At 35.3% G+C, this 135668-nt stretch overlaps 7 protein-coding genes across 7 annotated transcripts; 4 read left to right on the forward strand and 3 right to left on the reverse strand.

The window, feature by feature from the left end:
- Window positions 1-9663: 9663 nt before the first annotated feature.
- Window positions 9664-55440, reverse strand: LOC100374463 (protein CLEC16A-like). Its single transcript, XM_085502277.1, has 23 exons — window positions 55248-55440; window positions 50926-51054; window positions 48503-48636; window positions 46650-46717; window positions 45404-45484; window positions 44078-44183; window positions 42326-42449; window positions 29744-29930; window positions 28465-28515; window positions 27905-28015; window positions 27418-27694; window positions 26610-26694; window positions 24427-24577; window positions 21335-21514; window positions 20887-20982; window positions 20088-20216; window positions 17952-18072; window positions 17220-17271; window positions 16689-16800; window positions 15209-15371; window positions 14355-14529; window positions 13800-13921; window positions 9664-13005 (listed from the first exon to the last, which is right to left on the reverse strand). Exons 1-23 carry the CDS (start codon window positions 55322-55324, stop codon window positions 11687-11689), a joined length of 4050 nt encoding a protein of 1349 aa, XP_085358403.1. The 5' UTR covers window positions 55325-55440; the 3' UTR covers window positions 9664-11686.
- An 835-nt stretch (window positions 55441-56275) lies between these two features.
- Window positions 56276-62254, forward strand: LOC102802143 (uncharacterized). The gene is made up of 8 exons (XM_006814634.3): window positions 56276-56540; window positions 56837-56920; window positions 58250-58338; window positions 60357-60539; window positions 60638-60775; window positions 60953-61008; window positions 61382-61518; window positions 61956-62254. The coding sequence occupies exons 1-8, from the start codon at window positions 56276-56278 to the stop codon at window positions 62252-62254; spliced, it is 1251 nt and encodes a 416-aa protein (XP_006814697.1).
- A 1502-nt stretch (window positions 62255-63756) lies between these two features.
- On the reverse strand, window positions 63757-79253 carry LOC100368622 (thymidine kinase, cytosolic-like). The gene is made up of 7 exons (XM_002733208.3): window positions 79067-79253; window positions 77449-77480; window positions 76938-77051; window positions 76366-76459; window positions 69063-69152; window positions 64882-65001; window positions 63757-64693 (listed from the first exon to the last, which is right to left on the reverse strand). The coding sequence occupies exons 1-7, from the start codon at window positions 79124-79126 to the stop codon at window positions 64457-64459; spliced, it is 747 nt and encodes a 248-aa protein (XP_002733254.1). The 5' UTR covers window positions 79127-79253; the 3' UTR covers window positions 63757-64456.
- A 14-nt stretch (window positions 79254-79267) lies between these two features.
- LOC100374161 (cilia- and flagella-associated protein 184-like) lies at window positions 79268-88820 on the forward strand. Its single transcript, XM_002733244.3, has 10 exons — window positions 79268-79351; window positions 81305-81446; window positions 81962-82168; window positions 82323-82736; window positions 83001-83116; window positions 83748-83901; window positions 84496-84689; window positions 85622-85834; window positions 86750-86887; window positions 88400-88820. The coding sequence occupies exons 1-10, from the start codon at window positions 79313-79315 to the stop codon at window positions 88643-88645; spliced, it is 1863 nt and encodes a 620-aa protein (XP_002733290.1). The 5' UTR covers window positions 79268-79312; the 3' UTR covers window positions 88646-88820.
- A 2186-nt stretch (window positions 88821-91006) lies between these two features.
- On the reverse strand, window positions 91007-99537 carry LOC100374010 (baculoviral IAP repeat-containing protein 5-like). Its single transcript, XM_002733243.4, has 4 exons — window positions 99293-99537; window positions 93526-93635; window positions 92371-92488; window positions 91007-91355 (listed from the first exon to the last, which is right to left on the reverse strand). The coding sequence occupies exons 1-4, from the start codon at window positions 99518-99520 to the stop codon at window positions 91275-91277; spliced, it is 537 nt and encodes a 178-aa protein (XP_002733289.2). The 5' UTR covers window positions 99521-99537; the 3' UTR covers window positions 91007-91274.
- A 193-nt stretch (window positions 99538-99730) lies between these two features.
- Window positions 99731-112067, forward strand: LOC102806855 (lipopolysaccharide-induced tumor necrosis factor-alpha factor homolog). Its single transcript, XM_006814603.3, has 5 exons — window positions 99731-99870; window positions 103963-104053; window positions 107612-107635; window positions 109482-109833; window positions 109964-112067. Exons 2-5 carry the CDS (start codon window positions 103984-103986, stop codon window positions 110070-110072), a joined length of 555 nt encoding a protein of 184 aa, XP_006814666.1. The 5' UTR covers window positions 99731-99870; window positions 103963-103983; the 3' UTR covers window positions 110073-112067.
- Window positions 112068-127581: 15514 nt separating this feature from the next.
- Window positions 127582-130650, forward strand: LOC100373856 (lipopolysaccharide-induced tumor necrosis factor-alpha factor homolog). The gene is made up of 3 exons (XM_002733242.4): window positions 127582-127686; window positions 129335-129620; window positions 130379-130650. The coding sequence occupies exons 1-3, from the start codon at window positions 127653-127655 to the stop codon at window positions 130482-130484; spliced, it is 426 nt and encodes a 141-aa protein (XP_002733288.2). The 5' UTR covers window positions 127582-127652; the 3' UTR covers window positions 130485-130650.
- Window positions 130651-135668: the final 5018 nt, after the last annotated feature.

The raw sequence follows: 135668 nt of genomic DNA on the forward strand, positions 1-135668 counted from the left end.
TTCCCAAGCCATCGTGACAACACGTAATCTGGCTGTGGTTCCCTCCATTCACAGTGGAAAACAAAACAAGATCGCGATAAAAACAAAAGAACAATCATGGAGGGCATTGAGGGCATTAGTTCGCTTAATAAAATGATGGCTCGTGCCATCGACAATCCTAGCGAACATGGCATGTAAACTTGCTTGGTTCGTAGTTTTCAGCGGCAGTGAAGCGAATGCCATCATTTTTGGCGAAGCCCTGCTGAAGAAAGTGTAAGGAAAACTGTATACTGGTGTTTCCCATTTTCCACTACACTTTCCGCATTTTTGCTGTAAAGTCATTGAAAAAAACATCGTCGGTACTTTTTTGAAGTGATTTTCAATGGACGTCCCGAAAAAGGGATAGATTATGTGTGAAGGAACACAATCTAATGCAATTTCAGAAGAAAGCGATGACCTATTCAAATGTTTCAATATTAGTTGGTGTGTATGGTTAGTGTAATCACAGATAGAGGGACTGTGCTATAATGGGGCTTATTGTAATCGAAGAAACGTAACGAAACGAAACGAAACGGGATAACACACACAATATAACATATTTACAACATATTTGCCGAAAATAACAATATTTTATTTAGTAAATGATTCTTTTCGCTAATTACAGATAATCAGAAATCTGTAATCAGCGAAATAAGGGTCTTACACGTACAATATTCACAATTGTCGGACGAAACTTGAACAGTATATTTACCTTTCAGACGTGAATATAACTAAATAAAACATTTGCCGAAAATAACAGGATTTTAATTAGTGAATGCTTCGTTTCGCTAATTACTGATAACCGATAATCTGTAATCAGCGAAACAAGTGTCTTACACAATATTTACAACTGTAGGACGTAACGTTACCAGTATATTCACCTTTCATTATCTGTAATTAACGAAACGAGCCGTATACATATTAACTGTTATTTTCGGCAAATATTTTGTAAATATTGTGCGTATAAAATCTATTTTCAATGATTGACACTGATTTATATTATGTGTTATCCCGTTTAGTTTCGTTTCTTTGAGTACAATAAGCAGTATAATGGTAGACTGAACAGTAGAGCAGTGTTAAAGTTCCTGTTGGTGATATGGCACCGGATACAAGACATTTGGTCTTTATTATTTATTATCACTGAAATTCATATTACAAACAGGCTACAACTGGGACCAGTTTATTTGTTTTCTCGTGTATGTGTGTGTGTGTATGTATTTATGAAATTGGTGAATACATGCAAGATACTGCCCTGAAATAAAGCGTTTTAACATGAAATCCCTGGAGCACTTTGGCTGGATCAGCCTCAACAATAAAAAGGAAAGTTATATGAAGGAGCCCCATGATCATCATGGCATCTCCTTCCTCTTTAAGGTGGAGTTAAACGTTGTAGATTTGGAAGGAGATAAAATAGGATAGGGAAGTTATAAGGGCGATGGGTTATGTAAAATTTGTAATGATGGAACGGAAGATATTTCTAACTTTCAATTTCTTTGCAAATCAACTATTAAATCACTTGAGAAGTTAATTCTATCTAGCTCTGGCCAATGGTGGAAAGTGCTCTGCAGGTATACTGGCAGACTAGTGAGTCGGTGAGATTATCTCCACAACAATATGGAAAGACCAGTGAGATAATCTCCACAAGAATACTGGGCAGACCAGTAAGTCAGTGACATAATCTCCACAGGAACACTGGGCAGATTAGTGAGTAAGATAATCTCTACAGGAATACTGGGCAGACCAGTAAGTCAGTGACATAATCTCCACAGGAACACTAGGCAGATCAGTGAGTAAGATAATCTCCACAGGAACACTGGGCAGATCAGTGAGTAAGATAATCTCTACAGGAATACTGGGCAGACCAGCAGGAAATTATCAATCATGGCAATTAAATATTATTCATCTAGTGAATAGGTGAATGAAAACTCAACTCAAGAAAAATTATGTTATTTATTTATATACATGCAATGCATAATTGTAACAATACATCTCAAAACGACAATTTATAATTAAAATACAATGTTTTTAAGCAGACTATGTATTCCATAAAGGATGTCTTATCACTTTAGCCTGATAAAATCAACATAAACATGCACGATTTAAATACAATGTGAAGCCACTTATAAGAATGTGTCTGATTGGCTATCCAACCCCCAACATCTAACAGTCAGACCAACCAAAGAGCAGCTTGCTTGTTGATAGGTTTTTTTGATGTATCAAATTCTGCCTTGCATACATGCTTCAACACAATAGGCATTCTACATAGTTGTCACATGACCATCACATTGGCAGAACAATTTTTGAAAGATAAATACTTTGATTAATATTTAATTCCAGCAGTGCCATATGAATATTTTACCTGAACCTGTATTTTTGCTATTAAAGTCAGAATAATTCTGATCAGGCTGTATTTGAGTTGACTGATCCTGGAAGTAAATGGAAGACGCAAGCAAGCGAAAAGGACTATGTTCACCCATTAACCGTGACCTTTCATCAAAGCCCCTTTCTATCAAGTTTGCATACTTAGGCAAAAGTTACTTTTGTTGCATGAAAAACCATCATCATCACCATCACCATCACTATCAGTTTAAAAAGATTTTCTGAACATTTACTGAGGATTTCAATTTGATATCACCCAGTGTAGTGCCCTTGTATCATTTAAACATCAGGAAAACTGCAATCGCATGACTATATATTGGATATATAAACCAGCGATTAAATCATCCAGCTCAGAAATGTTTTTAATAACAATACACGCTATAATTGGATAGCCATATAAAAATACCTGAATCAATTATCCATACAGGGCCAACTACGCTAACCATCTCAATCAATCTATACTTTATAATTACTGATGAAATATGTTTGGCTTTCAATTTGATGTATCCATAATTTCTATTTAAATTAAACGAACGAAACATACAACAAAAAATATACAATATAGCAGTACTATGAAATAACTGAAGACTATACATGAACCAATAATATGTACACAGTTGGATTTTTTTTTTTTTTGTAACAAACTAGTCAAGAGGTATGCTACCCATGCAATATTGGCAGTGTACATGTATTGACTTAAATAACGTACATTGACACAAGTGAAGTCAAAATCCTTCATAACTGATTAGTTATTATCACTATGTGTATCGTAACTTTTTTTTTTCATAATAAACTTCTAAATAGGTAAATCAAAGAGAGCTATCAGCAGCCAAGATTAATTTCTTACAGTACTTTCAACAGTTTGCTGAACTCAGAAACGCGTCTCAGAAAACACTTTTAGGTATACTCGATCGATGTACCCACAATGACAATTTGGTAAAATGTAAATTTGATATTTTTGACATCTCAGATTCCAGGTACATGTATGAGTATTAAGACATTGTGAGCAGCAGCAAAATCCCTGTGCACCATGCAAGCAGGAATGCATACAGACAACCATAGTAAATTCAAAGATTTTATATTGTGCTTTTACACTATTCTTTTTACCATGAAAGGGAAATTAACACAAAAAAAAAAAAAATGTTCCCAATCTACAAATGTTTTTTTTTATTTCACTCATTTATGTATGAAAAAAATTCACATTTTAAATTCCAAGTATCATACGTTCTTAACATATTGCACAATATATTTGTCATAGTTCACAATATCAATGTGTTAAAAACAAAAGACCTCATCTTCATAAAAATAGAGCAGTAAATGTTTACGTTTTTAACTTATTTTTTATGAATTACATTTAAAGACATTTTGGGCTATTATATCATTTACATCTCTATATGTCACCATTTCCATGGTTACAAGTTTTCTTTTAGCAAAGTGTTCGCAAGTAAACAACTTGAGGGTCAGAGTTGAAATTTGATCAAAGCTGCAATCAAATGAACTCTCACACAAACTGATTGAAGAAGTGGATGGAATTTCTTTTTGGACATGATGGAATACACACGCGAACTGTAATAGTTTATACTGTACGCATACTGCTCGAAAAATCTTTTTCATCTTCAGGGAAAGTCCCTGAATCATCTGAATCACTGATTTCATCTTGTCCATCTGGTCTCCTAGCAACATCCTCACACTGCCTTGCATCAGGTTGTGTCCTAGCAGCAACAGTAAGTGTAGTTCTAGTTTCCTCACCTTCGGCTTGTTCGTTGTCTCTCACTTCACATTCCTTCTCAGCATATTCATTCTCCTCATCCTTGAAGTCACACTCTGGATCCAGATTTGTATCATCTTGACCGTTGTCTTGTTTTGTTTGATTTCTTTGAGTAAGACTTTCAAACTGCGATTGAACCATATCTTGCAATGCTACATCAAAGTCGCTAGAGGCTTCCTCAGAATCAATCTCAACGCCACCGATGGCACCTTCCACTTCATCCGAAGTTTCTTCAGATTCAAACTCTTCTTTGTGTGAAGTTGCTTCTTTTGTTCCATCTAATACACTCCCAACAGCATCTTGTGCTTCGTCTGAGACTGTTGCACCATCGAGTAGGCCACCAACAGCACCTTCAGCTTCATCTGAGACTGTCTCTCCAGGAACATCGAGTACACCACCAATGGCACCCTCAGGTTCATCAAGCTGGACATCAGCTACCCCACCTGCAGTAGCCTCTTGTTCGCTCATTCGAGTAGAATCATAAGCACAATTCCCAAGGTTTTCTTGCTCGCACTCTGGAAGGTACTGATTTAAATCTAAACTTTCTTCACTACCAGGAGTTGGCACAGTTGATGTCGTGGTCACTTTGAAACTTGTCATTTCAATCCCGTCTGATTCTAACTTATTTTTTGGACTCCTATGATGTGCAAGTCTGTTTAATGATCCAAGAGTGATTTTACCATGTGATGATTCCCCCTCTGCCCTCGCTTCATTCACACTAACAGGAGCTTGAGATTTCCCAAAACTAAGTTTACTTATTCCTTTACCAAATCTATCTACACCTTCGTTCTCGGAACCTGTGGAAGCACTGCTCAAACTGCGAACTCTTTCAGTTGAGGTAGGGGGCAGTATCTTAGGTGAGCCGGTCTCTGTTGATGTTTGACCTGCAATGAGTAAGGTAGCCGGCGACTTGGCAGGCATTAAAATTGGAGACATGGTGGTTTGCTCACTCTCGACAGAAAGCGTGTCGTCACTGGACTCTTTATGACTCTGATGGGCGCTGTAAGCAGATGGAGATGTTGCTTCCTGTGCTTGTTCAATTTCTACAGATGAGTCACGCTGTATATACGGTGATTCAGGTTGTGATACAGCCGGTCTAACTGCAACAGGAGCAGATAAAATAGGATAGGGAAGTTATAAGGGCGATGGGTTATGTAAAATTTGTAATGATGGAACGGAAGATATTTCTAACTTTCAATTTCTTTGCAAATCAACTATTAAATCACTTGAGAAGTTAATTCTATCTAGCTCTGGCCAATGGTGGAAAGTGCTCTGCAGGTATACTGGCAGACTAGTGAGTCGGTGAGATTATCTCCACAACAATATGGAAAGACCAGTGAGATAATCTCCACAAGAATACTGGGCAGACCAGTAAGTCAGTGACATAATCTCCACAGGAACACTGGGCAGATTAGTGAGTAAGATAATCTCTACAGGAATACTGGGCAGACCAGTAAGTCAGTGACATAATCTCCACAGGAACACTAGGCAGATCAGTGAGTAAGATAATCTCCACAGGAACACTGGGCAGATCAGTGAGTAAGATAATCTCTACAGGAATACTGGGCAGACCAGCAGGAAATTATCAATCATGGCAATTAAATATTATTCATCTAGTGAATAGGTGAATGAAAACTCAACTCAAGAAAAATTATGTTATTTATTTATATACATGCAATGCATAATTGTAACAATACATCTCAAAACGACAATTTATAATTAAAATACAATGTTTTTAAGCAGACTATGTATTCCATAAAGGATGTCTTATCACTTTAGCCTGATAAAATCAACATAAACATGCACGATTTAAATACAATGTGAAGCCACTTATAAGAATGTGTCTGATTGGCTATCCAACCCCCAACATCTAACAGTCAGACCAACCAAAGAGCAGCTTGCTTGTTGATAGGTTTTTTTGATGTATCAAATTCTGCCTTGCATACATGCTTCAACACAATAGGCATTCTACATAGTTGTCACATGACCATCACATTGGCAGAACAATTTTTGAAAGATAAATACTTTGATTAATATTTAATTCCAGCAGTGCCATATGAATATTTTACCTGAACCTGTATTTTTGCTATTAAAGTCAGAATAATTCTGATCAGGCTGTATTTGAGTTGACTGATCCTGGAAGTAAATGGAAGACGCAAGCAAGCGAAAAGGACTATGTTCACCCATTAACCGTGACCTTTCATCAAAGCCCCTTTCTATCAAGTTTGCATACTTAGGCAAAAGTTACTTTTGTTGCATGAAAAACCATCATCATCACCATCACCATCACTATCAGTTTAAAAAGATTTTCTGAACATTTACTGAGGATTTCAATTTGATATCACCCAGTGTAGTGCCCTTGTATCATTTAAACATCAGGAAAACTGCAATCGCATGACTATATATTGGATATATAAACCAGCGATTAAATCATCCAGCTCAGAAATGTTTTTAATAACAATACACGCTATAATTGGATAGCCATATAAAAATACCTGAATCAATTATCCATACAGGGCCAACTACGCTAACCATCTCAATCAATCTATACTTTATAATTACTGATGAAATATGTTTGGCTTTCAATTTGATGTATCCATAATTTCTATTTAAATTAAACGAACGAAACATACAACAAAAAATATACAATATAGCAGTACTATGAAATAACTGAAGACTATACATGAACCAATAATATGTACACAGTTGGATTTTTTTTTTTTTTGTAACAAACTAGTCAAGAGGTATGCTACCCATGCAATATTGGCAGTGTACATGTATTGACTTAAATAACGTACATTGACACAAGTGAAGTCAAAATCCTTCATAACTGATTAGTTATTATCACTATGTGTATCGTAACTTTTTTTTTTCATAATAAACTTCTAAATAGGTAAATCAAAGAGAGCTATCAGCAGCCAAGATTAATTTCTTACAGTACTTTCAACAGTTTGCTGAACTCAGAAACGCGTCTCAGAAAACACTTTTAGGTATACTCGATCGATGTACCCACAATGACAATTTGGTAAAATGTAAATTTGATATTTTTGACATCTCAGATTCCAGGTACATGTATGAGTATTAAGACATTGTGAGCAGCAGCAAAATCCCTGTGCACCATGCAAGCAGGAATGCATACAGACAACCATAGTAAATTCAAAGATTTTATATTGTGCTTTTACACTATTCTTTTTACCATGAAAGGGAAATTAACACAAAAAAAAAAAAAATGTTCCCAATCTACAAATGTTTTTTTTTATTTCACTCATTTATGTATGAAAAAAATTCACATTTTAAATTCCAAGTATCATACGTTCTTAACATATTGCACAATATATTTGTCATAGTTCACAATATCAATGTGTTAAAAACAAAAGACCTCATCTTCATAAAAATAGAGCAGTAAATGTTTACGTTTTTAACTTATTTTTTATGAATTACATTTAAAGACATTTTGGGCTATTATATCATTTACATCTCTATATGTCACCATTTCCATGGTTACAAGTTTTCTTTTAGCAAAGTGTTCGCAAGTAAACAACTTGAGGGTCAGAGTTGAAATTTGATCAAAGCTGCAATCAAATGAACTCTCACACAAACTGATTGAAGAAGTGGATGGAATTTCTTTTTGGACATGATGGAATACACACGCGAACTGTAATAGTTTATACTGTACGCATACTGCTCGAAAAATCTTTTTCATCTTCAGGGAAAGTCCCTGAATCATCTGAATCACTGATTTCATCTTGTCCATCTGGTCTCCTAGCAACATCCTCACACTGCCTTGCATCAGGTTGTGTCCTAGCAGCAACAGTAAGTGTAGTTCTAGTTTCCTCACCTTCGGCTTGTTCGTTGTCTCTCACTTCACATTCCTTCTCAGCATATTCATTCTCCTCATCCTTGAAGTCACACTCTGGATCCAGATTTGTATCATCTTGACCGTTGTCTTGTTTTGTTTGATTTCTTTGAGTAAGACTTTCAAACTGCGATTGAACCATATCTTGCAATGCTACATCAAAGTCGCTAGAGGCTTCCTCAGAATCAATCTCAACGCCACCGATGGCACCTTCCACTTCATCCGAAGTTTCTTCAGATTCAAACTCTTCTTTGTGTGAAGTTGCTTCTTTTGTTCCATCTAATACACTCCCAACAGCATCTTGTGCTTCGTCTGAGACTGTTGCACCATCGAGTAGGCCACCAACAGCACCTTCAGCTTCATCTGAGACTGTCTCTCCAGGAACATCGAGTACACCACCAATGGCACCCTCAGGTTCATCAAGCTGGACATCAGCTACCCCACCTGCAGTAGCCTCTTGTTCGCTCATTCGAGTAGAATCATAAGCACAATTCCCAAGGTTTTCTTGCTCGCACTCTGGAAGGTACTGATTTAAATCTAAACTTTCTTCACTACCAGGAGTTGGCACAGTTGATGTCGTGGTCACTTTGAAACTTGTCATTTCAATCCCGTCTGATTCTAACTTATTTTTTGGACTCCTATGATGTGCAAGTCTGTTTAATGATCCAAGAGTGATTTTACCATGTGATGATTCCCCCTCTGCCCTCGCTTCATTCACACTAACAGGAGCTTGAGATTTCCCAAAACTAAGTTTACTTATTCCTTTACCAAATCTATCTACACCTTCGTTCTCGGAACCTGTGGAAGCACTGCTCAAACTGCGAACTCTTTCAGTTGAGGTAGGGGGCAGTATCTTAGGTGAGCCGGTCTCTGTTGATGTTTGACCTGCAATGAGTAAGGTAGCCGGCGACTTGGCAGGCATTAAAATTGGAGACATGGTGGTTTGCTCACTCTCGACAGAAAGCGTGTCGTCACTGGACTCTTTATGACTCTGATGGGCGCTGTAAGCAGATGGAGATGTTGCTTCCTGTGCTTGTTCAATTTCTACAGATGAGTCACGCTGTATATACGGTGATTCAGGTTGTGATACAGCCGGTCTAACTGCAACAGGAGCAGATAAAATAGGATAGGGAAGTTATAAGGGCGATGGGTTATGTAAAATTTGTAATGATGGAACGGAAGATATTTCTAACTTTCAATTTCTTTGCAAATCAACTATTAAATCACTTGAGAAGTTAATTCTATCTAGCTCTGGCCAATGGTGGAAAGTGCTCTGCAGGTATACTGGCAGACTAGTGAGTCGGTGAGATTATCTCCACAACAATATGGAAAGACCAGTGAGATAATCTCCACAAGAATACTGGGCAGACCAGTAAGTCAGTGACATAATCTCCACAGGAACACTGGGCAGATTAGTGAGTAAGATAATCTCTACAGGAATACTGGGCAGACCAGTAAGTCAGTGACATAATCTCCACAGGAACACTAGGCAGATCAGTGAGTAAGATAATCTCCACAGGAACACTGGGCAGATCAGTGAGTAAGATAATCTCTACAGGAATACTGGGCAGACCAGCAGGAAATTATCAATCATGGCAATTAAATATTATTCATCTAGTGAATAGGTGAATGAAAACTCAACTCAAGAAAAATTATGTTATTTATTTATATACATGCAATGCATAATTGTAACAATACATCTCAAAACGACAATTTATAATTAAAATACAATGTTTTTAAGCAGACTATGTATTCCATAAAGGATGTCTTATCACTTTAGCCTGATAAAATCAACATAAACATGCACGATTTAAATACAATGTGAAGCCACTTATAAGAATGTGTCTGATTGGCTATCCAACCCCCAACATCTAACAGTCAGACCAACCAAAGAGCAGCTTGCTTGTTGATAGGTTTTTTTGATGTATCAAATTCTGCCTTGCATACATGCTTCAACACAATAGGCATTCTACATAGTTGTCACATGACCATCACATTGGCAGAACAATTTTTGAAAGATAAATACTTTGATTAATATTTAATTCCAGCAGTGCCATATGAATATTTTACCTGAACCTGTATTTTTGCTATTAAAGTCAGAATAATTCTGATCAGGCTGTATTTGAGTTGACTGATCCTGGAAGTAAATGGAAGACGCAAGCAAGCGAAAAGGACTATGTTCACCCATTAACCGTGACCTTTCATCAAAGCCCCTTTCTATCAAGTTTGCATACTTAGGCAAAAGTTACTTTTGTTGCATGAAAAACCATCATCATCACCATCACCATCACTATCAGTTTAAAAAGATTTTCTGAACATTTACTGAGGATTTCAATTTGATATCACCCAGTGTAGTGCCCTTGTATCATTTAAACATCAGGAAAACTGCAATCGCATGACTATATATTGGATATATAAACCAGCGATTAAATCATCCAGCTCAGAAATGTTTTTAATAACAATACACGCTATAATTGGATAGCCATATAAAAATACCTGAATCAATTATCCATACAGGGCCAACTACGCTAACCATCTCAATCAATCTATACTTTATAATTACTGATGAAATATGTTTGGCTTTCAATTTGATGTATCCATAATTTCTATTTAAATTAAACGAACGAAACATACAACAAAAAATATACAATATAGCAGTACTATGAAATAACTGAAGACTATACATGAACCAATAATATGTACACAGTTGGATTTTTTTTTTTTTTGTAACAAACTAGTCAAGAGGTATGCTACCCATGCAATATTGGCAGTGTACATGTATTGACTTAAATAACGTACATTGACACAAGTGAAGTCAAAATCCTTCATAACTGATTAGTTATTATCACTATGTGTATCGTAACTTTTTTTTTTCATAATAAACTTCTAAATAGGTAAATCAAAGAGAGCTATCAGCAGCCAAGATTAATTTCTTACAGTACTTTCAACAGTTTGCTGAACTCAGAAACGCGTCTCAGAAAACACTTTTAGGTATACTCGATCGATGTACCCACAATGACAATTTGGTAAAATGTAAATTTGATATTTTTGACATCTCAGATTCCAGGTACATGTATGAGTATTAAGACATTGTGAGCAGCAGCAAAATCCCTGTGCACCATGCAAGCAGGAATGCATACAGACAACCATAGTAAATTCAAAGATTTTATATTGTGCTTTTACACTATTCTTTTTACCATGAAAGGGAAATTAACACAAAAAAAAAAAAATGTTCCCAATCTACAAATGTTTTTTTTTATTTCACTCATTTATGTATGAAAAAAATTCACATTTTAAATTCCAAGTATCATACGTTCTTAACATATTGCACAATATATTTGTCATAGTTCACAATATCAATGTGTTAAAAACAAAAGACCTCATCTTCATAAAAATAGAGCAGTAAATGTTTACGTTTTTAACTTATTTTTTATGAATTACATTTAAAGACATTTTGGGCTATTATATCATTTACATCTCTATATGTCACCATTTCCATGGTTACAAGTTTTCTTTTAGCAAAGTGTTCGCAAGTAAACAACTTGAGGGTCAGAGTTGAAATTTGATCAAAGCTGCAATCAAATGAACTCTCACACAAACTGATTGAAGAAGTGGATGGAATTTCTTTTTGGACATGATGGAATACACACGCGAACTGTAATAGTTTATACTGTACGCATACTGCTCGAAAAATCTTTTTCATCTTCAGGGAAAGTCCCTGAATCATCTGAATCACTGATTTCATCTTGTCCATCTGGTCTCCTAGCAACATCCTCACACTGCCTTGCATCAGGTTGTGTCCTAGCAGCAACAGTAAGTGTAGTTCTAGTTTCCTCACCTTCGGCTTGTTCGTTGTCTCTCACTTCACATTCCTTCTCAGCATATTCATTCTCCTCATCCTTGAAGTCACACTCTGGATCCAGATTTGTATCATCTTGACCGTTGTCTTGTTTTGTTTGATTTCTTTGAGTAAGACTTTCAAACTGCGATTGAACCATATCTTGCAATGCTACATCAAAGTCGCTAGAGGCTTCCTCAGAATCAATCTCAACGCCACCGATGGCACCTTCCACTTCATCCGAAGTTTCTTCAGATTCAAACTCTTCTTTGTGTGAAGTTGCTTCTTTTGTTCCATCTAATACACTCCCAACAGCATCTTGTGCTTCGTCTGAGACTGTTGCACCATCGAGTAGGCCACCAACAGCACCTTCAGCTTCATCTGAGACTGTCTCTCCAGTAACATCGAGTACACCACCAATGGCACCCTCAGGTTCATCAAGCTGGACATCAGCTACCCCACCTGCAGTAGCCTCTTGTTCGCTCATTCGAGTAGAATCATAAGCACAATTCCCAAGGTTTTCTTGCTCGCACTCTGGAAGGTACTGATTTAAATCTAAACTTTCTTCACTACCAGGAGTTGGCACAGTTGATGTCGTGGTCACTTTGAAACTTGTCATTTCAATCCCGTCTGATTCTAACTTATTTTTTGGACTCCTATGATGTGCAAGTCTGTTTAATGATCCAAGAGTGATTTTACCATGTGATGATTCCCCCTCTGCCCTCGCTTCATTCACACTAACAGGAGCTTGAGATTTCCCAAAACTAAGTTTACTTATTCCTTTACCAAATCTATCTACACCTTCGTTCTCGGAACCTGTGGAAGCACTGCTCAAACTGCGAACTCTTTCAGTTGAGGTAGGGGGCAGTATCTTAGGTGAGCCGGTCTCTGTTGATGTTTGACCTGCAATGAGTAAGGTAGCCGGCGACTTGGCAGGCATTAAAATTGGAGACATGGTGGTTTGCTCACTCTCGACAGAAAGCGTGTCGTCACTGGACTCTTTATGACTCTGATGGGCGCTGTAAGCAGATGGAGATGTTGCTTCCTGTGCTTGTTCAATTTCTACAGATGAGTCACGCTGTATATACGGTGATTCAGGTTGTGATACAGCCGGTCTAACTGCAACAGGAGCAGACATTCTAACACCTGGTGGGCAAAATGAAATAATGTTATTTCACTAGAACTAAAAATACACAAGTTGACAATATAATGCACATATGTGGTATGAATGATCTAATGGAAAGATTTCCACTTTTGAAATAAAACATACTATTCCATTCAGTATAATTTTCACTTAAAACAACCATTTGATAAACTGATATACATCACAAAATGCATGTAAATAAAATAATGATAGAGTTCATACTGCTCATTTACATCTTCAGCGAATATAAATATCAAGTTAAACAAGCCATGCATGGCACAGTCCCAGTTAGTTATCAAATTTAAGATATATAGTTTTGTTTATAGTAATATAACTGGAATATAAACATGTCAGGAATATGATTACGATGATTGTTTAACATTAAAATGATTGACATTTGTATCTGATCGTCAAACAAGTACTTGTTAATATTGAGAAATGTTGCTCTGGAAAAGCATTAATCAAAACAAAATCAGCCATTTTGAATACATGAATATATCTATACCATGATGTATAATGAATATGTAAAATTTGAACATAATCAGTCAAAGCATGTTAGAGATATGGCTCTAGAACCACATTCATTAAAACAAAATGGCCGCCAGTCGGTTATCATGTCCACAAGAGAATTCATGGCATCGGCGCCACCTGTTGACACTATGCCACTACTATTACTTTCCCTTCACTTATGGGCAAGCCAAAAAGAAAACTCTGTATAAAAAAAAATCTTTGGTAAATCTTTAGCTGCTGAGCTATGCATGTGAGTAAGTTTGGGATTAAAATGAAATTGACTCGCCTTGATATGCCGGTACTTGATGAACAAATTCAATAGATCTTCTTTGAGATGTTGTAAAACCTGATACTTTATCAACAGAGGCAAACACTGATCTCTGTATCGCTGGATCTGATGACGGTGTTCTAAATTAAATTAAATTAAATTAAATAAATAAATAAATAAATAAATAAATAAATACATGAATAAGCATTTTGTGACATGCAGCAACAAAAGCCACGTTACACCATTATCAGACTACAACTGTTTTTACAATAACTGAATTTTGTGAATGATATGAAATAAATAAAAAAAAGTTTCTTTCTTTTTCTGATTGATAATAAACATGTAATGTACTTGCCCTATTAGTAGCTCATTTGTAAATTAAAGGGGCATGTTTTATTGTCAAAATAAGTCATTTTTAAATGATCCACCATACCAAATAATGTAAATTGGCGTTTATGTACATTTATACAAGAGCAAATATGGTGATCTCATGAATCAACAAACTATAGTGGTGAGAAACGAACAAGGCCCATTCTTCATTGTGAACCACTTCATAGACGAACATTGACCTACCTTCTGGCATAAGACTGATCTGAATATGTTCTGAATGGTGTTTGTACAGCAGATGCTGGTACAGCCATACCAGGATGTGAGGTAGGGCCGTGTATTAAAGGCGGTCCGGTCGAATGAGGCAAATCAAGCAATATAGCTATCGCTTCCATTTTACGCTGTCTAGCCTTTGTGCGACCTTTGAAAGAAATAGAACAAGGTTAATAGGGAGTGAAATGAAATTGCCCACTGAGGTTTTAGGCTACATTTTAGCTAATTTGACTCGATGCAAGAATTAACAGATTTTTAATTTAGCTAAAGTACCAACAGTTTTATTGTGAGTATATATTTTATTTAAAATTAGTGACATCTTGAATTCTAATAGCGAAATTAAAGATTAGCGAAAAAGTACAGATAAAAAGGGAATAACATGTTTTATTGAATGGGTCCATGGTTACAAAACATTTACTAAAAATAGAACTGTTGTAAACATAAGATGCCATTCAGTGTGAACTGTGTTAATATTGCAGAATCAACAAAAATGATGCCACTAATGCAGCTATTAAATATTGGACATTGTACTATGCATTCCATGAAGAAAAGAATTTGTTTTATAAAATTCAAATGATGGTTGAAAACCACAATACCAATCACCACACGTTTAGAATGCATAGCCATAAATCAACCAATGACTGATTGAAACTTGCAAAGGCTCATGGGTAATGGACATTGGCAAATTGCTTCAATGGCCAATGAAGACATCTTCTTGAAATTTAAATGAAGCATGAGATTCTTCCAGGGTGAATGTTTTATAAATATTTTATAAATGTCCATAAAACACATTCATGCCTTTATGAAATACACAGTATTTGACTCACCTTTTGTTAATCTTTGCTTGGCAGCCATACATCTAATGTGATCATCAAATATAAACCTTGCACTCAACAGTGGCATGGGTTTAACATGTGCACTGTTAGCCCTCTTGTGTATAGTTACATGTAAAGATCTACTGTCTTCTTTGTCACCAGTAACTTCAACATCCTAGAAATAGCAAATATTTCAATTGTTACTACCGATACATTTCCCTCATCGTAACTTTGAAGCATTCACATAGATGAGGTAAATACAGAGGCTGAGTACCCTTTTTATTAGCCTTTTCACAATCAGACATTCTCGCCCAAATATTTTTGCCATTTTCCCTAATATTTTTCAATATTCCTGGAAATGAACCATAATTTTGAAGCCAACAGACACAATTTTAGTCAATTTTCAGTTTTTACTCCAAAAATTTGGCTTTTTTCATAAACAGGACTATTTTGTAAAATTTGTGATGAAAAGATGGAACTGATGGTTAAAAGACTAAATATTTATCCAATTGCTGTATATCTGACTGCGTAACTTGATGATGGATGTGGCTACCATTTTTTGCATGGGAATTGCCTGAAACTTTGATAAACCTGTGACTTGAAAGTTCAAAGTAAAAAACCTTGAGTGCCTAAACCAGTTTCTGAATTATCAACCTCATTTGTATGTATTTTTTCAAAACGGCAATAATTAGGATTAACGCTATCATAAAATGGTGAAATCAAAAGTCATTGTTTCCACGGAAACCAAGTCAGATTAATTGGTTGGAACATTTCACTCAGCAAAAACTTTTAGTTTTCAATTTTTAGTCACATCTATCATTAAGAGGCAGCACAGTATATATGATGTTGTAGACTGATTTGGAATGAACCTAAGAATAACAATTAAAATTCCTGTACGTATTCACTGTAATGAGATTATGTTTATTACATGTATGTAAATGCCAAAAATATATTGTGTGTTATTATAAAATCTGTTAATGGATCTACCATAAAATATGTATTAGAAACCGCATCCCTAATAGAAGTCGCAACCATTCTTTTTGAACAATTGAGAACCAAAAATTCACCATTTCTCATATGTGTAGATGCTCTAATAGAAGCCGCATCCCCTCTATTGCATTGTACTATTTTAATGGAAGCTGCGGCTTCTAACAGATTTTACGGTAACTTGTTCATGAAGTAATGACAAGGTTGATGAAGTGTATTCATGGCACAGAGTTACAGTCAACAGTATCAGTAAATATGATATGAATTACTCTTAGCATAAGTCACTCTAGTTAACAGCCAAGAGACATTGCAAACTGTTGTAAATGTTGATATGATCAAGTGAAGACATGAGCAGTGACTAAAAGTCGCTGCAAATCCTTGAATAAATACCATTTTTCACTGAATATTTGTCTGTTGTGAAACTGTAGAAGTATACAACTTCCATGTTAATATCTAGTCATAAACATTACACAAGTTGACACAGATAATAAATACTTCTCTGTACCTGTAGTGGTCCTACAAATGTTGCCACGCCCCATCCTAGCTTCTTTGTATCTGGTTCCACCAGTATCAACTGCAGTGGGTCAATTACAAGAAAACGTCTTTGTCGTTTAGGACTACGAACAAAAATAAATAGATAGTATTGGAATAAACTAATGTAACATTTTATCAAAATCACACAGTTTTGTGAAATTGATGTAAACATACTCCACCCGTGCGTAATTCTACCACGAGTTTGCATATTTAACCTTTGTGAAAAGATAAACCTGATTGGAAATTCCTGTATTAAAAAACACGCCCAAACAGAATTGGGGACAGCATATGGTAATACACAAAATCATGGAAAATTTAACATTAGCTGAAAGGATCATGGCTAGCAAAGATGTAAACAACCCAGACGCACACCTGTTTTTGAATATTACGCTACTTAGTAAAGTCAATGGAGATAGCTACATGTATTTCAACACTATTTTGGCATCATGAACAATGGATGTCTACGATATTACAAAACAGTTGTAAAAACTCTGTTACTTACTTTGTCACCTTATCTTTATGCACAACAGTACATGCAATAAGATCTCTATTATCTGAAGACAAACAAAACAAAAGACTATATCAACCCTTAAAACATCCATAATATACAAACACTCATGAAAAATAATATGATGAGCACATATGCACAGTCCTTAGATTTAAACACTTTGATCAGAAAGCAAGGTAATTACACGCGCAACAACTACAAACTAATTTAACTACAGTAAACCATAACATTTCTGTTGTAGGATTTTATTGCGATATGATGAATGAAGAGAGTCTGTGAAGACAAAATTGCAAAAGTCACTGCGACTCCTCATTTTAAAGGGCCAGTCAATATGCAGTGCGTATTCAAATTCTGCGTGAACACACAATATATTTTACACATGTTGTATATGTCAAATACATGTCAAATATGAAATTTACTACGTTATTTTAGGAACTTCGCTATCATTGGTTGCCTTCATTACCATAGATATTCTCTGTTTATTCCGCTAATAGCTGAATACACCCATGCAGTGGATAGAATATGCGATGAATTGTTTTCTTTAAAAAAAAAATTGAAGCGAGTGAACACCACTGAAATAATGAATCCACTCAAATTAAACCTATGAATATTTCTCGTTCTACAATATGCTCAAAATAGTAAAACAATATCATGTACTTCCAAGATACTGCTGTTACAACTATGAAATTCTTCAGTCACATGATGGCCAGTTTTTGATCAACTTACTTAAATCTAATTTATCGGTTACGCTAACCAGCTCTTCCTGCCTTGTTAATGGTAACCTTGTTTCCGTTTCTCCACACAGGGTCAAGGACAGATCTCGTAACATGAAAAATACTCTAATAGCCTGAAATATACAAAAAAAGTGAAATTATTTGATATATGTAGATAGTATAACAATATGGTACATTAACCATAATGACATACTTTATCCTTTTCACCACCAGTTCCCTCTTTTCATCACAAAATAGTCTTGTTTATAGTCTGCACTTTCCTTCAGAAGATTGGGACAAAAATAGCCAAATATTTTTGAGTAAAAAATAAAAACTGACTCCAATTTTGTTTGTTGTCTCCAAAATTAGAGTACATTTCCAGAAATATTGAAAAAAATATAAGAAAAAAAGTGCTGAAAAATTTTACTGGGGTCTTAGAACACAAAATGTCAGCGACTTTTGTGAAATTTCTTTTTCATCGCGTAAATTCTGAGGAGCAAAAATTAAACTGTTTACAGTATTTAGAAAAGCCTTTTTCAGCAAAACTTTTCAACAAACTAAACTACCACCGATGTTTCTCCTGATGCAGAAAAGGTGACTATGATGGATGACAGGAATACATATATTTTAATTAACTAATTAAAGTGGATATGTTTGAAAAACAATACTATAAAATCTGTATTAGAAGCTGCGGCTTCTATTAAAATGGTACAATGCAACAGAGGGGATGCAGCTTCTATTAGATCTACACATATGCGAAATGATGAATTTTTGGTTCTCAATTGTTCAAAAGGAAAGGGTGTGACTTCTATCAGAGATGCGGCTTCTAATACAGATTTTACGGTACTCATTAATATGGAATTCACCTACAAGTCCACAAGTAGGACTGGTTATGCATTCAGTGCACTAAAACATGGATGAAACCTAGATAGACATCAAATCTGACACCATGCCTTTCTAAATTTGGGTAGTACTCATCAAATTTAAATCAATTAAGTCACACAAAAAAACGATCAGTAACACCACGTTTGAATGAAAATGGTTGATGACATGTTCAAATTTTGATTTTTGGTGCTTATATTTGGTGTGCATATAAGTTATAAACCAATCGACATATGTTTTTCATTATCTTTGTAGAAACTTTGACCAAGAACGCAAGACATGTCGAGAAATGATGCAGGATGGATGTAACCCAAAACATAATCCCTGTGTCAAACATGTATTGGACTAATACACAGGCTTTCTAGAAGATTATTGAGTAGAAGGCCCCATACTAAACAATTTTGAATAAAACGACAGTCAACTCATTCTCTTTTTATGCAAATCAGCCAAAACACTATTTACCTGAATAGATTATTTCTACAGCAGTTCAACTATGCTGGTAGTTGATATCAAAATAGATGAATTATTACTCTGGGTTGTATAATCTCACAATTTTATGTTGCAAACAATGTAATATTTGTTGTATCACTTCAAACATGACAACTGTCCTGTTTTTTATATAGTTGGCTACCAATAAATTTATAGCTTGATTTTCTTGACTTTTACAATATAGCTTTAATTTATGCAGTTATTATGAGAATCCAGGTAAAACTTATTGATAATGTTGATTTCTGAGCCATTTACTATTGATTCTCATATTAAAAATGTTTTAGATAAAACTCATTGAAAATGTTCAGTCATTTATTGTTGTTTCTCGTAGGAAAATTGTTTTGTCATAAATTTTGTTCTGGTAAATATGTACATGTAGTTATTTGATGGGTACACATGGCTGTGAAGATTTAGTGAGAAATTCTGCATTTTTCATCTAAAATATTATTACATACATTTTATTTTATAAAAAAAGTCCAAAAGTCAATGACTTGTGTCTGAAAAAAACAATTACTGTAAAATCTGTATTAGAAACCCCGGCTTCTATTAAAATGGTACAATGCAACAGAGGGGAGGTTATTCAAAAAAAATGGGTGCGACTTCTATTAGGGATGCGGCTTCTAATACAGATTTTACGGTATGTAAAATAATGTAAGGTAACAAAAACAAATTAATAATTTTATACTCTTATTATATATAGTTAAATATCCCTGAAAATGAAGTGATAATTATTCTACTCCATTCCTGACATCTTTAAAGACATCACTTCATCACTTACTCGTCTTGTTCGTTCTAGATCTCCAGAGGGCAGTCTTTTAGCAAATTCAATTCCAGTTAACGGTGTACCAGTTGGTGCCAGTAGAATAGAGGCATCCATGGTTAGGAACTCAACATTTAAAGGTCTCAACTGGAAAACAAAGAACAAATTAATTTTTACAATGAAGAAGAATTTTTAAATCGGTGCATGGTTGTGATATTTCAATGCAAGGCTGAGTACACAATGAGCTGGTACCGTAATCATGTAAGAGGTCTATTCACTTGATTGGTGGGTCCACAACTTCCAGCCAACAATATAACACTTGCCCGATTATTCACCCTTTCACAGAAATGCATGTGTATCATTTGAATACCATTCTGACCAATAATGTGACAACAGCTCATCCCAAAACTTCATTTAGCTGTTGCCAGCCACCAAGTAGATATTCAAACAGAAAAAGTGCTTTCAATACTTTAATACATGCACCTTAGGGAGGGATATACTGAGGGAAATAGTTGATTATGATTTGATATTATTTTGTAAGCCTAAAATGTTGAGTGAAACACATTTAGAGCAGAAAACAACAGCACACATTGTCAGATGAGCAATATTATTCTAAATGAGAAAAGATTTGAAGTTGAATTCTGTGTAAACAGGCTGTAGAGGTACACATACAGTAATTTGACTGACATGCCAGTAATATTGCTATTATCCAGTTTAACGACACCCATAAAATCGTATACTGTGTTTAACATATAGAGTAAAATTTGTCCCCTTCAATGTGTTAATGGGCACATAAGTAAAAACAAAGTGAACTCACCTGCAGGTTCTTGTACTCGTCTTCAAACATGTCTAGAAACAATTCATCCCCCTTAAAGAAATTCCTCAGCATTAATTTGCTCTCCTCCCTTGAACCCTGTTAAATAAACAATAGATCATGTATACCATCCAGGATTCTAGTCAACTTGTGTGTCATGCTGAACATCCACACATTATCTAATGTGAACAAAATGGCCCCCAAACGGCCATCTTGATTAGGATCATGTGCAAGCCAATAAGAATCATCACACCAAATATGATGTCAATTAATTGAAAATATTCATAAACGCAAGATGACTGTAACACTTTCAAATGTGTTCACAACTTTTTTGAACACAACCGTACAGGTTTTTACAGTCTGTAATTTCTATTGTATTTGCAACGAGAAGTATAATAATTGACAGCAACACTTGGTCATATCATACTAAAACCAGGTGAGTCATGCTTACCTCAATACAAGCTAAATGCATATCTTGTAGAAAACATTGACCATCTGAATACACTAATTGTTTCAATAATAAAATTGACATCTGTAATGTAACTGGCCTTACTTTACTGTTATATTGACAACTCAGACTTAGTATTGTGATTAATTTCTCCACTAAACTGCAATTGTAATACTGTTTATCCTGCAATACCAGATAAATACAAAATGAGATTATACATTTAGCAGTGATCAATCACGTTATCTGTTATATTTACAATATAACTAATTTACAATATAATTTACAATATAACTAATATTTACAATATAACTAATGTTCAATATCAATGTTTACAATATAACTAATGTTCAATATCAATGTTGACGATGTTCTGCATTGACGTTAACAATGTTCAATATCAATGTTTTGCCTCAATGTTGACAATGTTTTGCCTCAATGTTGACAATGTTCAATATTAATTTTTTGCCTCAATGTTCTGCATCAGTGTTTACAATGTTCTGCATCAGTGTTTACAATGTTCTGCATCAGTGTTTACAATGTTCTGCATCAGTGTTTACAATGTTCTGCATCAGTGTTTACAATGTTCTGCATCAGTGTTTACAATGTTCTGCATCAGTGTTTACAATGTTCAGCATCAGTGTTTACAATGTTGTGCATCAGTGTTTACAATGTTGTGCATCAGTGTTTACAATGTTCTGCATCAGTGTTTACAATGTTCTGCATCAGTGTTTACAATGTTCTGCATCAGTGTTTACAATGTTCAGCATCAGTGTTGACAATGTACTGCATCAGTGTTTACAATGTTCTGCATCAGTGTTGACAATGTTCAGCATCAATATTGACAATGTTCTGCATCAGAGTTTACAATGTTCAGCATCAGTGTTTACAATGTTCAGCATCAGTGTTGACAATGTTCAACATCAGTGTTGACAATGTTCTGCATCAGTGTTTACAATGTTCTGCATCAGTGTTTACAATGTTCTGCATCAGTGTTTACAATGTTCTGCATCAGTGTTGACAATGTTCAGCATCAGTGTTGACAATGTTCTGCATCAGTGTTGACAATGTTCAACATCAGTGTTGACAATGTTCTGCATCAGTGTTTACAATGTTCTGCATCAGTGTTTACAATGTTCTGCATCAGTGTTGACAATGTTCAGCATCAATATTGACAATGTTCTGCATCAGAGTTTACAATATTCTGCATCAGTGTTTACAATGTTCAGCATCAGTGTTGACAATGTTCTGCATCAGTGTTTACAATGTTCAACATCAGTGTTGACAATGTTCTGCATCAGTGTTTACAATGTTCTGCATCAGTGTTTACAATGTTCTGCATCAGTGTTTACAATGTTCTGCATCAGTGTTTACAATATTCTGCATCAGTGTTTACAATGTTCAGCATCAGTGTTGACAATGTTCTGCATCAGTGTTTACAATGTTCAACATCAGTGTTGACAATGTTCAGCATCAGTGTTGACAATGTTCAGTAACAATGATGACAATGATCAGTATCAATGTTGACAAGGTTCTGCATCAATATTGACAATGTTCAGCATCAGTGTTGACAATGTTCAGTAACAATGATGACAATGTTCAGTAACAATGATGACAATGATCAGTATCAATGTTGACAAGGTTCTGCATCAATATTGACAATGTTCAGTAACAATGTTGACAATGTTCAGTAACAATGATGACAATGATCAGTATCAATGTTGACAAGGTTCTGCATCAATGTTGACAAGGTTCTGCATCAATGTTGACAAGGTTCTGCATCAATGTTGACAAGGTTCCGCATCAGTGTTGACAATGTTCTGCATCAGTGTTGACAATGTTCTGCATCAGTGTTGACAATGTTCTGCATCAGTGTTGACAATGTTCTGCATCAGTGTTTACAATGTTCTGCATCAGTGTTTACAATGTTCTGCATCAGTGTTTACAATGTTCTGCATCAGTGTTTACAATGTTCTGCATCAATGTTGACAATGTTCTGCATCAGTGTTGACAATGTTCTGCATCAGTGTTTACAATGTTCAGCATCAGTGTTTACAATGTTCTGCATCAGTGTTTACAATGTTCTGCATCAGTGTTTACAATGTTCAGCATCAGTGTTTACAATGTTCTGCATCAATGTTGACAATGTTCTGCATCAGTGTTGACAATGTTCTGCATCAGTGTTTACAATGTTCAGCATCAGTGTTTACAATGTTCTGCATCAGTGTTTACAATGTTCTGCATCAGTGTTTACAATGTTCAGCATCAGTGTTTACAATGTTCTGCATCAGTGTTGACAATGTTCAGCATCAGTGTTTACAATGCTCTGCATCAGTGTTGACAATGTTCTGCATCAATGTTGACAATGTTCTGCATCAGTGTTGACAATGTTCTGCATCAGTGTTGACAATGTTCTGCATCAGTGTTGACAATGTTCTGCATCAGTGTTGACAATGTTCTGCATCAGTGTTGACAATGTTCTGCATCAGTGTTTACAATGTTCTGCATCAGTGTTTACAATGTTCTGCATCAGTGTTTACAATGTTCAGCATCAGTGTTTACAATGTTCAGCATCAGTGTTGACAATGTTCAGCATCAGTGTTTACAATGCTCTGCATCAGTGTTTACAATGTTCTGCATCAATGTTGACAATGTTCTGCATCAGTGTTGACAATGTTCTGCATCAGTGTTGACAATGTTCTGCATCAGTGTTTACAATGTTCAGCATCAGTGTTGATAATGTTCAGCATCAGTGTTGACAATGTTCAGTAACAATGATGACACTGATCAGTATCAATGTTGACAATGTTCTGCATCAATATTGACAATGTTCTGCATCAGTGTTTACAATGTTCTGCATCAATATTGACAATGTTCTGCATCAGTGTTTACAATGTTCTGCATCAGTGTTTACAATGTTCTGCATCAGTGTTTACAATGTTCGATATGAATGTTGAATGAAATAATGTTCAATGCTGACATCAATTATGTTCAATGTTAGGATAAATAAAGTTCAATGCTAACAATCTTCAAAAAAATAAAAAAAATAAAAAAATAAACATGAATATTTGAAAATGTTTATTAATATCACTACATACCTGTTTCCTTGAAGTTAGTTTGCCAGCATCTAATATCTCGGGTCTGATGCTTTCATTTGTACCAAGTGCATACAACAAACATAGTGAAAATAACGCCTTATAGTCAGAGTCACTGCACTCTAACGTGTTGATAATAGCCAACCAGTAAGGTCTAGAAATGAAACAAAACTTTTATGAACTGATCAAAATTTTTTACAGAAAACACTGTACTGGAATTGTTTTTGAAAGATCAGTAATAATAGATTGGGTTCGCAGTTATCAGCAGCACTGGATTTCGCCCGAGACCATTGAAAACCTGTTTTCAAGGGTCCATGGTTTGGCTTGAGGCCACCAGCAGTAATTTGGTTTGGTTTAGAGGTTATTGGCAGTATTGGGTTTGGTTTGGGGTTATCAGTACTTGGTTTGGTTTGGGGTTACCAGTAGTACTGAGTTTTGTTTGACCTTATCAGTAGTACTGAGTTTCGTTTGACCTTATCAGTAGTACTGGGTTTGGTTTGGGGTTATCAGTAGTATTGGGTTTGGTTTGGGGTTATCAGTAGTACTGGGTATTGTTTGGGGTTATCAGCAGTACTGGGTTTGGTTTGGGGTTACCAGCAGTACTGGGTTTGGTTTGGGGTTATCAGTAGTGCTGGGTTTGGTTTGGGGTTATCAGCAGTACTGGGTTTATTTTGGGGTTATCAGTAGTATTGGGTTTAGTTTGGGGTTACCAGTACTTGGTTTGGTTTGGGGTTATCAGTAGTACTGAGTTTCGTTTGGGGTTAGCAGTACTGGGTTTGGTTTGGAGTTATCAGCAGTACTGGGTTTGGTTTGGGGTTATCAGTAGTACTGGGTTTGGTTGGGATTATCAGCAGTACTGGGTTTGGTTTGGGGTTATCAGTAGTACTGGGTTTGGTTTAAGGTTATCAGCAGTACTGGGTTTGGTCTGGGGTTATCAGTAGTACTGGGTTTGGTTTGGGCTTACCAGCAGTACTGGGTATGGTTTGGGGTTATCAGTAGTACTGGGTTTGTGTTTGGGGTTATCAGTAGTACTGGGTTTGGTTTGGGGTTATCAGGAGTACTGGGTTTGGTTCGGGGTTATCAGTAGTACTGGGTTTGGTTTGGGGTTATCAGCAGTACTGGGTTTGGTTTGGGGTTATCAGGAGTACTGGGTTTGGTTTGGGGTTATCAGTAGTACTGGGTTTGGTTTGGGGTTATCAGTAGTACTGGGTTTGGTTTGGGGTTATCAGCAGTACTGGGTTTGGTTTGGGGTTATCAGCAGTACTGGGTTTGGTTTGGGGTTATCAGCAGTACTGGGTTTGGTTTGGGGTTATCGGGAGTACTGGGTTTGGTTTGGGGTTATCAGTAGTACTGGGTTTGGTTTGGGCTTATCAGTAGTACTGGGTTTGGTTTGGAGTTATCAGTAGTACTGAGTTTGGTTTGGGGTTATCAGTAGTACTGGGTTTGGTTTGGGGTTATCAGGAGTACTGGGTTTGGTTTGGGGTTATCAGCAGTACTGGGTTTGGTTTGGGGTTATCAGCAGTACTGGGTTTGGTTTGGGGTTATCAGGAGTACTGGGTTTGGTTTGGGGTTATCGGGAGTACTGGGTTTGGTTTGGGGTTATCAGTAGTACTGGGTTTGGTTTGGAGTTATCAGTAGTACTGGGTTTGGTTTGGGGTTATCAGGAGTACTGGGTTTGGTTTGGGGTTATCAGTAGTACTGGGTTTGGTTTTGGGTTATCAGGAGTACTGGGTTTGGTTTGGGGTTATCAGTAGTACTGGGTTTGGTTTGGGGTTATCAGTAGTACTGGGTTTGGTTTGGGGTTATCAGTAGTACTGGGTTTGGTTTAAGGTTATCAGGAGTACTGGGTTTGGTTTGGGGTTATCAGTAGAACTGGGTATCGTTTGGGGTTATCAGTAGTACTGGGTTTGGTTTGGGGTTATCAGCAGTACTGGGTTTGGTTTGGGGTTATCAGTAGTACTGGGTTTGGTTTGGGGTTATCAGCAGTACTGGGTTTGATTTGGGGTTATCAGTAGTACTGGGTTTGGTTTGGGGTTATCAGGAGTACTGGGTATGGTTTGGGGTTATCAGGAGTACTGGGTTTGGTTTGGGGTTATCAGGAGTACTGGGTATGGTTTGGGGTTATCAGGAGTACTGGGTATGGTTTGGGGTTATCAGCAGTAATCGATTATGGATAAAGCACTTACTTATCTCGACTGGATACAGCCATTGTCTTTTCTTCGTCAGTTGAATTTTGAACATTTAATTTAGAGTAATGATTTTGTCCTTCAGCTGGAAGATGAACAATTTGGAAGATTTGGTTAACAACAGACAAGCAAAGATTTATACAAGTGTTCATGCACAAATATTTCAAAATGCTTCTATAATAGTCAGATTGAGTCATGTGATCTAATAAATTTATTTTTGTATTCTTGATTGTAAGTGGACTGTGTTCTAGTTGCTTACCTAGACTGTTCTAGTTGCATGTGGATTGTGTTCTTGTTGCACGTGGACTGTGTTCTAGTTGAATGTGGAATGCATTCTATTTACATGCAGACTGATCTAGTTGCATGTGGACTGTGTTCTAGTTGCATGTGGACTGTGTTCTGGTTGCATGTGGACTGTGTGGCTACATGGGGACTCTTTAGGTTACATGGGGACTGTGTTCTGGTTACATGGGGACTGTGTTCTGGTTGCATGTGGACTGTGTTCTGGTTGCATGTGAACTGTGTTCTGGTTGCATGTGAACTGTTCTGGTTGCATGTGGACTGTGTTCTAGTTGCATGTGGACTGTGTTCTGGTTGCATGTGGACTGTGTGGCTACATGGGGACTCTTTAGGTTACATGGGGACTGTGTTCTGGTTACATGGGGACTGTGTTTTAGTTGCATGGGGACTGTGTTCTGGTTACATGGGGACTGTGTTCTGGTTACATGGGGACTGTGTTCTTGCATGTGGACTGTGTTGTGGTTGCATGTGGACTGTTGTTCAAGCTGTGTAAAATATTACTATCTACCTTGAAGTACTTGTTGATCATTCATTTCAACATCAATATGATGTTCATCAAACTTAGACTCTACTTTATCACCAATAACATCATCATCATCATCTTCTTCTTCTTCCTCTTCCTTTTCTTCTTGGTTGTTGTCTGCATTTTCTTCTTCCTCTGCTTCATCTGGAGAAGAATCATTGTATCTTGGACGTCGTTTTGAAAATTTTAGTGATGAGACCTTTGAGGATTCCAGTGATTTTACTAACGTTTCCAATGGAGCGACAAATCCCCTTCTGCTCATCTAAAAATCGGAAGAAATCAATAAATGAGATTCCAATAGATTATGCTACACTGAGCTGCATTGCTGTTTATGTAGTTATTTTCCCAAGTCTCATTGTAGAAATCAGCAACTCCTTGCCATGTAAATGTACAGTTACTGTCATATATCTTAGAAAATTATAAAATCATTGAATACTACAGCCTAGCCAGTTTCTGCGATTTGTAATCTTACCTCTCCTTCACCTATATCAGTTGACTGCCCTGACAATGTATCTATTTCACCGTTGAATATTATGTCAGCTAACCGTGTGATCAGCGGGTTGTGAGACAGTATAAGGAATACCTGTAAATAACACAATATATAATCAATTATTTTATGTAGATCAGTAACAAATTTTTTTAATGTCTTCGCCATAATTTTTTTAAAACCAAAACAGCAACATTGTTGCCAACTGGTTTGCAATGGGCATCTTGAGTACATTACATGATTATAACTGGTTAGATCAAAACATTTTTGTGGTGTGCACATTTGCCTAATTTATGCACATTTACTAGCATTATACCACTAAACAAAAATCAGCAACTGCGTCCTGACAAGCAACACAGTATCAGTACAGTAATTTTATTCTTGATAACTCCGCTAATTGTTATACAGTAATTCATACAATGTTGCTTTTTGAGATCTGAAACAACACGGCAAGTTGCGAGTAATCCAATCCTCAGTATTTAGTAGTTAAAGTTAAATTCTTTTATTTTTATATAAGTATCATGTTTAAGTGTATAATTACATACCTGAGATAGAAGGAATAATGAAACTATTGAATGTATATGTGGTTTGTCCTCCTGAAAAGATACAACCAGTCAGAGTTCAGTAATGATGCATTGAATGTCACATAGTCAGCATAATTCTATGTTACTTTCATCATTATCATTTATTAATTCTTGCTAAGTACTGTACATTTTTTTTCGTTTGGAATTAATTTTCGCTATTTTCGCTGAAGAAATGATTCAGTAAAAATAAAATCCAGCGAATATACTTTTTTTCCTATATTTCACTTTCAACTCGTCAAAAAGCATTGAAAATAAATTCCAGCTAAATATTTTGCTGTAGGTTTATTCATTAGACACAAATCCTACTTGGAACAAGAATTTTAACCTGATGTCATCAGAAGTTTTCTCCAGTTGTATAAATATTTAGTACCCCTTATTGCTTGCGGTCATAGCCATAATGACACAAAATTTTAGTTAAGCCTAAGAAAAAAAATATCTCTGTTTCTCGGATGTTTTTTCCTTCTAAAGCATTCCAAAATGCGCTTGTACTTACACTTGTCTCAAATTTCCCCCATTTTAGCTCAGTACTCAAAAAAAAAAAAAAATCGCCTCGCCACCTCATTTTAAAATTTACATGAAACGAGAAACAGGGAATTTTCTATCTTGACCTAACCTGGGGAGGTACATGTACACTAGTACCTGGTATATTATACTAGTCTCAAGAAGAGTGTGCAAAATACATAACACCTAATTCTGTAAGTTAATAGACATGTATCCAGTTAATTCTTATTAAGTAAATTTCAGCTTGATGTACAAATTGCTCTTTATAATTAAGTTTTCAGGATCAGGACCAACACATAAAGCGATATACAAGTTGTAATAACAGAGTGGCAACATTGAACATCAACAATTGTGCATAACATGCTAGTGCTTACATATTGGATAGCCCAAGAAACATCTTGTAGATATATATATGTACGTTGATGGAAAAACTTTTTAAACTTCCACACGACTGCACAGTTTGCATAGGAACACATGGCAGCACGATGGCAGCATTTGATTTGTTTGACTCACTGAATCATTTTGGTTATGTCAGTTCTATTTTTAGGGTTTCGTAATCATGACGGCCGCCACTTAACTCCTCTTTTTTTTTTTTAATGATTGCTATGATAAATTCTGCTGATTGCCAAAAACAGTCGACTGCTAAAACAAATGTGACAAAAAATGTTGCAGCTGCGGAGTTTTAAATATTCATGAGCTCACACAAGCGATACGACAAGTAATATCGCTGGATACTCACCTTCATGTCGTATCTGTTGTCTTTTGTTAAAGAATACACGTATAACGGTAATAATAATCTGTTTAATAACTGGTCTGTCAGGACTTCGTTTAAACATTCAATGTTTAATTGTAATATGTCGTTAAGATAATGAAGATGATCTAAATGTTCCGCTACCAAATCTGCTAATCGGTTTCTACTTTGATGACTGTAATGACAGGAAAAAATAGAAAACAATGTTATTAAAGATAGATGGGGGATATGGGATGGAGGTGCAGAGGTAGCAGCGTGTATAAAAGCCACTTAAGTTCAGAAAAAAATACAACATTCCTCGTCAACTTTTATTGTGCTTTTATTTTAATTTTCCATTTTTCTAAATTAATGAAAATCAAAGAAAGCTTAGAAAGAACTCCCATGTGCTGAGAGTATTGGAGACACATTAAATATAATTCGAAATTACTTAGCTGAAAACTAATTATGCAAATCAGAAAATTAATATGACCAGATTTGAGTGTAAAACTAATGAGGTCTGCGCAATGTAACAGAAAATCTATGTCTCCAAGTTTAATTGAAATGTGATTAGAACCAAAAAATTATGAATTATTATGCTTATTAGGGAATTAATATGAACAGATTTTTACCCCAAACTAATTAGGTTTGTACATTGTCCTAGAGCATCTTTGTACTAAGTTTCATTGAAATGGAATAATTAGTACCGTGAAAACTCCAAAATCTCGACCCCTCTAAAAATTCGGCCGCCTATTTATTTGCCGGGGTTCGGTGTTTTATTTACCTCCAAATTTTCGACTCCACTAAGAATTGCCGACTCATTCTTATTCGAAAATTGCGACCAGTTTTAGTTTTCCCCCAAGCGAAAAAAAAACCGATGTGAGCGTTCAAACGGGACCTTCCTCGAAGGCATGAATCCGGGTTTCTGATTGACTGAGAGATTTTTATTTTATTGGTAACGAAAATATATTCTAAATAAACGAAGTTTCAAATAAAAACGAACACAAAAATCTCGGCATGCTGTGTTTCTGAATTGTTGATTATTACTGTACTCAGTAGTGATTATAATAATGTACACAAAATAAATTTGTTGAATGGTTATGAAATACAAATAAAAGTCAACTTAGTTTCATCGTAAGCGAATGATTCCGGTCTCGTATAAACGTTTGATGCTGTATGATATCCGCCATGTTCTCTTAGGTCAAATAGGTCAAATCGCTAATTAACCAATCAAAAAGCTGGATGATGCCAACGTGTTCAAATTACCATAGCTTATTTAAATATGTTAATGTTATTGAACGCAATGCGGAAGAGATTGGTGTTGTAGTACGATATTTTGGCTTGGATTTTGATGCGAAAACGGCATGATTTTTTTTAAATAAAAAATTAGTTGTTTTTAAAAAATAAACTGGTCATCTGAAGAATAATTTAACATTGTTCACAGTGATAACAGCTCATTCTCGAAAGGAAGCTTACCCGCTCACGCTAGTCACGATAAAAATCATACACGTGTACTCTTGAATAGACAGACGTCAATGACCACGGTAAAACTTACTCTATTTTAGCCGGCAGGATTGATTGAAATGTCCAAAAAATGATGCCAAAATACACCTTAAAAGTCCCATTTTATTTTCTTAAATCCCATTTTATTTTTTAATCCAAGGGCGAATTTACGGCAGAATTTGGTCCCTCAAATAAGGGACACGTGAGCTTTGATTCTAACCGGATACATTGCACTGGGTCGGGGAGATAGTTTGCTAAACTTCCATGTATCTTTTGTCCAATGGGTACCTGTACTTCGAACATTCGCAAGTTTTCCTAGGTAGTGCGAGACAGCTTTGTCTTTTGACCTATTAGTTTTGTGCTGACCTCTTCTCCGCGTCTTGATGTTTTGTTTTGCTTGTCATAATACTCACTGATTGATGACTTTGTTTAGATTTTGAGTTACAACTCGGCCACGACCTTTGCTTTTACCGTGAAACATGAGGAAGTTTACGTCAATTGACGGACATTGCATTTTTTAAAAACTAATGAAGCACACTGTCTATCATCTCCATTTTTTCATTTGCTGATTTCTATTCTGAAAAATTCGACCGTCCGAAAATGCACCTTAATTTTGACTCTAAAAACACGTCACATTTCTAACACCAATTATTTAAAACCGGTCGAAATTTTGGAGTTTTTACGGTGCTTTAGATATCAGTGTGAAAGCTTAAAATTGGTTAATTATGCAAATTAGGTAATTAATATGTACAGATTTTAACCCACAATTATTCAGGTCTGTCTATTGTCCTACAGCATCCATGTACATTCATTGATATGTGATGTATAGTACCTGAGATATCAGTGTGAAAGTTGGTTAATTATGCAAATTAGGTGATTAATATGCACAAATATTTACCGGAAACTAATTGGGTCTGCATAATTCTAGATTCATTGAAATGTGATGATTAGTACTTTAGATATCAGTAGAAAAGCTGAAAATTAATTATGCAAATTAGGTAATTAATATGCACAATTATTTACCCTAAAACTAATCAGGTCTCTGCATAGTCCTAAAGGATCTATGTACCAAGTTTCATTGAAATGCGATGATTAGTACTTGAGATACCCGTGGAAAAGCTGAAAATTAACTAATTATGCAAATTAGGTGATTAATATGCACAAATATTTATCGAAAACAATCAATCTCTGCATAGTCCTTGAGTATGTAAGTACCAAGTTTCATTGAAATGTAATGCTAACTACTTATATCAAATGCTGAAAATTAATTAATTATGCAAATTAGGTAATTAATATGTACTGATATTACCATAAAAACTATCAGGTCTGTGCAGTGTCGTATGACATCTATGTACCAAGTTTCATTGAAATGTGATGATTAGTACTTGAGATATCAGTGGAAAAACCGAAAATTGACTAATCATTATGCAAATTAGGTAATTAGTATCCACGGATTATTACCAAAAACTAATCAAAACCTAGCATTAGTTCAGAGCATCTATGTACCAAGTTTCATCAAAATCCAATGAGTGGTTGTTTAGATATCAGTGGAACAGTCATGGAACCACTAAAAAATAGCTAATTATCATGCAAATTAGGTAATTAATATGCACGGATTTTTACCAAAAATTAATCAAATCTGCGCATATGTTCAGAGCATCTATGTACCAAGTTTCATCAAAATCCAATGAGTGGTTCTTTAGATATCAGTGGAACAGTCATAGAACAGCTAAAAAATAGCTAATTATCATGCAAATTAGGTAATTAACGAGCATGGATTTTTACCAAAACCTAATCAAATCTGCGCATTGGCCCAGAGCATCTATGCACCAAGTTTCATCAAAAACCGATGTATGGTTCTTGAGATAGCAGTGGAACAGTCGGACACACATACACACATACACACACACATACACACATACACACATACACACATACACACATACACACATACACACATACAGACACACTAACTGCAAAGACTCCCATTTTGTGCTTCGCACATGGGAGTCAAAAAGAAGTATTAAAAAGAAGTTTCTACATGCAACTAGTGATGATGATGATTAATGATGACAAGAAACATATAAAATGATTTTTTTCTGGGTCAAACAGTAATCAGAGTAAATTCTCTAACAACAACAACAACGGCATTCTATAGCATAATTATTCTTCCTGTACATGCATTAATCACTGTGTTTTAAATTCACTATCACTTGGAATTTACTTTCACTATTTTCATAAATCCAGCTGATCATGAGAAAATACATGGGGGAAAAAAAAAAAACTTAACAAATATTGCTCAAAATAGTGAAATTAAATACCAGAGAAATTTAATGAATTCAAGTATTAAGGTAGCAAGAGTATTATTTGCATTGAAAATTATGTTTTTCAAATTTTTTTATTTGTTCTATAAACTTTCATATGCTGAAGTCGAAATAACATTTAATGTCATGCAAATTGGCTAAAATTCATCTTTATTAAGGGGAGTCATGGCAACCTCACAAGTATCTGCAAAAATAAACAACACAAGTTTAATCTGTATGCGTATAAATTTCAAAGATTAAATCAAGACAATGCAATGTTTATTCAACACCACTGGTAATGTTGATATTTGCATACTGGCTACTAGCTATTGGGCAATGCAATGTTTATTCAACACCACTGGTAATGTTGATATTTGCATACTGGCTACTAGCTATTGGGTAATGCAATGTTTATTCAACACCACTGGTAATGTTGATATTTGCATACTGGCTACTAGCTATTGGGTAATGCAATGTTTATTCAACACCACTGGTAATGTTGATATTTGCATACTGGCTACTAGCTATTGGGTAATGCAATGTTTATTCAACACCACTGGTAATGTTGATATTTGCATACTGGCTACTAGCTATTGGGTAATGCAATGTTTATTCAACACCACTGGTAATGTTGATATTTGCATACTGGCTACTAGCTATTGGGTAATGCAATGTTTATTCAACACCACTGGTAATGTTGATATTTGCATACTGGCTACTAGCTATTGGGTAATGCAATGTTTATTCAACACCACTGGTAATGTTGATATTTGCATACTGGCTACTAGCTATTGGGTAATGCAATGTTTATTCAACACCACTGGTAATGTTGATATTTGCATACTGGCTACTAGCTATTGGGTAATGCAATGTTTATTCAACACCACTGGTAATGTTGATATTTGCATACTGGCTACTAGCTATTGGGTAATGCAATGTTTATTCAACACCACTGGTAATGTTGATATTTGCATACTGGCTACTAGCTATTGGGTAATGCAATGTTTATTCAACACCACTGGTAATGTTGATATTTGCATACTGGCTACTAGCTATTGGGTAATGCAATGTTTATTCAACACCACTGGTAATGTTGATATTTGCATACTGGCTACTAGCTATTGGGTAATGCAATGTTTATTCAACACCACTGGTAATGTTGATATTTGCATACTGGCTACTAGCTATTGGGTAATGCAATGTTTATTCAACACCACTGGTAATGTTGATATTTGCATACTGGCTACTAGCTATTGGGTAATGCAATGTTTATTCAACACCACTGGTAATGTTGATATTTGCATACTGGCTACTAGCTATTGGGTAATGCAATGTTTATTCAACACCACTGGTAATGTTGATATTTGCATACTGGCTACTAGCTATTGGGTAATGCAATGTTTATTCAACACCACTGGTAATGTTGATATTTGCATACTGGCTACTAGCTATTGGGTAATGCAATGTTTATTCAACACCACTGGTAATGTTGATATTTGCATACTGGCTACTAGCTATTGGGTAATGCAATGTTTATTCAACACCACTGGTAATGTTGATATTTGCATACTGGCTACTAGCTATTGGGTAATGCAATGTTTATTCAACACCACTGGTAATGTTGATATTTGCATACTGGCTACTAGCTATTGGGTAATGCAATGTTTATTCAACACCACTGGTAATGTTGATATTTGCATACTGGCTACTAGCTATTGGGTAATGCAATGTTTATTCAACACCACTGGTAATGTTGATATTTGCATACTGGCTACTAGCTATTGGGTAATGCAATGTTTATTCAACACCACTGGTAATGTTGATATTTGCATACTGGCTACTAGCTATTGGGTAATGCAATGTTTATTCAACACCACTGGTAATGTTGATATTTGCATACTGGCTACTAGCTATTGGGTAATGCAATGTTTATTCAACACCACTGGTAATGTTGATATTTGCATACTGGCTACTAGCTATTGGGTAATGCAATGTTTATTCAACACCACTGGTAATGTTGATATTTGCATACTGGCTACTAGCTATTGGGTAATGCAATGTTTATTCAACACCACTGGTAATGTTGATATTTGCATACTGGCTACTAGCTATTGGGTAATGCAATGTTTATTCAACACCACTGGTAATGTTGATATTTGCATACTGGCTACTAGCTATTGGGTAATGCAATGTTTATTCAACACCACTGGTAATGTTGATATTTGCATACTGGCTACTAGCTATTGGGTAATGCAATGTTTATTCAACACCACTGGTAATGTTGATATTTGCATACTGGCTACTAGCTATTGGGTAATGCAATGTTTATTCAACACCACTGGTAATGTTGATATTTGCATACTGGCTACTAGCTATTGGGTAATGCAATGTTTATTCAACACCACTGGTAATGTTGATATTTGCATACTGGCTACTAGCTATTGGGTAATGCAATGTTTATTCAACACCACTGGTAATGTTGATATTTGCATACTGGCTACTAGCTATTGGGTAATGCAATGTTTATTCAACACCACTGGTAATGTTGATATTTGCATACTGGCTACTAGCTATTGGGTAATGCAATGTTTATTCAACACCACTGGTAATGTTGATATTTGCATACTGGCTACTAGCTATTGGGTAATGCAATGTTTATTCAACACCACTGGTAATGTTGATATTTGCATACTGGCTACTAGCTATTGGGTAATGCAATGTTTATTCAACACCACTGGTAATGTTGATATTTGCATACTGGCTACTAGCTATTGGGTAATGCAATGTTTATTCAACACCACTGGTAATGTTGATATTTGCATACTGGCTACTAGCTATTGGGTAATGCAATGTTTATTCAACACCACTGGTAATGTTGATATTTGCATACTGGCTACTAGCTATTGGGTAATGCAATGTTTATTCAACACCACTGGTAATGTTGATATTTGCATACTGGCTACTAGCTATTGGGTAATGCAATGTTTATTCAACACCACTGGTAATGTTGATATTTGCATACTGGCTACTAGCTATTGGGTAATGCAATGTTTATTCAACACCACTGGTAATGTTGATATTTGCATACTGGCTACTAGCTATTGGGTAATGCAATGTTTATTCAACACCACTGGTAATGTTGATATTTGCATACTGGCTACTAGCTATTGGGTAATGCAATGTTTATTCAACACCACTGGTAATGTTGATATTTGCATACTGGCTACTAGCTATTGGGTAATGCAATGTTTATTCAACACCACTGGTAATGTTGATATTTGCATACTGGCTACTAGCTATTGGGTAATGCAATGTTTATTCAACACCACTGGTAATGTTGATATTTGCATACTGGCTACTAGCTATTGGGTAATGCAATGTTTATTCAACACCACTGGTAATGTTGATATTTGCATACTGGCTACTAGCTATTGGGTAATGCAATGTTTATTCAACACCACTGGTAATGTTGATATTTGCATACTGGCTACTAGCTATTGGGTAATGCAATGTTTATTCAACACCACTGGTAATGTTGATATTTGCATACTGGCTACTAGCTATTGGGTAATGCAATGTTTATTCAACACCACTGGTAATGTTGATATTTGCATACTGGCTACTAGCTATTGGGTAATGCAATGTTTATTCAACACCACTGGTAATGTTGATATTTGCATACTGGCTACTAGCTATTGGGTAATGCAATGTTTATTCAACACCACTGGTAATGTTGATATTTGCATACTGGCTACTAGCTATTGGGTAATGCAATGTTTATTCAACACCACTGGTAATGTTGATATTTGCATACTGGCTACTAGCTATTGGGTAATGCAATGTTTATTCAACACCACTGGTAATGTTGATATTTGCATACTGGCTACTAGCTATTGGGTAATGCAATGTTTATTCAACACCACTGGTAATGTTGATATTTGCATACTGGCTACTAGCTATTGGGTAATGCAATGTTTATTCAACACCACTGGTAATGTTGATATTTGCATACTGGCTACTAGCTATTGGGTAATGCAATGTTTATTCAACACCACTGGTAATGTTGATATTTGCATACTGGCTACTAGCTATTGGGTAATGCAATGTTTATTCAACACCACTGGTAATGTTGATATTTGCATACTGGCTACTAGCTATTGGGTAATGCAATGTTTATTCAACACCACTGGTAATGTTGATATTTGCATACTGGCTACTAGCTATTGGGTAATGCAATGTTTATTCAACACCACTGGTAATGTTGATATTTGCATACTGGCTACTAGCTATTGGGTAATGCAATGTTTATTCAACACCACTGGTAATGTTGATATTTGCATACTGGCTACTAGCTATTGGGTAATGCAATGTTTATTCAACACCACTGGTAATGTTGATATTTGCATACTGGCTACTAGCTATTGGGTAATGCAATGTTTATTCAACACCACTGGTAATGTTGATATTTGCATACTGGCTACTAGCTATTGGGTAATGCAATGTTTATTCAACACCACTGGTAATGTTGATATTTGCATACTGGCTACTAGCTATTGGGTAATGCAATGTTTATTCAACACCACTGGTAATGTTGATATTTGCATACTGGCTACTAGCTATTGGGTAATGCAATGTTTATTCAACACCACTGGTAATGTTGATATTTGCATACTGGCTACTAGCTATTGGGTAACGCAATGTTTATTCAACACCACTGGTAATGTTGATATTTGCATACTGGCTACTAGCTATTGGGTAATGCAATGTTTATTCAACACCACTGGTAATGTTGATATTTGCATACTGGCTACTAGCTATTGGGTAATGCAATGTTTATTCAACACCACTGGTAATGTTGATATTTGCATACTGGCTACTAGCTATTGGGTAACGCAATGTTTATTCAACACCACTGGTAATGTTGATATTTGCATACTGGCTACTAGCTATTGGGTAATGCAATGTTTATTCAACACCACTGGTAATGTTGATATTTGCATACTGGCTACTAGCTATTGGGTAATGCAATGTTTATTCAACACCACTGGTAATGTTGATATTTGCATACTGGCTACTAGCTATTGGGTAATGCAATGTTTATTCAACACCACTGGTAATGTTGATATTTGCATACTGGCTACTAGCTATTGGGTAATGCAATGTTTATTCAACACCACTGGTAATGTTGATATTTGCATACTGGCTACTAGCTATTGGGTAATGCAATGTTTATTCAACACCACTGGTAATGTTGATATTTGCATACTGGCTACTAGCTATTGGGTAATGCAATGTTTATTCAACACCACTGGTAATGTTGATATTTGCATACTGGCTACTAGCTATTGGGTAACGCAATGTTTATTCAACACCACTGGTAATGTTGATATTTGCATACTGGCTACTAGCTATTGGGTAATGCAATGTTTATTCAACACCACTGGTAATGTTGATATTTGCATACTGGCTACTAGCTATTGGGTAATGCAATGTTTATTCAACACCACTGGTAATGTTGATATTTGCATACTGGCTACTAGCTATTGGGTAATGCAATGTTTATTCAACACCACTGGTAATGTTGATATTTGCATACTGGCTACTAGCTATTGGGTAATGCAATGTTTATTCAACACCACTGGTAATGTTGATATTTGCATACTGGCTACTAGCTATTGGGTAATGCAATGTTTATTCAACACCACTGGTAATGTTGATATTTGCATACTGGCTACTAGCTATTGGGTAATGCAATGTTTATTCAACACCACTGGTAATGTTGATATTTGCATACTGGCTACTAGCTATTGGGTAATGCAATGTTTATTCAACACCACTGGTAATGTTGATATTTGCATACTGGCTACTAGCTATTGGGTAATGCAATGTTTATTCAACACCACTGGTAATGTTGATATTTGCATACTGGCTACTAGCTATTGGGTAATGCAATGTTTATTCAACACCACTGGTAATGTTGATATTTGCATACTGGCTACTAGCTATTGGGTAATGCAATGTTTATTCAACACCACTGGTAATGTTGATATTTGCATACTGGCTACTAGCTATTGGGTAATGCAATGTTTATTCAACACCACTGGTAATGTTGATATTTGCATACTGGCTACTAGCTATTGGGTAAACGACTGCAATTTTTCATCTTTTCATCAGTTTAAATTAAACATCCGTTGCGCAGATTATTGTAATTTTTACTCCAATCATTTTCAAATATGTTGGCAAATCAGTGTTTAAAGTTGTTATATCAAAATTTTTGAACTATTTCTGAAAATCACCCAGGACTGGAAATGTGCGATTTGACTTGTTATGGGTCAGCATATTTTTTTTTGTTCGTTAAAACATCTGTTGTTAAAATTATCATAATTTTTATTTGTATCATAGTATTTTCAAGATCATTGTGTGTTTTATTTTGGCAAAATACCTTTTCAAAAAACATTTTTTCGAAAGACCGGAAATGGTTGACCAGGCTTACATTTGAATGTCATTTTTCAATAGTTTTTGAAAAAATAAAACATCTGTCATTCAAATTATCATATTTTTTAGTTGAATCCTACAATTTTCAAGAATGTTGGCATGTTTTAGTATGGTAAATAACTTTTCAAAAGTCGTTATTCTGAAGTTTTCAAACAACCTAAAAATCATTCTAAGGTCTATTTGATCACAGTTACTAAAATCTTTTTTAGTAACCCTGATTGGATGAACCTCAGACTACTACAGTATCTATAGTATATAAAGTAGTCTGAGGATGAACCAAAGTGTGTCTTTCAAGAGCAACATGTGAGATATTTTTAATCATCTCACCGTTGTGTGAATTATGAATTTTGATTGGCAAAGAAACGAATGACTTTTTTAGCTCTAAAATTCCCATGCTTGTCACAGGGTTATCAGTTTTTGACGGCCTTTTGTAAAGCATGCTGCGATTAGTTATCAGTTGCTACCTGACACACCATGAGTGTTTAGAAACACTTAGTGTTTAGTCACCACCTCTGTTTATTTCACAGATTAGTAATTTGCATATCAATATGTCCGACACTTTGGAAATGAGCAATGTTGGTTTCCAACTGCCGATTTTCCCAAATGAAAACTCGCTGATTCCTTATACATGTATTAACTTGCTTGTTTCCAATTGTTTTGTATCTTTTGATGCCCCTACAAATGTTATAACAAGATTTTTACACGAAGACAACCCAATGGCATTGATAAAAAGGCTTGAAAATTATAGATGTAACTTTATCAACGATTTCTAGGAGTATATTGTGATGGGCCGGTGGCCTAATATCAGGGATCTCGCCAGCCCAACGTAAGTGACGGTCGGTCATGAATATTAATGAGCTATATGAATATTAATTAGCAATGAATATTAATGAGTTCAGTCACAGTGCAAATATTTTTGAAATTAAGACATTATGTTTCACAATTTAAAAGAGTTTTACGGAAACAAATAAATTATTGTTGCAATATTAATGTCTATTGTAAAAAGTTAAATAAAACGCATTTGAAACGTTTCAGCCAGGAATATGTTCATGATCTTATTTACTCCAAATACATTCTCCTTCAAAAAATCGACCACATAATTATTTGGAGTATTGTTGTAATTTATTATTCGTACCATCAACTTCTAAAACGTATATATTCACAGTAATGAACGAATAAATAAAACTTCTGAACTTTCAAAGTTAGAACGTGACATAACTTACTTCACAATGCTATACATTGATTATACCAATAATTCTTCTTACTCAGTCATGACGCCAAGCAAAAAGTTTTTCTTCTTTTTTTTTTATTTGAAATAAAAGTAAAATTTGACTTAGTTTTATCGGGAGTGAATATTTTTGATCACTCGATCGCTTCGGTAAAAAACACAGCCCGCCATGATGTTTGTGACATATTAGTTTACCGGCATGTGTTCTTTGACCCAATGGGTCAATAATTCTATTTAACCAATCAGAATACCACATGGTAATGTCGGTAGAATCTGAAGTTTTCCGAATGCTTGTGATCATAAAAATTACATTGCGGAAGTAAAGCGATGTCGTAGCACGATGTGTTGACATTGATTTCAGTTGAAAACTGCATGATGGTTTTCGAAAAAGGGGATTAACAATTTTTAAAAGGTAAAATAGGTCTTGAAACAAGGGTTTTTACATGATTCGTGATGATAACAGTTCAAATGTATTTTACCAAATCACGCAATAAACACGTTGATTTTTTTTTTGAGTAGTGTAAACTGATCGTAAACTCTGCTTTGACCATGTTATATCAAGGTGGAATTGATTTTGAAAGAATTTTAGCTTTCAATCTAAAGACTGTGTCTATCACAGAAAGTATTTACAAACAAAGAGCCGCTATGTATCGTGCGACTAGGTCTATTGTTTACAAATTATAATCCATGACCGGCAGGATGCATGTCGGTCGGTACATAATTATAATAACAATCGGTCAATAGTCCTGGTTGGAAGCATTTCCGTGGTGGTCGCTAATTTCAAGTGCCGTTCAGGGCCGACCACCGCCGACCAGCGTGACGAGATCCCTGTAATATGGCAATAAAGTTTATAGTACTATTACTGCACAAGCAGACACCTAACAAATAATAATTAATTTGCATTGTTTTGAAAAAAAAAAGAAAAATATCCAAATTGGCTCCTTATTTTTTTTTTCAGAAGGACGTATCCTGACATATCAAAACTGCCTTTTCACTTAGTCAATAACTCATCAAGGAAGTTATTTTATCACACATATAACACATTCAGCATCAGAGAGAACTTACTCTGTATCATTCCTTACACAGCAGTCCAGTTCCAATACATGATTTCCAATAAACCAAATCAAATTTGAGAAATACGGTGCCGCTGTACAATTACGTATATACGTTAACATTGGTTTCTCATTCACTGTAAGTAAAGATAAAATAGCAACAAGTTGAGTTCCATTTACGTTAATTTAAACAAGCCATGCATGGCACAGTCCCCGTTAGTTATCAAATTTAAGATATAAAGTTTTGTTTATAGTAATATAGCTGGAATATAAACATGTCAGGAATATGACGATTGTTTAACATTTAAATGATTGACATTTGTATCTAATCGTATTGAGAGATATTGCTCTGGAACAGCATTAATTAAAACAAAATCAGCCATTATGAATATATGTATAATGAATATATGAAATTTGAACATAGTCAGTCAAAGCATGTCAGAGATATGGCTCTAGAAGCCCATTCATTAAAACAAAATGGCCACTAGTCAGCCATTCAGAATCCGATCTAAAAAATTAAACAAGTTTTTTAGCACAAAAATAGCCACCATTAGGCCACTTTGAAAAGGATCGTCAAACCAATATATTCGTATATCTGTGACATGATGTATAATGAATATTAAAAATTTGAACATAATCAATCAAAACAAGTCAGACATATGGGTCTGGAAACCCATTCATTAAAACAAAATGGCCACCGGACAGCCATTTTGAGTCTGATCTGAAAAATAAAATGATGTGCATCAGAAACCTGTAATGTCTAATGTATGTACCAAGTTTGAACGAAATCCATCCATAAATGCCAGAAATGCTTGATATTTGATGATTTTTTAGCACAAAAATGACAACCATTCGGCCATTTTGAATAGGATCGTCAAACCAATATATCTGTCTATCTATGACATGATGTATAATGAATATTTAAAATTTGAACATAATCAGTCAAAACAAGTTGGAAATATGGGTCTAGAAGCCCATTCATTAAAACAAAATGGCCGCCAGTCAGCCATTTTTAATGTTATCTGAAAAACAAAATTATTTGCATCAAGATCCCATAATGTCTAATGTATATATCATTTTTGAACAAAATCCATCTGTAAACAGCCGAGAAATGCTTGATTTTTATGATTTTTTAGCACAAAAATGGCCGCCATTCGGCCATCTTGAATCAGATCGTAAAACAAAATGATGTTCATCAAGGACATATAATGTCCAACGTATATACAAGGTTTGAAAAAATCCATCTGTAAACAGCCGGGAAATGCTTGATTTTGATGATTTTTAGCACAAAAATGGCTGCCATTCAGCCATCTTGAATCAGATCGTGAAACACATTGACGTGCATATGTATGATATCATGTATGATGTTTGTGTGAAGTTTGATTGTGATTGGTCCAGGCATTTCTAAGATACAGGGTCTAGTCACATCAGCATATTTGATATACTGATAGTACACGTACTAACCCAATTTTCAGTCAATAATATCAAACAAGGTACCGGTACACATTATCATAATGTTGATTTTAAATATAGTGGTACTTCTAAATGCACATACAGACCAAGTACAATTAAATAGTCATTATTTAAGATATCAATTCTATTCTATGCTGACTCCAAACAGTCTAGACATATCAGCATATTTAATATAGTACTCGCACTAACCCAATTTTCAGTCAATAATATTAAATGAGGTACCATATATTATTCAGAATGAACAGATGAATAGACTAAACCAATCAGTATACTGATTGACACATGTTCCTACCTCTGTACACATTCAGTGTCAATGTTCTTACTGCTATCCTAACCATGCTTTCAGGATGATTGAAAAATTTAATCGCTTCTGTATAAAGGGCAAAATCATTGGTGTGCTGAAATAGAGAAATAAACAACTGAAAGGTGCATGTCACTATTGCAATTTTGACAAGGATTTCCTGAATCTTAGCTAAACTTTGAATAAAAGAAAAAAACACAAAAAAAAATAGTTTTTGAATCATGAGTCACAGTTGAGTTTGAAGCAGGGATTGCGTTAACCCCATATTTTGCTTCCCGCACTCCAATTATTGAAGAGGATCCCAGTTTTTCCGGCAAGATGGGGTCCATTCTCTAATAAAGTTATCCAGGGTCAAATTTCAATTTCTTAAAAGAGGGAGCACTGCAATTCAGCGGCACCACCAAGTGGGGGAGATAGGGTTCTCCCTACAAGGGTGTGGAGTTTTTGATAATTCTAAGTTAAAATGGAGCATTCTATGGCTTCCTTGGGGCCAAAATTGCTATCAGACAGGTCACAGTTGAAGACTGTGGCCACATGTGATCCCTGGTCAATCAGAATTTTATGGTTGCCAGAGGATCTGCTCCCAAGGGTACATGGCCATGGCATGAGGGCACTGCACCCCTGTTCCCTTATTTAAAAAAATCCCTGAGTTCTTTGTGGGTAAAATGTGAATACAATACTTATTTATCACAGATTTCTTATTCAGACAACTGGGCAGCCAATTAAAAGCATTGCAGATACATCAAAAATTCTGCCACAAAAAGACTCTGATTGGTCTGACTATTAGATGTTAAGGTTGGGTAGCAAATCAAGCATGATCTTGTCAAGTAGCTTTGCACTGACTCCAATGTGGACCATTTTACTTTGGTCAGCTTTGGGGTGTCTCAGCGTTACAAGCAATTTTGTTTTTCAGTCAATATATATTAAGATAATGTGATAAAAAAATCACAAACTGAAATTACATTATTGGAAAAAAAGACGAATAGAGTAATAACATGAGGATACAAATGGTAATGTAAAAAGACTGCGTGGGTTTAAATTTCGCTGATTTACCATTTCAGGCATATTCAGTGGATTTTATCATTTAGATAATGTGTTCTATGCTAAATTTTACATATTCATTGGGTTTCAATTTAGCGCATTTTCCAGTCAGTGAAATAAGCAAAATTAAAACCCAGTGAATAATTAACCCCTTTCACAGTACATAACTCCATATAAGGGATCCAATGCTATATGGAAAAGGTTGATGGTACACAAGGAATAAAACTCTACATGAAGCGAGTTGTGTGGTACACAACCGTATAAAAGTACACTTACCTCATTATAAAAGAAATGTATTGTATGAGAGTTCAATTTCAGAGATAATGTTTTCAAAAATGATATATAATAGGCAAGAATCTGAAATAAGATAATAAATATATTATACCGGGAATTGAGAAATGAAAGAATGTATTAAGTTATACGCGTTTCACTTTTCAATGAACTATTTGTAAAGCATATGACCATCCCGAAACATCAAACGGGTTACGAGTGTTTGTAAAATCGGCATTGTTCACCAAAAAGTTAAAATCATTTCATGTTGACAAAATGTTGTATTAACAATTAGCTGAGCAAAAAATGATATTCAGGACATTCAAACAACACTTATCATTTCCTGCTGTTAATAATTTTAAGATTTATGGAATTTGTGAGGACAACTTCCTGCAAAGTTTGGGATTTTCATCACCCATGAAAATGCGTCTCTAACAGTGATTTACACTGGTTCTTGGTCTCTAGAGGGCGCTATTTCATATCACTTCGTGTTTTGCTGATTTCGCCTTTATAGTGTTATGGCATGCCATGCCACAAGAGATTGTTAATTAGTAATGGCATGAACATTCTGATTGGTCAATCATGTTCTCATTCCTTGTTCTTAGTGATGGTATGAACATTCTGATTGGTCAATTATGTTCTCATTCCTTGCTCTATTTTTCAGTACTTATTGCAAGCAGACTGAACGGATGTGACATCATTGCAGTATTAGAGACTGGCTTACATAGAACCTAAATTGTTTTCAAATTTACATTGCAGTCGCATGAATTTAGGGCTGGAATTCAGACTCACTCAAGCAATATTTCTAATTATAATTGTCCTACTTGCTATTTGAAAGGGACGTTTGAACCAGAGAATTCCACACACAGGTGTCTCCAGTGAAGTTTATAACCTCTATAAATCAACACTGAGAGCACTGTTCATAACTTTTACAAATATTCATGTCAGCCTTGATAAATCTCTAGTTTCAACATTATAACATAAGGACGATAGCTGTCACCACCATATAATTTCAGACACCAAAATAGCAAAAGTGCCAGGTAAGATGATGACGCAGTGGCACAGTGCTGGTGTGTGCATGGCATATTGGTAGTAAGTGCGTGTATTTAGCCAAAAGGTGAACCTTCGTAAAAACAATCTTGGAATGCACACAGCAAACCAGTCAACATCTTAGCTGGCAATGTTGATGTTTCGGTATCTGAAACAATATGGCAGTAACAAGTAAAACATACATTTAAATAAGGAGTCTTACCTCTTCATCAGAAAAATCAAATCTGTGTACAATTATAAAATTAATATAATTATTTGATAATAAATAATCTGTAATGTAAAAATAAAAGTATTGTTGATTTTGAGCTATGAATAAATACATTATTATTATGTATGATGTAGTTGTATTATGTATGATGTAGTTGTATTATGATGTAGTTGTATTATGTTATGATGTAGTTGTATTATGTATGATGTAGTTGTATTATGTATGATGTAGTTGTATTATGTTATGATGTAGTTGTATTATGTATGATGTACCTGGTAGTTGTATTATGTATGATGTAGTTGCATTATGTATGTTGTAGTTGTATTATGTATGATGTAGTTGTATTATGTATGATGTTGTTGTATTATGTATGATGTAGTTGTATTATGTATGACGTAGTTGTATTATGTATGATGTAGTTGTATTATGTATGATGTAGTTGTATTATGTATGATGTAGTTGTATGGTGTAGTTGTGTTATGTATGATGTAGTTGTATTATGTATGATGTAGTTGTATTATGTAGTTGTATTATGTATGATGTAGTTGTATTATGTATGATGTAGTTGTATTATGTATGATGTAGTTGTATGGTGTTGTTGTATTATGTATGATGTAGTTGTATTATGTATGATGTAGTTGTGGTATGTATGATGTAGTTGTATTATGTATGATGTAGTTGTATTATGTATGATGTAGTTGTATTATGTATGATGTAGTTGTGTTATGTATGATGTAGTTGTATTATGTATGATGTAGTTGTATTATGTATGATGTAGTTGTATTATGTATGATGTAGTTGTATTATGTACACACTGACAACTATATCTTGAATGATGCATCCCTCATACAATTTGAAAACATGTTTTGTGAAACATTACGTAATTTAAAAAAAAAGTAAATTCTTCTATGGCCATAGCACCTAGATTCCCAGAAATTCAGACTATTTCTAGCATCTTGCAAAATCTTGTGACTTGATTCCGCTAAGCAGCATGTCATACTTTACAAGTTCATAAAAGTAGGTACCACAAAGTGACAATCTGTTTTAAACATGGTAGCAATAATGAGTTTTGAATAATAAGCCACAACTTTTCACCACCAGTTCCATCTTTTCATCACAAATTCACAAAATAGTCCTGTTTATAGTCTGCACTTTCCTTCAGAAGATTGGGACAAAAATAGTCAAATTTTTTGAGTAAAAACCGAAAATTGGTCCAAATCTTGTCTGTTGGCTCCAAAATTAGGGTTCATTTCCAGAAATAATGAAGAATATAAGAAAAAAGTGTAGTAAATTTGGCCCAAAAAGTCTGGCGATGAAAAATTTAATTCAATTCTTGATTGCTGGTACCATAGTCATTCTATTATTGCCATCATAAATTTACTTTAAATGTTTCTCCGCTCAGAAACTAAATAATGTCCATGATGGTCAGAGGTAATACAATCAAGTAGTAAAAATGACGGTGAATAACCTCGCTTGGTATGACAGCACAGCCAATAATGACAGGAAAGTGTTCTTTGTCACATGAATCTCAAGATTCTAAACATGTTCCAGGCAAGATCAGAACCTGGAAGAAGCTACATACGAAACTGGAAATGTTCCGTTAGCAAGTGGTACAGGTATGCTAGGAGTTTTTGGTCAGGTGACTTCTCAGAGTGGAGAAAAATTTGTAGTGGAAGGAAATATGACAAGTCCAATGTTTGCCAGGTTCCTGCATACAATGATATCAATATTAAACAAATGTCCAGCCTAAATTTCAATATACTTATGGACTAGAAAAATTCAACACATAGTAGATCTATTATTAAATTCAAATTCAGAATTGGTACTCCACTTTTGAGTATACTTACAGAGTGAGGTTTCATTTTTAATATTTTCAAATAAAATATTTAGTGTCTGTAGAAGTTGTACGCTGACATAACGGCCGCACGGTTGGCGAAGAATCTTCAGGAAAAAGGACAACATGTTCTTCTCCAGAAAGAAACTGAAAAACAAATGGAAAGACATGTATGGCTTTCTCTCAAACTAACACATACATTTGAGCATTTATCGTATTAGCGCTGCGCATTCACGTAGATTTATCGTATTAGCGCTGCGCATTCACGTAGATTTATCGTATTAGCGCTGCGCATTCACGTAGATTTATCGTATTAGCGCTGCGCATTCACGTAGATTTATCGTATTAGCGCTGCGCATTCACGTAGATTTATTTATTTGCTTTGTCTTAAGCTGTGTCATATATTATTGATGCAGGACACTGGGCTTTAGAATTTCTCTCTCCGTCATTGGCTGAACCACAGATTAATGCCTGGGTAATTGAACGTAGTGAATAGACAGACTCATACATGGTAATTGTATATAGTGGTGGATCATTTTTATTACCCTAATCTTGTTGACCACATAAGGGTTAAAGAAATGAACTCACAGACATATGGGTGATCCTGGAAGTCAGGTGACCTCGTTTGTGTACTCACAGTGGTTCAAATGTGTTTTCTTAAAACATTATAACAATAACCTATAACGAATTCTGATTTCAATAGGAGATTGCAGTACAGCAAAAATGGACATGTGACACATACGGCTCAGAAAGATACGGCCGCTATACACAGAGTCACTCATCTACATCTACAATGACATCACAATGGTATTTTAAAATTACGTCCTGAATTTCAAAGGGACTATTTGTGCATATAGTGCGTTGGAGCAGGGTTTTTTCTAGAAAAATACTGCAAGAGGGTGCACTGCAACCATACATGTTATCAATACCAAGTGTGAATGAATTAGCCTTAGCATGCCGGAGAAACAGTTGCTCAGGATTTTTTCTAGAAAAAAACTGCAAGAGGGAGCACTGCAATTCAGCTGCGCTGCTCCCCAGGTTAAGGGGCAAATGGCCATGGCATGAGGGCGCTGCGTCCCTGTTTCCTTGTTTAAAAAAATCCCTGTGGAGGTTATTGGAGTCATAGACGATTTTTGTTTGATCAATGGTTGATAAACTGGTTAGACTGAACTCAATGCTGCAGGATGATTTATGACGAGATTGAATTATAATGAATGACATTGATGAGTGGAAGAATTTCAGTTGCGAAGGGACCTCAGTCATTGAAGGTAAATTTAGGAAAATATCACAAAATGGACATTTGCTTCACAAAGTGCATCATCACACTGTCACTCATCGGCATTTTCATAAATTAGCAATGTAAAATGTGAAACAAAATGAAAATATTCCTTGAACTCTGACTTATCAATTTCTGAAAAATGAACTGTCACTGGCTGTGGTATATATTACTACTTGAACCATTTGTTTATGTGGTGGTTAGTCCATCAGACATACCAGCATAATGTGGTAGTATTTAGAATGTGTACAGCTAGCATTGAACACAACAGCATTAAACTGGAGATAATTCTTGCTGATGTCACTGATTTTGGGTGACATCACATAAACATTCGGAGTTGGTACTCTGAGTGTCAGTGTACAACAGCAGTTGGTCTTCTGTCTGAATTGGTTGATCATATTTTGTAATTACCGACTGAGATGCCATTTTGTCTTATAACACATTCCCAAGGCTCAGGCGACCATTTTACTGGCAGAGACAGTCATAATATTCACAGTTCGCACGATAAACATTCAGAATATTTTATCATAAACACACACAAAATAATCACATTTCACACCAATTTTATCACTGTAATTTGGGAAACTGATTCTCGCATACAAGTGGAAAGTAGTTCAAACCATGTTACTATAGTTCTGACGCCAGAATATGACATACCGGTAATACTGTACTAATAATACTGTACTAATACTAATAACATAGTGTATCCATATGATAATTACCGATGTCACATCTGTCATTCTCACTATAGATGACATAATTTACAATAGGAACTGGAATGCCCATTAATTTTGTGGATGCCTGTTTGCTTTTAAAGTCTTGTCTAGTAATATATGTACATTGTATCTGCCCAACGGACGCCATATTTGCAATGTGATCAAACTCAGACAACACATCCAATGATGTTAACCCCTTGAGTGCCAGATATTTTTCCCGTCAAAATTCAGTGCAAATATTTTAACATTTTGTAAAATTTTCGGTAAATTTTATCACCATTTTCGGCCAAAAAGACAGTTTTATATAATGCTTTTTAGTTTTTGATCAAAAGGTTTGTCATTTTGTTGGAGAGGAGCGGAATATACAAAAACATTTTGTAGATGGTGCCTAAAATTAACAATGACAATCATAGTGTTGAATTAATGATGAAAATTGTTACTTACTCAAAGACAGAACTGTCATTTTGATCGCCCCAGATAAGTATTTCCGATATAGATCGGAATGTTTCAACCAGTAAACTTTTATTTTGTTCTGTAACAACTTGGTGCTTCATTAGAACATGATGTAAAAATCTGGAGGAAAAAAAAAGTCATTGTCATGTTAGTATTTGCAATTGACTTTTGAAGACACAAAATTATATCTCGTCAAGACATGTTAGAGAAATAAATAAAGATGCATGAATAAAACCAACAATTTTTTTTACATGGCTGTTGGTTGGCCATTTTGAAACAAATTACAAAACAAACGAATGTGTGATGTTCATACCAAGTTTAAATACAGGCATGGCCTGACATATTATTGATGAAATGTTAACATTTTGAGATTTGGAGTTATCTGAGTGGAAATGGCTGCCAGTCATTTGGGTTTTACTGAAACTTTCAAAATAATTAAAGAGAACATGCAAACCATGTTTTGCTCTTCTCTTTAGGCTTAAACAGAAATGCATCTCAGAAATAGGTGAAACACAAAATAGTTACCAGTTGATCATTTTGAAAAAAATCACAAAATGATGTGCACCAGTAACCCCCCATACATGTTATCAATACAAAGTGTGAATGAATTAGCCTTAGCATGCCAGAGAAACAGTTGCTCAGGGTTTTTTCTAGAAAAAAACTGCAAGAGGGAGCACTGCAATTCAGCTGCGCTACCAAGTGGGGGAGATAGGGTTCTCCCTACCAGGGTAGGGAGTTTTTGATAATTCTAAGTTAAAATGTAGCATTCTATGGCCTCCTTGGGCCAAAATTACTATCAGACAGTTCACAGTTGAAGACTGTGGCCACATGTGATTCCTGGTCAATCAGAATTTTATGGTTGCCAGAGGATCTGCTCCTCAGGGTACGGGGGTGCATGTCCATGGCATGAGGGCGCTGTTCCCTTGTTTTAAAAAATCCCTGGTTGCTGATTCAAATATTGTTTTTTTGTGTTTAAGAAACAAAAATTGTCTGCCAGTCGAGGTACAATGTAAGTGTTGTATTATTTCTTGTCAACATAGCAATTTTGTTTCAGCAAAAATGATCCGGGTATGTCATAAAATGAGAAATGTACAGAAGGACAGACTTACAAACAACCATTATAATGTACCGGTAATATTTTTTTTTGATAATAAATTAATTCTAATTAGTCATACTAAATGGAAAACAACAATTTTAGTACCATGAAATTTGTATCTGTAGATGCTGTAATAATTCTTTTTTGAACAATCAATGTGTAGATGATATAATACAAGCCACCATCATTCTGTTGTAATTTTCCCTTTTAATAGAAGTCACAGCTTTTCATACAGATTTTAAAGTATTAAGACAATTTTATTAGATTTATGTCACATAAACAAAGGAATGAAGTAAATAAATACGAGAAATTTTAAACATTGAAACAAGTACAACTGTATGCTTGAAACAAATCCAATTTGGCATTCTATCCCATATATCATGGCAGTTCAGTGTGATAAAACAGAGTTGTTATAATTTTCTATATCTCCATAGTACTGTAAAACATGTCTTTATCTTAGCATGTTATTTTATCTATTTAATTCAGCTAGTCTGTAATTTTGCTAGTGAAAGATGTTGCTTATTTAAAATAAAATATATATCCACAATGAAACTGTTGGCACTTTAGCTAAATAAAGATTCTGGTAATTCTTGCATTGAATTTTATTTGTTAAAATAGCTTATTTCAAAATGTTTTACTGTATGTACCGGTAATAAAAATCCAGAAAAATGTATTAATAGTCCATGCAAGCTATTGAACTTTTGACATCATGACAAAATAAGTTAAAACGCAGTGGTCTTCGCGCAGCTCGTGTTTGAATTTCATGTAAGGCCACACCGACTTAATTTTATGGATGACATCCACGCGCGCATTAGTTTTCGCCTGTTCTCAAAAAAAAAAAAAAAAAATCTCCGACGAGTCTCCACAGATCGGTTTTCGGTCTGGAACTTGCCAACTCATATTGTTGCAAAACGCCGGCTTGTCGTAAAACTCGTTTTGGACTACCTCAAAACGTGTCAGTTATGTCGTAAATGATCTTCTGTACATGCGTATAGTGTTGCTGGGAATTCCAACATGGCGACTAAGCCACCAAAATACGTGAGCATAAAAGTTCAGAGGGAAAACGGAGGGATTGTTGTAGACTGGTACGCAATTGACGTCGGCCAGGGAGATGTTTACACAGCTATAAGGACATATTGTCCAGAGGTGGCTGTCCCGCGATGCAACGATGACAGAAATTGGATAGGAGTGGAGGTGTATGGTGGCCGAGGGATGTGATAGCTGAGAAGGAAGAAAAGACCTTAGTCCTATTGTTGAAGAGATCGATGTACAGGAGTGCAAGAGATCATTTTTTTTTATGCTTGAGGTTGAGATCCCTAGACACGAGACACTAGACATACTTGCAGGGTTAACATGTAGGCTTCATTTCACCTGACAACACAGTTAAAGCTAACCCCAGGTGTGTAGAGAGGAGCAAGCAAGGACATTTCTGTATCATTGCAATGTTTTGTTAATAGTTATTGTCATAAAGTAGTGATATGTACATTCTGTCTTGACTTGTACTGAAAATGGTGTTCATGCTGTACCTTGAATGCAGTGTTTCTGACTGAAGGTACTTCATCATGACTACATGTACTAGAGCTTGTCTGAAATGGTTATACCTGTTACAGTAATACAGTACGAGATGTGTACATCAATATGTGTCTCCTGCAAATAAAGACTTGTTTTTTTTTGTTTTTTTATACACTGTGTTCTGTGGTTCAATTCGTAATACCAGCTCCGTAGTCCTGTGGTTTTAGCAGCATTTTTTTTTTTGGCAAGATTTTTTTTTTCCACCCTCTCGCATTAGTTTTGGGGTCTCCAGAGGATGTCATCCATAAAATTAAATCAGTGCGGCCTAAATAATGTATTTTACACGCGTTGTATACGTTGCTATGAGTCCCATATCGAACAGGACGCGGTGCGACGACTGCCGCCCTTTAATATCTTAAGATATTAAATTTGTTTCATCTATATTTAGTTGATTAGTCACAGATATTGAAAGGCGACAATTTGGATTGATTAAAAAATTAGTAATTATGTTACCAATGCATCATCCAACCGTAAATATGTCTCTTAAACAACAATATTTCTTAATGGTGATGATAATTAAGTAAAAATAATCGGCATTTGTGCACAGTGATCTGTTATGCGAATGAACTAGAATGTCTTGACTACATGCTTACAAACTATGACCTCTGTGGTAGTTTTTAACCTTTAAAATTAATACATGATATCATAAATACATGATAAACAGGATATCAAATTTATGATCCAACAACAACAGATTTATTAAACAAGTATAGCAAGCCTTTGGCAAGCAACAAAAAAAAAATGAAAATTACTACACTTGTTTAATGAATCTGATATTGTAAGGTCACTCATGAGGTAGTCTTTATTTACACATAGTCCCTCTATTGATAGAGGGACTGTGATTTAAAGAAAGATAAAATCTATTATTTTCAGTGGTAGATATACATGTATACTGTAAAATACTTTATTTTAGCTGGAATAAATTTTCGCTGAAAAGACTTTATGGGTGTTTTGTAGGATTTTATTTTCACTAAATCATTTCTTCAGCAAAAATAACGGAAATTAATTCCAAGCAAAAATAAAGTATTTTACAGTAATATCGATAGGTTTGTACAAATTAGAACCTTATCGTATCCATAACAATACCATAACATAGTGACAACAAGCACACCAGCATCATGGGTTGAGCAGTAAGCAGACTGTGACATTACTAATGTCATTAGTGTATCTCCCTACATATGAGGATTCGCATTGCGAAAATGTTTATTTTATTGGGGAAAACTGTCATTGAATTGTCAACTTCAGTGATTTTCATTGTCCCCATGTATCCAGGGGTGGGTGGGTCAAGATTTATATTGAATAGCGGATTATAAGTGTGAGATGGGTCTTCCATGATTTCAATTTGTTGTACACATAGTTCCACAGCTCTCCAGGTGATTTTTCCAAGATTAAAAACAACCATAATGACCACAAGGCCTTGGGCTGCCTTCTGTTGTCACAAAAGGAAATTAATGTACGGGTCCCAGTTCTGTCTAACTAAAATACACATCAATATATTTTAAGTCATTTTATTACAGAAGATTGTATTAAAACAACAATAACAGTGACCAAATGAACAGAAAAACCTTTTTTTACTGAAAATGATTGCTGTGAAAATGACAACACGGCGAAACACTACGTCGTCACTGATCATAAAATTACTCACTTCAAGTGCTCCAGAGAATGAAGATTTTTCGGCTTCCATACAGCCTGCTGAATCCAGTTCTTCCCTTTAGAGAACATATCACGTGAGAAACAATTATCACTCCTTAAATAATCCCAGAGTGTTTCACTTCGGCAGCTAAACTGTGTTTTTACAGACAGAAATGACACTTTCACCGATCGGCGGCGGCCATTTTTTTCATAATGGCCTACGCCCGCTACGACGAAAATTAACACCGCACGGGGGCGTTTACCACTTTGGGTAAAATATTGTCAGGCCTTTTTTTACATTATTTTTGCATATACCGGTACGTCCTAACCTTGCTAGTTTAGGTCCGGCATTCATGTGAATGTTTTACTTATAATCGTACGCATTAGAACAGGTATGGTAATATCCACGTGCTACTATTAAAATCTGTGACACTCCGGGGTGCTACCAGTTACTATTGACACTGAAGCCACGCCACTGTACCGAACTCACCGTGGTACATGTATACTAGTTAAAACAGCTGGAAACTCGTGGGCGGATTGACAACAGCCGGATGAGATCATCTGTGTATCATAAATCCGGATTCATTATTTGTTTTGATTTCTACAGATAGCACAGTAACAGGCATCACGAATGACATTACTAGTAATTACCGACCATCATCCGCTCCACGTCACGGTGGTTTCGTATCCATTCCGATACCTCGGCACCTTGAGAATTCCTGTACCGTTATCAAGTATTCATTTCATGGTGGGAAAATAAAACCAGAACTGATAATTCTAAATGAAAACCAGAAAAGCAATATCAAACACACTTATAAATTAACAGGATTATAATCACTATTATACAAAGTATAAAGCTGGAGAGGGAATTGAATTGATTGCTCCTTATTTATTGTTGGTTTGGTGTAGACTTTGTTTTTATATTCTTTGTAAATGTATCGGTACATGTCTGCAGTTCTTTTTATATCATACGTACTGTACCCATACACAGATAAATTATTATCTTTTTTTTTCTTCTTCAGAGGTAACACCTTTTTCACAATGTTGCTAGGAAGTTTGAAAAGTCTTAATAAAGTTATCACTTTGAGGAACTGGATACCTAGCTTGTCATCAGTTTCCAGGACAACAGTAACCAGGCAACCATATGCAAATTATTATACTCACCAGAAAGTTAGTGATGATGAGAATAAAGTGGTGGTTGACCTGAGAACTGATACTCTGACTGAACCAGACTCTGAAATGAGAAACGCTATGGTTAATGCCAAAATAGGAGATGATGTATTAGATGAAGATCCTACAGTTAAGGGTATATTAATAATAAATTGTATTATTTTTTTCGTGAATGAAGCTCCATCTCGCTTTAATATTTGCTTCGCAGCGTGTGCTCCATTAGAAGTGCATCTCCAATATAAAATGCATGTACAGCAAAAATGAAATTTGGCGTCATTCCAGATGATTGTAAATTCATTTTAAGTTTGCAGTTTGTATTTAAGTTATATACATTTTTTGTTTAGTGAAAAAATAAGAATTGCATTTTTTTCATGTTGTTATTGATTGTTTTTATGGAACAATCTTTCTGTATTTTAATTTATTTATTTTTAGAACTAGAAAGAACAGCGGCAGCCATGTTAGGGAAAGAAGCAGGTTTATACGTCCTCTCAGGAACAATGGGAAACTTACTATCAGGTAATTAGAACCTGTTTTCATTATTATCTATGAAAACTATAAATCAGACAGACACATGTTTTCTAAAATATTTTAATAGCATAACCATTTAAATTTGCTTAATTTTATATACAAGTAAATTCCACTGCAATTAAACACAAGTATATTAAACAATGAAATTTAAAAACCATGATAAATATATACATAGAAAAACAAATTATTGGCGTAGATTACATTTTAAGTTTGAAGTGTCATTGAGTGTCAGTATATATTTTTGTCAAGGTCACAGTGACAGGCTTCATTTGTGACCTTTTACTGACCTTTATGTTCCAGTGTACAATCTTATACTTGAATTACTAATATTTATCACAAACCTTTAATTTTTTATAACTAGGAATTATCGTGATTTGATAATTTAAAGGTTCATGATTTCGAAAGTTGCTGCGACTCTTATTCTAAAGTACCCAGTGAAATGTGTGCAGTGACAAACATTGATGTGACTTGATTGCTGTCCTACAGACCTCTGTGAAAAGTCCACTGCTACAAATTTTTACAATTTTTGAAATAGACAGTGAGATCAAGCTGGAATTGGAATCTACATTTATAAATATTTACCAAAAATATTACTTATTTTGACCATAGAAACAACTTGTTTTATGTAAGCAAATCCGCTATTAAAAGAGCAAATATGATTTATGAAAATATGATTTGAAAATGGGAAAAAAATGAGTAGCTTGTTCTGGAAAATGAATACACAGCATGTTGAATTTTCAGGGTAGAATGTTCCAGCTTTAATACTGCCCTCACATGTCCATGAAGAGAGAGATGAATAGATACAATACCCTGTGAACGGACGATGAAATGCTGTGTTAGCACCGTAAATATAAAGCCAGAATATAATGCATGATGATGATGTGATATTGACATGTTTTGTAGAAGCGTTTTGTCACTAAAGGAGGTGATTTATAGTAAAAGTCGTATTCAGTTTTCATGAAGAAATATTTTAAGTCTGTCATCTTGTTGGATTAACAGAATTTAGGTCATAACCCTAACTTATTCATAACTATATTGCCAGTCTGGATTTCAACAAAAGTCCATTTTTTAAGAATTACCGGTATGTGTCCAAATGAGCTAGAAAATTAGAAACCAGAAATATTTCTTATAAATTTCTTGCTCATTTGCATACACAATTATTATGAAATCTTAATTGCTATCAATAACAATAATTTAATAAGGTTGATTTAATTGATTAAATTGAATTGAGTTGACAGATATGTCTTTACATATGACATTCATGGGATATCAATGTCTGCATCATTTTGGTAATATTTTCATTGTTTCTTCTTTCAGTTATGTGTCATTGTAATCACAGAGGAGAAGAAATGTTGCTAGGAGACCAGTCGCATATATTCATTCATGAACAAGGTGGAGCAGCATTTGTAAGTTGACCAACTTTGTTTAATTTTACGTATGTCAGCAGCTTTTATCATAAAAGATGGAACATATGTCATGCTAGCATACAGGATGATATACATGTCAGATGCTAGCATACAGGGTGACATATATGTCATATGTTAGCATACAGGATGACATATATGTCAGATGCTAGCATATATCGTAAGATGTCATATGTCAGATGCTAGCATACAAGATGACATGTGTCAGATGCTAGTATATAAGATGACATATGTCAGATGCTAGCATGCAAGATGACATGAATCAAATGCTAGCATACAAGATGATATGAATCAAATGCTAGCATACAAGATGACATATGTCAGATGCTAGCATACAAGATAACATATGTCAGATGCTAGCATACAAGATAACATGAATCAAATGCTAGCATACAAGGTGACATATGTCAGATGCTATCATACAAGATAACATGTGTCAAATGCTAGCATACAAGATGACATGTCAGATGCTAGCATACAAGATAACGTGTCAAATGCTAGCATACAAGGTGACATATGTCAGATGCTAGTATATAAGATGACGTATGTCAGATGCTAGTATACAAGATAACATGTCAAATGCTAGCATACAAGATGACATATGTCAGATGCTAGTATATAAGATGACATATGTCAGATGCTATCATGCAAGATGACATGAATCAAATGCTAGCATACAAGATGACACGAATCAAATGCTAGCATACAAGATGACATATGTCAGATGCTAGCATACAAGATAACATATGTCAGATGCTAGCATACAAGATAACATGAATCAAATGCTAGCATACAAGATGGCATATGTCAGATGCTATCATACAAGATAACATGTGTCAGATGCTAGCATACAAGATAACATGAATCAAATGCTAGCATACAAGGTGACATATGTCAGATGCTAACATACAGGATAACATGCGTCAAATGACATGTCAGATGCTAGCATACTAGATGATATATGTGTCAGCTTTTATCATGCAAGATGGCATACTGGTATGTGTCAGATGTTAGCATGCAAGGCGACATATGTTAGATGCTAGCATACAAGATGACATGTCAGATGCCAGCATACATAATAATAATGAATTTATTGCATCACTAAAAATAATTTCCATTGGTTGACAAAAAAAAAATGTAATAAAATACAATACATATAAATGTAAAACTAAAGTAAAAGTAAAATGTCAGTTATTGTTATTTCTGATTTCAAATATTTTGTATAAGTATTCACCAACTTGTCTTATTAGTACGTCTTCTCTTGAACTCATAATATATTTAAATATCTGGTCATCACTTTTCAATTCTTCTGAAATATTGATATTATTAAATAAGATGATATATGTCAGATGCTGGCATACTCGATACACATGTCTTATGCTAGCATACAGGATGACATGTATGCTAGCTTTATCATACAAGGTGACATATGTCAGATGCTAGCATACAAGATAACATGTGTCAAATGCTAGCATACAAGATGACATATGTCAGATGCTAGCATACAAGATGACACATGTCAGAAGCTAGCATACAAGATGACACATGGCAGATGCTAACATACCGGATGACATACATGTCAGATGCTGGCATACTCGATACACATGTCTTATGCTAGCATACAGGATGACATGTATGCTAGCTTTATCATGCAAGGTGACATATGTCAGATGCTAGCATACAAGATAACATGTGTCAAATGCTGGCATGCAAGATGACATATGTCAGATGCTACCATACAAGATGATATATGTGTCAGCTTTTATTGTACAAGACGGCATACCGGTATGTGTCAGATGTTAGAATGCAAGGCGACATATGTCAGGAAGATGCTAGCATACAAGATGACACATGTCAGATGCTAGCATACAAGATAACATGTGTCAAGTGCTAGCAAACAAGATGATACGTGTCAGATGGCATGTCAGGTGTCAACATGCAAGATGACCCACATATAAGATAAAATATCCAATTTAATTTCCAAGCATTCAATATTTCAGTTGGGTGGTATTCATCCAAGACCGGTAACTAATTTACCTGATGGAACATTTGATCTTCAAGAATTAGAAGAAAAAATACGACCTGATGGAGACTTCCATGCTCCAAAGACTAAACTAATATGTCTGGAAAATAGCCACAACCGTTGCGGGGGAGCAGTGTTATCTAAGAAGTTCTTGGATGATGTAAGTATCTGGAAATATACAAATGTACATTTCTCAGAATCAAGTAGTAGTCTTGTTACCTCAGATTCGAATAATTGATTGATAACTTTATTATGTAGGTTGGTTTCATTGCCAAGACACACAATATAGCTGTACATATGGATGGTGCTCGACTGATGAATGCAGCTCTAGCAAGCAAGAGAGATGCTGCTGACATATTACAACATTGTGACACAGTCAGTTTATGCCTTTCAAAGGTATGTCCTCATTTTATCCCCTGCTTGAAAAAAAAATGATTTACTGACGTCTTGAGACATTATGAAATATTGATAAGAAAGCTTCAGAACATTATAACAAATTATGACATATCAATAAAAAAACAATACTTTTAAATATTTTAAGAGAGATTACATGAGATTATATTTGTTCTCTAGGGTCTTGGAGCACCAGTTGGGTCAGTTATTGCTGGACCTCAAACATTTATTGACAGGTAATATGTACACATACACTGTAAACCACTTCCCTGTGTTTAAAACAACACTATGTATGTATGTGTGTATCTGCGTGAGACACTGACAAGTCATTCAATGTTCACATAGTGACGTAAGAGCGGTTAAAATCCTAGTGTGCATTTTACAAGCAAGCTATTGAATACTAAAAATTTAAACAATTTATGTAGCTATAGTTCATGGTTATCCCAATATTAGGATAACAAGTGACAACTATATTGTATTTCTCTGTGTAGTGGATGATGTTGATACATGTATTGACCAAGCAGAGAAGAGAAAAACAATAACAGTAAAAATGCAGTTTTCATGACTCTTGTCCATTTAAATTTATCACGTAATATTTTTGTTGATTAGTGCACGGCGATTACGTAAAGCTTTAGGTGGCGGTATAAGACAAGGGGGCATACTAGCAGCTGCCGGATTAATTGCTTTAGACAGTGGAGTAAAGAGACTACATATTGACCATGCAAATGCTAAATACCTGGCAACTGGTAAGTATGCAGTACAAAATAAAATCAAGTCAAAGTAAACTATTAATATAATGGGAAAATAATGAATATACAAATAATAATTATTATGCATCAATTTGGATGGAGGAGAAATTTATGAATATGCAAATATGCTAATTATGCACATTTGAATGAAGGATTATGCAAATAAGCTAATTGTTATGCATATATTTCTGATTTATTATTTGAGTTGATTTACAGCCCCAACTATGGGCTACAAATGTAGTCTTGATCAGTAAAATGCAGTAAACTGTAAATTGCCTAGGAAAAAATGTTATTTGATTTCCCATCTGACATGTGTACAGTATGGCTTAGTAGTGCTATTATGTTTGCCTTTGTTCTATGTTCTAGATTTAGATTTCCATTTGAAGTATTCTCATTTCATTTCTCATATACCAGTCACTTTTGTTTTTTTGTAGGCCTCGCAAATTTAAAACATCCATTGTTATCAGTCGACGTGGACAATACGGAAACAAACCTTGTATATCTTAAAATAAATGGTGCTAAACCAGAAACAGTCCTGAATATGGTAAACCAAATAACAGAAAATGAAAAAGAAAAACTAGGTCATGGAATCCAGATCAAAGCATTCCCAAGTAGTAAAGACAAGATCCGCTTGGTTGCTTATAAACATATAACAACTGAACTAATTGATCTTGCGGTCAAAAAGTTTGAATATATTGCTAATGTATTGTCAGAAAGCCCAGAAGGGAAATGAACATTAATTTGTTTCATTTAGGGTGTCACATTTAAAAATTTGAACACCTGCAAGGTTGAATACTTTCAAAGATTAACATCTCAAATTTTAAACATTTGTCACAAATTTTGTGAATTAAATTTTAAACTTATATTTAATACAGTGAGTGATCCCTCGCTAATGTCAGGATCCAATCGAAAAACACCACTTATCAAGGACAGACTGCTGCTTAGTTAGAGATCGGAATGATGGATTGTTCACATTGTAGTGGGTTTTATAGGGCCTTTTCAAGGCATTACCAGTTGAAAATTGTGCACAGTCGCAAGGTGACAATTTGTGAAAAACACCGGCACCACTTTCTCGTACCAATTCTTCAACGGCGAATTAAATACATGAAGCAACAAATCTAGATTTCTTCCAAAGCTACCGCTAACAAATCAATACAATTTTTTTAGGCCACCAAATTACTCAAGACTTGGCCAGGGGATCACTGTATTTAATGTTTAAATTGTGGGTAGTTTTACTAGATTTCTCAGTAATGCATCATTTTATGAATTGCCTTCTAAATATGAAATGATCAGTAGAAAGGCTTCACATTAAACTTGATTCATAATAAGGTCATATTCAAAACTAACAGAAAATTTAAGCGACACACAATGCTCTGTAAATGGAAACACTACTGAAATTTCAAGGTATGGGGGTTGGGTTCTAACCCGTGTTGCATTTGACTCTCGTGTCAAGCTTAATATACAACTGTAAAGAGCCATTATTAACTGAGACTATTTTCATGGAATACTGTTACCAAATGAACTTGAAAGCAATACTGAGTGCAAACTACTTACCCTCTTTAATACCCAATACCCTATGAATATTGTAAATAATGAGACATTAATGTATCAAACAATAACGTTTATTCTTTGTAAGATTAAAAAAAATTTATAACTACTGTTTGTTGTGGTTTTTAACCATAGATATTTTAAGGTCTATGGTTTAACATCTTCCTGAGATCTGTAGTGGTATATACCGGTAATAAGCAGCAATAAGCAATTTTTCAGAATTACGCAAATAACACCCAACAAATTGTCTGTTTGCAGTGGCTTGCTCGCGAATCTCGAAATGACACATACAGCACTGATCGTTGTCGGCATTTTAAAACAAATTATGCCAGGATTTACATTTATTAACTTTGTGGTTTTAACAGAAAAAACATAATGCAGAATACAGGAGTGAATTTGCTGTTGATGTATTTGAGTTCAAGGGCAAATTTCATTTAACTATAGCTGCAAGCGGAATGTTTCATACGCTTATCAAATCTGTACATAGTTTTTGGAACTTTAAAATAAATAAGTTCCATGCTTCAGAATTGCATTTAAAATGAAGTTGGTATAACATAATAGCAATAAACCACCACCACCAGGGATATACCACAATTCTCTTCATTAATATGCACCTGCAGCTAGTGCATACATGCCTTGAATAGTCGCGTCTCATGACCCCTAAAGGTCACACATCCTGGTACTTTCGTTGGTATGACAGCATTACAAATGAACACTTAGGGCATTTAATATGTCGATTGTGGTACACCAGTGGGTGGCAGTGATTTATTCCACAATTAGACATACCAGTACATATATATTGGTGAATTGGAGCTCGTGGCTAAAAATACATTACTATCTATACTAATGCTGACTTGGTGAATTTGCATTTGTTGGCACTATATTCCCTAATTTTGTTTACTACGTTCATGAATACCACATTGTTGAAATATGAAAATTGACGCTGGTTACTAAACAGCAAAATTTAGTCAGTTTATTTAACAATTAAAAAATCAGTTGATCTTCAGGAAAATATTAAGTATAAGCTATTAAAACTAAAAGATGATATTCTAATAATGGCAATTTTTTTTTTTTTTGAAAATGGAGCAAAAATAGTGAATTCAAAAATAAAATATTTAAAAAAATATTTCAGTATTTAATAAAATAAAAATGCTGAATATCAGCATACTAATGATAACACTATTAAAAATAGAACTTTGCTGCAAATGGTTGCTGAGATCTCTTGCTCATTTTTTTTTTCAACATGCCATGACACAGCTCAGGAGAACTGACATAGGAAAGAGTGAATGGACATAAACCAGTCTCTTGATTCCCCGGCTTAAGAAAAAAATCTCTGCAGCCATTTGCATCTCGGGTTAATTATTAGAAAGATCTTTAAAAACTAGCATCAAGCAGTTCCCTCAATTGGCCGATTTTCTCTATTTTTCTTTGGAGAGTCTTTAAAAAGCTTTCTACCCATACTAAGTGTGTTGGTGGTAGTGATGGTGGTATTTGATTTATTGTCGTTGAGCTGCAGATTTCTGAGCGGCGTTTCGTCTTTAAAATCATGATGATGTGATGCGGGTAGTACGTAACAGGCTCTACATACTGCCATATATTTATCGGTGCCACCGATGATTTCAACCTGCAAGGAATAAACATTTATAAATGTCATAATTTTGACTTTAACCTTGCAATAATGAAAACCTGAAAAAGCATGATTTACTACTATAAAAATTTACCGACAACTTTTTGTTGACGGGGGAGACTGATTCCCACTGCGAGGAACACCAGATGAAGCTTTTTCTCCGAACACAAATAAAAATTACTTACAGCCGTTTCCACACCTAGTCGCTTGGTATACGACGCTTCACTATAACAATGCATACACACTGCGTTCAATTTAATTACACTCTCTGCTAGTGGCACTAGATTCAAAATATTACCAAAACCCTACAAAAACAAAACAAAAACATTTTGTTCAAGAACATTTAACATAGTGGTTGTGGCTTATGAGTCGTACAACTAATAAACAGACTACAACGCCTATTTTTCATGGTGATAACCGGCTTAATTCTATATGCTATGAGTGCCACGCTTAGTTGTATTGGCATAGACACTGTCAAAGTTTACCGAACACCAGATATTCTGCACACTCTGCATTTTTTCTTAAATTGTATATTTCTTCGAAAAACATATCTGAGCATTTTTAAAACAGAAGATGCGTTCAGGACATTTTGACCTTTGCAGCTGTCTGAGATTTTTAAGAATCGACCAACATTTAGGCCAATTAAAAGTACCGTAAAATTCCTAATTGAAATTCATTTTTCAATGGACGAATTCAGATGCGTGAAGTCTTGGTGCGGCTTTAATTTTCACTTCGGTAACAGTGGGAAATTTTTTCAAAAAAAAGGCCAGAAGGGATAATGATATGCTAATGAGACGCACGACACTCTTGCTACTTTGTTGCGATTCTAAGCGCACTTTTGCAACTGAGAGACAGCCGTCTGACACAGCGACTACTGGCATGTTCGGCAGAGTGACTGTACATTCATCAGGGAAATTAAAATAAAAAAAATAAAAAAGGTCAATCAAAAAAAATGTTCGCATGATAAAAAAAAATACTCCGTATATTATTTAATGTAATATATATTTATTTTCTTATTTTTTTTGATAACGAAAAGTATATTCTAAAAGAAGTAAAAACAAAAAACAAATGCATTCTTAGTAGCAAAAGATCACGGTAACGGCCATGCTGCGTTTCACAATTGCTGGTTATTACTCAGTAGTGATTACAGCAACGTACAAAAAATAAATTCGTTGAATTGTTGTGAAAATTGAACTTGGTTTCACCGCAAGCGAATGATTTCAGTCACATATAAACGCTTGATCCGATACGACATCCGCCATGTTTGTTACTTGACTTGATAGGTCAAGTCACTAATTAACCAATCAAAACGCTGGATGGTGCCAACATGATTAAATTACCATAGCTCATTTAAATATGTTAATGTAGTTCAGCAACCATTGTTGTAGTGTGATCGTTTGGCTTTGATTTTGATGGGAAAATGGCATGATTTGTTTTTAAATCAAGAAATTAGTTGTTTTCGAAAGATAAGCTGAGCATTGAAGATTTAACACATTTGACGATAAATAACTCATTGTCGAAACGCAGTTTACCCATTCACGCTACCCACAATAAACCTGTACTCTGGAATAAGCGTCAATGACTACAGAAAACCTAAATTAGACTCTAATCTAAGCATCAGGAATCATTGAAATGTTCGAAAAGTTATGCCTTAATTTAAAATTAAATGGTATATCTTTTTCTGAAATATGTGGTGGCTTGTTTGGTTTGTGAAAGTTTGGGGTGCGGCTTATAATGCAGGCTTTTTCCTGGGATCAAAACTTGTCAATATCAACATGAAACAATGTCTCAAGTTAGGGGTGCGGCTTCTATTAAAGCTGCTGCCTCAAATATGATTTTTACGGTAACTGTATGTTTTATTATATACCTCAAATAGTTTTTGAATATATAATGGGAAACTTTGAAATTGCTTGTGTTTTTTTTTCAAGAAAGGGCATATCGCAGAGTTTCGAGCGATCATATCACTTTGTGTTAACATTTTTTTTGTGTGTTCAGGGATGCCGAAACATGGAATATCATGATATCTTTCCGTGATCAGCTGTGCTCTCACTGTCGCTCGCAAATGTCAAAAATTACGAAATTTGGACAAGATTTACGAACAAAATAAATATCTATTAGTAGGATTTACGAACACATTTTGTATAAAATACCCTCGCAAATCGCCCTCATTTAATTTTCAAGACTCGACTGTGATCATCACGCGTGTTACGGTTTGAGTGATTGCCATTTTAAAGTTAAACAATGTCCTGTTACTTCTAAGATTGCAACAATTGCTACATGGTGATCGCGATCAACACGGAACTGTATTTTTCCACTCTGAAGTTATTTTGGTGTCATCGCACATGCGTAGTTTAGTCGACATGTGTTTCAAGATACCTCGCGACTTTACTCTCAGTATGGGACGGTTTCATGTCGCCCTTATCAAAACACGTGATTTGTTTATTTATTGAAAATGGAGGCTACGTCAAAACGGAGCAGACAACTGCTCAACGAGTATTTTTCACGACGAGATGGAGAAACCGCTAAATCGTGTTCAGAACCAGAAACCCGTGGGTGTCCTAACCCTGACAGCACCAAGAAACAGAAAGTTGATCGTACTACAGCACGATTTCAGAAATAATGAAAGGTTAGCTGCGGTTCCGTAGCTCTTTGGTGCGACATACAATCTAATTTTGCCCTACCAATTTCATTAGGACGTCTTGTTTTTATTTTTGTTGTTGTATGTCGAACATGGGCCGGCCAGTGTCTGTCACGTAAATAATGCGGTCGGCAACATAGGGCTATGATTCCACAGCTAATGGAAGGTGAGACAATGCGAATCGATCGAAAAATACTATAATTTGTGTAACATTCTTACCGGGCATTCTTAGCATTGAGATCGAGTTACAAGACCGAAAGTTACTTATTAGTTACTTTTTCACTTTAATTCAGAAATTTCGATGAAAATAAATAGTAATTTTGTGTCGTCATAAACGTCAACATGCAGGTTTGCATGATGAGCGAGAACGGGAGATTACTTCATAATAATATTGATTGCATAGAGTTTTTTCTGAGAAATTTCCCGTGAAAATTTATTCACAGGATGACTTGTGTTCTAGGCAGTGAATTTAAAAAGTGAACTTTTGAATGATGACTATTTTCCCCACTGTTAACAATGCGAGCTTATTATGAATATGTTTAATTAATACCGAGTTATTCAAATAAAGGTTCTGGTGTCTACATTGCATATTTTGTTGTACCATCATAAATGGTACATTTTGTGGAGCAGACTGCCTAAGTTGATGTCATAAAATTACACACAAAATTAGAGCTCGGGTTGCACCAGCAAGCACCATTTTCAGCATGCTGTTCTTGTTTTCGGCGGTTGACAGAGGGGACACCTCCCTCTCCTCTCTTCCCCGTTGTGCTCGGTCGCGGGAAAATGCTCCACAGTTTCCTGACAAAGTTTACTAATACTTTTTTTTCTTGATTAGTAAATTTACTATTACCTAGCAAATTCCAGAGAGAGCCCAGATCAGTGCATTCCAGTTAGCGGTAAAAATTAGGGGAGTGTTATTTTTGTAGTGTCCAACTTCTAGTATGCGATATACACGTTGTTCGTCCTCAGATTTGCTAAATTCTTCCCTAAATGCTCTTTTCGAATTTCGGTGTGATCATAGAGGTAATCAGAATTACCTTTTATTACCTCCATGGTGTGGTTCACTAACAACTACTGTCATCCATGTCACTACCTGTGTTTATGTCTTGCGATGTATTGAGATAGTTGATTGGAACAATAAGAGAACGTTTACTAGACATGATAAAAACTGATAACCTAAACAAACGTGGCACGCATTACTTCAATAAAAAACGCCGCATTGCCAGTCTGTTTATTAGTTGTCTGACCTTATGATCAATAGGTTCAAAAGTTCAAATTCAATGTCAAATAGAATCAAACCGTATGAAGAGCAATTTTCACTAACTGGTGCTACTGTAAAGTAACCGTGATGAAACAAAATAGCCACAAGTCAATCATTTTTAATATGATTTCAAAAATAAAATGTGTTCATACATGACCGATTCCGTTCCAGAATAGTAGAAATAACTGGTTTTATTGCATTTTTAGCACAAAAATAGTCGTCATTTGATCATAAAACAAATGGAAGTAACGTGTATCCCAAGATGCTTGATGTACGTGTGAATGTGATCAATCCAGGCATGACTGAGATACAGGAGGACAGGCACACATGGAGGTAATTTTCAAACAGCATTCAATCAGGGAATGCTGCTGTGTCAGAAGAATTGAATACAAATGCAAAACAGCATTTTTTAAAAGTTAGAAAAAAAACGAGTCTAAGAAATCAAATACAAGAATAGTCTGAGATACCTTTCTCTGGAATGTGCCATCTAACGCCGCTACAATCACTTTTTTACCCTTACTTGCCATTTCTTCACTAAATTCTACACAGTCAGGAAACTGGAAAATGAATAAAATAATTAAATAATTAACTACATGAATACAAAATTTAAAGAGAAACGTTCATTGCATTGAAGAGAAAGTAGCATGGGTACCATGAAAAACAAAATGGCCGCTCCGGACATGTAAAAAATAGGCCAATGGCCTGTTGCTCAACGGCTATTGTACAAAAGATTAGTGCTGTATGTGCTCAAACTTTTCGTTTAAATTTGTACTTTTAAATGAAAAATCGCCAAACAACCACACAAAGTTGTCAATGGAATAATAAACACATGTATGCCCAATACCAAAGCATTGGAAATAGTGATTAGTTGAAATTATATTTTTAACCAAAAATGACAAAATATTTGCCAAAATTAGAGAATTAAAGATATGGCCATGGGATGAACAAATCTAGTAGATGTCAACACTAGCAGTGTTCTCCCCAGGCCTTTCAAGCACTGCGGGCCCGCGTCGCTTAGACAAACAGCCGCGTCGCTTTTGTTTCGCCCGCGATCCATGAAATCCTGCCCGCGATGCTTATTCACGTTGTATTGTTTACAAGTGTCAGCCTCGTCTAGCACATCTTTAAAACAATAACATGTATTGATCGAAAGGTAATCCCGCCTTTGTACATAGTTAGCCTTACAAAAACAGTGATAAAAACGGAAGTCTACAAGAAGTTACCAAGTCTATCAAGGGTGCGGAGCTGGCAAACCCCAAAATACTAGGGTAGTAATAATTTGCCCATTGCGTCGGGATGGTCTATCCCGAGTTGCTGCACTGCGATTAATTGCGTTTTTACTACTTCATCGCCAGTGACACTATCTACCAAGAATTAAATCAAAGAAAGCTTAGAAAGAACTCCCATGTGCTGAGAGTATTGGAGACACATTAAATATAATTCGAAATTACTTAGCTGAAAACTAATTATGCGATTCAGAAAATTAATATGACCAGATTTGAGTGTAAAACTAATGAGGTCTGCGCAATGTAACAGAAAATCTATGTCTCCAAGTTTAATTGAAATGTGATTAGAACCAAAAAAAATTATGAATTATTATGCTTATTAGGGAATTAATATGAACAGATTTTTACCCCAAACTAATTAGGTTTGTACATTGTCCTAGAGCATCTTTGTACTAAGTTTCATTGAAATGGAATAATTAGTACCGTGAAAACTCCAAAATTTCGACCCCACTAAAAATTGCGGACTCATTCTTATTCGAAAATTGCGACCAGTTTTAGTTTTCCCCCAAACGAAAAAAAAACCGATGTGAGCGTTCAAACGGGACCTTCCTCGAAGGCATGAATCCGGGTTTCTGATTGACTGAGAGATTTTTATTTTATTGGTAACGAAAATATATTCTAAATAAACGAAGTTTCAAATAAAAACGAACACAAAAATCTCAGCATGCTGCGTTTCTGAATTGTTGATTATTACTGTACTCAGTAGTGATTATAATAATGTACACAAAATAAATTTGTTGAATGGTTATGAAATACAAATAAAAGTCAACTTAGTTTCATCGTAAGCGAATGATTCCGGTCTCATATAAACGTTTGATGCTGTAGGATATCCGCCATGTTCTCTTAGGTCAAATAGGTCAAATCGCTAATTAACCAATCAAAAAGCTGGATGATGCCAACGTGTTCAAATTACCATAGCTTATTTAAATATGTTAATGTTATTGAACGCAATGCGGAAGAGATTGATGTTGTAGTACGATATTTTGGCTTGGATTTTGATGCGAAAACGGCATGATTTTTTTTAAATAAAAAAATTAGTTGTTTTTAAAAAATAAACTGGTCATCTGAAGAATAATTTAACATTGTTCACAGTGATAACAGCTCATTCTCGAAAGGAAGCTTACCCGCTCACGCTAGTCACGATAAAAATCATACACGTGTACTCTTGAATAGACAGACGTCAATGACTACGGTAAAACTTAGACTCTATTTTAGCCGGCAGGATTGATTGAAATGTCCGAAAAATGACGCCAAAATACACCTTAAAAGTCCCATTTTATTTTCTTAAATCCCATTTTATTTTTTAATCCAAGGGCGAATTTACGGCAGAATTTGGTCCCTCAAATAAGGGACACGCGAGCTTTGATTCTAACCGGATACATTACACTGGGTCGGGGAGATAGTTTGCTAAACTTCCATGTATCTTTTGTCCAATGGGTACCTGTACTTCGAACATTCGCAAGTTTTCCTAGGTAGTGCGAGACAGCTTTGTCTTTTGACCTATTAGTTTTGTGCTGACCTCTTCTCGGCATCTTGATGTTTTGTTTTGCTTGTCATAATACTCACTGATTGATGACTTTGTTTAGATTTTGAGTTACAACTCGGCCACGACCTTTGCTTTTACCGTGAAACATGAGGAAGTTTACGTCAATTGACGGACATTGCATTTTTTAAAAACTAATGAAGCACACCGTCTATCATCCCCATTTTTTCATTTGCTGATTTCTATTCTGAAAAATTCGACCGTCCGAAAATGCACCTTAATTTCGACTCTAAAAACACGTCACATTTCTAACACCAATTATTTAAAACCGGTCGAAATTTTGGAGTTTTTACGGTACTTTAGATATCAGTGTGAAAGCTTAAAATTGGTTAATTATGCAAATTAGGTAATTAATATGTACAGATTTTAACCCACAATTATTCAGGTCTGTCTATTGTCCTACAGCATTCATGTACATTCATTGAAATGTGATGATTAGTACTTTAGATATCAGTAGAAAAGCTGAAAATTAATTATGCAAATTAGGTAATTAATATGCACAATTATTTACCCTAAAACTAATCAGGTCTCTGCATAGTCCTAAAGGATCTATGTACCAAGTTTCATTGAAATGCGATGATTAGTACTTGAGATACCCGTGGAAAAGCTGAAAATTAACTAATTATGCAAATTAGGTGATTAATATGCACAAATATTTATCGAAAACAATCAATCTCTGCATAGTCCTTGAGTATGTAAGTACCAAGTTTCATTGAAATGTAATGCTAACTACTTATATCAAATGCTGAAAATTAATTAATTATGCAAATTAGGTAATTAATATGCACTGATATTACCATAAAAACTATCAGGTCTGTGCAGTGTCGTATGACATCTATGTACCAAGTTTCATTGAAATGTGATGATTAGTACTTGAGATATCAGTGGAAAAACCGAAAATTGACTAATCATTATGCAAATTAGGTAATTAGTATCCACGGATTATTACCAAAAACTAATCAAAACCTAGCATTAGTTCAGAGCATCTATGTACCAAGTTTCATCAAAATCCAATGAGTGGTTGTTTAGATATCAGTGGAACAGTCATGGAACCACTAAAAAATAGCTAATTATCATGCAAATTAGGTAATTAATATGCACGGATTTTTACCAAAAATTAATCAAATCTGCGCATATGTTCAGAGCATCTATGTACCAAGTTTCATCAAAATCCAATGAGTGGTTCTTTAGATATCAGTGGAACAGTCATAGAACAGCTAAAAATTAGCTAATTATCATGCAAATTAGGTAATTAACGAGCATGGATTTTTACCAAAACCTAATCAAATCTGCGCATTGGCCCAGAGCATCTATGCACCAAGTTTCATCAAAAACCGATGTATGGTTCTTGAGATAGCAGTGGAACAGTCGGACACACATACACACACACACACATACACACACACATACACACACACACATACACACACACTAACTGCAAAGACTCCCATTTTGTGCTTCGCACATGGGAGTCAAAAAACAAGTGAAATTAAGTCGCATCGGAAAAAAAAACTGTAAATAAATCGAAGTAAAAATTATTCAACTGCAGACGAGACGGACGAGGAAAAAACGAACCCTGACCTCTAGAAATACCTCATTCATAGTGCGTCATTACCGAGGAACGCCACCCTAAGGCGACGTAACGCATGTAGTGACATCGCAACCGATGCATGCTGGGTTACAACGGAGATTTTGATTGAGGTAACAAAGATGGTTGCGCAGAGTGCATGTTTTTCCGCGATGTTTAAAAACAACATTTCGTTGGCGATTTTGATGTAATTTCTAAGTTAATCATCAATGAATCGTTTTAATTAAGCAAACATTCTAAGTTTGTGTATTTTTAAACAAACAAGTCATTGTCAATGACACGTCCCCGTTCCGTTCATATTTGAGTGACATATACATTCAAAGCAGATCATGACCGAAATGCACCTGCATATGTACAACACATTGTGCTAAATCTGAACAAAATCCATCCATGCATGACTGAGATCCGGTTCTGGAATTGTGAAAATACGTGATTTTGATGCATTTTCGGCCTTAAAATGGCCATCATTTCGCTATTGTTAAGCAGATGATGAAACAAAGGCACATATCTATTTGTGACATGATGTACCATGTGTGTGTGAAGTTTGAACTTGATCAATCCAGACATGTCTTGGATACGGATCCAGAACTGAATTCTTTAACAAAATGGCCGCCAGTCGGCCATTTCAAACTTGATCCGAAAAAAAAAAGACGTGCATCAAGGTCCTATTATGTTTAATGTATGTACCAAATTTGAACAAAATCCATCCATGCATAACTGAGATACGGGTCCGGAATGGTGAAAATGTGCGATTTCAATGCATTTTCGGCCTTAAAGCGGCCTCCATTTGGCTATCGTTAATGAGATCATGAAACAAATGCACATACATATTTGTGACATGATGTACCTTGTGTGTGTGAAGTTTGAACTCGATCAATCCAAGCATGTCTCGGATACGGATCCAGAACTGAATTCTTTAAAACAAAATGGTCGGCTATTTCGAACTTGATCCGGAAAAAAAAATGACGTGCATCAAGGTCCTATTATGTTTAATGTATGTACCAAATTTGAATGAAATCCATCCATGCATAACTGAGATCCGTGTCCGGAATGGTGAAAATGTGCGATTTCAATGCATTTTCGGCCTTAAAGTGGCCGCCATTTGGCTATCGTTAATGAGATCATGAAACAAATGCACATACATATTTGTGACATGATGTACCTTGTGTGTGTGAAGTTTGAACTTGATCAATCCAGACATGTCTCGGATACGGATCCAGAACTGAATTCTTTAAAACAAAATGGCCGCCAGTCGGCCATTTCGAACTTGATCCGAAAAAAAAAATGACGTGCATCAAGGTCCTATTATGTTTAATGTATGTACCAAATTTGAATGAAATCCGTCCATGCATAACTGAGATCCGGGTCCGGAATGGTGAAAATGTGCGATTTCAATGCATTTTCGACCTTAAAGCGGCCGCCATTTGGCTATCGTTAATGAGATCATGAAACAAATGCACATACATATTTGTGACATGATGTACCTTGTGTGTGTGAAGTTTGAACTCGATCAATCCAGACATGTCTCAGATACGGATCCAGAACTGAATTCTTTAAAACAAAATGGCCGCCAGTCGGCTATTTCGAATCCGATCCAAAAAAAAAAAAGGACGTGCATCAAGGTCCTATTATGTTTAATGTATGTACCAAATTTAAACAAAATCTGTCCATGCATAACTGAGATCCGGGTCCGGAATGGTGAAAATGTGCGATTTTGATGCATTTTCGGCCTTAAAATGGCCGCTATTCGGCTATCGTTAATCGGATCATGAAAAAAATGCATGTGCATATGTCCCATATAATGTGTGATGTATGAGTGAAGTTTGAACTTAATCGGTCCATGCATGTTCGAGATACAGGTGATCACGGACGCACGGACGCACACAGGGCAAACCATAAGTCCCCGTTTTCGGACTACGTCCGAACGGGGACTAAAAAGTCAGGGACCGATGATCGCAACAGCAGCGGTGAATACTCGTTCAACGCAATGCCGTCAGCTGACAATGTTACGGTGATCGTAGCGTTACACAAATAATAGATAGATCAATGAAAAATCGCTGACTTTAGTTTTGAAATGCCGTTGTAGAAAAAAATGTCATTATTGATTTATTAATTTCTTCATACAGATTTTACAAATTTAACAAACAAATCCCCCCCCCCCCGGCTATAAATATTTCCATTTCTTTCCTGTTCTATTTCAAACTTTATTTGACTCGATGCACACATAAAACACAATGAATGTAAATGATAACAAATATATGAGATATGTATCTCTTCTTTATTTCAGTTATAATGTTTGTTGGGGAAACTAATTATTATGCAAACAAAATTATGAAAATAAGATGTATTGTTATGTAAATCAGCGGCGATGCTTGGCTTAGAGTCTGGGGAGAACACTGACTAGGTATACACAAGAAGAAGTCGAAAATAGAATTTTTGACCAAAAATGACCATTTTAAAATAGTCTGAACTGAAATCAGGTCGGGTCGTAACAGCCAATTTTTTTCATTATTTTTGCCTTAAGTTTCTACATTTCTACTGTCGATGGGTCCCGAAACTATTTCATCAATTATTTTGAGGTTGATGATCCGAAATTGGTCGATTTCACGACGAAAACCACGTGAAATGAGAAAACTATGACGCCTCGTGGTGTCACGATAACTTATTTAAGATGGCTGCAAACACTGGGATTTCGCTGTAGTTTTCCAGGGTTTTCAGACAGACAGACAGAGATAGATAGACTGACGACAGACGCAGGACAGAAACCTATCCCATAGGCTCAGCAGACCTATGGTCCGATGAGCCACAAATGGCGATTTAACGCTTTTACAGGAAATTTGGACGTCAGTCAGCCATATTGAATTGAATCACAACAATAATGTTGGTACAAATGTATCCTTTGGTATACTATCTTTGTACAAAATTTAAACAGAAACGTTCATGGTATTCAAGATAAAGTAGCATGGGTACCATGAAAAACAAGATGGCCACCAGTCGGCCATATTTGTTCGAATCACGAAGAAAAAATGACGTGCACCTACAACCCAATATGTATGATCATCATACCAACTTTGATCCAAATCGGCCCAGTCATCTCCGAGACTGCTGAGGACACGTTTAGGTATCAGAAATAGCAAATTTTACATCCAAAATGGCTGCCAGTCGTCCATTTTTGCGCCGAGTTAAAGTTACTTGACACGCATATGCAAGACATTATGTATTGTCTTCATGTAAAGTTTGAATGAAATCCGTCAATGGGTGTCCAAGATATACCGTAGCTCCAGACTTGCAGACTGACAGAACAAACCCAAATTAATGTCCGAACGAGGACTAAAAATAACAGTTATACTTACAAACTGTCCTTCGTCAATTCCTATAACATCATATTTCATGGCAGTTTTCCTCAGTGGACATAGCTCTGTTGCAGACACTGCTGCTTTCACTTCCCTGTTAATTTAAAAGGATTTATTAAAGATTTATTTTCCAGCTGTATTGTATTTTATTCTCGTACATTTCTTAAAATTGTTACTCTCATTTCTTGGTATGTCTAAACTATTTTGACACTTATTCTTTGTAGATTTAAAAATGAGCAAAACAATAATGAGTCACAGAATTAATTTTAACACAAATCACATGGTTATATGGCAGCCATTTTGTTCTTTGTTAGCTGATGGTTATTAACAGTTTCGTCTTCTAATTTCGCATATGCCTCGAGAGTCCAGGAGCATTGGTTTGTTGGAATTCAAAGTGCCAAATTCGAAAAAAACGCAGCTGGCAATTTTGCAAAGAAAACTGAGAAATGAGAACGCGTCTTTTCCTGACCGCACTGTAAAATTCACCAATGACATTTGCAAAGAATCTTCAAAGTGTAATACAAAATTGATATCAATAAACATTTTGAGATTTACAGTAAGTATGGTCTTACCTATCATGTGTCGCTATTCCATTCTTATCGTATCTATCATCATTTGCATACTTTACAATAAGGCAACTATGATTTGCAATTTGAAAACGTTTTATTCTTCGGATTAATTCAGTCCTAAATTGAGAAGAAAAAAATTTGAAAAAACACATCACTGACATTAATGAGATTTTTTCATTGACAATGAAGCCTATGACCACAAGATCTTCCCCTTATGTCACAAACCACGTGACTGAGGTAATGAGGCGGTGCCATATTGGCTCCCCAATCAGTTTCGTTTTTCTCTGCCTAAATTTCAATTATAAATCTCAGTTAAAATCTTGTTGGTTTTCACTGTAAGGACCACACACTGAAAGCCAAGTAATATGAGAATTTTATTCTCAAATATTAATCAACCACTATTCATAATAATAATTATTAATTTGTATTTCAGTACCAAGAAAGCTGAAATTTCTGTTGGCAACATAAAATGTTAATTATGTTATTGGTTTAGAATGTTTAGGTATGTACTTACGTTTTACCTGAAAACATTGGTCCAAATATAACCTGAAAATAATAATGTGTAAAATAATTGGTGTTAATTCAGAATGTAAAGGGATGTGTAGTTCGCTTAAAAGCCAAGGACATTTATTTTGTTTGGGGAATGGTGGTCAAGGAAGCTATTTGCCAAGGTGCTCAACAACTACATGTTGCTGTTGGGATGAAAAAACAGTATTGGTAACATACCATTTCATACATACATGTTAATATATATGTTAATGATGTATTATACAATTTTTGGTTTGTATGTGCTTCTAATAGAGCAAATACAATACATATTTTTCACTAATTGTGTGAAAGTAGTACCAGGCATTTTCATTATTTTTGGCCGTCTTGATCATAGTGTTTTTTTTTAGCTTGGATGAACAATAGAGCTTAATTACCATAACAATGAATAGAACAGGTGATAGCAATATTCGCAGTATAAGTATAAGAACAGTCCATTTATGAAGGGGCGGTGATCTAAGCTTGGATTGTTGGTTCATTTCTATGGTTTCATCATTATCACAGGTGAAAAATAAACCTAAGTTATCTTCAATTAATTTAAATTAAAGTAAGGGTATCTCAATGTAATATTCCCGAATTAAAGACCAACATTGGCAATAAAATAATGAAATTCAAGTCCAAAATCAAATCGTTTTATTTTTTTGACGTCCGGACTACTCCTATCACGCAATACGCAAAATATTGCAATGACAGAAAGTGGCTCAAGACTAATCTGACTATTTATTTGGTTGACCATTAAAAACTTTGGAGGGTGGAACATTGAAAAACAAATTGCAATGGAAAAATGATTCTGCAGGGATCAATAATGCTCCAGTCAATGCCAACCCGACCCCTCCCACCTCGGGCGATGCGGGACAAATGTGGGGCATTAGACGAGGTTCACCGCCAAACTGTGACCATGGAGGTGGGGTAATAGCAGTGTTTCATGTCACGTCATCGATAACAACGTATGCGTATCAGATAGAAAGCATAGCGGACAGTGGCGATCGGTGGGGGAAATGTAGGGGGATTTGCCTATCCTTCTTGCCCTTGGAGGTGGGGAGGGTTGGGGGTTGACATTGACTGGAGCATAACAAAATATATTAGCACAAAACTAGAGGGAGAAAATATTTCCATAGTTTTTCAGCCATCACCCCACCCAAAGTTTGTCCATTCCTTATTATTTTTTTTCTCTGCTTTCAACGATCGCTACTTTCAATCGAGAAAAAATAATTATGAATAGTACTTATCAAATTATTTGATTTTTCATCCATCAAGTGACTTTATTTTTAAGTGAAAATAACGTCTGAAAATGACCTGCAAATTAGCAAGCAAGAAACCCGCTATTTTTTTTTTTTATTATTGTGTATTATTTATGTGACCACGTCAAGAAGAAATACAATATTCTATTCGCTCTATACTTTGGACAAATTGGGTAATCATATTTGCATTTCGAAAACTTTTAGAAATCGCGGGGTACCAGCTTTAAATCCCTTCTACATTTAGCGGGAAACCCCCTCATCCTTATTCCTGTTCACAGAAATCTGAATCAAGAGCAGATGTTTGTGCGTTTCACCAGAAATCGACAACAAATCCTAATGACCTACCTGTATTTGTCCCTTTTTGGACGAACATATCACATCTGAAGTCGTTATGCATGACATCATCGTGTAAAAAATCAAATGCACTCAGAAAATCCGAGAAAGTGATGAAAAAATGAAGATGACCGCCGCAACAGCTCACAGATCTAGGGTCACAATCAGGAATAGACGCGGAATACGAATTTCGCGGCAAAATAAAGTCTCGCTGTAATCTCACGAGACGCGCTACTGCGTTGGGTCACGTGTTAAACCATGACAACACGGAAGGAAAGCATCATGGCGGACGATCAGGTAAATATATTATTGCCTTGTTATTATTTGTGAGCTCTGTCGAAAAATACATCTTGTATTTGTAATTTATTTCGCAAACGATAGTTAAATAACTATTCGTCGTACTATTTCTGTATTCGGAATTTCGTCTGTTGCTCACAATAAAAGTATTGCTGCTGTCAACACTCACCGATCCAAATAATATGACTGTTGACATTTACAGTTCTACGTCCCTTGTTCTAAATATCGGTTCAAAGACAGCTCGAGCTCAGTGTATAATCAGAGTATATCAGAGCTTGATGTTCAATACAGATTCACATAACTGGTGCCAATTTTAAAATTTTGGGGGAGATTTGTTAAAGTTTAGAGTTAAAAACGATTTTGTTTTCATTTAATTGTTTATAGTAATGGGGGGGGGGGGGACACACAGACCACTATCTCATTAAAATCATGGGGGAGATTTGTTGAAGTTATAAGTTTTCATTTAATTTGTTAATAGTAATGCACCATATCCACCGTGACCCACCCCACCCCAAACTAAGTGCATGAACTGCAGAAATCAAGTTAGTTCATTGGTGGGTGGTATTCAAGATTTAGCCGTTTAGATGTTTAGCCGTTGATCAAAATGACTCAAAGCACTATTCAAAATTGAACTATTTTAAATCCGTTGCAAGAAACAGATTGCATTATTAATAAACAACATTCTGACAATGTTTTATCATAAATGAGCAGCTGATTTTGCTTCTCGTAATTTTCTTATAAACAAAATGGCGGCACCCATTGACCACAGAAGTGCACCATTTTCAATCTCTTAGGGTATATAGGTATCTTCCACACTCTTCTATACATACACATGTTATCTATAAAGCTCACTCCTCCAGTGGCTTTCTGTAATGCTCGCTTTTTATATTCAGCCCAGAAAATATAAAAAAAAGTTACTGTCAATTTTAAAATTTTCATAAAAATTGTGCCTTTAAATTGATTTGTTACAAAAATTGTCCTTTGAAATTGCTGACATACAAATTTAAACGTAAAACAACAAAGTGTATGGCCCATAATGTATTACATTGCAAGGTGAAATATTCCACATAATTTATCATATACAAATTTCACTCCTAAATTTCAGTCTTCTGGTATGATAAACATACACAGTCGATCATTGTAGAACGTCAGTAATTTTATAATTAAATCCTAGAAATTACATAGTGCGAAAATTATGGTAAAATATACACACAAGGAGGAAATAAAATCAATTTTCAATTTCTTCTCTTTCGCAAACTGCAAGACGGTCAATATACTCCCGCTGTACTGTCTTTGTGCATACTTTGAGTTGTTGGTTTCTTCAATGAAATTAGAATTTTTAGTTTACTTCTGACTTTATTTGGGACCTTGTTTTGAAGAATACTATTATACATGTATGAATATCAGAGGTTTTTCTAGAAAAAAAACTGCAAGAGGGAGCACTGCAATTCAGCAGCGCCACTATGTGGTTCTCCCTACCAGAGTGTGTAGTTTTTGATAATTCTAAGTTAAAATGGAGCATTCAATGGATTTCTTGAGGCCAAAATAACTATCTGACAGGTCACAGTTGAAGACTGTGGCCACATGTGATCCTTAGTCAATCAGAATTTTATGGTTGCCAGAGGATCTGCTCCCAATGGTAAGGGGGCACATGGCCATGGCATGAGGGCGCTGTTCCCTTGTCAGTTTAAAAAATTCCCTGAATACTAATATATTTATACATGTTCTATTATTCTAAAATAGAGAAAATTATAATACTTCATATCTCTTTTGCTGATATCATGTTCAAATATATATTTGGGGAAAAATCTTTTCCTGTCTTGGAAAATCAATGTTGTTGAATTGTAGAGTGAGTGTATCCACTGATATTTTGTGAGTATAGTTTATGGCTGGAATTTTGTAGGTAAATATTTTCTCTTACACACTTCAGGGTTTACAATTTTTGTGTTACAGGCAGCAGCTCCAGAAACAAATAATGAACAACCAATAGAAGCTGAGGAGGTGGCACCACCAGCTGAAGCAACAGAAGAGACTCCTCCTCCTGCTGCAGAGGAAAGTACAGAAAATGATGTTGCTGAGCAACCAGCCACTACATGTATGTATATTTCCTTCAGTATGTCAATTGCTTGCTGGTGTTTATTCAACGCCTGGCTGTACGTTTGACTCTGTATATGGCAAATTAACCAGGGTAAAAATTACCGGGGTATATATAATTGCCTGGTATTCCGAATGAGCATGACATCATTGAGGATGATTGACTTCCTGTATAATGACCATACAACTAGATATGATATAACTAGGAATACTGGGGAATAATATGTCATATCGGTAGATACTACTAATATATACTGGTTATATACCATTTATCCTATTACAAACACTTCTCCAATAGAAGTGGTATATGAACCAAAATTGGATTTACTGTATACTGGATCATGTGACTTATTTTTACCATAGATGTTGACTTTTTTTTTATTGTTTTAAAATTGAAAATACTTTTCATTTATACCATTTCCTGCAATATATAAATAACAACATTTCAGAATTATATTCTTAAATTAGCTGAACAGAAGTGTACCTTCATAAAACTAGTTTTTTTATCAATTGTAGCTGATGAAGCTCCTGTAGTGGAGGACACAGCTGATGTCGCACCAGCTGAAAAAGATGGTCAAGAAACTGAGGGGGAAGCAGCTCCTGCAGCTGAAGATGCTGTAGCAGCTGAGGAACCAAACGCTGAAGCTGGAGGAGAACCCCCTGCTGATGGTGCTGAAGCGCCTGCTGAGGATGGGGAAGGAGAACAAGACAAACCAACTGAAGGTAAAACTGATTAATAATTTCATGGTGATTTCATATTATACAACACTAGAAATGGGGATAAGCTGTCTCATTTATGGTTTATTTCCTAACCAAGCAGTTCAAAATGAATCAATTTCACTAAAATAATTGTGTGACATTAAAACTGATATTGCAGGAGAACCTGCTGCAGAAGGAGAAAAAGTTGATGATGAAGAAAGCAAAGAACCCGAAAAAACAGAGGGAGAGGGAGAAAAACCTGAAGAAGGAGATGTCGAAAAGGAAGCAGGTGAAAAAGCTGAGGGTGCGGAAGGTGCAACTGAAGGAGAGGAGAAACCAGACGTAGTGGATGGCGAAGAGAAACCAGAAGCAGATCAAGAAGGAGGCCAAGCTGTAGAAACTATTCTTGAAGATGAAGAAGGTGAAGTGAAAGAAGAACAAAAAGAGGGCTCTCCAGTTCCACAAAGTGATACATTTGCTGAAGGAGAACGACCAGAGACACCAACTGTTGCAGTCATGGAACCACTATCAAGGGAAGGCACCCCAAGAGGTTCACCAGAACCATTAGATGCTGGAACACCAGAACGCAGAGGTAGCTGTTGTTTTGTATTGTGAATTAAGATTTTGCATTGTCAGATGATCATCTTGTCATCAAGAATGATTTGATCTTCATCATATACATGTACAAAACTGTCTTCCTTTATTTTGTTATACATACCCTGAGATTTCAGTGTCTACCTTACAACTTTATAGCTGTACATGTAACCCTTCAAGTTGAAATAGTATTTATGGATTTTCAAAAATTAACTTCTAATTTGTCAAATTTTAATGACCTGTACATTTCATGACTTTTTAGCATCTCCTGTACAAGAAGAAGATGAGTACTATTATGAAGCAGAAGAAGAAGAAGAAGAAGAAGAAGAAGATGAGGAACCAATGTACTCCAGAGAAGAACTCATAGAAGAATACCAGGTATTTCCCTGCAAACAAATTCCTGATGTACTGTATGAATGCCTGTGCTCGAGACATGAACATACTTTCATAGGGGTTGATGCTAGGATGTGACATACCTTTCTCAGACAAAAATTAAACCCTTGTAAGATTGTGTTGAAAATCATGTACATGTAGTTGGAATTGAAAACAATTTCTGAAGAATATGTAGATTTTCTAAAATCTATTTTCAGCATCTTGGCCAACATAAGAAATGTAGATTTAGTGAACTGAGACATTTATTTTATTTACATGTAATGGTGTACTGAATAATATGAAATGCTGACTGACTATATATGACATCATAAACACGAGTTTTGTATACTGTAGAATACTTTTATTTCGCTTGGAATTTATTTTCGCTATTTTCGCTGAAGGGATGATTCCGTGAAAATAAAATCCAGCGAATATACTTTTTTTCCTATATTTCACATTAATCTCATCAAAAATCAGTGAAAATAAATTCCAAGCAAAACGCCCAAAAAGCCTTTTCAGCGAAAATTAATTCCAGCGAAAATAAAGTATTCCACAGTATAAGCTGTAAGTCTTTGTGTTTTTTCTGTGTGTAACACACGTGTATATTATAACCATTTTGAAATTAATTTTTCATCAGAGTTTGATGTCAGAGAGAGAGCAAATGGCTAACCAAAACTTCCAGCTACAGCACAAACTGGCTGAGTATTTTCACAAAAAAAAGTCTGATGACCAGAGACAAGATATGGATAAGAATGTCACTGACCAAGAACAGAGATATCTTAAATATATGGGTAAGATGACATGTTTTTTATTACCTAAGTTAGATGAACGTATTGTCATTTTTTTGCAAATTGAATTTCCAGGGGAGGGTACTTACCGGTATATAGAGTGTTATGCAAAGTTAAAAAATGGCTCCATATAATTCAAATTTTTTTTAAATTTAAAAATCACACTCCCCTTTTTTTTTATAAAAAAAACTGTTTTTTTTGGCTTTTTCTGATTTCAACCACTGAGTTGTAGATTTCCAAAACAGCAGAGCTATTTCACTTATATATACAGGTAGATATTTTCATTTATCATTGAGGTTCATATACATTGTGCATATACAGTGAACACAAGAAAGAATGGAATGGCAATATTGATGTATGTGACACTGTTTTGCTAACGGAATAGCAACATTACACAAAATGTAATGGAATCCATGGCTATACCGGTATATATCATTCACAAAAACAGTGTCTCAGAATGCAATATTGCTGTTTCATTCTTTCTTGCGGTCACAATAACTAAATTACCCAATTATTATTAGGGTTACACCAGTGTGATGTTGCTGGAAAAATTAATGATTTTATTAATATTTAGTACTAAATTATCACAATTTTTAGCAAATCTTGAGGAATTGCGAGACAAAGACAGTCATCAGAGGATGGACTATCAACAGCAAATTGATGAATTAAAAGATAAAAGACAACAGAAACAAGAACTTGTCACTGAAGAAAACAAAGACTTCCAGGAGTTCAAGAAACAAGTTGCTGTGGCCTCTGTAAACAGTCGATCCGGGAAACCAATTCCACAAAAAGTGAGCATAAGGCATAAACATACTGTATTTCCTGGAATATTCAAACGTTGATAATTTAAGGAATTCACATGGAACACTGTAGAGGGAGGAGACATTCACTGGGGTTAATTAAATAATTTTACTGCATTTGCAGATATTCACTAGGTTTTAAATTCAATGTATTGTGAAAGAAACAATACATTCAATAGGTAAATTTTCGTTCACTGTGAGATCTCACATTGATGATGCATGAAAGGCACTACTGAATGTCTGTCGTAAAAATCAAATTTTTTTTGTATACTGGTAGTTCAATATGTAAATGCCATTCTTTCAGAAGAGAATATGACGTTGAGATACTCTAACTGCATCAAAATTGATATTGGTGTTTGTTTTGCTATTACTTTTGCTTGTTCTGTTTTTAGGTTTGATTTCATGCACATGAGATCTTTTAGTGAGCGGAATATGGTCTAATGTTAACTTCACACACTCACTGGGTTTCGATTTAGCATATTTTAATAATTAGCCAGCAAAATAAGTGTAAATAAAACCCTGCTTATTATTAAGCCCTATGTAGTACATTGTACAAGTCACTGTGACTAGTGCTGTTTGTGAAAGTTTTTGTTGTTGTTTATGGTAAATTTACAAAAAAAATGCTATGTATTATTTTTTGGGGGTTAATCAATTTTGAGTTTTTCAGATGTGCAACAAGATAATTACATCAAAATTATCTGTTTTTCTGTCAAATGTGCCCCTAGGGCACCTTTCAATTTTATTAAAATAAGAATTGTGACATATTTGTATGTTAATTAATTACCATTTATATGCAAATTAGCCATAATGCGGGGACGTTAATCTGCATCACAGCACAACTATATCTTTATAGTGTTCTGTGTATTGTTGGTTGAATACTGTGTTGGTTATTGAACATTTCAAATGTGTTTTTAAATTTGTAGGATATTGAACAATTCTTGGGTCTAGAGATGAAGAAAGAATTGGAAGTAGTTCAAGTAAGATTAGAAAACATAAAACTGAAAAACAGACTGAAAAAGAGAGAACAACAATTGAAAGCAAAAGAAGAACTAGCAGAAGGATTACATCTTATAGATTTTGAACAGTTAAAAATTGAAAACCAAACATATAATGAAAAGATAGAGGAGAGGAATGAGGTAAGTACATCTTTTCAGTGTTTATTGGGGTCTACGTTTACGCACTCAACTATTCTGCATAACCTTGTTAAGGTATTAAGGGACGACGTCAAAAGATCAATGTTGGATAAAAAACTTATTTGCTTTAGTTTGGGGGGTGGGGGTTTTGACCTCAAAAAGTTTCCATCCTACAAAAACGATTTTAATTTTTAAAGAAGTCAAAAAAATCTTGGAGTATTTGTAGTTTTTTGTTTTTTTCTATCCAACCATGGACAAAAATAACAGAAAATGAAAAAAAACATCCAAGACGAGAAAATGGTTTGGTCCGAATGTAAAGTCTTTTTACACCCACCTGACAACAAACTGCTAAGCCATACTACTGTCTGATTATCAATTTGTATTTAATGGTGAATGTAGTCGGACGCCATGGTCAATATTTATTAATTAAGTTTCAGTGGGTGGTAGGGGGTTTGGGAAAAAAGTTTTTTAATTAAGTTTTTTATCCTACATTGAACTTTTGATGTTATCACTAACAGGGGTGAAACATGGTAAAAAATTGAGCTGTAATTCAGACATTTTTCACTTTAATACTAAGTATGCTACAACCTATACATCATCTGAAAGCTCAAACGTAGGCAAATACTGTGATGAACTGACGACCAATTTTGCTATTGTGCTTTTTTTATTATTATTCATGAAATTTAACCGACTGGTGGCCATTTTTGTTGTAAAAAGAATCAAATCACGAAATCATGCCTTGGTTAATTTTATTCAAACTTGGTATGAATAGTCCACAGTTTGTTTTGTGATTTGATTCAAAATGTCCAGCTGGTAACCATTTTGGTTTTATGCAACGGACATGCCTTGACAGATTTGTGTCCTTACAAAATCAGCCAAAATGACCGTTTCATTGACAATGACTTGTTCACTCTGCAGGAGCTTCTCAAACTTAGGAAGAAAATAACAAGCACAGTGCAGGTGTTGACTCACTTGAAAGAGAAGCTACAGTACGTACAAGCAGAGAACCAAGTCCAAAAGGTCCAGTTAAAAGATGTGGAAGCTTTAGTAGCACAGGTAAATTGTAAAACGTTAGCTTATACATAAATTACATAAATTTCATTGCCACATACATAGAGAATATTCAATGAGTGACTGTTTAATATATTTATTAAACAAGTGCAGTAGTATACAGCTTTTTGCAAGGAGCAAAGGAAAATTAGTATTTGAGTTAAGTAAATACATGTACGATATTACACGGTCAAAAATGTTGATATTCTGTTTATCACATGTATGTATTTTCAGCTGTTTGGCCAGCAGAAACTAAAATTGAATCGTTATTTGTGTTTGCATGTCCTAAGCACCTTAGCAAGTTCTATTCATTAGCATAAAGCAGCGACAGTTCCTTGAACATGTGTTGAGACAAATTTATTTGCTGTTATGACACAAAAAATTCGTTTTTGGAACCATCAATGTATTTACTGTTATAGACATATTGGCAAAATTTTAACTAAATTTTGGGAAAGCTTTACCAGCGGCCTTCAGGCATCTCACTGTAAATTGGCAAGCAGTAGTGACGATTCAGTGGAGGAAACAAATCCAGTGCATTGCCACTGCTAGGTTGGGAGAATTGGAAACTCCAAAATCCTCAAATATGGTTTAAAAAGAAAACACCTATTGGTGAATTCATGAAAATATCGGTATGTAGTGAGTGAGTAACATTTGGAGTGAACATATTTCAAACAGTTTTCACCAAAATAATTCATCATTAAAGGATCTATGTTTTGGCATTTTACCAGACAACATGTAGTTTGTGATGTCACAATGTAAAATTGCATGCAAAGACCAATCAGATTTTCCAGAGGGAGTGTAATATGAAAAATATTACATGGCTTTATGCCACTGCTACTGCATGATACATGTGATAAATATAAATATAAAGATAAACTTGCTCACAAGTCTTATTGTTGTTGTTTTTTAAATTGACAAAATTCGCCAAAATACGAAATAGTGTAGTGGCCCTGGAAGGGTAAAGTGACCATAACAAAAATTCAATCTTGTGTCCTTTGTGTTGTTTGAGTTACCATTACTGGTAATATTCATGAGGTGCAAATTTGTGCACAGATGAAAACACTAAGGCACTGCTATACACATCCACAGAATTAGCCTACCCTTGACTCCCATGGTTATGTGATGTGTTTAATGTGGATGAGTACAGCAGTGCCTAAGGTATTTTCTTACATACCGGTAGGTACTGTAAAATACTCCATTTTCACAATGGTCGATTAAAAATGAAATCCATCGAATTTACCTTTTCTTCCTATATTTTACATTCAACTAGTCAAAAATCAGTGGAAAAAATTCCATACAAAACACCTCGTCTTTTCAGTGAAATTTAATTCTTGCAAAAATATTTGCAAAGTATTTTACAGTAGTTGGTCGGATGTTAAAGATAGTGTGCACCAGCGAATGGAATTAAAAGCAGTGACATTCATTCCGGTATATCCCTGTTTATTGTTGTCAGTTTAACTGTTTAAGTACTGCAAGCATATATCTTGAATCCAATCTGTGTTTCTCATTCCCCAACAGAAACGTGACATCCTTTCGAGAACCAAAAAAGCCAGAGATATGTTGAGAATTGACAACCACAGACTTCGACAGAAGTCTGGACTTCTTGGTAACGAGTCATTATTGAGAGATTTTGAAGAACGCAAAGATGAGGGCGATGAACTCAAACAGAATCTTGAAGCCTTGAAAAGACGACATGCTGAACTTGTACTCAATACTAATGGATTCAGAAAGAAAATTGAACATGCTAGGGCTGCAAGAAACTAACTCTATTAGAATTAATTTGTATATAAGACTATTGTTTAAATCCTATGTTACTCCAACTTTATTTCATGCCCTTCATCTCAACACTACCAGAATTGTAATTATAACATAAAATTTACTGTATGTATATATTAAGACATCTTAAAATTAAAATTTTGTATTCTTTGTGAAAAAATAATTACGTAGTATGTGTGATTGTTGTTAAGACTATATTTGTAATGTCGTAAGTTCCAGCTGCTGCCAACTATGATTCTTATGTGCTTGTGAAATATTTCTATATGACAGTTTAGTATCGGTATATTTTCCAGACCTCCCCCCCACGATTGATTCAGCGTTTGCAGTCAATATGAAACTGACTGGACTATAATCACACATCCTATAGTGACTAGGCTAATACCTGCGTACTTCTGATCATGGGTACTGTCCAATTTTAATTTTGGCAGTCTGGGTCAGTCTATTCAATTTTAATACATGTATTACTTTTGGTCATGTGACCAATTGTTCCGGCTGTTATGTTTATTTTTGTAAATCTTTGGCTTTATGCTAATTGTAAAACAGCCAAATTCATATGTCGCAGGGCTCAAGTTGAGAGAACACTGTTTCATGGCCAAAAATGTATATAGAAAAATCTGCATTTTTTAATGCCTCAGTCAAGCTCAAGCCCTGTTCTAGATTACCAGGTACAGTGGATTACAAAATAAACTGATAATGAAAACAACTCCTTGAAATATTCTTAGCAGTCTTTGAAAATACTTGAAAGCATTTGATGAAAGTGTTTGAATTTTAAATTAAATTGTAGGCTTGTGATCACGTACATGTACATGTAATTGTGTTGAAGTGTAGAGTATCCTATTATGCACAAATTTTCCCTTTTAGTAATATTTCACGCAATTCCTTCACTCAAAATCTGATTGTAAAGTTTTCACAAAATCAATCCTCCATAGGCACCATGATTCAGAACAGTTGGTATTCTAAAATGGAAGATGTCTCGTTATATTCAGTCATATCTACTACAACCTGTAAAGTTTTCACAAAATCAATCCTCCATAGGCACCATGATTCAGAACAGTTGGTATTCTAAAATGGAAGATGTCTCATGATATTCAGTCATATCTACTACAACCTTAAAGCGAGAGGGTCGTCACCTGCTAAAACACGCGCTAAAAACGCAAAGGCTCATGTGTAGATGCTTGTTTGTAAACAATGACACGCTATGGCCATCTGACGCATGCGTAGGTGACAACACCCCCGCTTTAATTTAAATTTTCATCCTCAAAAAAAAAAAAGCATGTAAGGGAGGTGGGTAAAAACGAAAAAAAATGTATTCTGTCAGTCCCTCTGTAATTTGTTAGCGGGACTGATTCTGTACATGATTTTTAACACCCAGCAGGGATACTGGAATATTCCAAGAAAAACTGATAGGAAGATGGCTATTTTCATAGTCAGTTTATTTTGGCACACACTGTATGACATTTGATGTTTCTTTCATATCTAGCAGTCTGTGGAAAAAATATCTATTTCAATCACGGATTAATTTTAATAGTAAACTTTTATTTATCTACAATTAAAAAAAAGGATTCCACAATACACTGGTTAGCTACAAAAAGGTTTGAGCTGGTTAAAAAATTAAAAAATTTACACAGACACTGAATAGTTACACAAGTTCGAATTGTTGATAAAATGTAAAACTAATAAATTAGCCAAAAAATATAGAAGACAGTATGCACAGCATTCTATTAACCATCATCATAGAAAGAAATTACAGACAGTGTATATACAAACAACTTTAATATTAAAAATAAAATACAAGTGGTGTAAGTTTGGAGATTCAAGTGGCAGTGCCCTCTATCAGTACAATTTTTTTAAAAGCCTGCTTGCACTGGCAATTTCTACACTAGATTTCAATTAGTAAGTATATTATGTATAGGTATACAATAGGCCATTTTGAAAGTAACATCATGTCAGCCAAACTTCTATCGTAAAGATTTATGGGTATTTTCAGAGTAAAGTAAAAAAATACTCATAATTCTTTACAATAAAACCATTTGACTGAACACTGCGCTATTCTCATATAGGACTATTGTCATGTATGAAAGTGTGCAGCCAACCATACAGCCACCACATTAATCAATTATGTTGCACGTATTCAATTTCGTAGTGTTAGGTCTATCTAGTGCAAATTCAGACTTGGATTACAGAGGGTGAAATATAATTAATGGCTAGTCTTGGTCTAGGGAGTTTTGTAGAATATATGTCAGTTTTCAGCCAGTCTAGGTAGGTACTGTGGCAATGTTTAGCATGACAAGTCTTTGTGTATTATTTTATATCATCCTCTGAAAACTACTATCAGCTATTGGAAATAGATTTTTGATGTAATTTTAGGCAGTTTTTTTTATGTGTTGTACTGGTTCAAGGGAGACAGCACAAACAACAGCATAAGAACGTTTTCACAATAGATAATGAGCTTATCTGTGTAAGAGATTGGTCAAACAGACAAAAATGTGAACAAATGATGGTGTAGTGTGCCAGCCTATTTTTTTTTTGATGTTTGCACACTTGCCCATATTGCTCAACAGTACACTATGTCAGACTAACAATACACTATACCAGAAAGAACTAACAGTTCAAAACACTATGCCAGGAGTTCCAGTTGTTCCCTGACCGTTGTAGCTTGTTGCTTGAATTCCTTGATTTTCGTTTCAACTATTTTCATCTGTAAGAGAATGAAACATGTAAAGGTTAACCATTTAATGTCATGTGATATTTTTATAATTTATTGACTCTTCCAAAATACTGATACATGTATAACATAGTTATGACTTCATTCATTGCAACTGTACACAGATAATATTTTCAAATGAAGCACACTTCAAATAAAAATTGGGTATAATGTGGCTTAGAAAAATTTTACTTATTTTAAAAGCAAATATGGTTTTGGTGTTTTGGGACTGTTATGCACAATATTTAATGGTAAATCGCAGAATATATGATTAGCTGTATGAATATATATGATGCTTTGGGCTGTCCATCAATTTTGTATTTGAAGTTTATTTGCGATAACAATGCAAAACTATTTTCATTACTATTTTGTTGATAACATGAGAAAATTTTACCGCCAAAAGACAAAATCATAAATACTATAGGCAAGAACTGCCTGAGATACTTATAAAACAAGGCATGCATGGCACATTCCCAGTAAGTTATCAAATTTAAGATATATAGTTTTGTGTATAGTAACATACTTTGAACATAAACATGTCAGAAGTATGGATCCAGAAGATGATGCTTGATTATGATGATTTTTTTACATTAAAATGATTGATATTCAGTCAACATGTATCTGATAGTCAAACAAGTACTTATCCATATTGAGAAAGATATTGCTCTTAATTCAATCTAGAGAACAAATTGACGGGCATAGAGTCCAATGTATGTACCAAATTTCAACTAAATCCATCCATAAAGGACGAAAGATCTAGTTCCAGAATGCCAGAAATGCTTTATTTTTTTTGCAAAAAAATGGCCACCATTAGGCCATTTAGAATCAAATATAGTTCCGGACACGCGCACACACAGAGGTCAATCCATAAATAACTGAAAAGCAAGGTCTGTCCACACAGCCTAAATCCGCTGAACAGAAAACAGACAAATAAATGAAAATGAGTTGGATTAAATTTGGGCTGACTGAAAGTAAAGCACCAGGATATAAAAAAACAATTTATACTTACTAATCTGTTTGTTTGTCTTGAAGATTCAAGTTTTAAAAACTCTGCCATTGTTAAATCATCTTCTTTCTTTTTCTTTGATAAAAATGGGCATTGACCTGAGTGCGATAAGTGTTCTTCCCTGTAAGAATAAGTCAATGAAAAAATAAACATGTTTATAAAAATACACACATCTTATTACAATACAATTTACATACCGTCTAAATTTACAGTGTAAAAATGGGTAGGGTTTTGGGGAAAACCGTCAAAGGCAAGATCTTTATCATTATCCTTGTTGTGCCATGTTTTCGATCATACGCAAACTCTCGATACAAAGCAATTTCTGCCATGATGTTTTTCAGCATGATTTGCCCTGAAACAACGTCCTTTGACCTAACAAGTCTTTCATTAACAATCAAAATGCTGTGTCATACTGATGAAATTTTTTGATTGTTGACAATGTTATTTTTTTTAACGCAATGCGGAAGTGAATTACCATGATGTTCAAATACAAACTGTTATTTCAACGAAACTACAGCGATTTTTTTCCTCTAACAATTGGTGAATCACAATTTTCGAAAGGTGAACTGAATGTGTAGGAAGTATTTAAACACATTTCATGGTCGCCAACAGATCACTTCAAAGTATAGTTTACTCGTTCACAACCCATTCACGATAGTCTCAATGGGCATGATTATTTGGAAAAGTAAAACAATGTCCAATGACCAGGTTTCACGACTTGATGGTCACATTTTTGTTGTTTCGAAAGCTACCATTCAAAGACATAAGGATTACTTCAGTATTGCAACATCAGGGTTCATCCTTAGTAAATAACAGAATAGAACCATGTTGCGTTCATTTGCCATGCACTCTATCAAGCACAATTTTTATGCAATGAAACACACTTTTTACATGCATAATTTAATAAATGTTATTGATGCTCAGTAAAAACACTCTGGGCCTATAATCGGGGATGCCTTCAACTCATTAAATGTCTAAAATAGAGGGGTGGGCTTATACATGTACTCAGGGAGGAGCATATAATTGGGGAAGTACAGTACATGTAATTGTCAACGCAATGGACACTCCAAGAATAAGCCATGATGGAGTCACTGACTGTTGGGTTTTAAGCAACTTTCATTTACCAAAGCAGCCAGGTAAAAATAGAGGACACTTTACCATGGATCATCATCTGGTTCCCATCCATCCAATTCTTTGAAGCACATAAAGCATTTGGCGAGATCTGGTTCTTGATCAGTAGGACAATGAAAGAAACCAGCTGCAGCCATCTAGAACAGAACATGACAAGAAATTATTCATCTTGAATTATTTTTCTGCTATATTTATGTAAATACACTGATGACAATAAGCCATATTCCGCTCACTGCAAAATCTTGTGTGGCCAAGCTTTACGTCCTTAGCAACCAGTTTTGATCACGTGACACGTAGCGCCATTGTTCACTCTGTCGTATTCCGTTCACACAACAATATCAACTGTACAAAAACGCTCTTACCCGGTACGTTGAATGCAAGAGCGATTCTTGATTTCAACTAAAGGATTACACGAATGGTGTTTTTTTTTCCGAAAACCAAAAACAGAACCTGTGATCGGTGGATCAGTGCCTATTCTCGTGCCGATGACTTTTGAAACACACTTGATCCCGCAAGACATTTACTCAGAAAATTGTAATTATTTAGGGGTTGGCTCATACCCGAACACTCACTCGGAAAAGGGTGCACATGACAATGTTGATTGACTATGCGAAAGACTGGGGGAGATATACCGTCTCTGAAGGATATAAAATTACGAAATTATTTGCATTGTTATTGAACGAAGAAACAGTAGTGGTCACAAAAAAATATGCACATTTTATTACAATATTAATTACGTACCACCTGAATTTACGAGGAAACACATTTGAAGTCAAAATCTTCATTATTATGTTCATTGTCAAATGTTTTGGATCGTACGCAAACTCTCGATGAAAAGCACTTTCCGCCATGACAAATTTTTGCACAATTTGACCTAATGGGTCAAGTCTGTTATTAACCAATCAGAATGCTGTAATTCTCGGGAAATTCCCCAAGACTTTCTGGTAATGCAGTGCGGAAGTGAATTATCAATGTTGATGCACATTGTACAATCTGTTGGAATAGATTTCAGCGAAAAAACGACATGATTTTTTCAAAAAACTGGTAACTAGCAATTTTCACTTTTATTAACAGGGCATTGTCAATTTTCACTTTTATTAACTAGTCTTTGTCGAAGTGTAGTTTACGAACAGTTACTGTGGTCTACACATTCACAACATATTCAGGGTGGTCGATATCCGCTGTATCATATAAAAGACGAAGTTTTATGATTAGACAGTCAAATTAAGCATTTTGAAGGAGATGGGCACTTAGCCGAGCATGCACTTTATCGGAGGCAATGTTCCGACATTGTCACATCTAGACCCAATAGCAGCCACTGCTGTAGTATTTGATGTTGAAACACCAAATTTACGTAAAAGGCTCTTGAGTCGTGGCACTATTGCTACATTCACACGACTGCATTTTATCGGAGCCCTACGGCTCAAGCCAGCAAAAATGGACATGTATACGCGTTCTGCTCGAGCCGGCTCGAACTAGTTTGAGCTCCGATAGGGTTGAGCCCCAACATGGCCCTCGACTGTGTATACACAGGGCCCAACTATCAGAACCCAAATTACGCCCTCAATCGTCTTCTTCAAGTACCCCGGTAACCTCTCATTTCAATTATGGTGGAGACAACATCGTTCGTAACTTCACACAATTTCCGATTTGACAAAGAGGTACACGCCATAATATTTATTTTGGCAGAGTAAATAAATACTGTGATAGATTGACAGGTCAACGGGAAAAATTGCTTACAAAATTATGCAACAAAAATTTGAAAGAAGGACTGAACAGATCCAATGAAAATTGAAGAAACTGTTTAAAGACACCAGAGATAACAATCATAGAAGTGGTCACGCTATGTTTCTAGTAGGTTTAGATTGATAGATTCACACATATCATAACAGTTGAACAATAACTTAAGCGAATAGGCTGTAACACATTTTAGCTGCCGTGTTTCCTGTTTATACTAGTACCATGGAGGTATAAACAGTTTATATCTCCATACTAGTACCTAATTCATAACACCAGTTCCTTGTCTTTTCTACCTCCATGCTCAAACTCGATCGTGACTGTTTCTTTTTTTTCTCCCAGCTCAAAAGCATCATGCCATGTCAAGAAAGAACACAAGCATGACACCAACATCGTTTTCAGCCATATGACCGTATGAACGCATTGGAGATAATCTCCTGTTAATCTGTGGGAGGAGCAGTAGTTCGGCTTCGCGGCTTTCGCGGTAATTGGGTTTCGTATCTGTAGGGTTTCGCGGGGAGTAGGGCCTTGTCCCAGTAACTGGTCCTTTCATCCTTGTTGAGAATTAAAGTTTTATGTTTCTTTAATTAACAACTGGCACTATTCTGGGAATACCATCCTAGCAGGAGTTCCAAAATAAGACCCATGCTCTGATAATGCCTCTAGTTTCAAAGACCAATAAACATTACCATTATGATCTTATTGGTGTTGCAAAAGATAGTTGAATATTGTAAATTATAATCGTTTTCCAATATGGATAAATTGTAGTTCGTAACAAACTGTATAACTCAGTCTCAACAATGAAATAAAGGAATGTATACATTTACACTATGTATACTTATTTATTATACTTTTATTGCTACTGTACTGATAGAAATACTGTATTTCTAAAGCAACAGCAAAAAAAAAAATGATTTTTGATTAGCTTCGTCCCAAATGTATCTTCTCCTACAAATTCAGGATAAAACTCCTCAGACATAGCTCATTCTACTCAGCTTGAGTGTGGGCACAAAACTACTATTTGAATTTTTCGTATCTTTTTTCATTACCGAGAAATTTGACCCCAAAGTTGGGGTTACAGTTCACCAAGAATTGTTTTTTAACTCTTCTGTGATTTTTTTGGCTTGGCTGATTTTGATCATACTTGACAGGCAGGTCGTACCGCCACTAATTGGAATACTTTTGCCCCAAATTTATTATCTATTACCAGTTTTGTAATAGCAGTGTTTAAATGGTCATGCTTTTTATTTTGGCTATGTTGCCTGCACACCGGTAAGAGATCACCAGCGCCGACATTGTTACACTGTATCAACGTAATCCCAACGCAACTTTGAATGAACTGTTAATGCTGCCTTCAATCTAGAAAATACTATTGCAAAACGGTTGGAAATAACAAATTTAACAGCAGAATACGTCCTAGCAATAAAATAAAGTGACTTCTAAAAACTGAGTGTTTTTTTGGCGAACTTTGTATACGGTGTCCGGTGCCTACCGTGGCAACAGCCGAAAACATGTTTGTTTTTTTTAGCGGAGCCGATGGCCAACCAGCCTACCGGCTTGTTTTAGTATAAGGTAGTAACAACTTGTCAATAATTATAGGATGATTTGTAGGCATAAAATTGTTATGTAAACTTCATTCATTAATGGAATACTGTGCGATGACGCTATTTTCAGGGCCGAACTGATTCAGATTCCTATATTGACTATGTTCCGGGCTGTTTACTAGTACATTTGTACCAACCTACTTACTTGTCAGTGTCTAACTGTTATATACAGCCATGGAGCTAATTTATAGCTCCATGATACAGTCCAGAACACGTCAGAATAGTTAAAAAAAGTCAGCTAATGAAACGAATCAATGTTGTGGTTATCTCTGGTGCGACTGCAGTCTTTGGAACAAACTTGAGGGACTGTAAAACGCAATTTACACGTGAATTTCCCAACAAAGGTTTAAATGTTTTAGTTGTCTGTGGTGTGGCACTAGTGTGGAAAGCTGTCGAATAAAATGGCAACAACCTTCGAACACATTGTTATGCTAATTTAATTTCCGGCTTGTTAGTTGACAAAGAAATGAAAGATTTCTTGAATGTTCGCCGATAGCTACGTGGATTTGAACCAAAATGTTATCGACAAGACTCAGAATGCGACAGTGACAGTCACTGAAACGTAATTGAAGGCAAATGAACACGTCAAGCAAAAAAGACTTTTTTCAGTCGTGTCGTAAAATGGAGGCACATACCATTTTGACTCTTGAGGGGAATGGAAATCAGTTGATTTGAGGGTGTCACAATAAGCGAGGGAGTAAATCGTTTTTATGCTACGAAAAAAATGAAGACCTTGAACGTACTTTTTGGACTTTAGTACAACGTCATTTTTGTTTGATTACCTAGCGTTTTTAGGTCCATGTGCTGCAATTTACAGAGCACATATCTGAGCGGTCGTCCCTCAGCAAATAATGAAGCAAAGGCATTTTCGATGTCAAAATCGCGAAACTCTCCCCCTTTACGCAATCTGGGAAGTTCGAATTACTAAATGAAGTACAGGACGACGAAGCTTAGATATCCAGGAACCAACACATACCAAAAATTATATCTCAAAAGTGAATATTTGTGGTGTATTTTAAGTCTAACCGGACCATAAGTTGGAATTCGCTAGTACTCTAAATATCCAAATATATTTTAGTATACTATAAGGTAGTAATAATTATTGATATTTTACTCTGCGTCCTAATTTGCATAGTGATGTCATTGGATGCTGATAGGAAGAAATATATGATACAACAAACATCACAATTGCGTGAAATTAGTTAGATCGAAACGTGTCCCAGTGTCGGCGACAGGCTTTGTAAACGGTTATGTTTTGGTTTGTAGAGTAGACAATTATGATAAACAAATACATTGTAGCAAACATAACGCCCAACCGTCCACTGCACGTAATATAAATCGGTGACGGTAAATGTTGTATTGGCGACGCACATTTGTGTTAGGCTAGTTTATAGGGGGCATAGCTCTTCTGTGTCGATAAAAATCCTAATGTCTGAAAACAACAAATTTGATGACACTATTATTAAACTAAAAAACCACCACAAAGACTAAACGCCGACACAAAAAAGAGCTACAGACCCATAGCTAAATCAAACTGTTACCCTCGTTAAAACACGGTATAACTCTTTCTGGAAGATGTGGTGGCCCTAAAAAGGGCAGTTTTGTACAGTTTCTGAGCTAAACGAACAGATATCCCGTTGCACTGAAGAATGATCTAGTGTCAGCTAGTGTAATTTCCTCGATGGCAGAGTATATAGAATATGGAAAATTTTCGAAGCTGATTAAAGACAACGGTAGTCGCTCTAAACACCTTTCTATTTTGTTAAAACAAAATTTCCCGGACTATTGCACACACACAAATGTTTTTCACAACAATGATGACTGTACACGCTCAACGCGAGTTCAGAGAAACTTTCACTTCCTGAACTCAAATGGGTGCCAGACTGGGTTGCCAGGCCAGGGTGCTAGACAGCTCCAGGTTATTACAGGATTTAGTTATCGGTATATTTCGAAAATTGACGAACCGTTACCATCAAAATCTTGTTTTTATACGAACGTGTCACATTACGGGTTTCTTCGGCACAAATGAGATCACAGTTACCACACCTTTGAGTAAAACGGTTTGTCTCATTAACCTCCGCCTTTTCGTCGCTGATTGTTTTTAAAATGTAGCCAGTTTGTTATTACAGTTATACCGACCGACAAACGCATAATCAATCAAACGGACCGACCGTTCCAAACTAATTTCACGCAATTATGCCGTTCATTGTAGTAGATGTAAAATATAATTTAATTTATAAATCGCTCCTTAGGGCCACTCACCCATAAATCTAATCCTAACCCTGACCCTCAAGTACCCCTCCTTCATTTCAATTGTATATACCCCTCTTTGGTCACTTATAATTATTTGGAGGGGTTAGGGGTGAGGGACCCTAAGGAACTCTTTCCTTATTAAATAAAAAAGGTTAAGATACAAAAAACAGTTGTAGACTGCTGTGATTTAAAAAATCTACCTTCTTTGGAGTGCATTGGCAATCTGAATCGAACGGCCATTCTTTGAAAGATGCCAGGCGACTAGCTTCCATATTCATAGAGAAATCAGGCATTTGTTCGACAGTGTCACACGTTTTATCGGAAGTTTTCTCCATTGTGCGATGAAATTCTGAATTAATTCTGAGGAGCTGCTGAGTCGCCTTGATAATATTTTGAAAATGGCGGTCGTTAACTTGGCGCATGCGCATTGACCAAAAGATCAACCTCGAATAAACATGTTATTTCTTTGCTATTTTCATACAATTGTACTTCATAAATTTATCATCTTATTATCCCCAGATACTAATAATCTCAGTATAATAAATATTTCATTAACATCAACAAAAAAGTATTAGCTCATGTAAAATGAATTTTTAAAGTAAATTTAAAGTTGCCTGGAAGAGGAGGAAAACAATCAAAGACGAGACGAGTGTTTCATTTACTGTCAATTTGTTGTTATTTACAAAGTGATAAGCGATTCAAATTCATTCTATTCTGATTGAATTTCCAGATTACAGTATCAACCACTCTAGCAGAGATTTGTGGACTTTGGACTAAGGTAGGGCATATATATATATATATATATATATATACTGATAATCATTGACGCTTGAGGCAAGAGGTCATTGCACTCTTAGGTCTTTTTTTTGTGTTCAAGAGGTCGGTGACCGTAGGGGGCGGCGGGGACCTTGTCGTCGGAGCCGGATATGCTCGGATATGGTGCCATGTACCGTACGTTCGAATCTCATGTAAACATTTAATTGTTACATGACGTATGAGACCATATCGAACACGTCGCATTGCGACGATCGACCATCACCCCTTTTTCTTGTAAAGGGACTTGATCTCAGACTCGTATTCCATATACGGGGTGGTGAATTATTATTATTCCCCATCGATTGCCCTGCTAATGCTATTGTTAATGTTAGTCTGGCCATGGACGTAGTACAGGTCTCGAATTTCTTGAGGGATGAAAATAAATTGATCAGTACTATTTTCTTTCCGGATTTCAAATACTAAAATCGGGGTGGAGGGGGGTAATAAAAATAGCACTGATCGATTTATTGGGATTTTCAGCCCTCATGTGATTGTGAGTCAGACATAGTGTATTGTTAGACTGAGGTACACAGGTGATGCATATAATATATTACACTGACCTACATCTAGTCACAAGGGCCCAACATTCTAGAGGCTGGGCAAGGGGGTAGCTGGTACAGTTTTACGGGAAATAAAAAGGGCTTTTTACAATTTACAAGGAAAAAAAAAAAGTTTTTACAGTTTACAGTGAAAATTGAATTTTGCAGTTTCGAAAATGTAATTTCCCTGGATTATTCTTTAAGACCTTTTTTTATTTGGATGGAAATTCTTGTACGTACCGAGAAAAATGACACATTTTTACAGTGTACGAAAAAAATACTTGATTGATTACGTTGTACGTCTAGCCTGTGATTACAGAATTACGGAATTTATTTTTTCAATTTACGTTGTACGAACAAAAAAATATTGCAATTACGTTGAATGAAAATAACCCTTGCCCCCCCTCGTTTTAGTCATGTGGTTTTTTGGTTGGTTGCTTAAGTCATTTGCATGGAAATCTATGGGGTGGAAAAACCAAGTCCTGATACAGGGCCTTATCCTTGTTTGAGATATAATAGAAATTATAGAAATTGAAACAGTTCAGCAATGTAATGCAAGCACATACATGCATCTATATGATCCAGTTTGTTCCGATTTGCATGATTCGTCGAACATTGAAGATATGTTTTTGCTAAGCTAGTAAAACCATGATAATTTTTCATTGAAAATGCCTACTGTGAGAGAAGAGAGTGTTTTTATATTCTCAGTTATACCAGTTTATTTATTAGTTACCTCATTTCTTTGTATTTCTTATGGTGATTTATAAGTCTGTTGGGGTGGGCAACGATTTACATGTTATTTTTGTGTGTTTGTCATGTGTAAACATCACAGTTTCTGAAATGTTAGACAGTCGACTAAAGCTAGTTTATAACTACAAGAATCATAAATGTGACAGTAATTTTGGAAAGAATTATGGAATATAAATACATACAAACGATTAGAAGTGTGATGAAACAGCTTATAGATATTGTCATTAAAAAATGAAAGATCTTGCATAACTGCCTTTTACAAAATGTTTTTTTTTATTCAGTATAATAATACAAATATTGACTGCATCTTCAATCGGTACATGGGTAAGAGATCAGTGGGGCAATAGATAGTGAAATTGACATATAATTATGTGACCCACATTATGTGAGTGTCATCCACATACAGGTACGATTTGGACACACTCAAATAATGCATGAAAACTGACTATTAATTTTCTGTAAAATTTATCAACATTAATTTGCAATCTTCATTAAATTGTACCACTACCAATAACCTGGATGAATGTTGCCTTCACTGAGCATGCTAGTCATAATTAAAAGTGTAACCCTTCATTCGATAAAATTCGCCAATATATCTGGTGGTAGTAACATAATTCAGGGTTTTTGTGGGCTGAAAATAAGTAGTAATTATGTTTTAATTACTTTTATACCGTAGTTGTCCGGGTAAGCGCCCAAGGTCCTGAACATTGAAAATTGTCAAAAAATAGGGATGGGCGTATGCCTTGACACCCCCTGCAAAAAAACAAAAATTTGCAAAAATTGACAACACGCAGATTGAACTGTGGCAGGGAATAGAATGGCAAATGAAAACATGCAACGGAAATAAATGAACAATATGCGACATTAGAAGTAAAACAAAAATAATTTATTGCTTATAATGTGACAGATAAACCAGAAATAATAAAAATCGACAGTGAGGAATCATTTGAATTAGGATTTCCACGCCACAAACACTCCCAATACGTGTTAACTCAAAATGAACTAAAATGTCAGGGGTTAAACTGCATAAAATTATTTCCAGTTTTGAAAAATAACGGATCAACAGTCATACTGTACACGAACAATAATAATTTATGAATTTACACAGTCAAAATTACGAAAGTTCATAGTTGTTTGAAAATCTCTATTTGCATGTTTAGTGCCATCTTCGCCTACGTCAAAACCCTCCAAGTCCAAGTTGGCATCACTGTCGCCATCCAACAAAATCCCTACAGATTCATCTTGAGGTTTGTCGATGTCGTCGCACACAATTTCACTGTCTGTCAGCTTGGCATGTCTAATCACAAAAAAGAAACAAAGAAAAATTGGATCGCGTGCAAACGACTCTGCTCTATGATCTTTGATCTTTAAGCATCTGCTGTACTGATTGGCTAAGAATGTCATCACTACTAGTGTTCCATCATAGAGGTCAAATCATCAGCGTGACATTGCAAAATTGCTGGCCCTAGCTATGGATTCGCAAGCTGCTACTAAATATTTTATAAGCCAAAATAACATGCTCTCAAACACTCTCCCAGGAACGGGTTGCTACAATATTGCAACATTGCCGTTTCATTAATTTACGGTAAATTAAATAAACAGAAGGCAGAATGCGAAATTACCTATTTTGCTGTCACGGCTATTTCGCGTTCACCCCTCGTTTTACACAATTGACATTTATTTTTCAAGTTTCAAGAATCACAACAGACTGCAAGGAAGTCAACTGTTAATACAACAACAACAAAAATAGATTTTTGTTATTTTTGTTATTACAAGTGTAAAAAAGACCCCCTGGGCGTATGACCGGACATGACCTCAATTTCTTTATTGTATCAAAATTGGGAGATGGGCACTTACCCGGACAACTACAGTAGGTTAAACTATTGTCTGTGGAAAACGATGCAGCAATTTTGAGAACATTATTTGAACGTCCACATATGGCAGAATAAAACCTGGATGATAACATAAGCAGATCTTCATACAAAATATTGTCACTGTTATATGTATATATGCACATGCATTTTAGCATTTATCTATTATAGATAGCCATGAATGGCTGTCAACAGTTATACTGCATTATCATCTTTGGTTCTTAACTTTAAATACAATATGTAAATTACTTAGTTAATTTTTTTATATTATGTAAATTAATTTCAATAAATCGACTTGAACGTATGGTTGTTTTTTGTTAGTTTTTTATTACTCACTTGATGCTTTGCCAGGTACAGACACAGATGGTGTATATATAAACGAAAACTTGCTTCTAGAATACACATAATTTTGGTATGATGTTGCTTGTTCAGTAATTTGCTCAGAAGTTCTACTTCCTTTCAGAGTGATTCTTAAATTTTAATTTTTCCCTGATATTTCCAATGACACAAATTTGATCCCAAGAAAAAAACAAATTCCGTATTTACTGAATTAATAGCGTGTACTGCGTAAATGACAAAAGTGTCAAAATAGGTCATATTTGAATGACGCACTGTACATTAAATGTAACTTTTGGTTAAATGTACATGTAATTCAGTCAGAGATGTGCTCCTATTATAGAGCAGATACAGTATAGATTCACTTTTATATTTTTGAGCAAAACCAACTTTTAATTGTGTAAAAATGTAACCCCAATCATAAATACCGGTAAGAAAAACAAATACAGAAATTTCTCATATATATTCTATATCATGCAGTGTAGATTTGAAGTGTTTTATGAATATAAATAATTTATATCTGTATATTATGCTTGACAATGTTATTTATTTTTACAGGAATATTTTTATCTTTCAAATATGGCTGATCAACCACCACCACCTTACCCAAATATGGCTGATCAACCACCACCCCCTTACCCAGGGACTGGTGAGTATAAATCTATCCTACCCCTCTTGGTCACAAAATAAATTAATTTAATCCAATATCTATATCTGTGCCTTACATTTAGTTAGCTACAATCTGAATTGTTAGCCACAATCTGAAATATGAGCTATAATATGAAATATTAGCTACCATCTGAAATATGAGCTATGATATGAAATATTAGTTACCATCTGAAATATGAGCTATGATATGAAATATTAGCTACCATCTGAAATGTGAGCTATGATATGAAATATTAGCCACAATCTGAAATATTAGCTACCATCTGAAATATGAGCTATGATATGAAATATTAGCCACAATCTGAAATATTAGCTACCATCTGAAATATGAGCTATGATATGAAATATTAGCCACAATCTGAAATGTTAGCTATGATATGAAATATTAGCTACCATCTGAAATGTGAGCTATAATATGAAATATTAGCCACAATCTGAAATGTTAGCTACCATCTGAAATATTAGCCACAATCTGAAATGTTAGCTATGATATGAAATATTAGCTACCATCTGATATGTGAGCTACAATATAAAATATTAGCCACAATCTGAAATCTTACCTACCATCTGAAATGTGAGCTATAATATGAAATATTAGTCACAATCTGAAATCTTACCTACCATCTGAAATGTGAGCTATGATATGAAATATTAGCCACAATCTGAAATATTAGCTACCATCTGAAATGTGAGCTATGATATGAAATAGTAGTCACAATCTGAAATATTAGCCACAATCTGAAATATTAGCCACAATCTGAAATATTAGCTACCATCTGAAATATTAGATACAATCTGAAATATTAGCTACCATCTGAAATGTGAGCTATGATATGAAATATTAGCTACCATGTGAAATATCAGCTACCATGTGAAATATTAGCTACAATTTAAAATGTGAGCCACAATCTAAAATATTAGCTGTAATCTAAAATGTGAGCTGTAATCTGAAATGTGAGCTACAATCTACAAATTATAACTACAGTCAGAGGTACATTACTTGGGGTTTGTAATACCAAGATCCCATTTCAATCTCGCTCTCGCATAAGCGTTCCAACTCAGACAAATTTGAATGCGCATGCCGAGGTAATTAGAATACTGGAATGTCCAGGTGGATCAAAATAGATGCTCAGGATATGACGGATCACGATAACTACATTTTCTGTACATTTTCGATGTATTACATTTTTAACTCCTGTGTGCGAAGCACAAAAAGGGAGTCTTTGCAGTTAGTGTGTCTGTATGTGCGTGTGTGTGTGTATGTGTGTCCGTCTGTTCCACTGATATCTCAAGAACCATACATCAATTTTTGATGAAACTTGGTGCATAGATGCTCTGGGTCAATGTGCAGATTTGATTAGGTTTTGGTAAAAATCCATGCATATTAATTACCTAATTTGCATGATAATTAGCTGATATTTAGCTGTTCCATGACTGTTCCACTGATATCTAAAGAACCACTCATTGGATTTTGATGAAACTTGGCACACAGATGCTCCAAACTAATGCGCAGATTTGATTAGTTTTGGGTAAAAATCGGTGCAATATTAATTACCTAATTTGCATAATGATTAATCAATTTTCGGCTTTTCCACTGATATCTCAAGTACTAATCATCATATTTCAATAAAACTTGGTACATAGATGTCATAGGACACTGCACAAACCTGATACTTTTTAGGGTAATATCAGTATATATTAATAAGCTAATTTGCATAATTAATTAATTTTCAGCTTTTGATATTTCAAGTAGTAATCATCACATTTCAATGACACTTGGTACATAGATGTCATAGGACACTGCACAGACCTGATAGTTTTTAGGGTAATATGAGTACATATTAATTAGCTAATTTGCATAATTAATTAATTTTCAGCTTTTGATATTTCAAGTATTAATCATCACATTTCAATGACACTTGGTACATAGATGTCATAGGACACTGCACAGACTTGATAGTTTTTAGGGTAATATGAGTACATATTTATTATCTAATTTGCATAATTAATTAATTTTCAGCTTTTGATATTTCAAGTAGTAATCATCACATTTCAATGACACTTGGTACATAGATGTCATATGACACTGCACAGACCTGATAGTTTTTAGGGTAATACGAGTACATATTAATTACCTAATTAGCATAATTAATTAATTTTCAGCTTTTGATATTTCAAGTAGTAATCATCACATTTCAATGAAATTTGGTACATAGATGTCATAGGACACTGCACAGACCTGATAGTTTTTAGGGTAACATCAGTATATATTAATTAGCTAATTTGCATAGTTAATTAATTTTCAGCTTTTGATATTTCAAGTAGTAATCATCACATTTCAATGACACTTGGTACATAGATGTCATAGGACACTGCACAGACCTGATAGTTTTTAGAGTAACATCAGTATATATTAATTAGCTAATTTGCATAGTTAATTAATTTTCAGCTTCTGATATTTCAAGTAGTAATCATCACATTTCAATGACACTTGGTACATAGATGTCATAGGACACTGCACAGACCTGATAGTTTTTAGAGTAATATGAGTACATATTAATTAGCTAATTTGCATAATTAATTAATTTTCAGCTTTTGATATTTCAAGTAGTAATCATCACATTTCAATGACACTTGGTACATAGATGTCATAAGACACTGCACAGACTTGATAGTTTTTAGGGTAATATGAGTACATATTTATTATCTAATTTGCATAATTAATTAATTTTCAGCTTTTGTTATATCAAGTAGTAATCATCATATTTCAATGAGACTTGCTACATAGATCTTCTAGGATTATGCAGACACCTGATTAGTTTAATTGGATATTAATTACCTAATTTGCATAATGTTCCACTGATATATAAAGAACCACAAATTGGATTTTAATGAAACTTTTAAAGAGAACTATGCAGAAACCCAATTAGTTTTTGGTAAATATTTATTCTTATTAATCACCTAATTAACATAATTAATTAACACTGATATCTCAATTACTGATCATCACATTTGAATAAAATTTGGTACATAAATGCTCTAGGACAATAGACAGGCCTGATTAATTTTGATTAATATTAATTTTCTAATTAGCATAATAATTCACAATTTTTTTGTTCTGTTCTGTTCATATTAGTTACCTGATGTACATAATTAGTTTTCAGCTTTTCCATCAATATCTCATGTACAAGTAATTTTGAATTAATTTTTAATGTCTCTTCAATACTCTCAGCACACGGGAGTTCTTTCTAAGCTTTCTTTGATTTCAGTATGAATGTGGTAATACATGTTTTATTATTTTATTACAAACCGCCTATCTCATGTCAGAAGGTCGTAGCACCAGTCTCGCTATCTACGAGATGAGACTTGATTTGACAATTTGAGCTATGTTATCTATGATATATTATCAACATCATTTCAATATTGCTTCAGTACAAATTAATGGCTAAAGTTTGAATCTGCTTAAAATCCGATTTGTATCCAATTTTTATCAGACTGGTGTACTTTGTAATCATTCGTTATATTTATTTGTTTACAGGTGAAAAGACACCATACCCACCTGGTGAGTTATTCTGAAAAATGTTATTTATAGAATCTGTGATGACTTTGTCTAGATGTGTATTCGTAAAACTATTACCAGAGTATCTTAGATCAAGGCGATATTTAAAGAGGCAATAACCAATGATGCCTACAGAAGCCTTCGAAATAAACTTATTGCACTATTCATTGGAATATTACCAGCATTGGTTGCTATGACTTTGCCTTCAATTTTTGAATATTTACAACACTCATTTGCATATTGAAAGTCAAATTTGAAATGAAATACCGGTAGTGAACATGTGGTCAAATATTATTTCACTGCGTTCAAATGTAGAATGTTTGGAAGATTCATTATTTATAAATTTTATACTAATATTGATTGCCCGTATTCGTGATGACCGCTTTAATCTCACAGTGCAAATCAGATGAGTGTAATTCAATTGTGAAAAAAGTAATTTTTTGTTTTTATTTTCACTAGTATGCATACATGTATATTGTTTTTACTAATAAATGTTATTCTCGAAGGTTATTCAAGGTTTAATGAAAGCTCTGCTGATGATGGAATTACGCATAATTTGTCATATTTAAAAAAATTGGGGTCATCGAGATAAACTTGATATTATGTTGGAACTCAAAACTTTAAAATATGATTGGTTCAGTGATGCAAAATGCAACTGTTTTTTTTAAGGCGAATCAAGATAATGAAACAAAACTAAATTTTTTAAAAAGAAAAGAAAAAAAAGTAGGGGTCATGAACCTATTTCTGTTTAGGTGTCGCACTAATTTAGACGTCATGCATGAGTGAAGGCTTTCTTTTGGTTCTAGTCCATATTAAAAATTACTATACACTAAATAATAGTGATTTTAATGTTATATGCATTGTTTTTAATTTTATAGTACAAGTTTCATCTAAGACAAACACGCTATTTCACAGGCAAGATGTTAAATGCGTTATTATTATTATTATTACCCAAGTCATAATTATACATTGCAAAAAATCAATTCATTGATTTGTTGAAATGCAAGTAAAATACAATATTAATAGTTTCACCGTGAGTGAATGATTTTGGTAGCGCTGCAGCACTCAATGTTTTATACAAAAGCTTTTACCTAATAGGTCAAGCCAGATTATGTTAATCATGTTTGTACAGTGTAATTGTCTCGTTCTACGTTGGCAAATCGAGGTCCGAAAATTATTTGATTCAGTTCAAATGACGATTGCTGACCATTGGAATCGCTAACTACACTAATAACGAGCAGAAATTATAGCTTTATAGAGGGGGGCAAGGAGGGGGGGTAGCTGGTACAGTTTAATACGGTAAATAAAAAGGGGCTTTTTACAATTTACAAGGAAACAAAGACGTTTTTACAGTTTACAGTGAAAATTTAATGTTTACAGTTTACAGAGAAAATAAAGGTTATTTTACATTTCACGGGAAAGTAAGAAAGAAAACCTAGAAAAGAAGAAATGTAAAGAAAATGTCATTTCCTTGGATTTTTCTTTACGATTTTTTTATTTGGATGTAAATTCTTGCACGTACCGAGAAAAATGACACATTTTTACAGTGTACGAAAACAATATTTGATTGATTACGTTGTACGTCTAGCCTGTGATTACAGAATTACGGAATTTATTGTTTTAATTTACGTTGTACGAACAAAAAAATATTGCAATTACGTTGAACGAAAATAACCCTTGCCCCCCCCCCTCTTTATATTATCTACAACATAGAACCTTGAATTACAGTGTTGACAGCTTTCCCAGTATCAGATATTGTGACCTCAGCTTGTGATTAACAACACCTTCACAATTTATGGACGTTTATATTCAGTGCATTAGATTTTCTACTATGTTTATGATTATTTAGGTCCTACTGACCCAGTTCAACCAGGATATTACGTACCGCCACCTGGTATGCATGAACAACCACCTCAAGCAGGAACGTATCCCCAGCCTATCATCAGTGGGCATGCCCCACCACCGAGTGGAATGCCATACACACAGCAGCCCCCTCCATCAGGAGGTGCACATTACCAACATACATCACAGACAGTTGTTATTGCACCACAACCATTGACTGCTACATCAGTTGTTGTTCAACTCAACAATCAGCCAGTAGCGATGACATGCCCCTACTGCCAGAAAAGCATTGTTTCTGAAACCTCCTTTGAAGTTGGCACGTGTGCCTGGATTGCTTGTGCTATATGCTGTTTTGTAGGGTAAGCCAATTCTGTATACTTTTAGTTCATGTGCCTGGATTCCTTGTGTTATTTACTGTCTTGTAATTGGTTTGTTCATGTTCATGTGCCATCTTACCTAAAGAATATTAAATTTCTACTTTATCATCAGGTGTGATGCTGGATGTTGTCTGATTCCATTTTGCATGGACGACTTCAAAGATTGCGTGCATAGGTGTCCAAGTTGCCAGTCAGTCTTGGGAAAATGTTCAAGAATGTAATGACCATCGAACACCATCTTTAAATATGAACAGATGAGGAAGAGGCTGCTATGGTAACTATGGTCGCTTCAAGGCCATTAGTTTTACACACCGAACAACATTTGTCTAGTCCTAAGCAATGTTTGCTCTAAGCATTTTCAGGTAGTCAGATTACTCAGTGAGGTACCCATGTTTCTCAGTGAGGTACCCAGGTTTCTCTGTGAGGTACCCAGGTTTCTCTGTGAGGTACCCAGGTTTCTCAGTGAGGTACCCTGATTTTTCAATGATGTACCCAGGTTTCTCAGTGGTGCACCCAGGTTTCTCAGTGAGTTAGCCAGGGTACTCAGGGAGGTACCATGGTACACATGTTTCTCAGTGAGGTACCCATGGTTCTCAGTGATGTACGCAGGTTTCTCAATAAGGCACCCAGGTTTCTCAATGGTGTACCCAGGTTTCTCAGTGATGTAGCCAGGTTTCTCAGGGAGGTACCCAGGTTTCTCAGTGAGGTAGCAAGGTTTCTCATGAGGTACCAAGGTTTCTCAGTGAGGTACCCAGGTTTTTCAAAGATGTACCCAGGTTTCTCAGTGAGGTACCCAGGTTTTTCAAAGATGTACCCAGGTTTCTCAGTGAGGTACCCAGGTTTCTCAGTGACTTTGAAAACTTTGAGAAACATTCCATTTAATTTCAAGCATTTTTTATTTAGATACATCTTATTCCACACAGATTTGGACACAATATTTAAATATTATTATAATGAAAAAAACAACGCTTTAAGATGCCCCAATTGTATATGTTTGTGAAAACTACCATGATATGTTACTTTTAGGATATCCTGAAAATGGCCTATTATATTTTCCTGCTTCATAGTGTGTAGAAATGAACAATTGGTTTTCCATATTTTATTAAACTTAAACTTACAATACAAAGTCAACATATTCAGTACAAAACTGAAGCTGCTCTATTTAAAGGGGAACCGCTCAATCCCATGGATTGCACCAAAGAATCATGGGACACTATTGTTTATGTTGTTTACAGTGTTAATCTATCTTTTGTTATCCATTGTTATTTTAATCCAGAAAGTAAATTTGTTGTGAAATTAATCTTAACTGGAAGGTGCCCCTTTAAATATCTGCCCAAAACTGCATATTAAATGGGACTAGAAATACACCAACATTTGTCATTGTATGACACAAACTATAAACCAGAAAACCTAAAACTTATTTATTGCTTGCTGACCCCACAAGATTAAAACATGATTTGTGTTAAAATTATCATACTTAACATTGGATTCCTGGTAGTCCAGTTTAATAATGTTTGCAATCATATTTTCACATTGCCTTCATCTAGTTTTTCAAAAATCTGACTTCTCTGATTGTTATAATTTCATGTGGGATATGATGAAGTGTTCACATGATGCAAATTTCCTAATCTATTTATAATTTATACTCTCTGTTTATGGTTGTGAATTTGTAAGCATTTAAGGTCACAAACCGGGAAATTTTAATGATCAATTGTTACTGTACATTGTGTTTTTGACAATGTATGTATATTCTGTAAGCTTTCACTCTCTGTTATTTACTGTATTTATATTTTTCACATGTCCACATACGCTATACTCATATTTTTTTGTGATTTGATCATATTTGTCAAATTGATGGCCATTTTGTCTAAATAACTAAAATCACAGCCTGTAGTCGTTAATTTTCCATTTTTTCATGTTAATTGATGCATGATTTTTCTATGTTTTTATTTTAATTATTCCTGATCTAATTGTGCATGTAGTAATTTAGATGTAGTAAAAAAGTCACCTGTTAGGCCAACACCATTCGTTTTCCACCTGCTACATGTTTATTAGCGAAACTAACCTTATTATGATCTGTGAATATGAACGTCATATGATTTGTACTTATCACTCACAGCAGTATTATATATTCTCACGTCCATTACATGTTGTATTTTATTTTTGCTGTATTTTGTAGTTAGATAATGTGTGCAATAAACAGAAATACTTAATAAGTTTTATTTCTCATCAATACAAAGGAATGTCAAGGTAGATCAATGTAATATGTATGTGATTATTTCTGAAGTTGCTGATTGAATTACTAAAGCAATAACAGATTGTTTTATCAAAAAACAGATAGTTCAATTTAGATGATTATGGTAGTATTTGAAATATATCAAACCTAAACTTAACACTGTTTAGCCTAGCTGTTGTTTTTGCATTCAATGTTGAATTTACGTTGTACATGCATTCAGCAACTTAGTTGGAAAATTGTCCAGATCACCCGTTTTTTTGCTATTATAAAAGCAGGTTGAATCAATGAGTGTATATTATATGTCCTGGATATGCTATAATATATAGCTGTCATAAAGAACCTGGAAATAATTTCAGGAAATTTAGCAGAGTACTAGCATACTACATGGACAGTTTGGTTCATCACAGCTTGGATTTACATACCAATTCGTGGAACTTCAAACAGCTTGTGTTTGTATATCAATTAGTGGAACTTACCAAACATGGTTTACAACAGCTTGTGTTTGTATATCAATTGGTGGAACTTATCAAACATGGCTTACAACAGCTTGTGTTTGTATATCAATTGGTGGAACTTATCAAACATGGCTTACAACAGCTTGTGTTTGTATATCAATTGGTGGAACTTATCAAACATGGTTTACAACAGCTTGTGTTTGTATATCAATTGGTGGAACTTATCAAACATGGCTTGCAACAGCTTGTGTTTTGTATATCAATTGGTGGAACTTATCAAACATGGCTTACAACAGCTTGTGTTTGTATATCAATTGGTGGAACTTATCAAACATGGCTTACAACAGCTTGTGTTTGTATATCAATTGGTGGAACTTATCAAACATTGTTTACAACAGATTGTGTTTGTATATCAATTGGTGGAACTTATCAAACATGGCTTGCAACAGCTTGTGTTTTGTATATCAATTGGTGGAACTTATCAAACATGGCTTACAACAGCTTGTGTTTGTATATCAATTGGTGGAACTTATCAAACATGGTTTACAACAGCTTGTGTTTGTATATCAATTGGTGGAACTTATCAAACATGGCTTGCAACAGATTGTGTTTGCATATAATTGGTGGAACTTACCAAACATGGCTTACAACAGCTTGTGTTTGTATATCAATTGGTGGAACTTATCAAACATGGTTTACAACAGCTTGTGTTTGTATATCAATTGGTGGAACTTATCAAACATGGCTTGCAACAGATTGTGTTTGCATATAATTGGTGGAACTTACCAAACATGGCTTACAACAGCTTGTGTTTGTATATCAATTGGTGGAACTTATCAAACATGGCTTGCAACAGATTGTGTTTGTATATCAATTGGTGGAACTTATCAAACATGGTTTACAACAGCTTGTGTTTGTATATCAATTGGTGGAACTTATCAAACATGGCTTGCAACAGATTGTGTTTGTATATCAATTGGTGGAACTTATCAAACATGGCTTGCAACAGCTTGTGTTTGTATATCAATTGGTGGAACTTATCAAACATGGTTTACAACAGCTTGTGTTTGTATATCAATTGGTGGAACTTATCAAACACGGCTTGCAACAGATTGTGTTTGTATATCAATTGGTGGAACTTATCAAACATGGCTTGCAACAGATTGTGTTTGCATATAATTGGTGGAACTTACCAAACATGGCTTACAACAGCTTGTGTTTGTATATCAATTGGTGGAACTTATCAAACATGGCTTGCAACAGATTGTGTTTGCATATAATTGGTGGAACTTACCAAACATGGTTTACAACAGCTTGTGTTTGTATATCAATTAGTGGAACTTATCAAACATGGCTTACAACAGATTGTGTTTGTATATCAATTGGTGGAACTTATCAAACACGGCTTGCATCAGATTGTGTTTGTATATCAATTGGTGAAACTTATCAAACATGGCTTACAACAGCTTGTGTTTGTATATCAATTAGTGGAACTTATCAAACATGGCTTACACCAGCTTGTGTTTGATTGCTTTCAGTAATGAGAGTCACACCTTGTTATTACTGGCCACAATTACTAAAAAATAAATTGAATGAGTCAATGAGCACATAAACATACGTACGTCATACCTTTCAATTAATTTGTATCAGTGATATAGTGGAAAGTATTTTGTTGATGAAGAATTATGTTGTCTTCGCCAACTACTTTAAATTGATTGAGCAGCCAATGTATTAGTAGGGAACACCACGAGTTGTCGGGGAGTTATTTTGAGCAGACGTTACTTGAAAAACCTCGTCATGTGATCTACTGTCCTGGTCTTCCGATTGTTCTCATACACCCACGCTTGTCTCATTGTCTTTATGCAGATTGTAAACCACTACTCTTGTAACTATTTCATACACATGCATTGTTTTAGCCAATCTGTTTTTGTTTTGTTTTTTGTAAATCTCGCGTATCTTGTAAGTTTGTTCTATGTATAGACGGTACAACTTTAGCAATAGACCAATACCAAACCGTACAATAAACTCTATACAATAAAACTCAATGCAACGCCGAGTACGGTACAAAGCATTGTCCCTGGGGTATATGGGCGATGCTGAATTCTTCAGTAGTTCTTTCTCGTGGAAAAAAATCATTAATCAGCATTAGTGTACGTTCGCAAGTTACTGACCACAACTGTGCCGTTTACAATAATGAACACTATAACTCGTGCGATTCTCTATACCACATGTAGACGCCAATTTGACAACAACCCCCCATTATTCGTATTGTTGTCAATCTTTTCTTGTTTATGCCTAGGCAACATATTTGAGGGAAATTAAAACAACTATTTAATCAAGTGAAAAAAAAATCAACCATTTATTACACACAATTAATGTTGTGCAACAGACCATACAATTATTGTTGGTAAGCACTAATTAAGGAGAAGTAGGAGATTGGCACTATCTCTTCATATGTACGATGGCGACACAAGCAGCTGACTGCACTGCAGGTAGGTTTTGTTTTCTTTGAAAATCTAAATGCTATATTAACTAAATGTTCAGAGTCGTGAATGGGTGGGACGTCGCTGGCCACCTTGGCATTATCGTAAAGTTATTGGCCTTATTTTTGTCACCTTCGTCATACCGAAAGTAAAGCGCTATTCTGTAGGCTGGTTTAAAGCAAGGTGGTCGTAGCGCAGCGCGTGTTCGAATTTCATGTAAATAAACAATGTATTTTACACGCGTTGTATACGTCGCTATGAGTCCCATATCGAACAGGACGCGGCCGGACGACTGTCGCCATTTAAATATCCATTTTGGGACAAATTTGGAATAATACGTAATTCAAGATATCGACCATACTTAAAATTTATAGCAATTTCAATTCAACACCTAATAAGATAGTGAAGCTAAAATACTGTTCAGGGATAACGAGGATGCTAAAAATATTGAGGGTTGTTTTATCGCCGATGTGTACCCATGCGTAATTGCAACTTACGTGACGCTATTCAGGCGATTAGTAAATTGTCTCGATTATATTGCGGGAAAAGTTGGATTAGTGGTGAGCAGTCGACGGCGAACAAAATTGTGCTCAGATAGCAAGGACTCCTTATCTGGTATGTATGTATTTGGGTAAATTTCTGCTGACTTGCAATTGAATTGAATTCTCAAAAATGTTGCTTAGCATTTACATTACGGTAACCCCTAACAGTAAAGCAGTAACCAGGCAACCATGTAGTAACTACGCAACCATTTTTTTTCCGGCCCTATGTTATTAAAAACTATCATCAATGGACGAGAACAATAATATTAATAACTACGTAATTGTGCAATTATTTGACACATGTCTTAAAAAAATAGCTAAGGAAAACAAGTCCAACACTAATAACTACGTAACCATGCAATTATTCGACCTATGTTATTAAAATATAGCTTACAAATGATCTTTTTCCATGGATCCCTGGCCTTGAACGCGTCAGTTTACGCTCAGTCAGGCGCATGCGTGTCAGTTGACATTGCTCCACTCTAGTGTATTGCCTTGGAATATAACTATGATAATTAAGGTAGAGATGCAGATTCGTGGGCACTTGGGAGTGATTTTTTTTTTTTTTTTTGCTTTTTATTATCCAAACAGTCTAGCTATATAGACTGTTCAAATTTTGTAGAATTGTGAATAGTGGAACATACTCAAAAACGATTTTAAAATGTAGATAACAGGTGCAAACAATCTCTCTTTTGAATGCTTGGCAAGATTTAGCAAGGCTGTACATAAATAATCAAAAAGAAACATGGTGAAAACAAAGAAATGTCGGGATATTATGCACTGTATTTAACTTTTAACAAAACGATAATACATTTAAATTTAAAACTGTAACAGCCATTTTAATTATGAGCATTAGCAAACTTCTTACTGAGTGAATTGGTATGCAAATTAGCAATTATCTTAGCTTCTTTTTAGTGCACATCCCAGAACTTAAAAAAAATAGCTCTTAGACGCTTTGACCTTTTGTTTTGAAATTGAATGTGTTTATCTTCAAAACGCCGTCGGGACATTGTTTTTGGTTGAACAGTGTTACAACAATCGTACAGACAACTAGCCTGGGTGTTAATTTATGCATAAACTTGAAGTAGTGAAATTTGAGCTGCCGCCCTGTAAAATTGACAACTGGTAGACAGTTTTCAAGACGACACTTTCTTCATAGTAAACAGATGTACCCATAACCCAATTTTGACATGAAACAGAAGCATGGTTTAGAAGCTATTTTTTTTAATCATTTTTGACCAAAAAAGCACATTTTTGTGCATATTTCAAACTACAGTGTCCATAAAAAAAATACTAACAAAATTTTAAAATTCATACAATAAGCTTTCCGAAAATATATAGTTTTGTGGACAAGGGAGGTCATCTTGGTTTCCTAATTAACTAATTAAAATACCTGTCAGTTAAACTGCATCTCTACCTTATACCTGTTTGCGTGTATTGTATTGTTAATACTGTGGAATACTTTATTTTCGCTGGAATTAATTTTCGCTGAAAAGGCTTTTTTGGGTGTTTTGCTTGGAATTTATTTTCACTGATTTTTGATGAGTATAATGTAAAATATAGGAAAAAAAGTATATTCGCTGCATTTTATTTTCACGGAATCATCCCTTCAGCGAAAATAGCGAAAATAAAGTATTCTACAGTATTACATAATTGACTAAGACGCCACCTTGGATATTTCTGTGTTTGTAGTACACCCGATTGCGCCAGGGTCAACGACCGCTGAGTACACCAAACAACCAAACGACGTCATGCCGTCCCAAAGACTGACAAAAAACGCAAATTTTGGTTGCAAAGCAGTCAGTATGGAATGTCCTTACTGCAAAAAACATATTGAGACGACTGTCATCTATGCGAATGGTACATATACGTGGATAACCTGTGGTATTTTGTTACTTTTCGGGTAAGAATTATGTGTCATGAGAAGTTTGAGCTCCCAGTTACTACACTGTAAATTACAAAAAATACACATTTTTGTCCCTATTTTAAAATTACTTCAAGTGTTTTATTATAGTTAAATGTTTTCGCAAACGATTTGGGGTAAAACATTTAATGTGGATGTAAGCTTATCTCCACTTCAAAAACACTTGAAGTGTTTATAATCTGCATAATTATGTGTATTTGATTAAAACACTTACAGAATGTTTTTGAAACACATTATGTAAAGCGTTTCGACTAGAAAGACGTATTGAATCGTAAATGTTCAAGTTCATAACTTTTTTTTTATTATGCACACATTTTGAGAAATGTTTCCACCATGAACACACTATCATTGGGAATTGCTTATTATCGAAACACTGTTATTAGTGTTTTACAAGACACAGATTTCATAAAGTGTATCAACAGGAAACTTGTCTTAATGACGTGTGTCCCATCTTAGCACTTTGATTTCACTAGATACTAATTTGGAAAAGATTTGAAAGTGTTTATTGTCACAATACTATCTAAATGTTGAATCGTGTTTGTATAACAAAACACAATTTTAAAGGTGTTTCTACTGATAGCATGATTACAAACATCATTATCAATACACTTACGTGTGAAACACAAGTATCTGCACCTGAAATACATTTTGGCAATTGTTTATGAACAAATTATATTATACGACGCTTTTTGGATCGAGCACTTTGCACAATAATCCTAACAAACAATGATCAAATCACATACTCAAGTATGTATATTACTAATTTAAAATATGAATATTAATAAGGTAAGTTTGTGTATAATCTTTCAAAAATTACAGGCATAGTATAGTTGTTGTGAACAAGTGTTTTTTTTATGAACTAATTAAGTTCTCAACATATGTGCAGCCGAATATGTGTGTTCAGTTAATTTCAAATCTTTTGTGAAAATGCATAATCGATACCCATTTAAAATAGATGAGTCATAAACTGAGAAGGAAAACCATTAGAATCTATGCACTCCCGTCCGCTATGACCAACACATAAATTTTCTTTTCAATCTGAAAAATATAATGTCAAAGTTCAATATAAGTGTTTTATCATTAATGTTTCGAGCAAAGTGATATTTAAATCAGAAATATGTGATGCAAAAAATATTTTTTGATGTTATAAGTTAAATATTAATGGAGCGCACATGTCACTAGGAAACAAGAATATGATCACATACAAGTAACGTAAATCATATGTATTTTCCTGTTAAGTTCTGTCAAACGTTTCCGCAATTTCATTTGGTAATTCAGATCATGTTTTTTCAGAAATTTCAGAAAAGAATGTATGCAGTATGGAATTCTATGTAAATGCATGAATTTTGAATCAAGTAATATATCAAACCAAACCGCACACAAAAAAATGAATAGAAGCCGCTGTAAAATGAAAATTCAGTAACACAAATGTCGACGCTGGCTTTATTAATTACATTTTCCAATCGTTTTGTAAGTTTTTAATAATGCCATCATACTTTCAAGTTTATTAACGATAACTTCAGGTATCCGTCGTACTTCGAAAAATCTAAAAGGTATATTCGGTTTAAGTTGTTGCTGATTCTGCACATGCGCACATGCTCCTGATTGTATAATCCTATCGTTGAATGAACATGCGAATGGCGCAAGTATGAAAGGTATCTCAGAAAAAGAGTAGCAACCTAAATTATTATTCAATACTAGTTTTATAATATATTTATGGAATTTCTAAATAATAGTGAAATGATTATGAATTATTAAAGGAACTCGTTTAAATTATACGCAAATTTGCACAGTTCTGTGGTAATCATCATATTAAATGGCATTCTACATTCAAAATAATAATAGCCATGAATAAAGTAAGTTAGTTGATTAGGTCACAGAAAATTAATGTCAGTCAAGCGTTACGTCAGTGTTTTATTTTGAAAAAAAAATGCATTTTTGTGTGTTTACAATTTGCTCAATTTTCATCGAAAATTGCTTTAATAACTCGTCAACAAAACGCTTTTTCAGAAATACTAAAACACTACTCTTGACAGTAAATTCAGATGTTGTATAATATAGTACTCGTGTTTTTAATTTAAACATTGTGATTCCAATTAAAACAGTGTGTTTTAGTCGATAACGTGAAAGTATTCCTCCGATTTAGTGTAGTACACTTAGATAATGCCTATATTGGATGTTAGAAAGAAACTCGCGGAAATTCAAATATATTTTCACATTCTAAATACAATATTGATAAATGACTCTAAAGTTTCTGTCTAGTTTCGATTCAGTACAATCACTTCTAATAATCTAGAACAAAAAATACGAACAAAATATTCAGTGAAGAAAAAAATATGTTCAGAGAAGTATACCATAATCTCTATATACAGTTACTACACAACGAGATTTATTTGACAAAACTAACAAATACATTAACACCCACCGCTACATGTAATTTGAAAGATGAATAATCAAAATTCATAATGTTTAACTTATTAATTAAACTAAATGGCACGTGTCTTTAGACTGCACAAATAGTTTGTCAATATCCCATGCCTTCCAAAATTTAATATATACGCAGTCCCAAAAATCCGTAATTACTGATTACTGTTGAGTAAAAAAAAATGTTATTGAGAATAAATGTTGAATAACTATGGTGTATCTAGGTAAAAATTCGACCAGTTCCCCTTTGACATGTTAAAATGTGTTGTATATGTTATTGTATGTGTTTGGCCACTACATCAAAAGTGAGTATGTGACTACCGCTGAAAATTGGCTCTAGACGGCTTATTTGAAGAATATTTTCCGTAATATAAATAATATGAAATTTAAAAATGTTTACTATGTGCTTTAAATAGTAATAATAACTTATTACTCGACCGAGTCATCTAAGGATACGGTATGATTAATGGAAAAATAAATGAAATAGCAAAAACAATTATAAAAGCGCGTTTGGTTTTCTTTGCAGTTTAACAATATTTATCTTAAACCAATATATATTCGTTAAATTTATTTCGTAAGATATACATTGTGATATGATATATTGTGTTGTGGATCTTTTCAGGTTGTACATTGGATGCTGTCTTATACCGTTCTGTTTGAATTGTTGTAAAGATTGCATCCATCTTTGTCCAGAATGCACCAATCAGATGGGTTATTACAAACGCCGTTTCTGAAGTTTGTCAAATCACAAAATGGATTTCCATCATTAGGTTCCACCGTGACGCCTGTAAATAAAATTGTACCAAAAAAGCATTGACGAATATAGTGCTCTATTCTCTTTGTAAATTAATTTCCGGGCAACCAATAACTTTTTGCATTTAATTGTGTAGTATACTGTAAAACATGTCTTTTTCGCGAGCATGTCTTTTTACCGAATTTAGCGAGGGAACTGATTCGCTAATTCAAGATGTCGCTAATGACTTTATTATAAATTCAAAATGGCCAAAGCTTGGGGATTTGTATACAGTAATCCGGAAAATAAAAATCTGAGGCGCTTCCTAATTACACTTGACAGTTTTTCTTGGTTTTTATGGAGGGGATAACTGCGCATTTGTTTTGGCACGCGACAGTATTGTGAAAACAGGAAATCAACAATGACAAGAGAGATTCGCTAAATCAACATTTCGCTATTACGTCATTTTACCACAATTCGCTAAAATTGCATGTCACTTTTTCAACATGTTTTACAGTATTCTATTCACATGCAAACAGTGTGGTTCTGATATTGCCAATACCAGGATAGTTTAATAAGCTTTATTTTTGGGATTTTCATCATCTGTTGCGATACTGTTTTCTAATTAATTTTAATAACTAGACAAAACACGTTTTACATTGTCGTAGTATGAGACAAACAATTAGTTGGAATTCGGCCAATTTAGAGTATAGATTTCCAATAAGAAAACAAAAATTGTACATAATTTGGAAAGCCGAACTAAACGTAACGCAACACGTAATGTTCTCCGGCTATGTATACTGGAAATGAACTAAATCGCCAACTCGTCGACAGTTGAAATTCTTATTTTACTAAGACTTTTTACAAAACAATTGTCTGTGATATTACATTCCGATAAAATCGTTGTTAAGTCAATTCACACATGTATATTGCACGAGAGCTACGTGTTTCCATGCATAGGTAGACAGGTATTTGCAGGTGAGATGATAGCCCTGCGTACAGTGCAGTGTGTACGGGGACTCGTTCGGTTGATAGATGTCCCCACCACAGCCCTGCGTACCTCCATAGACAAAGTCCGGGACTTTGAAAAATATAATTTTTTTAATGAAATAACATGCCCAGGCACCAAAAATGATGATCGATCACCAGATATATCCAGAACTCCCAGTTCGGAGTCCAATTGTGGATGGAATCGGCTACTTTGCCCTGGGCTTTGCCCTAAAAACAAACACATTCTCTTGCGTGAATGAAATTAAAAATGGCGGCGTTTGGTGGATAATTCCTCCGGTACCAACGCGTTTACATTTTGTCCGTCTTTACTAGTCGCTTTTTAAAGACATTTCAGTTTTAGATAACTTTGTAATGGTTGTTACGGATAACTATCGTCATTTCAACCGATTTTGGCTGGGAAACTACTTATTTTTAACTTGCGCACCAATTACGGTGCGCTCCCGGACTTTGTCTATGGACGTTCCCAGGGCTGTGGTGGGGACATCTATCAACCGAACGCGTCCCCATACACACAGCACTGTACGCAGGGCTAGTGAGATGAGAGCGTTATTTCACTGTGACCGCAAAAAAAGAATGAAATGGCAATATTGCAGTATGATACCATGTTCACACACATGTGCTGAAACCGTTTCCGTAAGCACGGGGTGCCGGTTGAGATTTGCCATCTTAGGACGTCCTAAACAAGGCGCCGGCTTATCTTGTTCATATGTGTTTCAACGCCGGCGTAACCAGAAAGCTGCTATCTGAACAGGTGTTTCGACATACGTGTGAGCTCGGTATGAGACACTGTTTTGCTAACAATGTAGCCATTGCTTCATGTGGCAACACTTTGTGTAATGGAGCTATTTGGCGGTCCCATTTTTTCTTGCGGTTAAAGTAATGCCATTGATCAGTTAGCTAACGCAATTTAACACAGTTTTTTTTACTTGGTTAGTAAATAATTATTGTACTTAATGTTTATATTTGCATATATATATATATATATATATATATATATATATATATATATATATATATATATATATATATATATATATATATATATATATATATATATATTATATATTACTGCTTTATATCTCGTATAACCACGATGTACTGTATTTTGTTTGTGATTTAATTCATTGCTGATTATAGTATTTTGTGATAATTTGATGCTTTTACAGTAATTAATAAGTTCACTTTTCGCTTCCTGGTATTTTCTTTGACAAAATAAATAATAATTATAACCTTTCTTTGACTTTGCGTTATTACCAAACGCTTCAGCGTGGTATTAAGAGTTTGTTTTCAGGGGTGGGTGATACCAAGATGGGAAATGGATGCACATATGGGGTTAATTCCTTGAATTGCAATATAGAGGGTTCAGGCTGAAATACAATATATAGTGTTTTCATGTTTCGTCTGATATTTCTGTGGTATTCTGCTGCTGTAAGTAATGCACGATTTGTTCCGAAATTCAGTATATTGTGTGTATTCCAGGGTTATTCGTTTTTTGCTGAAAACACCCCTATTTTTTAGTGGCAGAGTTTGAATAGTCTCACTCCCACTGGGAAATCTGCATTGTTGCTTGAATGTGAGTTAATTAAACACATTTTCCAGACCGGCGAAAGAGTATGCAACAGCCAATTTTAACAGCCTGTCACGTGATTTTAGTCTGAATGTCAACATGAAGAGGCTAGTCCATTTTACGCAGGAGTAATTTGGAGTAGAATATGTGAGGAATAGTATCAACAGAGGTGTGTATAGTGAAAAGTAATATCTATCCTTCATTTACATCTCTGAGCATTTCTGTTTTAGTATATTGGTTTGAAAATGTTGAACTTGCATGATTTGCAATGTGTTTTTTTAATGGGACTCCCCTATTGATCGAATCCCGGGTTTGAACGAGAACGGCACACCACGTGATTCGTTTGAATACAATGCTGATGGCAAACATGCCGTGTTACTGCGGTACTCCACTGACGGGATGACTTACTGCATGCTACAACTTCGCTTGTGATGTTGCTTGTTAGCCATGGATTACATGAATCTTGATTACCAGTCAAATGTTGCTCATTTGACGTTGGTAATCTTTATTTGGAACTGAGTAACTTCCTGGTACTTCGTACTATGATAAAAATCAGCCAACATACATCAAGTTCTCTCAATCGTAGTATTCCATGTGATGTACACCTAATATGCCAAAAATGTTGCTGAACGATTTGAACTGAATAAAAATAGCAGACGAAAATTTGTTTACAAAATAAAAATACTTCGGTTGCCAATGAAAACCGGTAAAAAACAAGCAATATGTTTTCGGCTGTTATCATGGAAGGGACATGAACGTGAAGCTAACGTCTGTTTATAACTAAAACCGGGCACCTTATACGAGGTTTGCAAAATAACATGGCAGTCATTAGAAGTCACTTTATTTTATTGTTAGGACGTATTCAGCCGTTAAATGTATAATTTCCAATCGTTTTGCGATAGTATTTTCTTGATTGGAAGCAGCATTTACATTTTATTCAAAGTTCAAAGCTGCGTTGGGATTCCGTTGACAGTGGTAACAATGTCGGCGCCGGTGATCTCTTACCAGTGCGCAACGTAGCCAAAATAAAAGGCATGATCATTTGGGCACTGCTATTACAAGACTTTGGCTGTTGCCATGGTAGCGGTGGGTCAGGATTGTTTTTCCAATTAGTGATGGTACGACCTGCCTGTCAAGTATGAACCGTGACAAAATCAGCCAAGCCAAAAAAAAATCACAGAAGAGTTAAAAAGCCATTCCTGCTGAACAGTTACTCTAACTTCGGGGTCAACTTTCTCATTAATGAAAAAAGATATCAAAAATTCAAATAGTAACTTTTTGCCCACACTCCAGCCGAGTACAATGAGCTATGTCTGAGGTGTTGTATCACAGGGAGTTGGACAAACTTGTGTATTTTAATAAATTATTATCTTTTACCCCCCTCCCCTTCCTGGTATCTATTTCAAGTATTTTTGTCAGGTTCAAATCGTTCACCAGCATTTTTGGCATGTTAGATGTACATCACATAGAATACTAGGATTGGGAGAACTTAATGTTTGTTGACCACCTGGAATCTGAGTTTTATAAATCTTGAAGGGCTCTCGGAAGATCCACCCGCTGCCTGGACCCGCAGTAAAATCTCCGATTAATATGGAGCCGCAACCATCAACATCGATATACCATGAGGTTTCTGCTGGCGACGTTGCGGCGTTACTCAGTTCCAAATAAAGATTACCAACGCCAAATTAGCAAAATTTAACCGGTAACCAAGACTCAGTCTATCCACGACAAGCAAGCAACATCACAAACGAGGTTGTAGTGTGCAGCTCACGAGTCAGCGACGACCGATTTCAACGAAAGTCATTCCGTCAGTGGAGTACCGCAGTTGCACGGCATGTTTGCCAATGCACAGATCTGTGGAGGAACTTTTAACTTCAACATCAACCGTGTATCGTAGTCGCCCAGTTTAAGTTCTGGTTCTGTCGTGGTCCCAACTAAAGGGCGACAGTCGTCGTGTCGCGTCCTGTTCGATATGGGACTCACAGCGACGTATACAACGCGTGTAAAATGCATTGTTTATTTACATGAAATTCGAACACGCGTTGTGCTACGACCACCGCGCTTAAACATCCACGAGTTATTTATTCGGACAATGACTTAAATTAGACGTCTGATTATTTTATTTTCACACGTACAGCGACACGCGTTCTACACTGACAAGCGTTGCTAGGTCGCAGCACTGTCTTGGAGCATATTAATGGGCAATTGGGTTCCCCGATCTAAATTTCTATCCCGGTTTGTTGCACGTTCTTTTTTTAATATGAAATAATCAAATATGGGACATGTGTATAATAACAGAACCCCACACCCTCCCCGTGGCTTCGCTCGTGAAAGTACGGCAGCAGGATACACCGCATCACTCGTGAAAATAACTTCCATACGCAATGAAAGCCACGGGGAGGGTATCTGTCATAATACTTCATTATCACTGAAAACATTTTTCCCCTGAAATAAATTCCAGTGAATATGCCATTTCCCTCATACTATATTGAGACACAGCGCAGTGAAAATTAGATTCACATGTAATGCTTGAAAACATGTCAGCAAAAATAAATTAAGTGAAATTCTACGTGACTTCATAATAGTTGGAAATGAACACATTACACCCGACCCTACCACTCCATATACAATGTAAACTACACCCCAAAACATCCTTTCACCCACAGTTACTACCGTGTTTCACCAGTGTATTCTATTTGACGTCAGGAGAAATTGAAATAAACAAATTAATTATAATTTCAGCCTCTAGTTTACCACTGATTAAATAAACTACCTCGTCTTTATGTCAACTTGCAGTTATTCGTTGCCTACATCAGTGACTTCAAAATATATGTTTCAATCCCAGGAATTTCACTCGCTGTTAATTGCATGGGAGTGGCAGTCTTTAATGAATTTCTATTGTCATGTCAATTTCTTGCGATTACTCGAACATTAAGCTGTAACCACATACCGCCTAGGTGCTGTAATTAAATCCTGGTGTAAGCACCATATGAACTATGAACAATGCATGTGAAGCCAGCTGTGGGGTATATTCAATCCTATAGATTTCTCATTGTTTGGTAACTATTTGTTGCAAATGCAACAAAAATCAATATAAAAAATATTACCCACACAGTATTCTACAGGTTACTTGTATTTATTCATATATTGTTGAATTTAAATACGGGTAAACTTTTGAGAAGATAGCCCCTGTAAATGGTGCCGTGATAACCTTAGACGTGAATGGCCGTCGAGATCTCGCTATGAACGAGAGAGCCACGAGACTTGCCCCATTCTCTCCGCCATGTTTACGTAGATCAGTGATCTATTTACAGTGAAATTTGTACATATATCTGCCATCTTTCCACTGGTCGTCGCACTGTGACGTCATATGTTTCCAGTATGCCAACCAGCATGTGAATGTCTGATAAGAAATGGCGCTCAGTGATTAGCACTAGTTCACAAGTTGTTGTGACAACGTTTATTAACAGGGGCACATACATACAACAGCATCGAACAATGCCATTATTTCTTCTTAGATGGTATGGGTATGCACGACAAGTTGCTGCCAATCACTCACTCACTCACTGCGCACGCGCCCAAAGCTTAAACAGGTGAGACGGCACTGTATGTCTCTAGCGCTCGACATGCTGCATCACTCAATGGATTGAGCAGTAGTATCAAAATTAATAAATTCGCCCTGAATTTGGGCTCTGTTACCGCATCTAAAAGTACCTCACTACAGTTTTGTTTTCAGTCATTTTGACGCACAATTTAAAATAATGATGTTGCATTTACGTGAAATTGGTACAAAATACATGTAGTTCATTTCGACGTACGTGAGTATGGCCGTTTTCCAGTCATTCTCATGCACTAATTAAAATAGCGTTTTAGTTACCTGACATTGGGCCCAATTTAGTACATTGTCATGTGCATATGTATGCCCGTCCTCAGCCCTAAACTCTAGTAACTTTTTTTCCTAATATTTTTTTTTATCGCCAACTAATGATTGATCAGGGAAAACTGTTCGCCACCTAGATTCCAACGATGCGATGACAGAAACACTTGTTGTCGTAACACGCAGTCACTTGAATAACCCGGCTAAAAATAGATGTCATCATTGAATAGGCACTTCTATAAACTGACGTCAGTGGGTAAGGTTTCCGGGTGACATACACACGAAATCCGCTAGATTGCCAATTCACCCTGGAGAATGTTCCATAAACTGTATCATGAACATACCCAATAATATTGAGTTACCCACAATACATGTCGATATTAATACGCTTGTAAATTAAATTAAATTTAAGATGGCATGCTCCAACCTTGATCATATGGTAGAGAGTGTCTATGGTGTAGGCGTGGCGCCCCCTGGTGTATTAAGCTCGAAAGCGAACGTCGCACTTCGTTAAATTCTTAGTTTTCACGAGAAGAAAGTGTGTTTACGATGGCTTCTGGTGAAGCACCCCCACCATATGGAGGTAAGATTCCTTTGCACAACTTACATATGCTGGCTGTATGACGTCAGTCCCACCACGGGTGAAACCACTCCCGTAACACGTAGACGGTGATATCGACGGACAGGGCTCACGATACACATTCGTGATATATACACAGTCCCTCTACCATGCACGTTCAAGACAGCGAGTACACGGCAGAACATTCCGTGTAACCAAATCCGCAGACATGCCCCCCATACAGATAATATCACACAACTGGATGTGGTGACCGTCACTTTTACAGCAATTACTTGGCGGATATATCAGTATTTTGTAAATAAGGGTAGATTGGCAAGTCTCTGCGATTGTAATGGCGTCTAAGTATTATTGAATTGCATGTGGATACGGTCGGGTATAGAATTTGGAATTACGCAAGTGATCTTGTGATCTGGAGATTGTGGTCTGACCGAGCCCATTATTTTAATGATTGCGCGGATTGGACGATACGATATATTCTCAGTCTGACACATAATTGATCATTACTGAATAGAAAATTGTATTATATGTTACATCACAGTTAGTTCCACTGGCAGGTAACGGTCGACGCAACAATATAACCTATATTCTTGACATACAAGCGGTGCATACAATACAATGACAGACTCCTGCTAAAACTAACAGTTATGCAGCCCGAAGCTTATTTTAAACCTCCTTTTATTAGTAGATGAGTGAATCATTTGCAAAGTTCACATATTGGCGGTGTTCCAAATGAACACTAATAATCACGTTGTTTTCCTTGGTTGCTAAGTAACCGACACAGGAGTTATAAACGTTAATTGTTCAGTGCATAATACCGGGCGTAGATAAGTGAAATATGGTCCCACGAAGGGCGGGGTTTACAAGTTTTATTACCGAGGTCGGCTGTCCGCTCAAAAATAATTTCGGCTCATATATATATATATATATTATTTAACAAGTCGCATTAATATATATAGGCCAAAATAAATTAAATATTTACACTAATCAGTTTGTGTTGGAGTACGTGCGCATACTGGGGGTAAGTTATGCTAATTAGTTTTATAAGTTATACCCACTGAAAAGATTCGCCCGATGTCACAGTGACCTACAATTACCAAGAGACATGGAACAAAACAATTAATTAACTCCGTCCTTGTTGAAAAATAATTTATATGTTTTCCATTATAGTATATTATGTTGTTAAATACCGATAACTTAACGCATCAAAGCACTCGCCGTGTAAACATCGTATTCGTAGTATATATTTTCTGGGGAAAATTCTATACAGAACGTTAAAAAAACAGCCCGTTTAACATGTTAAAGGGCGTCAGTCGTCGTGCCGCGTCCTGTTCGATATGGGACTCATAGCAACGTATACAACGCGTGTAAAATACAATGTTTATTTACATAAAATTCGAACACGCGCTGCGCGACGACCACCGCGCTTTAACTGACAACTATTTCTTTGACCTTGCGTATTTCTGGTCAATCTCCCAAATTCGTAATCACACGTTTAATTAATAAGAACCAATTTGTCGAGTATATCATTTTTCAGACTGCATCTGAATGATTTTAATTGGGAATACCAAGATTAAAAAAAAAAAAACTATTAATTTAATTAACAAAAAAATTCGCATTTTTAATTAACTGTTATATGTTCTGTTCATTTCAGAATATTCACAGCCGCCTCCCCCAGCCTACCCACAGCAGGCAGCCTACCCGCAACAGGCAGCCTACCCGCAGCAGGCAGCTTACCCTCCGCAATATGCAAGTAGCCAGCAAAGCACGGTAGTAATAGCGCAGCCGGTGGCTGCAACTGCGATCATCACAACTCAAAGTTTTAGAGAAGTGCCAATATCTACAACATGTCAACATTGTAACCAGCGGATCGTCACTCACGTGAACTACGAGATCGGGACAATGGCATGGCTTGTCTGTTTTATTCTTTGGTTCGTCGGGTATGTATTATTGTATAGTGCGGAAAAACAACGACGTTGTTAAAGCAGGGGAGTCGTCACCTGTGCATGCGTCAGATGGCCATAGCGTGTTATTGTTTACAAACAAGCGTCTACCTATGAGCCTTTGCGTTTTTAGCGTGTGTTATTGTCGCTTAGGACTCAATTCCCACGCGTGCGCAGGTGACGACCCTCCCGCTTTAAGCATTTTTAATCTCAACATTTATTTTGAGAAATCGTATTTAAATCGAAATACTTTAACTATACATGAATGTCCATAGAAGTATATTTATTAAACGGGGCACAATCTGTTTTATGGTACCGGTACTAAAATATATTGTTAAAAAATAATTTCCCAAGTTGCAAGTTTGAGGGCAGTTGTTATAGAACAAACTACTGTGTTTCATTTTACTTGCCTTCTTTCAAGTACCTGCCGACTCTTGCGTACAGTATACGTATTTGCATTCATTCTATATGTAAATATGTCGGGACTGTAGACTCGGCTCAAGTCGATTCGCAGCCAAGCTACTGTGACTCTGTGCTGTGCAGGATAATACACTAGTCGTTGATACACGAGCATGCACAACCCTCATGCTGGATGCGCCAAAAGAAAAGAAAATGCGCCAGAGCTACCTGCCAACTAAAAATGACTAATTATCACAAGTATTGGTATTGTTGAATCATGGAGCTCCATTGTTGAATGAAGTTTAATTACATTACAATCGTTTATATACGCGTGCATTTTATTTTATTTTTCTCAGATGTTGGTGTATTTGCTGTATTCCGTTCTGCATTGACAGCTGTAAGGATGCCGTTCACACATGTCCTAATTGTAACAACCACCTTGGTACCTACACTCGAATGTGACCAGCCTCACTCCACCGGAAGAACGCTTACTACATCGCGACTACTTATTTACTACGGTCCTCATGTTCCAACAACAAAACATTTCGTTGGCATTTTAATTTACAATGCGCCCTCTATGGTGTTCATAATGTATGCTCACATATACGTACTGCAAGATGTTGTCTACGGTATTTGTAGTTATTGTTATATTGTCAGAATAATAGTACAAAATAAAACCGCCTCAGTCCAGATATTTTGAAGAAAAAAATTTACCTGAAACAAACTTTTTTGGTTGGGCCTTATATTTCATCTCGCAATAACACTGCATGGCGATACCGTAGGGTTTTAAAATCACAGTAACACATAGTCTATCTTCATCGTGTTAAAATCAAATAATCAGAAACAAAATCTACCTACAGTTATCCATACACATATTTCTTGACTAACCGTATGTATTATGTATTACTGTCAAACGAACAGTCGTATTTTTATATATGTTTTGAATGATGTTATTTCTACTTTTTAGCTTGTTTTTTTTGTATCTCACCTGTATTTGATTTTGATAGTACCCCTCCCCCATATTTTTGTGGGAGAACTGTACTTATATACCTACTGTTAGAACCGAGGAACTGGGGTTGTCATCACAACAATGCAAATATGTACGATCATATCATTCTGTTATTCGAATGTATAAAGGCGATAGTAATATGTTATATATTCAAATTACAATTTTATCAATATTACAGTCAACCTGCAAATTTACGTTACGTATATATACTGAAATGTATGTTTTTTCACCTATTTTATATGTAAATATATTATATTGTGTATTTTTTTATCGCATCTTGAACGACTAATCAACATAATAATTTGTTATTCTTGAATATATATTCTGTATATAAAATTTTAAAATAACTCGTGTATGTTTTCGTGTATTTAAAGAGGGAGGGTCGTCACCTGCGCATGCTCGGGAATTGAGTCCCAATCGACGATAACAACACACGCTAAAATAGCAAAGGCTCTTGGGTAGACGCTTGTTTGTAACCAATGAAACGCTTTCAATTATTATTGAGTAAATGACCGAACAAAAAAAAATGTTGCACGCTGCTCATGTTGAATAGACCATTTTCCGTACACTGCGAGAATCACGCGTTATGCGTGAAATCGAACGTAAAAACAGGACAAACAAAGGTCATAGCGTCGTAGTGGCGTCAAACATCGCGTGGGATTCGACAAACGCGAAAGTATTTGGGGGACATTTCCATGCTTAATAATGTGCTGTCCACATTTGATGATAGGCAATTTCGATTAAGTAAGGGTATTCGGAAGCAATATTCCTCTGTCGAAGATCGGCCGGTCGATGTGAGCTACGAAATAAAGAAATTCGAGTTCAAAATCAAATCGTTCGATTTTTGCGGCAGACGTTCGACGCGCGTCTTTCATGCATCTCGCGAGATCTCGCAATTGTACGGAAAATCACCTATTATGGAACTGAATCGATTTCCGCTGTATGTGGTAAAACGAGAGTAAAGAGGAAGCGACATTATACAGCTCAAAAATGTTTCCTGTGAAAGCATATAAGTTGACTAAAATAAATAGAAAATTGAACAGATGGGGAATAATGAAAGGCTGTTTGAAGGACACATAGGGTAGTAATTAAGGAACAGAAGCTGTGAATGAGTTGGCTCAGTCGATCTAAAAGTTGGATGGAGTCATGGAATATATGACGTAAATGAGTAAAAGTTGGCTCAGTCGATCTAAAAGTTGGATGGAGTCATGGAATATATGACGTAAATGAGTAAAAGTTGGCTCAGTCGATCTAAAAGTTGGATGGAGTCATGGAATATATGACGTAAATGAGTAAAAGTTGGCTCAGTCGATCTAAAAGTTGGACGGAGTCATGGAATATATGACGTAATTGAGTAAAAGTTGGCTCAGTCGATTTAAAAGTTGGATGGAGTCATGGAATATATGACCTAAAATGAGTAAAAGTTGGCTCAGTCGATTTAAAAGTTGGGTGGAGTCATGGGATATATGACACGAATGAGTAAAAGTTTGCTCAGTCGATCTAAAAGTTGGGTGGAGTCATGGAATATATGACGTAATTGAGTAAAAGTTGGCTCAGTCGATTTAAAAGTTGGATGGAGTCATGGAATATATGACCTAAAATGAGTAAAAGTTGGCTCAGTCGATTTAAAAGTTGGGTGGAGTCATGGGATATATGACACGAATGAGTAAAAGTTTGCTCAGTCGATCTAAAAGTTGGGTGGAGTCATGGAATATATGACGTAAAAGTTGGCTCAGTCGATCTAAAAGTTGGGTTAATTTAATGGTTGGACAAAATGTCGAATTGAGGGAAAAGGCACAACCACATGAATTGAAGCTGATATGCTTTCCTGGAAGTAACAAAACTGGGGTGCCAAATTCGCCTGTTTTGTCGTGGCGGAACATTAGTTCACAGATGTTAAATTATTATGAAAGACTAAAATCAATTAAAAATAATCATCTTCTAGACTATGCCTTCTAATACTGACAATAAAATGAACGGTAATTCATGGACAGCATTTGTTAAAAGAGTATTCACATTAACTAAAATCAGTAATGAATCTAACACTATAGAATTCAAAACCAAATTCAAACAAATTTACTATAATATAGTCTGGTTGCCAACGGTATTTACACCAAAAAAGAATAAGCTACGTACTAATAACAAGTTTAAACTAAATTTTGAACTGAATTTGAACCATATTTAGAACAAATCAAAAATGTGCAACACAGAGTCAGCTTCACTAAGTTTCGCATCTCTACTAACTCATTGCCAATTGAAAAAAAAAAACTTATATATAATAAAACACCTCAAAGGCAAAGAATTTGTTTACTATGTACTGAACAGGCTATTGGTGGTGAATTTCATGTTTTACTCACAGGTAAAAATAATCAGATTGTTCAAGCTTGAAGCTGAATTAACAATTTATCATGATAACATTTGCAAGTTATCAACTCTGGAGAAATGTAACTTCTTGCTAGGCACTAACGATGTCTTCATTGTCAACTGCTTGGGAAAATGTATTTATTTTATTTGTAAAGCGTTAGTTTAGTTTTGATACGTTTATTGACACAACACTGACCCCAGAAAGTAAGGTCACTAAACAACTACAATTATAAAACTAAACTTACAAAACTAAAGAAAAAAATATAATACACTTATTAAAATCACTGATACAAAAATAAACAAGCTACAAATATTACAGGCACTGAGTTGACGCTGAAGTAGTGCTAGATGTTGATAACTTACTACAATAGGTTACACACTTTGTTTTCAAATTTACAGAAGTTGTTACAAATAATGCATACAGCATGTCTGCAATTTGAAGCGCACCGGAAGAAAGCTCCGCCCACAAAAGTGGCTGTACATTAGTTTCGAATTTCTCCTCTAATAAACGATTGAGGCTCTCGTACTTCAATTTGCGTCACGTGTTATTTCAGTAAGAGGGGCGCATAAAGTGGTGGCACTGTAAAGAACGTTATTTTACAGAACCAGCTGACCGACTGATCATGACAGAATTATTGATCAAAGTGCATTATTCCTACTATGGAAATATACGTATCACGCCTGCAACAAATGTCCTATGAAGACTTGTATATATATATATATATTTATTACAAAGCAAAAGGCCATTTGCCCCAAAAGCAAATACAGTTTCACTTAACAATTGTAACAATAGAGAAAACAAAAATCATTTAAGTTCTGCTTTTCATGGCGAAATAAACATAACTCGCTAACTGGTTTAAAATTACATCATTTCTTGAACTCATGAGCGAGATAAATTTGTTGTAAGTGGGGTTGGTGCGGAACCATACAGGCAAAAGATTCTGCTCTAATACGTTGATAACGATGGCAAATAGCTATAAAATGATGTTCGTCTTCAACATAAAGTTGATTTCGTTCAACATAGTATTCACACAATCTATTATCGAGGGGGACATTTTCATGTCTTCCCTTTTCAATACGCAAATTGTGAGAAGAACAATGAAGACTTCATCCACTATATCAATAATGAAATTGAATACATAGAATGGGTGTTATTCGATTATTAGTTCTCAACGATGAGAACCAAAAGATTGATGTGCCACCAAATAATCGCTTGAAACACCATTTCGATCTCCAATCTCAGCAAATGACAGCCCACGAAAATACAAATCGACAACTCTTGTTCTCATTTCAACTGGTTTTTGACTCCTTGCTTCTCCATCGTGGTGCTTAAACAACTTGGACAAATGCCGATTTGTAGACACGCTATCGACACGATGGTCGACCAAAAGTGAATGAAAGACAGACGCGCCTCAATTTCTAGGTGTACCTGACTTTGTAGCAAAAATAGAAAACATTGTGGGCAATATCTGTCAATCAATCCTCTGATTTGCAGCCGATGTTTATATTTCTAGTTACAACATATATAAATTTGAAAACAAAGTGTGTAACCTATTGTAGTAAGTTATCAACATCTAGCACTACTTCAGCGTCAAATCAGTGCCTGGAATTGCTGTAAAGGCAAGTACACAAAAGTATAGGTAAAAAGAAAAACTAATGGTAATAATAAAATCTTAAATAAGTACATAGCAATAGAAATGAGTACATTGTACAGTTGTCAATGAGAAAAAAAGAATGAATATTTAATTATCCAGGAGATATTGTTCTCTCATTTCAAATGCATGTTTTAGAAATTGCGAAAGGGGGATGGACATGTATTCATAATTGTTTTTAAACTCTTAATTATTTTTTTCAGCCTCAATGAATAATTTATCTCTTTGGGTGCCGTACTGAGGACATGTTAACACAAAATGCTTTAGTTTAATGTGTTTTTTTCTTTTTCTTGGTCATTGATTTAATGTATTTTTAACAATAACGGGCGACAGCGCTCGATACATATCGATTTCACAGGCAAGCTGTTTCTCTGTCAAAGGTCAGTAAAAACGTACTTTTAGACGTCATCGGCTCGGTGGAGCAACCTTGTGGAACCGCGGTATACCGGGTCACGGCCGTGTAAATCGTAACCCGCAAAAATCAAAATGACATAGTGGTAGTAGTAAGACACAGTTGAACACGCTACATCCGGTTTCAGAGTGATGTAGAGAATAAGTCCTAGTCTGGCGAACATGGTTAATGTGACAATAGTGCATCAGAATTTGCCCGAAGTTGTTCAG

The sequence above is a fragment of the Saccoglossus kowalevskii genome, chromosome 8 (genome assembly GCF_978046115.1).
Source record: "Saccoglossus kowalevskii chromosome 8, keSacKowa6.1, whole genome shotgun sequence".
NCBI classification, from domain to species: Eukaryota; Metazoa; Hemichordata; class Enteropneusta; family Harrimaniidae; genus Saccoglossus; species Saccoglossus kowalevskii.

Coding starts and splice junctions, on each gene's coding strand:
- LOC100374463 (XM_085502277.1), bottom strand. CDS start 55,324: ATGTTCTCTAAAGGGAAGAACTGGATTCAGCAGGCTGTATGGAAGCCG. Junction 28,516..29,743: donor ACAACAGATACGACATGAAG/GTGAGTATCCAG, acceptor GTATCTTTTCAG/GAGGACAAACCACATATACA. Junction 20,217..20,886: donor ACGAGTACAAGAACCTGCAG/GTGAGTTCACTT, acceptor TTTGTTTTCCAG/TTGAGACCTTTAAATGTTGA.
- LOC102802143 (XM_006814634.3), top strand. CDS start 56,276: ATGTTGCTAGGAAGTTTGAAAAGTCTTAATAAAGTTATCACTTTGAGG. Junction 56,541..56,836: donor TGAAGATCCTACAGTTAAGG/GTATATTAATAA, acceptor ATTTATTTTTAG/AACTAGAAAGAACAGCGGCA. Junction 60,540..60,637: donor CTAAGAAGTTCTTGGATGAT/GTAAGTATCTGG, acceptor TTTATTATGTAG/GTTGGTTTCATTGCCAAGAC.
- LOC100368622 (XM_002733208.3), bottom strand. CDS start 79,126: ATGATGTCATGCATAACGACTTCAGATGTGATATGTTCGTCCAAAAAG. Junction 77,052..77,448: donor CCAATGTTTTCAGGTAAAAC/GTAAGTACATAC, acceptor TTCTCAATTTAG/GACTGAATTAATCCGAAGAA. Junction 69,153..76,365: donor GAATTGACGAAGGACAGTTT/GTAAGTATAACT, acceptor TTCATTTTCCAG/TTTCCTGACTGTGTAGAATT.
- LOC100374161 (XM_002733244.3), top strand. CDS start 79,313: ATGACAACACGGAAGGAAAGCATCATGGCGGACGATCAG. Junction 81,447..81,961: donor TGAGCAACCAGCCACTACAT/GTATGTATATTT, acceptor TATCAATTGTAG/CTGATGAAGCTCCTGTAGTG. Junction 85,835..86,749: donor AGATAGAGGAGAGGAATGAG/GTAAGTACATCT, acceptor TTCACTCTGCAG/GAGCTTCTCAAACTTAGGAA.
- LOC100374010 (XM_002733243.4), bottom strand. CDS start 99,520: ATGCGCATGCGCCAAGTTAACGACCGCCATTTTCAAAATATTATCAAG. Junction 93,636..99,292: donor GCCAATGCACTCCAAAGAAG/GTAGATTTTTTA, acceptor GTTCTGTTCTAG/ATGGCTGCAGCTGGTTTCTT. Junction 92,489..93,525: donor GAACCAGATGATGATCCATG/GTAAAGTGTCCT, acceptor TTATTCTTACAG/GGAAGAACACTTATCGCACT.
- LOC102806855 (XM_006814603.3), top strand. CDS start 103,984: ATGGCTGATCAACCACCACCACCTTACCCAAATATGGCTGATCAACCA. Junction 104,054..107,611: donor ACCCCCTTACCCAGGGACTG/GTGAGTATAAAT, acceptor ATTTGTTTACAG/GTGAAAAGACACCATACCCA. Junction 109,834..109,963: donor GCTATATGCTGTTTTGTAGG/GTAAGCCAATTC, acceptor CTTTATCATCAG/GTGTGATGCTGGATGTTGTC.
- LOC100373856 (XM_002733242.4), top strand. CDS start 127,653: ATGGCTTCTGGTGAAGCACCCCCACCATATGGAG. Junction 127,687..129,334: donor AGCACCCCCACCATATGGAG/GTAAGATTCCTT, acceptor TGTTCATTTCAG/AATATTCACAGCCGCCTCCC. Junction 129,621..130,378: donor TTTATTCTTTGGTTCGTCGG/GTATGTATTATT, acceptor TATTTTTCTCAG/ATGTTGGTGTATTTGCTGTA.